The sequence below is a fragment of the Oncorhynchus mykiss genome, chromosome 24 (genome assembly GCF_057628025.1).
Source record: "Oncorhynchus mykiss isolate SJ-2025 chromosome 24, ASM5762802v1, whole genome shotgun sequence".
In the NCBI taxonomy this organism is placed as follows: Eukaryota; Metazoa; Chordata; class Actinopteri; order Salmoniformes; family Salmonidae; genus Oncorhynchus; species Oncorhynchus mykiss.
In genome coordinates, this window is record NC_143045.1 from 2,210,069 (window position 1) to 2,352,031 (window position 141,963).

Here is a 141,963-nt window from a genome sequence, read left to right on the forward strand (position 1 = left end):
CCTACAGGGAGGAGGTGAGGGCCCTCGGAGTGTGGTGTCAGGAAAATAACCTCACACTCAACGTCAACAAAACTAAGGAGATGATTGTGGACTTCAGGAAACAGCAGAGGGAACACCCCCCTATCCACATCGATGGAACAGTAGTGGAGAGGGTAGCAAGTTTTAAGTTCCTCGGCATACACATCACAGACAAACTGAATTGGTCCACTCATATAGACAGCATCGTGAAGAAGGCGCAGCAGCGCCTCTTCAACCTCAGGAGGCTGAAGAAATTCGGCTTGTCACCAAAAGCACTCACAAACTTCTACAGATGCACAATCGAGAGCATCCTGGCGGGCTGTATCACCGCCTGGTATGGCAACTGCACCGCCCTCAACCGTAAGGCTCTCCAGAGGGTAGTGAGGTCTGCACAACGCATCACCGGGGGCAAACTACCTGCCCTCCAGGACACCTACACCACCCGATGTCACAGGAAGGCCATAAAGATCATCAAGGACATCAACCACCCGAGCCACTGCCTGTTCACCCCGCTATCATCCAGAAGGCGAGGTCAGTACAGGTGCATCAAAGCTGGGACCGAGAGACTGAAAAACAGCTTCTATCTCAAGGCCATCAGACTGTTAAACAGCCACCACTAACACTGAGTGGCTGCTGCCAACACACTGACACTGACTCAACTCCAGCCACTTTAATAATGGGAATTGATGGGAAATGATGTAAATATATCACTAGCCACTTTAAACAATGCTACCTTATATAAATGTTACTTACCCTACATTATTCATCTCATATGCATACGTATATACTGTACTCTATATCATCGACGGTATCCTTATGTAATACATGTATCACTAGCCACTTTATACTATACTATGCCACTTTGTTTACATACTCATCTCATTTGTACATACTGTACCCGATACCATCTACTGTATCTTGCCTATACTGCTCTGTACCATCACTCATTCATATATCCTTATGTACATATTCTTTATCCCCTTACACTGTGTACAAGACAGTAGTTTTGGAATTGTTAGTTAGATTACTTGTTATTACTGCATTGTCGGAACTAGAAGCACAAGCATTTCGCTACACTCGCATTAACATCTGCTAACCATGTGTATGTGACAAATAAAATTTGATTTGATTTGATTTGGCCAGTCCTCTTCTGGCGGTGCCGGGTGGAGATTATAACAGAACATGGCCAAGATGTTCAAATGTTCATAAATGACCAGCATGGTCGAATAATAATAAGGCAGAACAGTTGAAACTGGAGCAGCAGCACGGTCAGGTGGACTGGGGACAGCAAGGAGTCATCATGTCAGGTAGTCCTGGGGCATGGTCCTAGGGCTCAGGTCCTCCGAGAGAGAGAAAGAAAGAGAGAGAATTAGAGAACGCACACTTAGACACAGGACACCGAATAGGACAGTACTCCAGATATAACAAACTGACCCTAGCCCCCCGACACATAAACTACTGCAGCATAAATACTGGAGGCTGAGACAGGAGGGGTCAGGAGACACTGTGGCCCCATCCAAGGACACCCCCGGACAGGGCCAAACAGGAAGGATATAACCCCACCCACTTTGCCAAAGCACAGCCCCCACACCACTAGAGGGATATCTTCAACCACCAACTTACCATCCTGAGACAAGGCTGAGTATAGCCCACAAAGACCTCCGCCACGGCACAACCCACTCAGGTGACGCACCCCCTCCAGGGACGGCATGAGAGAGCCCCAGTAAGCCGGTGACTCAGCCCCTGTAATAGGGTTAGAGGCAGAGAATCCCAGTGGAAAGAGGGGAACCGGCCAGGTAGAGACAGCAAGGGCAGTTCGTTGCTCCAGAGCCTTTCCGTTCACCTTCCCACTCCTGGGCCAGACTACACTCAATCATATGACCCACTGAAGAGATGAATCTTCAGTAAAGACTTAAAGGTTGAGACCGAGTTTGCCTCTCTGACATGGGTAGGCAGACCGTTCCATAAAAATTGAGCACTATAGGAGAAAGCCCTGCCTCCAGCTGTTTGCTTAGAAATTCTAGGGACAATTAGGAGGCCTGCGTCTTGTGACCATAGCGTACGTGTAGGTATGTACGGCAGGACCAAATCAGAGAGATAGGTAGGAGAAAGCCCATGTAATGCTTTGTAGGTTAGCAGTAAAACCTTGAAATCAGCCCTTGCTTTGAAAGGAAGCCAGTGTAGAGAGGCTAGCACTGGAGTAATATGATAATTTTTTTTGGTTCTAGTCAGGATTCTAGCAGCCGTATTTAGCACTAACTGAAGTTTATTTAGTGCTTTATCCGGGTAGCCGGAAAGTAGAGCATTGCAGTAGTCTAACCTAGAAGTGACAAAAGCATGGATAAATTTTTCTGCATCATTTTTGGACAGAAAGTTTCTGATTTTTGCAATGTTACGTAGAATGTTACTATGAAATAACACATATGGAATCATGTAGTAACCAAAAAAGTGTTAAACAAATAAAAATATATTGGGAATTTCTTTCCTTCTTAGTGCGTTTGAGCCATTCAGTATACAGAAGATAGCCCTATTTGGAAAAAGACCAAGTACATATTATGGCAAGAACAGCTCAAATAAGCAAAGAGAAATGACAGTCCATCATTATTTTAAGACCTGAAGGTCAGTCAATCCAGAAAATGTCAAGAACTTTCAAGTGCTATCAAGTGCTATGATGAAACTGGCTCTCATGAGGACCGCCACAAGAAAGGAAGACCCAGAATCTTCTGCTGCAGAGGATGCTTTCATTAGAGTTAACTGCACCTCAGATTGCAGCCCAAATAAATGCTTCACAGAGTTCAAGTAACAGACAATTCTCAACATCAACTGTTCAGAGGAGACTGCATGAATCAGGCCTTCATGGTCAAATTCTGCAAACAAACCACTACTAAATGACACCAATAAGAAGAAGAGACTTGCTTGGGCCAAGAAACATGAGCAATGGAAATTAGACCGGTTGATATCTGTCCTTTGGTCTGATGAGTTCAAATGTTCGATTTTTGGTTCCAACCGCTGTGTATTTGTAAGGTGCAGAGTAGGTGAACAGATTATTTCTGCATGTGTGGTTCCCACCGTGAAGCACAGAGGAGGAGGTGTGATGGTATGGGGGTGCTTTGCTGGTGACACTGTCTATGATTTATTTAGAATTCAAGGCACGCGTACCCAGCATCGCTACCATGTTATTCTGCAGCGATACGCAATCCCATCTGGTTCGCGCTAAGTGGGACAATTACTTGCTTTTCAACAGGACAACGACCTAAAAAACAACATTAGGCTCTATAAGGGCTATTTGACCAAGAAGGAGAGTGATGGAGTGCTGCATCAGATGACCTGTCCTCCACAATCACCCGACCTCAACCCAGGTGCAGATGTTTTGGGATGAGTTGGACTGAAGAGTCAAGGAAAAGCAGCCAACAAGTACCCAGCATATGTGGGAACTCCTTCAAGACGGTTGGATATGTATTCCTCATGAAGCTGGTTGAAAGAATGCAAAGAGTGTGCAAAGCTGTCATCAAGGCAAAGGGTGGCTACTTTGAATAATCTCAAATATAAAATCTATTTTCATTTGTTTAACACTTTTTTGGTTACTACATGATTCTATATGTGTTATTTCATAGTTTTGATGTAGAAAATAGTCAAAATAAAGAAAAACCCTTGGATGAGTAGGTGTGTCCATGAAAGATTCAATGTTACGTTTCTAAATTGTTCACAAAGGCCCACTCTGTCTCAGACAAACATACCTTGTAAAAGGTGACTAGAGTGTAAATATGACATAAATCTGAAAGACATAAGCAGAACAACAGGATAACTCTAGGTGGATATCTTTATTTTCTAATCTCCCTGAATTGACTTCAAATGCACCCGGGCTGCTCAAAAATGACATCACTTTACACCTTTCCTGAATGATAGGCTACCACTACGCTAATGGAGTGGAAAAGTGAGGACAGCATGTTCGTGCCAAATGTCACTCTATTCCCTATTTAGTACAATACTTTTAAACAAAGCCCTATTGGCATCCCCCTATTAACCCCTGGTCGAAAGTTGTGCTCTAATCTAGGGAATAGGGTGCCATTTGTGACACACACACACAGATATTTAGAATAAGTATCAGCCAATGAGGCATTGTTATGATAGGAGACTGGCGCTGGTGCAATCCTCCGACAGCCACTGCTGCATCAGCCGAGAGTCTGACTCTGCTAATCAATGCTAATTGATTTGCCTAGCACTGTGTCTGATGTCGTCTACTTAGTTACAAGGCGTGTACATACGGCTTGCTTGGGGACTTTTCTTTTGACTCTGAGTGCAGTTCCTCTGAGCACAGAGAAGGCAAGTGTCATACAAAGGAAATGCTTCTCTCTAGGAGGATTCCAGATGGGAGAAGTTATAAAATGGGACATTTTTTTCCCCCCATTGAGCGTTAGAGGCCCCTGCTATCAAGGACGACAATGCATGTTAAGTCTGAAGAGAAGTTAGAAGATAATATGAGATAATGCTTCACAGGGTCTAAAAAAATTATAATGAGCATATACTGTATGTGCTCTAACAGACTTTTGAAAGTCGTTTTCAGGGGAGCTAGCATGTTGGCATGAACGACTGTGTGTGAGAGGCTCCTGCAACTTTTTCGCTAAATAATCTAACTTAACCTACTTTATGGCGCTTTTTTACAACAAACGTTTCTTTCTAATACAATATTGTAACTTTCTATGTGAAAATGCTGAGTAATAAGCAACCAAAGGACAATAAATCCACATCGGAGGCCTACTCTCCACCAAACAACAAGACAGACATGACGGAAGGCACAGGCAACAACGTGACACTTACAGAACTTACCCGGGCTTTGGGGGAACTACGTGTTGCTATTGCTGAGGATCTTAAGGCTACTATTGCTGAACTGGACACTGAAATCGAGAGCACCATTCAAACGGTCGCTTCGCAGGGCCAGAGTATTGTGGACCTTGAGAAGGCTTCTGAATTCAACGCTGGTAGGATCGACGAGTTAGAGAAGCTATGCACGTCAATGCAGGGTAGTGTGCAGAGGCTTTCTGTGAAAGTGGTTGACCTGGAGGGCCGATCCAGATGTCATAACCTTTGCGTTGTTGGTCTGGCAGAGGGGGTGGAGGCTGGCTCTCGCCCCACCGACTTTTTCGCCAAGCTATTGAGGGATGCAATGGGATCGGATGTTTTGGCTTCAGATCCCCAGCTGGACCGTGCATATCACACCCTTGTCCCAGTGCCTGGACCAGGCCAACGTCCTCGTCCAGTAATCATCTGTTGTTACAGTTTCAAGACCAAGGATCTTATCCTGCGCGAGGCTCGAATGAGGGGTAATCTGTTACTTAAAGGACATCCCTTCCGTGTCTATGAGGATTATACGCCCGATGTGGGAAAGCATCGCGCCGGCTACAGAGATGTCACGACCAAACTCTACAAACTCCCTCTTCGCCCAGCCTTGCTCTTCCCTGCAAGACTCAGAATCACCACGTCTTCCGGTGAGAAGATTTGGCTCTCCTCATGGACTCGAATCCACACTATACCATAACGGGGCTACCGAACATGTAATATGGAAGGGCTACCGAACATGTAAGACGCTGAGCCGACCAATGGAGGGCGTTAGTTTCACTTTTATTCCGGCTGGGTTCAGAGCGATGCCTGTTTGGGAGGCCATCCCAGGTTTGATCATTGACACTTTCAGATGGATATACTTATATTCCCCCATTTTTGTTTTGTTTCGTTATTTATTTTTCAATTCTTACGTTATTCTTATTACCATACCATTTATTTATTGCTTGCAGGGGACTGGGGGTGATGGTTGGGAAGGTTGGGAAGGGGCAGACACCTGGATAGCAAGTTCTGCCTTTGTCATAGCCGTGGGCCGCTCTCCCGATTAGATTTCCACCAGCCCTCTGTGGTGCTTGTGTCTGTGTAGGTGTGTGTACATATAATTATTATTTGTACTTTATTATTATTTTATCTCTTAGCATTTTAGTATTATTATGTATGTGTATGTATATTTTAAATAAAATTATTATTCTGGGGTATGAATATTTGTGTATGTGCGTGTATATGTGTGTATTTACAGTATATCACAAAAGTGAGTACACCCCCCACATTTTTGTAAATATTTGAGTATATCTTTTCATGTGACAAGACTGAAGAAATGACACTTTGCTACAATGTAAAGTAGTGAGTGTACAGCTTGTATAACCGTGTAAGTTTGCTGTCCCCTCAAAATAACTCAACACACAGCCATTAATGTCTAAACCGCTGGCAACAAAAGTGAGTACACCCCTAGGTGAAAATGTCCAAATCTTGCCCAATTAGCCATTTTCCCTCCCCGGTGTCATGTGACTCGTTAGTGTTACAAGGTCTCAGGTGTGAATGGGGAGCAGGTGTGTTAAATTTGGTGTCATCGCTCTCACACTCCCTCATACTGACTGGTCACTGGAAGTTCAACATGGCACCTCATGGCAAAGAACTCTCTGAGGATCTGAAAAAAAAATGTGTTGCTCTACATAAAGATGGCCTGGGCTATAAGAAGATTGCCAAGACCCTGAAACTGAGCTGCAGCACGGTGGCCAAGACCATACAGCGGTTTAACTGGACAGGTTCCACTCAGAACAGGCCTCGCCATGGTCGACCAATGAAGTTGAGTGCACGTGCTCAGCATCATATCCAGAGGTTGTCTTTGGGAAATAGACGTATGAGTGCTGCCAGCATTGCTGCAGAGGTTGAAGGGGTGGGGGGTCAGCCTGTCAGTGCTCAGACCATATGCCGTACACTGCATCAAATTGGTCTGCATGGCTGTCGTCCCAGAAGGAAGCCTCTTCTAAAGATGATGCACAAGAAAGCCCGCAAACAGTTTGCTGAAGACAAGCAGACTAAGGACATGGATTACTGGAAACACGTCCTGTGGTCTGATGAGACCAAGATAAACTTATTTGGTTCAGATGGTGTCAAGCGTGTGTGGCGGCAACCAGGTGAGGAGTACAAAGACAAGTGTGTCTTGCCTACAGTCAAGCATGGTGGTGGGAGTGTCATGGTCTGGGGCTGCATGAGTGCAGCCGGCACTGGGGAGCTACAGTTCATTGAGGGAACCATGAATGCCAACATGTACTGTGACATACAAAGCAGAGCATGATCCCCTCCCTTCGGAGACTGGGCCGTAGGGCAGTATTCCAACATGATAACGACCCCAAACACACCTTCAAGATGACCACTGCCTTGCTAAAGAAGGGGGTAAAGGTAAAGGTGAAGGTGATGGATTCTGTGATTTTGTCATGGAGGAGTGGAAGAGGACTCCAGTGGCAACCTGTGAAGCTCTGGTGAACTCCATGCCCAAGAGGATTAAGGCAGTGCTGGAAAATGAGGGTGGCCACACAAAATATTGACATTTTCACCTAGGGGTGTACTCACTTTTGTTGTCAGCGGTTTAGACATTAAGGACTGTGTGTTGAGTTATTTTGAGGGGACAGCAAATGTACACTTATACAAGCTGTACACTCACTACTTTACATTGTAGCAAAGTGTCATTTCTTCAGTGTTGTCACATGAAAAGATATACTCAAATATACATTTTAAAAAAGTGAGGCGTGTACTCACTTTTGTGATATACTGTAATAATATGTATATATATCACTTTTAAAATGTAATTACATTTTTAGATTTGTGTGATTGGGGTACGTTTAATTTAGCAAAATTCTTGTTCCGATCTCCTAACCCACAATATGTAAATGTACTGCTGTCTATGCCGGTTGCTGATGGTTTATGTTTAGAACGGCATTGCTTAGCGATATAATCTTGTGAGGCTACATCTTGCTTATCTCAGGGATTGACCCAAGATGATGCTTAAGTGCGCAATATGTTTAAGTTGCAACTTATTCTGTTTAAGTTTATTAGACGCTAATTGGACACTTTATTCGCGGGAGCCTCCTCAGTTCATATGTTAGTAGAAGTTCTAGGATAGTGAGAGGTGAGCGTATAGTTGGGATTTTTTTTTTTTTTTACCTGTTGTTCGAGGTCGCGCCGTGCTTCTTTGGCATCGGCCAGACAATGTGTTTATTATTTTTATTTTTCTATTTCTTTCTCTCCTATTTGTGTATCCCTGTTAAATGTGGGTTGATGGGGGGGTAAATGTTGGGGAAAGTAAGGGGACAGGGTGGAGAGTGAAGGTGATTGCCGGGGGGGAGGGGTTTGTTGGATACTGCTCTGGTGTAGGTGCTACATATGCTGATCGTGATGGTTTGGTGCCCTTTCTTACCTTTTTATTGAGTTACATTTTATGTAGGCCACCATATGAACTACAAACGAGAGGAGGGCGGGGCTTACATTCACTTCCTGGAATGTCAAGGATTTAAACGAACCAATTAAGAGAGACAAGTCCTAGCCCACTTGAAAGCACTCTCGTCTGATATTATATTTTTGCAAGAAACCCATCTGAAAAACTATTCTCATAGCAGACTTAAATGTAGGTGGATGGGGCAAGTGTATCACTAACTTCCCCGCCAAAACGAGAGGCACAGCGATTCTGGTACGGAAAGGAATTCCCTTTCTACATAAAACCACTATTGCGGATAAAGAGGGTCGTTATGTGATCGCAATAGGAGAGATCCACTCTACTTCTGTAACTCTACTAAATATCTAAATATCTATGGGCCCAACATTGATAACCCCTCTTTTTTCAAAAGAGCCATTGCCCTGATTCCAGATACAGTATCTATAATTTCATGTGTTTAACTTGTATTATCATCTACATTTATGATGAGTATTTCTGTTGAAACGATGTGGCTATGCAAAATCACTTGATGTTCTTGGAACAAGTGAATCTAATAAACCAATGTAAACTCAGATTTTTTGATATAAATATAAACTTTATCAAACAAAACATGCATGTATTTTGTAACATGAAGTCCTATGAGTGTCATCTGATAAAGATAATTCAAGGTTAGTGATTCATTTTATCTCTATTTCATCTCTCTCTATTTATCTCTATTATCTCTGGTGACAAAAATAAGGGGTTAAATACAGTGCTTATGGAAAGTATTCAGACCCCTTCCCTTGTTCCACATTCTGTTACATTACAGTCTTATTCTCATGTTATTCCCTCATCAATCTACACACAATCAATCCCATAATGACAAAGCAAAACAGGTTTTTAGATTTTTTTTAGAAACACACCTGTCTATATAAGGTCACACAGTTGACAGTGCATGTCAGAGCAAAAACCAAGCCATGAGTTTGGAGGAATTGTCCGTAGAGCTCCGAGACAGGATTGTGTCGAGGCACAGATCTGGGGAAGGGTACCAACACATTTCTGCAGCATTGAAGGTCCCCAAGAACACAGTGGTCTCCATCATTCTTAAATGGAAAAAGTTTGGAGCTACCTAGAGCTGGCAGCCCAGCCAAACTAATCAGGGGATAAGGGCCTTGGTCAGGGGCCTTGGTCTGGGAGGTGTCCAAGAACCCAATGGTCACTCTGACAGAGCTCCAGAGTTCCTCTGTGGAGGTGGGAGAACCTTCCAGAAGGACAACCATCTCTGCAGCACACCAACAATCAGGCCTTTATGGCCAGAAGGAAGCCAGTCCTCAGTAAAAGGAACATGACAGCCTGCTTCGAGTTTGCCAACATGACTCTCAGACCATGAAAAACAAGATTCTCTGGTCTGATGAAACCAAGATTGAACTCTTTGGCCTGAATGCCAAGCGTCACGTCTGGATCAAGGGAAAAATGAACGGAGCAAAGTACAAAAAGATCCTTGATGAAAACTTGCTCAATAACGCTCAGGACCTCAGACTGGGGCAAAGGTTCACCTTTCAACATAACAACAACCTTAAACACATATCCAAGACAACACAGGAGTGGCTTCGGGACAAGTCTCTGAAAGTCTTTGAGTGGCCCAGCCAGAGTCTTGAACATCTCTGGAGAGACATGAAAATAGCTGTGTAGCAAAGCTACTCATCCAACCTGACAGAGCTTAAGAAGATCTGCAGAAAATAATGGGAGAAACTCCCCAAATACAAGTGTTCCAAGCTTGTAATGCCAAAGAAAGAAGACTAGAGGCTGTAATCACTGCCAAAGGTGCTTCAACAAAGTACTGAGTAAAGGGTCTGAACACTTATGTAAATGAAATATATATAAATATATTGTATATATCTTTTCAAACAATTCTAAAAAACAGTTTTTGCTTTGTCATTATGGGGTTTTGTGTGTACATTAATGAGGGAAAAAATGATTTAATACATTTTAGAATAAGACAGTAATGTAACAAAATGTAGAAAAGGTAAAGGGGTGTCACACCCTGACCATAGTTTACTTTGTATATTTCTATGTTTTGGTTAGTCAGGGTGTGATCTGAGTGGGCATTCTATGTTACATGTCTAGTTTGTCCAGTTCTATGTTCGGCCTGATATGGTTCTCAATCAGAGGCAGGTGTTCGTCATTGTCTCTGATTGGGAACCATATTTAGGTAGCCTGGGTTTCACTGTGTGTTTGTGGGTGATTGTTCCTGTCTATGTGTTTTCACCAGATAGGCTGTTTAGGTTTTCGTTACGTTTATTGTTTTTGTAGTGTTTGTGTTTAGTGTGTTTTTTCATTAAACATGAATCGAAATCGACACGCTGCATTTTGGTCCGACTCTCCTTCACTATATGAAAGTCGTTACAGAATCACCCACCACCAACGGACCAAGCAACGTGTCAACAGGCAGCAACAGCAGCGAAAAGAGGAGATACATAGTAAGGATTTCTGGACATGGGAGGAAATCCTCGACGGGAGAGGACCCTGGGCTAAACCAGGGGAGTGTAGCCGCACCAAGGTGCAGCAGGAGAAGGAAAAGAGGCAGCAGCAGCAGGAGCAGCTGCAGTGGGAGAGGCTGCACCACCTGGAGAAATGGACATGGGAGGAAGAACTGGACGGTAAAGGACCCTGGGCTCAGCCTGGAGAATATCGCCGCCCCAAGGAAGAACTGGAGGCGGCGAAAGCTGAGAGGCGCAGATATGAGGAGGCAGCACGACGTAGCGGATGGAAGCCTGAGAGGCAGCCCCAAAAATGTATTGGGGGGGGGGCTAACAGGGAGTATGGCTACGCCAGGTAGGAGACCTGCGCAAACTCCCTGTGCTTACTGGGGGGCTAGAGAGACCGGACAGGCACCGTGTTATGCAGTGGTGCGCACGGTGTCTCCAGTGCGGGTGCATAGCCCGGGGCGGTATATTCCAGCTCCGCGTGTCGGCCGGGCTAGATTGAGCGTCGAGCCTAATGCCATGAAGCCGGCTCTACGCAGCTGGTCCCCAGTGCGTCTCCTTGGGCCGGCTTACATGGCACCAGCCTTGCGCTCGGTGTCTCCGGTTCGCCTGCATAGCCCAGTGCGGGCTATTCCACCTCGCCGCACTGGCAGGGCGACCGTGAGCATTCAACCAGGTAAGGTTGGGCAGGCTCGGTGCTCAAGAGCTCCAGTGCGCCTGCACGGTCCGGTTTTTCCAGTACCACCTCCACACCCCAGCCCTCCGGTAGCAGCTCCCCGCACCAGGCTTCCTGTGCGTGTCCTCGGCCCAGTACCACCAGTGCCAGCACCACGAATCAGGCCTACAGTGCGCCTCGCCTGTCCAGCGCTGCCAGAGCCTTCCTCCTCTTCAGCGCTGTCGGAGTCTCCCGCCTGTTTAGCGCTGTCAGAGCTTTCCGCCTCTACAGCGCTGCCGGAGTCTCCCGCCTGTTCGGAACTGCCAGTCTGCAAGGAGCTGCCAGTCTGCAAGGAGCCGCCAGAGCTGCCAGTCTGCAGGATGCCGCCAAAGCTGCCAGTTTGCATGGAGCCGCCAGAGCTGCCAGTCTGCAAGGAGCCGCCAGAGCTGCCAGTTAGCATGGAGCAGCCAGAGCCGCCAGTCAGCATGGAGCAGCCAGGGCCGCCAGTCAGCATGGAGCAGCCAGGGCCGCCAGTCAGCATGGAGCAGCCAGGGCCACCAGTCAGCATGGAGCAGCCAGGGCCGCCAGTCAGCATGGAGCAGCCAGGGCCGCCAGTCAGCATGGAGCAGCCAGAGCAGCCAGTCAGCATGGAGCAGCCAGTCAGCATGGAGCAGCCAGTCAGCATGGAGCAGCCAGGGCCGCCAGTTAGCATGGAGCAGCCAGAGCAGCCAGTCAGCATGGAGCAGCCAGTCAGCATGGAGCAGCCAGAGCTGCCAGTCAGCATGGGGCAGCCAGTCAGCATGGAGCAGCCAGAGCTGTCAGTCAACCAGACTCTTCCAGATCTGCCAGTCGACCAGACTCTTCCAGATCTGCCAGTTGACCAGACTCTTCCAGATCTGCCAGTCGACCAGACTCTTCCAGATCTGCCAGTCGACCAGACTCTTCCAGATCTGCCAGTCGACCAGACTCTTCCAGATCTGCCAGTCGACCAGACTCTTCCAGATCTGCCAGTCGACCAGACTCTTCCAGATCTGCCAGTCGACCAGACTCTTCCAGATTCTCCAGTCAGCCAGGATCTGCTAGATCCAACTACCTGCCTGGGCTTCCTCTCAGTGCTGAGCTTCCTCTCAGTGCTGAGCTTCCTCTCAGTGCTGAGCTTCCTCTCAGTGCTGAGCTACCCATCAGTCCCGAGCTACCTCTGTCCCGAGCTGCCCCTCTGTCCCGAGCTGTCATTTAGGAGGGTAACCTATCTAGGGACGCTAAGGAGGTGGACTAAAACTATTATGGAGTGGGGTCCACATCCAGCGCCAGAGCCGCCACCGCGGACAGATGCCCACCCAGACCCTCCCCTATAGGTTCAGGTTTTGCGGTCGGAGTCCGCACCTTGGGGGGGGGGGGGGGGGTACTGTCACACCCTGACCATAGTTTACTTTGTATATTTCTATGTTTTGGTTGGTCAGGGTGTGATCTGAGTTGGCATTCTATGTTACATGTCTAGTTTGTCCAGTTCTATGTTCGGCCTGATATGGTTCTCAATCAGAGGCAGGTGTTCGTCATTGTCTCTGATTGGGACCCATATTTAGGTAGCCTGGGTTTCACTGTGTGTTTGTGGGTGCTTGTTCCTGTCTATGTGTTTTCACCAGATAGGCTGTTTAGGTTTTCGTTACGTTTATTGTTTTTGTAGTGTTTGTGTTTAGTGTGTTTTTTCATTAAACATGAATTGAAATCGACACGCTGCATTTTGGTCCGACTCTCCTTCACTATATGAAAGTCGTTACAAGGGGTTTGAATACTTTCCAAATGCACTGTAGCTCAGCAGTATTCCCCACCTCCCCGGCTTAGACAGAGCTTCAGACGGTCTTTTTTATTCATCTGGCCTGATTGCAGACCCCAAACCTACAGTACTGTACAATAGATTTATCACACTGTAATATCTGTTTGGATGGATTGCTTTGGATACCCTCCAATAACTTAGAAGAAAATGGCTATGATTATCCATATATGGATACATATCATTATGGATGTTTCTATTGTGATTGATTGATACTCTGATGTCAAATACTGTCAAACACATCATGCATTAAAGCTCATCATAGCACTTGAGTGAGTATATACACTACAGCATACCAGGTATCAGAGCTACCTTTATCAGGTTTCCTTCCTGCTGTCTGATGGGAACCTAAGCAATTTTCTTGTCAGGCAGTGGAAACCGGTTGTTATGTTGCTATGCAAACAAGCAGTGACATGGCTCCTCCCACATTTAACCACATTTGAGTCTTAGATACACTTGTTCGCTGCATCGCCTCCTCGGTACTTGTCTACACATTTCATGGACAAAGGAGACCCCATGGAGAAATTAATCTGGGTTTATGTGAGATTAGAGACGGTGTAGTGACACACAGGAGGAGCTCTCCCCCCATGGATCGTGTAGGCGGGGGCATCGAGAAAGTTCAGGATCTTCAAGAAGGATGACTGTGAGGCTGACTGGATTAAGGTGACGGAACGCAGCTTTGGCCAGGTTTACAGAGTGAAACTCAAGCTTTGGAGGGAAAATTGTGCCCTGAAAAGCTTCAAAACCATCCTCACTGGCATCAGTTTCTACATGTATTGTTAATGTGGCTTTATGACAGGATATACTCTAGAACAGAGCAACCAATAAATCACATCATTTAATTGCCAGTTTTGAATAGAATAACAATCACTAAAAGAGAGCTCATTTGGGTGTTTGGATAAGTAGCAGTTTGCAGTGTTGGTCTAAATATCGGGAAAATAAATGTGTTCGATTTGAAAGATTGAAATTGACAACAGAAACATTTTTGCTGAGGCTGCTCAGGTGTGAAAAAACCTGTCAACTCCCCCTTACACTTGTCTTTTCTTTGTTTGTAGGAGAATGATAGAGGAGGCATCCAAGATGGAGAAAGTGACATTCAAGTACATCTACGGGGTGTGTAATGACCCTCCCGTCGTGGTGACGGAGTACATGAGTAATGGCTCCATGGATCATTTCCTCACCAGCCACGCATTGGTGTGGCCCAAGAAGTTCCAGACGATTCACGAGGCCACCACGGGCATGAACTTCCTTCACAGCATGAACCCTCCACTTCTCCACCTGAACCTCAAGCTTTAAAGCATCCGTCTAGACGATCACCTCCACATCAAGGTGAGGATAGCTCTTTAGAGACGCCGATATGCCGTTAAAGCAGCTGTAACTTTTTTTTAAAGTGTAATGAGCGAGACGAGAGTCATTAATGATCTCTTGACTCTTTTTTAATTAGGCATGCAAACATTAAAACGTGTAGGGTTATATTTCAATAAGAGTTCAGTGGTACATGCTAATGATTATCAGTATGAAGAAAATTTCCCTCCAAAGATTTCAGTTTTTGACTTAATTAAGTGGGAGGTTGGGAGCAAGAAGGAGTTAATTGAGAATTTGATGGTAAGAGGAAACATTTGCTACATACCTCCAGAGACTTTTACCCTGTGCCCTGAGCATCGGGAACCAAGTTCGATGTTTACAGGTAAGGTAGTTGCCAAGGGTGAATTCCTACAAACTCACACATAGGCCCACTATAGAACTGTGTCAATAGGCTAGTATTCTCTCTCTCTGCAGACAAATTCCCCAGTGTATAAAGTAATACATACAAACTATAACTATAACACTATAAGTCATAGATTTTTTTCAATATTAATTTCTAATAAGGTATTATCTTTGATCATGTAATTTAGATTCAATATACACTTAACAAAAATATAAACGCAACATGTAAAGGGTTGGTCCCATGTTTCATGAGCTGAAATAAAAGATCCCAGAAAATGTCCATATGCACAAAAATCGTATTTCTCTCAAAATGTCTGCACAAATTTGTTTACATCCCTGTTACTGAGCATTTCTCCTTTGCCAAGATAATCCATCCACCTACAGGTATGGCATATCAAGAAGCTGATTAAACAGCATGATTGTTACACAAGTGCACCTTGTGCTGAGGACAATAAAAGGCCACTCTAAAATGTGCAGTTTTGTCAACAACACAATGTCACAGATGTTTCAAGTTGTGAGGGAGCGTGCAATTGGCATACTGACTGCAGAAATGTCCACCAGAGCTGTTGCCGGAGAATTTAATGTTAATTTCTCTACCATATGTCACCTCCAACATCATTTTAGAGAAATTGGCAGTATGTCCAACCAGCCTCGGAAACCACAGAACCATGTGTAACCACGCCAGCCCAGGACCTCCACATCGTGCTTCTTCACCTGCAGGATCGTCTGAGACCAGCCACCTGGACAGCTGATGAAACTGTGGGTAAATGCTCATCTTTGTTGGCCACTGGTGCGCTGGAGAAGTGGGCACTTCATGGATGTATCCCGGTTTCAACTGTACCAGGCAGATCGCAGACAGCATGTATAGAGTTGTATGGGCGGGTGGTTTGCTGATGTCAACGTTGTGAAGAGAGTGCCCCATGGTGGTGGTGAGGTTATTGCATGGGCAGGCATAAGCTACGGACAACAAACACAATTGTATTTTATCGATGGCAATTTGAATGCACAGAGATACCGTGACTAGATCCTGATGCCCATTGTCATGTCATTCATCTGCCGCCATCACCCATGTCGCAAAGACCTGTATACAATTCCTGGAAGCTGAAAATGTCCCAGTTTTTCCATGGCCTGCATACTCACCAGACATGTCACCCATTGACCATGTTTGGGATGCTCTGGATCGACGTGTACGTCAGCGTGTTCCAGTTCCCACGAATATCCAGCAAGGGACAACATTCCACAGGCTACAATCAACATCCCGATCAACTATATGCAAAAGGAGATGTGTTGTGCTGCTTGAGGCAAATGGTGGTCACACCAGATACTGACTGGTTTTCAGATCTACGCACTTATCTTTAAAAAAAAAACCGTATCTGTGACCAACAGATGCATATCTGTATTCCCAGTCATGTGAAATCAATAGATTAGGGCATAATGGATGCATTTCAATTACCGCATTTCCTTAAATTAACCACAACTGAGTAAAATCAGTGTAATTAGACACATGGGGAAAGAACCACATACACATTATCTGGTATTATGTGTTCCTTGTTTTAATTTAGCTTCTCTGTTGTTATGTGGGAAATCCTGACCCAGAAGAACCTTATCAAGGTGGGAAATGTGAGTAGTAGTAATGCATTCTGATTCATGTATCAATTCTTTATTTTTATTGAATCACAGACACGGTAGTGTTTGACAAAGTTCAGGTTGTTAAACTATACGAGCTAATAATCACATTTTACTTTGAGAGGTCATGTTTTTCAAATGAGTTCTTATCTGAATGAACATATAACTTCCTGTGATACAGGTAAAAGGTCAGGTGTGGAAAAGATCCCTGATGACAAGCCACAGAAAAGTGAGCAGATGATCACAACAATGCAACGGTGCTGGGATCAGGATCCCAGAGAGAGGCCAACTTCTCAGGTAACACTTCACCTGATTGCAGATCTGTTTGTGCTGTAAAATTACCGGAGAATAGAATGGAAACATTATTGTTAATTTGGTTAAAAATAAAATTAGTTTTCTTCCTTTTTTTCCAACCCACCCACGTGTTGAGAGGCACAGGTTCAGCCACGGTGCAGTGCAAGATGAAGAGATATTTGGGGGTTTTACTCAATGGCACAATAGTAATGATCTGAAACCAGCAGCCCTCCAGTAGCCAATTCAGTCCACATTTTTCCATTGCCAGGCTTCTGGGCTACCTACGGCCAACCAACTCCTATGGTCATTGTCATCAATGCCAGGCATACAAAACGATCTGGGATCGGTCTAGATAACATTGTGTGTCCCTCGCCATACCAAACAGCAAACAACAACAAAACAATCCTATATTGGAGACAGCAAAATGGGGAGAATAGCCACACTGTGTTATTATCAGAAACAGTATAGAAACAGAATGGTCACCACTTTGTAATCACTAAAAGTCAAGAAGGAAATTATGAATAGCCTTTGTTGTCTCCAAGTGCCATAGGCTTAACTTTTCAAAGAAAAATAAACATTTTAAGCCCACACATTACCCATGTGAGTGCTCCAGCGCATTGTTTCTTCAAAACAAGGCAAGCCCATCTGTTGGAGAATGACACAATATGGTTGAACATGTTGTGTGGTCTTTGTTCAGTAAAAGATTGGCTGATCTTACACTCGACGGGTTGCAAAGGGAGGGTCTATTACTGGTAACTTTAGAAATGTAACAGTAAACTACCAGAATTTTGGTAAATTTCAAAGATTTTATGGAATTTTCATCACAAGACATCTAGTGGCCATTTTTAAGTACATCAGATTATCACTGGTGTCTGTAATTATCTCTGGCCCACTGCGTGGCCTTAACCTGTCCCACTATTGTTTGTGGAGAAATGCTCTGATGAAGGTCAACTGACTGAAAGCTTAGTCTCTTTTAAAATGTATTTGTATCTGACTGGAAGGTTGATACTTTTTCCTGTTTCTCAAGTTATGCATTTTGCTTCCAGCACCTTCACCATTCAGTTTTGGGTGTGCGGTAGATTCTGCCTTTTTATCTACACGGATTTCCATCACATGTAAAAAATACAACATAGTAAAATAAGATGATTTTAAGATAAAGAAATGGAATGACCAAGCTGTAAAACACATATCCTAAATATAACCCATCAACATAGTGAAAACCATTTGTGTGTTTCAGTATTAAAAATCCTTTATATTTTTTACACACTTGTATTTATTTTACTATGTCCACATATGTTTGTTGTAAATGTTTAGGGGCCGAACTGTTTGTTGTGAAAAAAGTAAATATTGGAAGAGTTGCAGAGATTGTAACGTTTTTTTGTCGTCGGAAGATGAGGAATCATCGGACCAAAGCGCAGTGGGGTAAGTGTTCATGCTTTCTAAATTTAAACTGAACACTATAACAAAAATAACAAAGAGAATAACCGAAACAGTCCTGTAAGGTGCAAACACTAAACAGAAATTAACTACTAAAAACAATGTGGGAAAAAGCAACCTAAGTATGGTTCCCAATCAGAGACAACGATAGACAGCTGTCCCTGATTGAGAACCAAAAACAAAGAAATACAAAAACAGAAAAAAGAACATAGAATGCCATATTACACCCTGACCAAACCAAAATAGAGACATAAAAAAGCTCTAAGGTCAGGGCGTGACAGAGATATTTGAAAATAATGACATTGTTGATTAGATGCTTTTTTCATTAATTAGGCAATTTTCTCTTGAACCATATGGTATATTTACTAAAAACTCATGGACAATACAGACACAGATAAAAAAAAATATATATTTTTTTTACACTACCGGACAAAAGGTTTAGAACACAATGGAGTAGTTCTTTTTTAAATATTTTTTTTTACTATTTTCTACATTGTAGAATAATAGTGAAGACATCAAAACGACGAAATAACACATATGGAATCATGTAAGAGAATGCCAAGAGTGTGCAAAGCTGTCATCAAGGCAAAGAGTGGCCATTTGAAGAATCTCACATATAAAATATATTTTGATTTGTTTAACCCTTTTTTGGTTACTACATGATTCCATATGTGTTATTTCATAATTTTGATGTCTTCACTATTATTCTACAATTTAGAAAATAGTAAAAATATAGAAAAAGCCTTGAATGAGTATGTGTTCTAAAACTTTTGACCGGTAGTGTATATGAATATATTTTATTATTAAAGTAAAAATGACTAAAGTTACCATATATTGCCATAGATTACCTGTTAATTACAGAAAATTATGGTACATTTGGTAAATTACCGGCAGTTTATTTACTAAGTGCTTTTAAATTTTTTTTTACCATCACTCCGACCTGAATTGCACAGCACTCAGTAACTCTGCATCTGTTTCTGTTAAAGATCATAATTATCCTGTCCGGGGCTTGTAGACTGTAAGCTTTTTGATCTTAGACTTTGAGGAGACTCCGAGAGACTCGGAGAGCACATGCTCTGCTCACTGTAATGCTTATTGATGTGAGATGCCTTGTTGTAATATTCTAAAATGAACTTGGATAAGATTTGATCATTTACAGGAGCTGCAGGTCACCTAGTTAGGAAGCAATTAAAGGCAGAGGATTAAAGTGCCATGTTAATGAATACTAACGAACACCATATGTATGCAAACACTGCCGCATCGAAATTAGCAACAATTTTCCGGTCCTGTAAGCAGATCGGTGGGATTTGATTTATGCATCAAACTTTGTTACAACCACAATTTGATTAGCTGCATTATCGTCTATTGAGCCAGTAGGCCTATATTTTCCATATTACAGCATTATTATGCATAAGAATAGGTTATTTGCATTCTACTATCATAAAACAGACACCTTAATTCTGTATGAACAAAAGTGTACCTTTGTTTCAGTGTGATTTTTCTTGGGCCCTTGAATATTGTCTTGGCTACAGCAGTTGTTGTACATTATGAAACGTTTTCATAAAACTATAGTGCCTCATGGATTTTATAATCAGTCTTTCCCAAGATCAAAAACACTAATGTTTGAACAGAATTCTAAATTAATAAATTACAATATTCACACTTGTACTCATCTTGTTAACCATTTTGAGTATGACGGATGCATGCAGCAATTTGAGATTCTGTTATCAACATGCAAACCTCTTTGTCTGTTTCTTTATTTCCAGATACTGTTCGAAAGACAGAAGCTCTGAGTGATGTCCTGGGAATAGGTGGATGTAGCAACGGGGAAAGGACACACTCACCTGATTATACTATGCTGTCGTCCAGCTGCAGGAGAGTGAGTGCTCAGTGCATCCTCCATCAATGTTGAGATAACAAATACAGAATCCACCATCAATGTTGGGATAACAAATACAGAATCCTCCATCAATGTTGGGATAACAGATACAGAATCCACCATCAATGTTGAGATAACAGATACAGAATCCACCATCAATGTTGAGATAACAAATACAGAATCCTCCATCAATGTTGGGATAACAAATACAGAATCCACCATCAATGTTGAGATAACAAATACAGAATCCACCATCAATGTTGAGATAACAAATACATAATCCACCATCAATGTTGAGATAACATATACAGAATCCACCATCAATGTTGAGATAACAAATACAGAATCCACCATCAATGTTGAGATAACAGATACAGAATCCACCATCAATGTTGAGATAACAAATACAGAATCCTCCATCAATGTTGGGATAACAAATACAGAATCCACCATCAATGTTGAGATAACAAATACAGAACCCTCCATCAATGTTGGGATAACAGATAGAAAGCTCTCTCTCTCTGTCTCTCTCTCTGTCTCTCTCTCTTCTCTCTCTCTCTCTCTCTCTCTCTCTGTCTCTCACGGTTTGCTCTCCCATGTGAATTTAAAAGAAGCCCATGATAATGTCAACTGTATGGTTGTATAATGTGTGCATCTTATAAACAGTTCTCCTTAGCTCCAGTCACATGTCCATCTGGTGCATCTCCAATATATGGGACAGAAAATGTTCTGCAGAATATCAATAGCTAACTGTTACATGTCAAGGTGATAAATAACTACTCCATTAATAACAACATGAACTTGTTGATGTGCTGTTATTATGATGACTACTATTAACGCTTCATTTTCATTATATCTCCATTAAGAAATCCACGTGCTCACTCGCCAACCCTTCAGGTGGGAACTGAAGAAGGAAATGCTTTGCTAGTTAGAGAAATTGACAAAAGCTGTCCCTTTGGATCATCTGACAAAATGTCTATCTCGCTCTGACTCTTAGACCTGGGACAAAACAACAACTGTGCAAAATGAATAATGCATAGGAGGAAAGCCTTGTCTCTCTTTAGATAAAGCCAACTTGTATGCAAATTCATGCACATTTTAATAAACCATGGCTAACGGCCTTGAGAACGTTGTGCGTCTCCTCCTTACGTTGCTGGGGAGCGCCGACGAGTGCAAGGAGCTCCGTGGGAGGATGGTGCTTCACGTGGCAAGTGTGTACGGCCACCTCACCATCGCCAAGCTCCTGCTCAGTAAGGGAGTTGACCACAACAGGACTCCCTGACCACCGCTCTACACCTGGCTGCCGAGGAGGGCCACAACAGGGTGGCCAGGTGGATGGTGAAAGCTGGTGCCGGTCAACTCCCTGGACAGCTGGCATTACACCCCTTTACACTTCGCTGCCCTCAATGGACACACGGGCATCTGCATCTAAGCTGCTGGACGGCAACGTCCCACCTGGCCAACATCCGGTGAAATTTCAGAGCGCCTAATTCAAAATACAGAAATATTCATAATAAACATTCATAAAATATACAAGCGTTATACATCGGTTTAAATATTAACTTCTAGTTAATCCAGCCGCTGTGTCAGATTTCAAAAAGGCTTTACGGCGAAAGCATACCATGCGATTATCTGAGGACAACGCCCCGCTTACAAAAACATACAAACATTTTCCAGCCACGTAGAGGAGTCACAAAAGTCAGAAATAGCGATAAAATTAATCCCTTACCTTTGATGATCTTCATACGGTTGCACTAACAAGACTCCCAGTTATACAATAAATGTTTGTTTTGTTCGATAAAGTCCCTCTTTATGTCCCAAAAACTCAGTTTTGTTGGCGCGTTTTGTTCAGTTCACTGGCTCCAGGGCGGTCAAAAGAGGCAGACGAATAGATCCTAATAGTACCGGTAAAGTTCATCGAAACATGTCAAACAATGTTTATAATTAAACCTCAGGTTGTCTATTGTCTAAATAAACAATAGTATTTCAACCGGACAATAGCGTTTTCAATAGAAAGGAAAAACAACGAACCGCTCGCTATCGGTCACGCGCGCAAAGCAGCTCTGCATTCTTTCCCTGTCCTTTGACCAAAAGGTATTTTAATTTGTCGTTTTACAAAATACAAGACTGTAAGCTTGTCTAAAGGCTGTTGACATCTAGTGGAAGCCATAGGAACTGCAATCTGGGCTCTAACCCATAACATAGTCAATAGGAGTTCAATGGAAAACAACTCACATCAAAAATATCCCACTTCCTGGATGGATTTTCCTCAGGTTTTCGCCTGCCAAATTAGTTCTGTTATACTCACAGACATTATTTTAACAGTTTTAGAAACTTCAGGGTGTTGTCTATCCAATAGTACCATGCATATGCATATGAATATCCTAGCTTCTGGGTCTGAGTAACAGACAGTTTACTTTGGGCACGTTTGTCATCCAAACTTCAAAATACTGCCCCCTAACCAAGAGAGGTTTTAAGAATGTTATTCTAAATGATCAATTTGATTTTGTTATGTTAATTTAAAGGGTTCAATTATTGTTTTAGTACTCAAGGATGACCTTACTGTATGTTGTCGACATCTATAAAAATGTAATTATGACTCTGACCATGAGTGGATGATGAAATCATGTTTCATTAGCTGGCAAAAAAGTGGTTAACTTTCTCCCCACTGTGGTGGCCAACCAAGAGGACTATATATTGTGCAGGACTCAGCTATCACACATGACTGTATATTGAATAGAACTGAAATGCATTGAGAAATATACTTACTTTCCTTCTATGCATTATTCATTTTGCACAGTTGTTGTTTTGTCCCAGGTCTAAGAGCCAGAGCTAAATAAACATTTTGTCAGATGATCCAAAGGAACAGCTTTTTGTCAATTTCTCTAACTAGCAAAGCATTTCCTTCTCCAGTTCCATTATGTGAAAAACACTTGGTAGAATTGCATTTTAAATGTCATCCCTAGTGGCACTGCGACACGTTAAACATGAGTTAACATGTTTTCCCTATGTTTTCCCATACTTACAGTATTCAAACCCCTTTCCATTTTCCAAATTTTCTTATATTACAGCCTTATTCTAAAATGGATTCCATAAATAAAAATCCTCAGCAATCTACACACAATACCCCATAACGACAAAGCGAAAACAGGTTTTTCGAAATTTTAGCAAATGTATTTGAAAAACAAAAACAGAAATACCTTATTTACATAAGACTCAAAACTGAGCTTAGGTGCATCCTGTGCTTTGAAGGTCCCCAAGAACACAGTGGCCTCCATCATTCTTTTTTTTTTTATTTTACCTTTATTTAACAAGGCAAGTCAGTTAAGAACAAATTCTTATTTTCAATGACGGCCTAGGAACAGTGGGTTAACTGTTCAGGGGCAGAATTGGAAGAAGTTTGGAACCACCAAGACTCTTCCAAGAGCTGGCCGCCCAGCCAAACTGAGCAATCGGGGGAGCAACGAGATGAGCAACGAGATGACCAAGAACCCAATGGTTACTCTGACAGAGCTCTAGAGTTCCTCTGTGGAGATGAGAGAACCTTCCGGAAGGACAACCATCTCTGCAGCACTCCATCAATCAGGCCTTTACAGTAGAGTGACCAGACGGAAACCACTCCTTATTAAAAGGCACATGATAGCCCACTTGGATTTTGTCGAAAGGCGCCTAAAGACTATCAGACCATGAAAAACAAGATTCTCTGGTCTGATGAAAATCAAGATTTAACTCTTTGGACTGAATGCCACGCATGACATCTAGAGGAAGCCTGGCACCATCCCTACGGTGACGCATGGTGGTGGCAGCATCATGCTGTGGGGATGTATTTCAGCGGCAGGGACTGGGAGACTAGTCAGGATCAAGGCAAATAGGAACGGAGCAAAGTACAGAAATATCTTTGATGAAAACCTGCTCCAGAATGCTCAGGACCTCAGACTGGTGCGAAGGTTCAAGCTTGAGAGGATTTGCAGAGAAGAATGGGAGAAATTCCCCAAATGCAGTGCAGGTGTGCCAAGCTTGTAGCGTCATACCCAAGAAGACTCGAGGATGTAATCGCTGCCAATAGCGTTTCAACAAAGTACTGAGTAAAGGGTCTGAATACTTATGTAAATGTGATATTTCATTCTTTTTATTTTGAATAAATTAGCAACAATTTCTACAAACCTGTTTTTGCTTTGTCATTATGGGGTACTGTGTGTAAAAAAATATTTTTATACATTTTACACTAAGGCTGTAACCTAATAAAATATGGAAAAAGTCAAGTGGTCAGAATACTTCCTGAAGGCACTGTATGTTCTCATGGCCATGGCACAAGTGAAATACTATAGCATAGTAGCCATGACCGTACTGTAAAATATCCCATGAGTTGGGATATGGAAAACACATAGAAAAACACATAGAAAAACACATGTAGGCAGCTAGTACTCATACCGTATCAGTTTTGTTTGACCTACTTAATGCTTCACTGACAGCTGGAAGTGAACCGAAACCTGTGTGCAATATTATGTAAACCTTCCCAGAATGTTTGTCTCACCAGAGAGGAATGATATCAATGTGAAGCACTCTAATCACTTTCACTACCACCGTCTCCCTGAGAAGATAACTGGTTTGACAGCATTTCTCTCTCCCCAAACAGTATGCTGATCTCTTTCTGACACCAGTGCATTTCTCCCAGATCTGCAGGATTTGATAAACACTCCTCGTTCATAAAAGAGTGTGTGCCACTCCCATCCACGTTAGTTGACAGCAGACCCCCTGAAAAAAAATCATCTTCACCATCTAATCAAAGTTAGTCTGAATCAATGTCTCCGGCACAACCTTTTACACCCACAAGTGACACATTTGACGGTTTCCATCAGGCTGTAATTCAGTTTGCAAATGCCTAACGCAATTTCTAAGGGAGGTCAGGAGATGACGTGCAACAGCAGCTAATGCCAGTTCGATTGGGCAAGCCGCTAAGGGCATTGCATTACAACAAGGGATGCTAGTCAACAACAGGAATTTAGATAGAAGAAGGAACGCTTGCTGTCGTCCTTTTTTCCATGGGACATTCCTTGTAGGCCCATTACTTTCAGACAAAATATTGCATTATTAATTAATGCAATTTGTTGACTCAGTCTATGGATATTAATAGTAGACCAAAATACTATTACAATGCCATTATGCTAGCAAATCGTCACATATGGTGGAGAATGCATGCAAAATACTGTGATACCTAAACAAAATACTTTTACATACATAAACCGTGGACATTAACATACTTTGCAAGAGCTAAAGATCTAATCGGTGGTCTAGTTAACGACACCGGCGGGCTAGAGGAATATCTTTGAGTTGAGACAGCCCGTTTCAAGGTTAAATGATCCACAGAGGCCTGTGGTGCTTAGCAACTGCAAACATGACTAATGTAGCCCCTGATCCAGCTCCGGACGCAGGTGTGCCACCTCAGCAGCACCCCAAGAAAGCCTCCTCTGCCTGGGCACTTCTGGCCTTGCCCAGGTAATTGACGGTGAGCGATCGCTCAAGTCTCCAGGGTGATGATGTGGAAAATATCCTTCCATGCAATGTTAGCCACCACATGGCCTCTCAGTATACCTGTACTAATACCCCCCCCCCCCCCCCCCCCCCCGAGTTTAATCCCATTGCCGCTAAGGTTACTATTTGGGCAATTATCATGCAGTCTGTCTTCTAGCAGACTTCAAACCTGTCAGTATAGACACAGGTTAAAGCCACAACTATTTTATAGGCTGATGAGTTTGAAATACTTTCATCAGACATCCAGTTGCATCCACTTGTGTAGTGTAAGGATACATAGCATAGATACTGCAGAACTTCATTTTTCTTCCAAGCAAGCCACTCATTCCCACCTTGAAGATGATACATTTTTTAGCTTACTGCTATCTCCTCAAAACAGTGCACATTCCCCTACATTCTCTCTCTTTCTCTTCCTCTCTCTCGCTAAATCTCTGTGATGGTTTTACCCAATTATACCCCTTATCAATCTAAAGTCATGATATTGACTATTTCCTGGCATTTTCTGAGTAGGTCGGCCTGTTTTGTGCGATGAGAGACAAGTATGTACTGTATGAGCTAAAGCTGCAGGGACTACCATACACCGAGGATCCAATCATTTCCCCTTATACGATATGTTAGTGGAATAGCAACAATCGACTCAGTGGTGATAGCGGGGAGAGCTCCTCAGAATTGGATCCTTTGACGAATCCCTACCCTGACTTTCTACACAAGTGAAAAATCTGAACTTAATAAAATATCAAGTTGGCTATATTCTTGCAGGTGGATGGAGGGGGCATGATGGTTCACTGGCTCTCCTAGCATAGGCTCAATAACCACAAACATTCAAATATAATTTTTGGTAACAAATAGCATTTTAGTTAGCAACTATGGTAGTTGAATTTTCAACACTAGGAAACAAACATTATTTAATCATATTATATTTAGCTTTTTTTATACATATTTGTTTTATATATCTCACATAGAATTGCTTTACAGCCTAAGACAATTACGCTATTATGCACTGTTACATTACAGTAAGGGAATTGCAAAATGGTGTATTTACAAGTGCAGGCATGGATAGTTTCCAATGGTCTCATTCATCCCCTCTCCCGTGTAACTATACCCCAGGTCGTTGCTAAACTCAGCAAAAAAAGAAACATCCCTTTTTCAGGACCCTCTTTCAAAGATAATTCGTAAAAATACAAATAACTTCACAGATCTTCATTGTAAAGGGTTTAAACACTGTTTCCCATGCTTGTTCAATGAACCATAAACAATTAATGAATATGCACCTGTGGAAAGGTCGTTAAGACACAAACAGCTTACAGACGGTAGGCAACTAAGGTCACAGTTCTGAAACTTTTTACTGCCTTAGGCATGCTGTAAGGAGGCATGAGGACTGCAGATGTGGCAAGGGCAATAAATTGCAATGTCCGTACTGAGAGACGCCTAAGACAGCAATACAGGGAGACAGGACGGACAGCTGATTGTCCTCGCAGTGGCAGACCACGTGTAACAACACCTGCACAGGATCGGTACATCCGAACATCACACCTGCGGGACAGGTACAGGATGCCAACAACAACTGCCCGAGATACACCAGGAATGCACAATCCCTCCATTAGTGCTCAGACTGTCCGCAATAGGCTGAGAGAGGCTGAACTGAGGGCTTGTAGGACTGTTGTAAGGCGGTTCCTCCCCAGACATCACCTGCAACAATGTCACCTATGGGCAGAAACCCAACGTCGCTGGACTAGACAGGACTGGCAAAAAGTGCTCTTCACTGATGAGTCGCGGTTTTGTCTCACCTGGGGTGATGATCAGATTCGTGTTTATCGTCAATGGAATGAGCGTTACACCGAGGACTGTATTCTGGAGCGGGATTGATTTGGAGATTCAGTCATGGTCTGGGGCGGTGTGTCACAGCATCATTGGACTGCTTGTTGTCATTGCAGGCAGTCTCAATGCTGTGCGTTACAGGGAAGACATCCTCCTCCCTCATGTGGTACCCTTCCTGCAGGCTCATCCTGACATGACCCTCCAGCATGACAATGCCACCAGCCATACTGCTCGTTTTGTGTGTGATTTCCAGCAAGACAGGAATGTTAGTGTTCTGCCATGGCCAGCGAAGAGCCCGGATCTCAATCCCATTGAGCACGTCTGGGACCTGTTGGATCGGAAGGTGAGGGCTAGGGCCATTCCCCCCAGAAATGTCCGGGAACTTGCATGTGCCTTGGTGGAAGAGTAGGGTAACATCTCACAGCAAGAACTGGCAAATCTGGTGCAGTCCATGAGGAGGAGATGCACGGCAGCACTTAATGCAGCTGGTGGCCACACCAGCACACACTGTTACTTTTGATTTTGACCCCCTTTTTTCAGGGACACATTATTCAATTTCTGTTAGTCATATACAGTGGGGCAAAAAAGTATTTAGTCAGCCACCAATTGTGCAAGTTCTCCCACTTAAAAAGATGAGAGAGGCCTAAAATTTTAATCATAGGTACACTTCAACTATGACAGACAAAATGAGAAAAAAAAATCCAGAAAATCACATTGTAGGATTTTTAATTAATTTATTTGCAAATGATGGTGGAAAAACAAGCAAGATTTCTGGCTCTCACAGACCTGTAACTTCTTCTTTAAGAGGCTCCTCTGTCCTCCACTCGTTACCTGTATTAATGGCACCTGTTTGAACTTTTTATCAGTATAAAAGACACCTGTCCACAACCTCAAACAGTCACACTCCAAACTCCACTATGGCCAAGACCAAAGTGCTGTCAAAGGACACCAGAAACAAAATTGTAGACCTGCACCAGGCTGGGAAGACTGAATCTACAATAGGTAAGCAGCTTGGTTTGAAGAAATCAACTGTGGGAGCAATTATTAGGAAATGGAAGACATACAAGACCACTGATAATCTCCCTCGATCTGGGGCTCCACGCAAGATCTCACCCCGTGGGGTGAAAATGATCACAAGAACGGTGAGCAAAAATCCCAGAACCACACCTAGTGAATGACCTGCAGAGAGCTGGGACCAAAGTAACAAAGTCTGCCATCAGTAACACACTACCCCGCCAGGGACTCAAATTCTGCAGTGCCAGACATGTCCCCCTGTTTAAGCCAGTACATGTCCAGGCCCGTCTGAAGTTTGCTAGAGAGCATTTGGATGATCCAGAAGAAGATTGGGAGAATGTCATATGGTCAGATCAAACCAAAATATAACTTTTTGGTAAAAACTCAAGTCGTCGTGTTTGGAGGACAAAGAATGCTGAGTTGCATCCAAATAACACCATACCTACTGTGAAGCATGTAATCCATGGCTTCTGGTTGGGGTATGTACTGTACCTACGGTCACTGTGGGGACAACGTAATTGATGCACTTATTGAGACAATGACTTATGTGGTGTACTCCTCATTGCCATCGGAGGAATCCTGGAACATATTCTAGTCTGTGCTAACAAAACAGTCCTGTAGCTTAGCATCTGCGTCATCTGACCACTTTTTTATTGATATAGTCACTGGTGCTTCCTACTTTAATTTTTTGCCAATCAGGAGGAAAGAATTATGGGCAGATTTGCCAAATGCAAGGCAAGGGGGAACTTTGTATGGGTCTCTGTGTGCAGTAAAGATGATCTAGGTGGAGTTTTTTTCCCTCTGGTTGCACATTTAACATGCTGAAATTTGGTAAAACGTATTTAAGATTCCCTGCATTAAATCAAATCAAATCAAATCAAATTTTATTTGTCACATACACATGGTTAGCAGATGTTAATGCGAGTGTAGCGAAATGCTTGTGCTTCTAGTTCCGACAATGCAGTAATAACAAGTAATCTAACTAACAATTCCAAAACTACTGTCTTGTACACAGTGTAAGGGGTTAAAGTAGGAGCGCTGTGTTTTCTTGTACACAACATACTTTCAAAATATGTTTTGTGTGTGAAATAAACAAGAAATAAGAAAAAGACTGAAAACTTGAGTATGCATAACTATTCACCAAAGTCAATACTTTGTAGAGCCACCTTTTGCAGCAATTATAGCTGCAAGTCGCTTGCGGTATCTATAAGCTTGGCACATCTAGTCACTGGGATTTTTTGCCATTCTTCAAGGCAAAACTTCTCCAGCTCCTTCAAGTTGGATGGGTTCTGCTGGTGTACAGCAATCTTTAAGTCATACCACAGATTTTTAACTGAATTGAGGTCTGGGCTTTGACTAGGCCATTCCAAGACATTTAAATGTTTCCTCTTAAATCACTCGAGTGTTGCTATAGCAGTACGCTTAGGGTCATTGTCCTGCTGGAAGGTGACTGAAACAGGCTTCCCTCAAGAATTACCCTGTATTTAGCACCATCCATCATTCCTTCAATTCTGACCAGTTTCCCAGTCCCTGACAAGGAAAAACATCCCCACAGCATGATGCTGCCACCCCCATGCTTAGGGGGGTTCTCGGGGTGATGAGAGGTGTTGTGTTTGCACCAGAAATAGCATTTTCAGAACAAAGTCCACCTGTGTGCAACTAAAGTCCACCTGTGTGCAATCTAACTAATTATGTGACTTCTGAAGGTAATTGGTTGCACCAGATCTTATTTAGGGGCTTCAAAGCAAAGGGGGTGAAAACATATGCACACACCACTTTTCCGTTTTACATTTTTTTGAATTTTTTGAAACAAGTCATTTTTATTCATTTCACTTCACCTATTTGAACTATTTTGTGTATGTCCATTACATGAAATGAAAATAAAAATCAATTTAAATGACAGGTTGCAATGCAACAAAATGGGAAAAAAGCCAAGGGGGATGAATACTTTTGCAAGGCACTGTAGGTAGTGTGGTCTACAGTTTATCATGAGAAACAGGCGAGCAATAGCTCGAGACTTCCTTAGATATCGTGCACCAGCTGTTTTTTTTTTACAAAAATAGATAGTTCTCCGCCTCTTGTCTTATCAGACGCCGCTGTTCCATCGTGTTGGTGCAGCGTATTAGTGTCGTCGTTCAGCCACGTCTCCGTGAAGCGTAAGATATTGCAATCTTCCGCATAGGTAATCTATTTTATTGTCCAAAGATTGCACGTTTGCTAGCAGAATGGAAGGAATTGGGGGAAGTGGGGGTTTATTAGACCACCTATGAATTCTCAAAAGGCAGCCCACCCTTTGGCCCCTTTTTCTCCGTCTCCTCTTCACGCAAAACACAGGGATTTGGGCCTGTTTCTGAGAAAGCAGTATATTGTTCACGTCGGCCGAAAAAAGGATTCTGCCAGTCCTTGGTGAGCAATCGCAGTCCTGATGTCCAGAAGTTATATTCGGTCATAAGAGACGGTAGTGGCAACATTTTGTACAAAATAAGTTAAAAAATAAGTTACAAACGAGGCAAATAAACAAAACAAAAAACACAATCGGTTGGGGGCACAGAAAATGTCTGCCTTCTTCTCCGGCGCCATCTTAACATGCTGCAAAATAAATGAACACATAGATGTTATTCAGTCATTGCACCCACACTGCTCGTGCGCAACTAGCGTCTGCGTGGCCAGGCGCTAAAATAGAACTTGTTTCTATTGATGACGCTCGGCACACTGAAAGTCCTGCCTCTCACATACAGTGGGATACAAAAAAGTATTTAGTCAGCCACCAATTGTGCAAGTTCTCCCACTTAAAAAGATGAGAGAGGCCTGTGATTTTCATCATAGGTACACTTCAACTATGTTAGACAAAATGAGAAAAAAAATCCAGAAAATCACATTGTAGGATTTTTAATTAATTTATTTGCAAATTATGGTGGAAAATAAGGCCTCCTTGGTTTTTAGGAGCATATACCTGGTCCACACCCCAGTTCAGTCGGTTGTGGTAATGCACCTTATAAAGTCCAAAGAAGAAGAAGAAGCCTGAAAGAATAGAGATTACTAGAAATTAACTCAGTTTACCATTTTATCGGTGGATTCATTTCTTGGCGTTAGCCGGATCATCCGCTGAATTGCAGAGCTCCAAATTCAAATTAAATTACAAAAAATATTTAATTTCCATGAAATCACACGTGCAACATAGCAAAACACAGCATAGCTTGTTGTTAATCCACCTGGCTTGTCAGATTTCAAAAAAGATTTACAGCAAAAGCTATCCAAGCATCTCTCAGTAGACAAAACATTACAAACAGCTAGCAGCAAAGTAGATTGGTCATGAAAGTCAGAAAAGCAATTAAATTAATCACTTACCTTTGATGATCTTCAGATGTTTGCACTCACGAGACTCCCAGTTACACAATAAATGTTCCTTTTGTTCGATAAAGATTATTTTTATATAAAAAAAACTCAATTTGGTTGGCGTGTTTTTTTCAGAAATCCACAGGTCATGACGGGCAGACGAAAATTCCAAATAGTATCCGTAAAGTTCGTAGAAACATGTAAAACGTTTTTTTTTATAATCAATCCTCAGGTTGTTTTTACAATAAATGATCGATAATATTTCAACCGGACCATAGCTTTTTCAATAGGAGAGAGAGAAAATGTCTGCTCCAAGCTGTTGCACATGCAAAACTCTGCTGGCACCCAGCCATCCACTGACTCGATGTGACCGTTCTCGCTCATTTGTCAGAATAAAAGCCTGAAACTATGTCTAAAGACTGTTCACACCATGTGGAAGCCATAGGGAAATTAATATGGTTGATGTCTCTTTAAATGGAGGGAAGGCATGCAATGGAACAGGGAGATTCGTTTCTCTTAGGCACTTCTTGGTTGGATTTTCCTCAGGTTTTCGCCTGCAATATCAGTTCTGTTATACTAACAGACAATATTTTGACAGTTTTGAAAACTTTAGTGTTTTCTATCCTAATCTGACAATCAGATGCATATTCTAGATTCTGGGCCTGAGAAATAGGCAGTTTCATTAGGGTAGGTTTTTCATCCAAACATCAAAATACTGCCCCCTACACTCAACAGGTTAATTGTCAGAGAATAGGACCTTGTGCATTTCAGGTAAAATAACAACCAATGTTTATATCCCAGGACTAATTAGATAGCAACAGCAAGCTAGCCATGAACGTTTAATGCTTTTTGACTGGCCCCCAAATTAATATAAGTGCGTCAGAGTTTGTTTTGATATTTCAACCTGCGTGTTCTGATCGCATCTGGTGTGGGTGGAAAAAAATATACTTGCGTGCGTTGGTGCACTCGGACACACGTACTCGTGCGGTCTGGTCAGCATATAACAATGAAAATACATTTCTTAAATAATGGAAGGCAGTGGGGCAAGATCAGGTGGGACCATTCTAATCAGTGTGTGGGCAGATACGCGTGTGACAGTTACCACAGCCACAAAGTTGTCTATATCATAAAAATTCATGAAAACAAAAATGTGCTTTTTGGTTTTAAGGTTAGAAGTATGCTTGTTGTCAAAATTGCAGTGTCCTATTTATATCACTACACTCTTTAAATCATTCCGAAACTCCTGTTCGATCAAATAAGTCATACTTAGGGAAAAAAGCCATAACTTTTTTGTTAACCAAATTTGTCACTCGCTCTTTGACCTCGATACAAAAACTCCTTGCTTGGTGAGCAAAACAAATTTCAAATTAAACAACACCAGGCCCAGTTATCCCTTTTGCTTCGCCTCTTTCTCTCTTGTGTGGTGTACTGATTGGAATCATCCTCATTGACCAGAATGTGTTGCACCTGTTGTCCTCTTTAGTCAGAAGGTGTTTCACATGTTCTAGCACAGCTGATATTTAAGTGCTGCTAGCCCAGTGCTTCAGTTGGAAGAAGAGATCTCATAAGACCCAACTGGAGTTGCTTGGCCAGCAATCAGTAGGCCCCCCATGGATGCCTTTCAGTACCCATTTGAAAACCCACATGTTTCGTTCTGGTTGTCAGTGGCTCATTTGCTAGTTCCCTTTTTCTGTTGAGTGATGATTTTTGCTTTCTTATTGGGGAACGTAACAAGTCAGACATGCACGCACACACACACATACCCATGTGTATGTACATACTCACACGTGTGCATACACACACGGACGTAACGCATCACACACGCACATACAAGGCAACACGTGACTCTTTATGTTTTCCCATTGACATTGATCAACATTTTATCCAGAGCATGTTCAATCCAAACACAAACACATTGTGTGTCACACATACTGTAGCTGGCTCCTAAGGCATTTCAAAGCTCAACAACTTAACAACTCAAGGAACACTGGACTACAAAGACATTTCGACAATGTATGAAGACTAAAGTTGTACAGTGAAGTACACAGGCTATAGTGAAGTGAAACTCCTTTCTCTGTCCAGTCTCTTCTGATGGATTGAATTAAACAACACACAGATATGTATCTGTTTCATTTCCTCCGTTTCTCCTCTTTGTCCTTCAGGCTTCCGCACAGATAGCACCATAATGGGAGAAGAACGGGATAGTTCTTCTCATGGCCGGCCAATTCCCTTTAAAAATCACATCCACAACCCTTCTAAAAAATCTTCCGCTCACACTACTGTCGCACAATGGCAATCAGACATTCCTTGTAGTCTGGAACTGGGAGCTTTTTGATGTCACACTACAGTACAATATGGGAAAATGGTTTGACTTAAGACATGTTTACAGTAGAGGCAATGCATCCTGGCGACTAGTTGAAGGGGAGGTTTTCTGCTAACTGTCATGAAGAAATGTTTGTAACCAACTCAAATATTAATGTGTGTTAATTCTTACTTGCACATGTGAGAAGAATTAGGAATGGAGTATAGGAAGCTGAGGATTAGAGGCTCCAGAAATGAACGGCAAATCAATTTGGATGGGAAGAAGTTAGGCTGGGCTGCCACTCTTTTAAACAATCAGTTGTCAATCGTAAACCTAATTGTCAGCAGTAGGTAATATCATAACAGTTGTGAGGTTTGCAGCAGCAAAGGTTTGGGCTAGTTCATTTCAACCAGAAAACCTAAATGGATTAGAAAAATCTGGATCACACTTAATTTAAAGGGGGCCAGCTGAGACAATCAGTTGTGTTGTGACACGGTAGGGGTGATATACAGAATATTGCCCTATTTGGCAAAAGAACAAGTCCATATGACAAGCACAGCTCAAATAAGCAAAGAGAAATGATAGTCCATCATTACTTTAAGACATGATGGTCAGTCAATCTGGAAAATTTCAAGAACTTTGAAAGTTTCTTCAAGTGCAGTCGCAAAAACCATCAAGCGCTATGATGAAACTAGCTCTCATGAGGACCGCATCAGGGAAGACACAGAGTTATCTCTGCTGCAGAGGATACATTCATTAGAGTTACCAGCCTCAGAAATTGCACCCCAAATAAATGCTTCACAGAGTTCAAGTAACAGACACATCTCAACATCAACTGTTCAGAGGAGACTGCGTGAATCAAGCCTTCATGGTGGAATTGCTACAAAGAAACCATTACTAAAGGACACCAGTAAGAAGAAGAGGCTTGCTTGGGCCAAAGAACACGAGCAATGAACATTAGACCAATGGAAATCTGTCCTTTAGTCTGAATTTGAGATTCTTGGTTCAAACAGCCGTGTCTTTGTGAGACGCAGAGTAATGTAGTTGAACGGATGATCTCAGCATGTGTAGTTCCCACCATGAAGCATGGAAGAGGAGGTGTGATGGTGTGGGGGTGCTTTGCTGGTGACACTGTCAGTTATGTAACCAGCATGGCTATCACAGCATTCTGCAGCCATTCACCGTCCCATCTGGTTTGCGCTTAGTGGGACTATCATTTGTTTTTCTACAGGACAATAACCCAACAAACCTCCAGGCTGTGTAAGGACTATTTGGCCTAGAAGGTGAGTGATGGAGTGCTGCATCAGATGACCTTGCCTCCACAATCACCTGACCTCGACCCAATTGAGATTGTTTGGGATGAGTTGGACCACAGAGCGAAGGAAAAGCAGCCAAAAAGTGCTCAGCATATGTGGGAACTCCTTCAAGACTGTTGGAAAACCATTCCAGGTGAAGCTGGTTCAGAGAATCCGAAGAGTGTGCAAAGCTGTCATCAAGGCAAAGGGTGGCTACTTTGAAGAATGTCAAATATAAAATATATTTTCATTTGTTTAACACTTTTTTGGTTACTACATGATTCCATGTGTGTTATTTCATAGTTTTGATGTCTTCCTTTGAATAGTAGAAAATAGTCAAAAATAAAGAAAAACCCTTGAATGAGTAGGTGTGTCAATTTTTTGACTGGTACTGTATGTTTCTGCAAAATGTTCACTGCTAGCTTGCGAGGCCAAGTGTGCAGGGTGCTTCATTTCGGTCGCACAGCGATCAAATCTCCCCCCGCCCGATTTTCCGAATGTCTGGTGATGTCTCTGCGCCTTATTACAGTGTATTTAAATGTATAATTAGTATTGTATTTAATTGTAATAAGTCGTAGTTACACTGTAATAACAAAATTAACTGTCAGTAATTGCAGAGGTGTAACAACAAATGCTTGTTACAAATAATTTAGTGTTTTGTTTCATCTCAGCTGCATCCAATTCAGTAACTGTCACAAGGTTGTAATCTCTTGTGGAAAGATTGCTGGGTGCCCAAGATTAAAACGGTTGGAGGCTCAGTAGGCTATAATTACCTACCTGTGAATGCACACTCTTCAAAATATACACTCAGTGTTGTTACTAGCACTTTCCCCCCCAAAAAGTGTACCACCTGGGTTAACTTGGTTTACAGAAACAGATCCGATATACACTGAGTGTACAAAACATCAGGACACGTTCCTATTATAGAGTTTCATCCCCGTTTACCCTGAGAACAGCCTCAATTCGGTGGGTCATGGACAACAAGGTGTCGAAAGCGTTCCACAGAGATGCTGGCCCATGTTGACTCTAATGCTTCCCACAATTGTGTCAAGTTGGCTGGATGTCTGTAGGGTGTTTGACCATTCTTGATACACACGGGAAACTGTTGCGAATGAAAAACCCAGCAGCGTTGCAGTTCTTGACACACTCAAACTGGTGGGCCTGGCACCTACTTCCAATCAATCAATCAAATGTATTTATAAAGCCCTTCTTTTTTTTTTTTATCAGCTGATGTCACAAAGTTCTGTACAGAAACCCAGCCTAAAACCCCAAACAGCAAGCAATGCAGATGTAGACGCAAGGTGGCTAGGAAGAACTCCCTAGAAAGGTAGGAACCTAGGAAGAAACCTAGAGAGGAACCAGGCTCTGAAGGGTGGCCACAACGTGTGCAACAGGTCAGCAGCTCAGGAGTTAATGTCAGTTGGATTTTCATAGCCGAACATTCAGAGTTAGAACCATACCCCATTCAAATGCACTTAAATATTTTGTCTTGCCCATTCACCCTCTGAATGGCACGCATCCACAATCCATGTCTCAATTGTCTTAAGGTTTAAAGTCTCTATTTAACCTCTCCTTCCCTTCATCGAAACTGGTTGAAGTGGATTTAACAGGTGACATAAATAAGGGATCGTAGGTTTCACCTGGGTTCACCTTGTCTGTCGATGTCATGGAAATAGCAGGTGTCCCTAACGTAAAATAAGCCTATCCAACATTAACCTATTAAAATAATACTTTAGTAATGAGGTGTGTGCAGCAGGCTATAGGCCACAAAACATTATTACTGTATATATTGGCTTTGCTTGAATTGCCCTGCCAATGCATTGTTGTTCTTCTCAGATCATTTATATTTCAACATTCCAGGTACGCTATATAATCACACCGGTGGTAGATCAGTTGTTGTGTTACTTGTGAGGCCCAGCTGAGTGAGCATACATTTAAATAATTAACTTTTTTTATATCACCTAGGCTGATTGCGCCAGCATCTGATGGTCAGTCACAGAGGGAGAGGGCAGCAGACGGGTCCACCTCTTAATGTCATGTCTCTCCGCTCTCCCGTTCCTCCGCTGACACTGACCGAAAAGAGACACCGTCTTCCAGTTGATGGCGGAACTCGAGTCATGTACAAATTGTTGTTTACTCCTATGACCAGAGAAAGTGAAATATTCCTTGCAAGATTAAATGATAGAATGGTTTTATCACCATTTTAAGTGCATTTACTGTGCAAACCATTATTCAACCAAGGTTAATAGGCTTACAATTTGACAAGAACAAATTACCATCTCATACTCTTAACCATAGCTTTTTTATTAATGTGTGTAAAAATGTTTCATTGATTGTTAAAGTAATTGACCCATTGTCGAATGCACCTATAAATGACTTAACAAGTTAAAGTATTTTTTGATGTGAGCCGTTTGTGAACCTTGTTTTTGCCATTTGGCCAGAGCTGTTTATTGCAGAGTTGTGACATTGAGGTAGTCATGTTTTCAGTTGGCTAACACTTATCACGTAGTTTGTGCAGCATGAAATATGTGGGACCCTATCGGAAACTTTAACATTTGTAACAAACATGGTACCAAGCATTTAAAAAAAATATATTTTTAAATGTAACCTTTATTTAACCAGGTAGGCTAGTTGAGAACAAGTTCTCATTTACAACTGCGACCTGGCCAAGATAAAGCATAGCAGTGTGAACAGACAACAACACAGAGTTACACATGGAGTAAACAATAAACAATTTGTTGTTACACCCCTGTAATTACCGACTGTAATTGCCAGAAGTTACATGTTATTACAGTCTAATTATTATTACAATTACAATACTTGCTACAGTGTAATTACATACGTAATTGCACTGTAATAAGGACCCCTTAAAAAGTGTTACCAAATATCCTATTAGAAAACAGTCACTCAACTGTCATTCACTAGACATGTCAAAAACCTGATTTGTTGACATTCAGTGGACTTAGCAAGGGTACGTGACTAACTGCTTGGATAATAGATAGCTACAATACATGACGGTATGAATACCATGAATACCATGGTTAATACCACGGTTAAAGATGCACAATAGAAAGTAAGAATGAAGGTAACAATAAAACCACAGAGCACACGACAATACAACATTAATCTTGGTTCAGTTGTAATGTAGTCCCCTAAACAGGCCTACATACTTACATTAACCCAAAAAGACCTTCCATTCTACTTCTCCAATAGCTTGTAATTCCCAGAAGCCATTCAGCAAGTTACAAAAGAGTCTTTTGCAGGAGGAATTTAAAAACGTTATGATAAGATCCGACGAACTTGCCGGATTGCTTTGCCCAGCTATGTTCCTGTAGGCCTGTAGGCCTATAAAATGAATCAATACATCAATAACTAGATAGCTATAGGCCTAGAAGTGCATATTATGGGTTATGGAAGGTTTTGGATGCTGGAGCAGCCTGAATGTTTCAGACATACTCAGACATCCCCATAGATAGCATTGATCGTCCTCAATATTGTTTCGATTGAAGTGGAATATAGGATAGTGGTTTTGAGGCCTTTCAAGGAACGAAACGTGACTTCAAAATATTTCCTCCTGTGAAAGTGAAACCATACATTCTGTCTCAGAAACACATTTGTGATTGTGACTGAGCAAGACATGTTAATGAACTACATGTTAATTAATGAACTACATTCATCGGTTGTAATCAGGCCAAAAGACAATTCCCATTGCAGTGAATAATTTAGTCTGAAGTGGGTTAACATTTCAAGTATTTATCAGATACTTGGATAGTATCCACCATTTTATTGATCTCACAATCACTGATGATGTAGAATTGTATTAAGATTCCTCAAACATGGTCACATCTCTAGGGAAAGGATTGGAATATGAGCAAAAATCTGGGATGGAAATGACACACATCACAGCTGGTACCACTTAAATATATATATTCCCAGGGGATGGCAGACTGTGGCAGAGCTTTTATCCCTAGCCTCAGTAAACAACAGAGGCTGCACCTCGTACACAGCCCAGCCCAGGTACTTGACAGTATTGATTTATATGTCTGAAAAATGAATGCATAAAGGAAATCAACCAGCCTGCTCTAGTTGGGGTCCGGCTAGAAGTCTTATTAACACATTAGAAAAACAAACACAACATCTGCCAGTGGCTCAGCTGTGGCAGTCTTATTCTCCCCATCACCCTGACTCCGGAGGAGGGAGGAGGCGGCTTTCAGCGTGTCTCAAGCATGTGATTATGGCCGCGACGCCGTGGGAGCTCTCCAATCTTCCACCACTTCCCCAACACAATTAACAACAGGCTCCTCTTGCAATCTCCAGCCTCAAATGCGATAGATTGTACCAAGATTTAGATTGATACTGTGCCTGGGAGGGATAAATTATTACAAACGACTCCGTCCTGACTCCACAGCCATTAGTGAAATGGAAAAAGTGCCAGGTGAAAATAATTGCATTGATTAAAGAAAATGTTCCCTTTTAAGTAAGGGTCGAGCTTCGAAGGCTTAGGGACAAGTTGCCAATCTTGTCTATCAGCCACAAAATCTGTTCTCCATGCTTATCTACAAAGGACTTACATATGTATACTTTTAGGACAATAGTGTGCTTATTTAATAACCTCTTAGAGTCGATTGACGCACCGGTGCACCGTCAGTTTAAGCTAGAGATACGTTTTTTTTTTTTCCATTGGATGAGTCTCAATCCACCTCCTCCACCAGTGTCGCACTTACGCATCTGTGGTGAAAGTAGCAGAGCTAGAGTGGTGTTCGACAGACCATGAGACATCCCGAAAAATCGGTCTTCTCACAAAAATGTCTATAGCATCCAAACGGTTTGCTCTATCACCCACACAAGTGTCAAGGGACTCTTCAGAAACCAGTACCGTTGATGTGCCAACTACTGTTTGTAGCGTAAAAAATGTTTGGCTACAAACTAATGTGACCCCACTGTGGAAAGGGGAGATTCTCACAAACACAATGTTGATTACACCTCTCCCAGGATTTCTGTATCCAGTAAAATTATTTCTGGATGAATTGCTACAGTATTCCTCCTGATGGCATTTTAACCACCTTGGTCCAACCCCCTCAGACTCTGAAAGCACTCAAAGAGCCAAAATGTGCAGGGCTAAATCATTACAGTTCTGTTGCATCAACAACTTTATAAAATCACCACTTGTTTTCTTTTTGTCTCCACCATGCAATTTGTGGTAAAATATTGTCTTTCAAATAAATATTCAATGCGGTTCATGCCATGTGAACGCATACAGCAGCAGATGGAAGGGTTTTGGAAAAAGAAAAAGAAAGTCTCTGAACTTCTGTATTTATATAGTGCCGTATTTTCTGTCATTAATACCATTTTTAAAAATTTATATAAAAAAATAAGGAAATATTACATTTACATAAGTATTCAGACCCTTTCCTCAATACTTTGTTGAAGCACCTTCGGCAGCGATTACAGCCTCGAGTATCCTTGGGTATGTCACTACAAGCGTGGCACATCTGTATATGACTTTAATGGAGGGTAACTTAACTCCGTTTTACCTAATTTCTACCAGCATGTGCAACCAGAGTGAAATAAAACTCTAGACCCCTTTTACTCCACACACAGAGATGCGGTCAAAGCTCTCCCTCGCCTTCCATTTGGCAATTCTGGCCATAATTATATCCTCCTGATTCCTGCTTACAAGTGAAATCTAAAGCAGGAAGCACCAGTGACTCGGTCGAAAAAGAAGTGGTCAGATGACGCAGATGCTAAGCTGCAGGACTGTTTTGGGAGCACATACTGGAATATGTTCCGGAATTCCTCCGATGGCATTGAGGAGTATATCACATCAGTCACTGGCTTCATCAACAAGTGCACCGATGATGTTGTCCCCACAGTGATCGCAAGTACATACCCAACCAGAAACCATGTACTATAGGCAACTGAGCTAAAGGGTAGAGCTGCCGCTTTCAAGGAGCGGGACTCTAACCCGGACGCGTATAAGAAATCTCACTATGCCCTCAGACGAACCATCAAACAGGCAAAGAGTCAATACAGGACTAAGATTGAATCATTCTTCACTGGCTTCGACGCTCGTCGGATTTGGCAGGGCTTGCAAACCATTAGACTACAAAGCGAAGCACAGCCGCGAGCTAGTGACATGAGCCTACCAGATGAGCAAAATAACTTCTATGCTCACTTCGAGACAAGCAACACTAAAGTATGCATGAGAGCATCAGCTGTCCCGGATGACTGTGTGATCTCTCTTTCTGTAGCAGATGTGAATAAGACCTTTAAACTGTCCGCGTCTGTAATACGAACGTATTTTAAGCAGAACACCATAGTGCCTGTGACCAAGAACACTAAGGTAACCTGCCTACCGACCCGTAGCACTCACATCTGTAGTCATGAAGTGCTTTGAAAGGCTGGTCATAGCTCACATCAACACAACTATCCAAGATACCCTAGACCCACTCCAATTTGTATACCGCCCCAACAGATCCACAGATGATGCAATCTCTATTGCACTCAACACTGCGTTTTCCCACCTGGACAAAAATAACACCTATGTGAGAATGCTATTCATTGACTAGAGTTCAGCGTTCAACATCGTAGTGCCCTCAAAGCTCATCACTAAGCTAAGGACCCTGGGATTCAACACCTCCCTCTGCAACTGGATCCTGGACTTCCCGGCAGGCCGCCCCCAGGTGGTAAGGGTATGTAACAACACATCTGCCACGCTGATCCTCAACACAAGGGCCCCTCAGGGGTGCTTGCTCAGTCCCCTCCTGTACCCCCTGTTCACCCATGACTGCATGGCCAGGCACGACTCCAACACCATCATTAAGTTTGCAGATGACACAACAGTGGTAGGCCTGATCACTGATAACGATGAGACAGCCTATAGGGAGGAGGTCAGAGACCGGGCCAGGAAAACAATCAATCAATCAAATGTATTTAAAAAGCCCTTCTTACATCAGCTGATGTCACAAAGTGCTGTACAGAAACCCAGCCTAAAACTCCAAACAGCAAGCGATGCAGTTGTAGAAGCATGGTGGCTAGGAAAAACTCCCTAGAAAAGGGCAGAACCTGGGAAGAAACCTAGAGAGGAACCAGGCTATGAGGGGTGGCCAGTCCTCTTCTGGCTGTGCCAGGGGGAGATTATAACAGAACATGGCCAAGATGTTCAAATGTTCATAGATGACCAACAAGGTCAAATAATGATAATCACAGTTGTTGACGAGGGTGCAACAGGTCAGCACCTCAGGAGTAAATGTCAGGACAGTTGTGAACAGGGCACGACAAAGCCTATTCCGCCTCAGGAGACTGAAAAGATTTGGCATGGATCCTCAGATACTCAAAAAGTTCTACAGCTGCACCATCGAGAGCGTCCTGGTTGCATCACTGCCTGGTATAGCAACTGCTCGGCATCCAACCGCAAGGCATTACAGAGAGTAATGCGTACGTCCCAGTACATCACTGGGGATAAGCTTCCTGCCTTCCAGGACCTCTATACCAGCCCCTGTCAGAGGAAGGCCCTAAAAATGATCAATGACTCCAGCCATCCTAGGCATAGACCGTTCTCTCTGCTGTCGCACGGCAAGCGGTACTGGAACGCCAAGTCTAGGTTCAAAAGGCTTCTTAACAGCTTCTACCCCCAAGTCATAAGACTCATGAACAGCTAATCAAATGGCTACCCAGAGTATTTGCATTGGCCCCCCCTTTTACGCTGCTGTTACTCTCTGGTTATTATCTATGCGTAGTCACTTTACCTCTACCTACATGTACATATTACCTCAATTACCTCGACTAACCTGTGCCCCACATTGACTCTGTGCCGATAGCCAACATATATAGCCTTGATACTGTTTACTGCTGCTGTTGAATTATTTGTATTTTTTTTTTCACTTAACACTAATTTCTCAAAAAATGGCATTGTTGGTTAAACGCTTGTAAGTAAGCATTTCACTTGGAAGGTCTACACCTGTTGTATTCGGCGCATGTGACAAATAACATTTTTATTTCATATGGGGAGTTTCTCCCATTCTTCTCAGCAGATCCTCTCAAGCTCTGTCAGGCTGCTCAGCTATTTTGAGGTCTCTCCAGAGATGTTTGATCGGGTTTAAGTCCGGGCTCTGGCTCCGCCACTCAAGGACATTCGCAGACTTGACTCGAAGCCACTCCTGCGTTGTCTTGGCTGTGTGCTTAGGGTTGTTGTCCTGTTGGAAAGTTAACCTTTGGCCCAGTCTGAGGTCCTGAGCGCTCTGGAGCAGGTTTTCATCAAGGATCTCTCTGTACTTTGCACCGTTCATCTTTCCCTCGATCCTGCCTAGTCTCCCATTCCCTGCCGCCGAAAAACATCCCCACAGCATGATGCTGCCACCACCATGATTCACCATAGGGATGGTTCCAAGTTTCCTCCAGACATGACGCTTGGCATTTTAAGTCAAAGAGTTCAATCTTGGTTTCATCAGACCAGAGAATCCTGAACTCCAAGCAGGGTGTCATGTGCCTTTTACTGAGGAGTGGCTTCAGTCTGGCCACTCTACCATAAAGGCCTGATTGGTGGAGTGCTGCAGAGATGGTTGTCCTTCTGGAAGGTTCTCCCATCTCCACAGAGGATCTCTGGAGCTCTGTCAGAGTGACTGTCAGAGTGACCATCGGGTTCTTGGTCACCTCTCTGACCAAGGCTCTTCTCCCCTGATTGCTCAGTTTGGCCGGGCGGCCAGCTCTTGGAAGAGTCTTGGTGGTTACAAACTCCTTCCATTTAAGAATGATGGAGGTCACTGTGTTCATGGGGACCATCAATGCTGCCAACATTTTTTGGTACACTTCCCTAGATCTGTGCCTCGACACAATCCTGTCTCAGAGCTCTACGGACAATTCCTTTGACCTCATGCCTTGGTTTTTGCTCTGACATGCACTGTCGAATGTGGGACCTTATATAGGCAGGTGTGTGCCTTTCCAAATCATGTCCAATCAATTGAGGAGGAATCAACAGGAGGACTCCAATTAAAAAACATCTCAAGGATGATCAATGGAAACAGGATGCACTTCAGCTCAATTTCAAAGGGTCTGAATACTTGGGTAAATAAGGTATTTCTGTTTTAAATTTTTAGTACATTTGCAAACTTTTCTAAAAACCTGTTTTCGCTTTGTCATTATGCGGTATTGTGTGTAGATTGATGAGGAACATTTTTATTTAATCCATTTTAGAATAAGGCTGTAACGTAACAAAGGGAAGGGATCTGAATTCTTTCCGAATGCATTGCATCTCTATATTTACTGTAATATTTCCGTTAACCCTGTCTAACCCTGTCGTTGCAAAGTCATGTCTAGTCCATCATTAGCGATGAATAGGTCTAAACTGGATGTAACTGCATAGATGTAGATATGTGCTCTTCAGTTAATGAGACGAGACAGAGGTGAAATCAGTTGCAGTTCAAAACATCCTGTTAGATTTTCACAACGCAGTACCCAGGATGCTCCATCTCTGAGAGGCAATCATCCATCCAGCATACTCCCTGCAGCACAGCAATCACTAGTCAGAGCAGCACGACTTCACAGCTCACGCTGGAGGTAAATGGCAATGGCTGATCTAGCAATCACATGGAAAGCTCTGACACAAAGTCCATTAAGAGCCTTTCAGGCCGCCTGATCACAGCTCGGGTGTGGAAACTTTTCAATAATGCAGTGTCTGGCAAGCCTTCTTCACTCAGTTCATTAAAGGGCCCCAGTGTTGGAACACACACCACCACTACTACTTTATTTGAACATGCCAATCACTGGGGCTCAGGCATGCCTTTAGGGTGATAGCAGACGAGGAAAAGGGGAAAAGTCGCTTCAGAGATCAGAGGAAGAGGGATATACACTGGAAGGAGGCAGGCACTTGCGAGGCCAAGGGAGGCCTATCCCTGTCCTCCCCTGATGGTTTGTATTAGGGCTGTGCAGAGATTATACAGTGTTTCCAGTTGTCCCTCGAGGTAAGTGCTTGTCAAAAGTTGCCGTTGATATAAATTAAACTTGAGGAGAATCAATGTCACAGACCATTCAACGTTGCGTAAATCTTAGACAACACAGTGGAGGCCTGACTGTGTCATCATCACGGATGGAGGGGAGGACATTCAGATTGACAGTGACGGGATAGTACATGTATGGTTGGTATTGGGGTCATTGAAGGTGATATAGCATCTGAATAACAAGATTTTGAAGACTCAGGGTGCTGTTTGAATTGGGGTCCTGGGGACCTCCTTAAAATGTGACACAGGGCCAGGGGCTGGATGCTGGTTGTAGGAAACGTCTAGTATTTACAAAAAAATTCTAAGGGACAGCCTGTTACAGCGTAAGGATGATGAAAGAGAAAGGTAAATATTCAATCGGCTCTGGCACAGATGAACCATGGCTAAAGTGTAAATCAAAGTACGCAGAATAACACAGTAGCCTGTGATGAGACGTATAGTGTGACGACAGAATGTGTCTGAATGCCAAACAAATTCAGACAAGGTATACAAAAGGCACATTACTTGGTCAGAAAAAAACTACGACAAGGTTGTGGGTTTAAGTCCCACAGGGATGACACAGACATTCTAAAAGTGTATGCACTCATTGTACTGCAAGTCAATTAGGATTTTAAGGAAACATCTGGTAAGTGTCATTACTATCCTACCAGTACAACAATGGGGTTCTGTGTGTGACCGCTGGTACAGCTCTATTCTTTACTATTGTTGGTGGTATCAGGCCAGACAGCCAGGGTATACTTTCAGTGCAGTGAGGAGCCATCTTATGGGGTAGTGATGAGGGACTTGATATGTCAAGACAGGTAGCTCGTGGGGCAGAAAATCTTGAGGGTTCAAGATTACACATTAATTATGGGATGAGGCATCCCTTTTACACTGAAGACATTATGCGCTGTCATCAGAAACTGTGGCTGTGACCTTATGTAGAGACTAACCACAGTCTCTGATAATGGTTACCATGGGACTAATGACATTATAACATCCTACGAGATGGGGTCTGTAGATCAAGCTGTGTCATGGCACAAAAACCATAGACTAGGCCTAGGGGGCTTTGACACTAAAGACTTGCTCTTGATTTGTCTTTTTGAAATGGATAGATATATTGTATTCGATTTTTCACTATAATGGAAATAAAGTAATATTCAAACATGTTTTGTGTGTCCCACTATGGTTTCCTGCACAGAGAACATTAGAATCATCTGCAGAAAACATTGATATGGAATAGCGCGAGTCCCTATTCTTAGTTGAAACTACATAATTGCCATATTATTTTTTGCTGTGTATTTACAGGAAAATAATGAACGCCCTCTCGACCAATTATAATAGAGTATTCAGCCTAGTAGATTTTGCATTGTACTATTATATTAGTTATTTATACAGTATTACATTATAGAAACAGTATATAGAGTACCAAAGAATAACACATTTACATAGCACAGCACGTCTCATTACTTCATTTATTGGACATAGTTTTTTTTGTTGTTGTCAAACTTACATTTCATGAGAATCCATATAAAGGAGCATTGCAACATGCATCAAATTTTCATTGCAGGCATTTAATCACATAGAACAGGTTTATAAAAAGCATTTACAGCAAATGTAAATAATAATTGCTTAAAAACCTTATTCATGGTCCTTCCGAGCCAGATAGGAACAATTGTCACGTGGTGGCTGTAAGTTGTTTTGGTATAATATTAATAATAATAATCATATTATTAATAATAATAATAATGAAATGTATCACAAACATGTGCCTCTCTTGCCAAGTGGACCAGTGAGAAAACCATGAGTCAAAATGTTTCATCTCTATGCAAAACACATTTTATTCTGTGGGTGGTTTAAAGCTGCAGAGCTCATAGATGACCAGTTTAATATGATCAGGTTTAATACTGAGATGAACACTGATTTGTTGACATCTAGTTGTTCTTTGCAGGATTCAGCCATGATCAAAATACATCATATACACAGATTAAATAGGTGGTTTGCTTTAGTGTTTTTTAAGCACATCTTCTTGTGTTTTCTTTACATTTCCTGGAGTGGACAGTTCTTAAGTGACAAGCACGATGGTTAAGACCAACATGACATTTCCAACAGACAGTTCATTGATAAAAGACATTATTCCTCGATATACATTCATGTGGGAGATCATAAGTCCACAAAATAATCAAACAAAAGTCCCCAGGTTTTCATGTGTGGCATTTACTCAGTCTCTCCATTTCTCAAAAGATCATCACTGAGACTTATGGTCACGTGCAGAGTCCTCATGTGGATGAGGTATATTTTAGTAGGCTATAAGTTATGCTTTTCTTCATTTCAGCTCCCTGCTGAAAATGCCAACCTTAGCAATGCAGGATCTTGATGAAAGCTTTTCTGAACTCTATATTGAAAGTGGTGTATATGATGGGGTTCACCGCACTGTTCACATACCCCAGCCACGTGAAAGCATTATACATCTCCGCAGGAACCTTGCATGTGGTGCAGTGGGTGTTCAATATATGAGTGATGAAAAAAGGTAGCCAGCATATGATAAATACACCTAGAGAGAGAGAGAGAGAAGACAAAATGTGAAGAGATCGGAGAAACCAGCTATTACCGTGGTACTGGATTGATGCTGACATTGAGTCATGTCCTGAAGTTAAACTTGATTAAAAAAAAGTCCTTCTGATGTATGAAAATTTAAAACTGTCTCCTTTTGTTGCAACATTGTCTGCCTCGCTGCCTGTAAGCTCTTTTCAAGTTAAGGATTACTAAGGGACTATAATATACCTACACAGGCCATCAGAAAGCTACAGCTAGTAAAATAAATATATCAGCTACATTTTATTGAGTTCTCTTACTGCTTATGACGTGTGAAAGTAAAATAGACTTTACCCCAATGTTTATATCCCTCCTCTCTCAACAGTACCTTCAAAGTGGTATTCATGTTAACAACTTACCAAGGACTATGGCTAACATTTGAGTGGCTTTCTTTTCCTTCTGTTGGGAGATCTTCCTCTTACTCATGAGAGTGGGTTGCTGCTTGATAGACGTCTGGGTTTTGCCGTTGGGTAAGGCCTCGGTCTGAAACACTTTAGCCACTTTGGGCACCGCCAGTATGTCCTTCGAGTCGCTGTTCTTCTCCACTTTGAGGGAGCCCTCAGGCGGGGAGGGGGACACGGAGGTGGGGCTGGTGTTACCCTTGGTTGGCGGGAGGAGCTGGTGGCTGACAGGCGTGGCGGTAGCAGTGTCCACATTCTTCTGTTTCTGAGGGTTGGTGCTCTCGTCCAACTCCATGTCGTCCCCTTCGTGGGCCACCTCTTTGATGAAGATCTGCTGACAGAGATCAACAACAATGTAGTAGTAGTAGTAATACTATTAATAGAGCAGTAACTTCTATATCTTGCTTATGGGGAGAAATGGGAACGATAGAGGAGACACTGCATTAACTGCCTTTGAAAGTAAATACATTTCCTTCTGAGAGTTACTCTGTAAAAAATAGCACAACAAATACTTGACGCACCACTTTTTTCTTGTTGACAGGAAAGCTCCCATTAGGTTTCACAATCACAGTGCACAGACTCACATCTCCTGGGTGACTGCACTTCTCCTGAAACAACAACAGGGGAAAGAAGCCGGCACACAGTCACTGCACAGGCACCAAATGGTCTCCGAGTCGCTCTTTGAGAGGGCACAATTCTAAAGAACAATTAACCAAACAAACTGTCATTCTATTGAGCGTACACCGTTATTTGATTCCCATTCAAATCATTACATCCATAACACTCAATAGGGCAGAAATAAAAAGTCCACAGAGTTAAACTGACAATATTGTTTCAGAAATGGTTTATTGACTCTCAGTATAAAAGTGTTGAGGACTATTTTTCTTGCAATTGCCCAGTACCTTGTGAATTTATTTTCTCTTCGCTCTCCCTTCCCCACACCAAGACAAAAGCATGCATGTACATGAGTAATGTACAGGGGTGAGAGAAACACGTCTTCTTTTCCTGTATTGATCCGCTTTAATGTCACTAAAATCAATATCCAGAAAAGGTCACTTAAAAGGCACATCATAATTACTGTTGCATTTCAGGTCTCCTCCTAATCTAGTAGACCAATGTAACATGGCCAAGTGGGATTTGTCACGTGAAATGACCAATTACAGCACAATATGTTGCTAACAATCTCATTGCACAAAAGATAACCATCTTAAAAACACCTTAGGATAATTGAGTGTGCCCTTTTCATCCCAGCTAGAAAGCTATCTCGTGTGTATTTCTTGCCCCCTCCAACAAGATCATTATCTACAGTTGAAGTCGGAGGTTTACATACACCTTAGCCAAATACATTTAAACTCAGTTTTTCACAATTCCTGACATTTAATCCTAGTAAAAATTCCCTGTTTTAGCTCAGTTAGGATCACCACATTATTTTAAGAATGTGAAAGGTCAAAATAAAAAGAGAGAGAATGATTTATTTCAGCTTGTATTCCTGTTATCACATTCCCAGTGGGTCAGAAGTTTACATACGCTCAATTAGTACTTGGTAGCATTGCCTTTAAAATTGTTTAACTTGGATCAAACGTTTTGGGTAGCCTTCCACAAGCTTCCCACAATAGGTTGGGTGAATTCAGGTTTGTAGGCCTCCTTGCTCACACATATTTTTCAGTTCTGGCCACAATTTTTCTATGGGATAGAGGTCAGGGCTTTGTGATGGCCACTCCAATACCTTAACTTTGTTGTCCTTAAGCCATTTTGCCACAACTTTGGAAGTATGCTTGGGGTCATTGTCCATTTGGAAGACCCATTTGAGACCAAGCTTTAACTTCCTGACTGATGTCTTAAGATGCTGCTTCAATATATCCACATAATTTTTCCCCCTTCATGATGCCATCTATGTTGTGAAGTGCACCAGTCTCTCGTGCAGCAAAGCACGCCCACAACATGATACTGCCACCCCCGTTCTTCAAGGATGGGATGGTGTTCTTTGGCTTGCAAGCCTCCCCCTTTTCCTCCAAACATAATGATAATGATGGTCATTATGGCCAAACAGTTCTATTTTTGTTTCATCAGACCAGGGGACATTTCTCCAAAAAGTACGATCTTTGACCCCATGTGCAGTTGCAAACCATAGTCTGGCTTTTTTATGCTGGTTTTGTAGCAGTGGCTTTTTCCTTGTTGAGCAGCCTTTCAGGTTATGTCGATATAGGACTTATTTTTACTGTGGATATAGATACTTTTGTACCTGTTTCATCCAGCATCTTCACAAGGTCCTTTACTGTTGTTCTGGGATTGATTTGCACTTTTCGCACCAAAGTACGTTAATCTTTAGGAGACAGAACGTGCCTCCTTCCTGAGCAGTATGACGGATGTGTGGTCCCATGGTGTTTATACTTGCGTACCAATGTTTGCACAGATTAGCGTGGTACCTTCAGGCATTTGGAAATTGTTCCCAAGGATGAACCAGATTTGTGGAGGTCTACAATTTTATTCTGAGGTCTTGGCTGATTTCTTTTGATTTTCCCATGATGTCGAGCAAAGAGGCACTGAGATTGAAGGTAGGCCTTGAAACACATCCACAGGTACACCTCCAATTGACTCAAATGATGTCAATTAGCCTATCAGAAGCTTCTAAAGCCAGGATATAATTGTCTGGAATTTTCCAAAATGTTTAAGGGCACAGTCAACTTAGTGCATTTAAACTTCTGACCCACCTGAATTGTTATACAGTGAATATAAGTGAAATAATCTGTCCAAAAACAATTATCGGAAAAATGACTTGTGTTATGCACAAAGTAGATGTCCTAACCGACTTGCCAAAACTATAGTTTGTTAACAAGAAATTTGTGGAGTGGTTGAAAAATGAGTTTTAATGACTCCAACCTAAGTGTATGTAAACTTCCGACTTACATACAACTGTATGTGTTTGGCCTCTCAAGTCTGGGAAGCGCAAACACTTTATGGACAATATTTTGCTTCCTCCTGTTAGATTACATTCTCCAAAAACACATGACGTGTTGTTGACAAAGTATTTCATTGAATTGTCTCTCCTAAGTGTCTCTTAATTTTTGAAAAACATGATTTGCAGCCTAGTCACCTTTAATGTGACGCCTGTGTCGCGGTCGCCTGTCCCTTGACACAAGCGCTTTGTGTTCACCCGTTTTCGCCGCTTGCGAAGCACCACATAAATTTGCACGTAGACCAGCAGAGTGATGATGAAGGGAATGTAGAAGGACACAATGGAGGAGTACACCACAAAGGCCGGGTTGGCGATGATGCACAGGGACTCGTCGCGAGTCGCTAGGGAGGAAAACAAAATGACAGAAAACAACAATACTAGTCAAACGTACAGTGGCAAGAAAAAGTATGTGAACTTTGAAATTACCCGGATTTCTGCATAAATTGGTCATCAAAATGGATCTGATCTTCATCTAAGTCACAACAATAGACAGACATAGTGTGCTTAAACTAATAACACACAAATTATTGTATTTTTCTTGTCTACACTGAATACATATTTTAAACATTCACAGTGTAGGTTGGAAAATGTATGTGAACCCCTAGGCTAATGACTTCTCCAAAAGCTAATTGGAGCCAGGAGTCAGCTAACCTGGAGTCCAATCAATGAGACGAGATTGGATATGTTGGAGCTGCCTTGCCATATATAAAAAATTACATGAACACCCATCTGCGGCCCGCTAATCGTTAGCTGTCTTATCGGCTGCTCTCTGAATAGGTCTATCGGACAATTTTTTCTTGGGTCACTATAACTATTTTGCCAATTGGATTGATCCCCTCTACCACACGGAACCCCCCTAATCTACTGACGGAAGCGCACGAGATGGCTAAAAACAGACCTTCATCCTATGGCTAGCTTGCTACTGATGGCACGGCTAGCTGTCTGAGACCCTTATGATCACTCGACAAAGCATGCTTCTCCTTAATGCCAATATGCCTTGTCCATTGCTGTTCTGGTTAGTGTTTATTGGCTTATTTCACTGTAGAGCCTCTAGCCCTGCTCATTATATCTTATCCAACCTTTCAGTTCCACCACACACACATGCGATGACATCACCTGGTTTCAAGGATGTTTCTAGAGACAATATCTCTCTCATCATCACTCAATACCTAGGTTTACCTGCACTGTATTCACATCCTACCATAACTTGGTCTGTACATTATACCTTGAATCTATTTTATCACCCCCAGAAACCTCATTTTACTCTGTTCCGGACGTTCTAGATGACCAATTCTCATAGTTTTTAGCCGTACCCTTATCCTACTCCTCTGTTCCTTTGGTGATGTAGAGGTGAATCCAGGCCCTGCAGTGCCTAGCTCCACTCCTATTCCCCAGGCGCTCTCTTTTGATGACTTCTGTAACCGTAATAGCCTTGGTTTCATGCATGTTAACATTAGAAGCCTCCTCCCTAAGTTTGTATTATTCACTGCTTTAGCACACTCTGCCAACCCGGATGTTCTAGCAGTGTCTGAATCCTGGCTTAGGAAGACCACCAAAAACTCTGAAATCTCCATTACTAACTACAACATTTTCAGACAAGATAGAACGGCCAAAGGGGGCGGTGTTGCAATCTACTGCAAAGATAGCCTGCAGAGTTCTGTCCTACTATCCAGGTCTGTACCCAAACAATTTGAACTTCCACTCTTAAAAATCAACCTCTCTAAAAACAAGTCTCTCACCGTTGTCGCCTGCTATATAACCCCTCTTCCCCCAGCTGTGCTCTGGATACCATATGTGAACTGATTGCCCCCCATCTATCTTCAGAGCTCGTGCTGCTAGGTGACCTAAAATAGAACATGCTTAACACCCCAGCCATCCTACAATCTAAGCTTGATGCCCTCAATCTCACACAAATTATCAATGAACCTACCAGGTACAACCCCAAAGCCCTAAACACGGGCACCCTCATAGATATCATCCTAACCAACTTGCCCTCTAAATACACCTCTGCTGTTTTCAACCAAGCGATCACTGCCTCGTTGCCTGTATCCGTAATGGGTCAGCGGTCAAACGACCTCCACTCATCACTGTCAAACGCTCCCTGAAACACTTCAGCGAGCAGGCCTTTCTAATCGACCTGGCCGGGGTATCCTGGAAGATATTGATCTCATCCCGTCAGTAGAGGATGCCTGGTTATTTAAAAAAAATGCCTTCCTCACCATCTTAAATAAGCATGCCCCATTCAAGAAACTTTGAACCAGGAACAGATATAGCCCTTGGTTCTCTCCAGACCTGACTGCCCTTAACCAACACAAAAACCGCCTATGGCGTTCTGCATTAGCATCGAACAGACCCCGTGATATGCAACTTTTCAGGGAAGCTAGAAACCAATATACACAGGCAGTTAGAAAAGCCAAGGCTATCTTTTTCAAGCAGAAATTTGCTACCTGCAACACAAACTCAAAAAAGTTCTGGGACACTGTAAAGTCCATGGAGAATAAGAACACCTCCTCCCAGCTACCCACTGCACTGAGGATAGGAAACACTGTCACCACCGATAAATCCACTATAATTGAGAATTTCAATAAGCATTTTTCTACGGCTGGCCATGCTTTTCACCTGGCTACCCCTACCCCGGTCAACAGCACTGCACCCCCCCACAGCAACTCGCCCAAGCCTTCCCCATTTCTCCTTCTCCCAAATCCAGTCAGCTGATGTTCTGAAAGAGCTGCAAAATCTGAACCCCTACAAATCAGCCAGGCTAGACAATCTGGACCCTTTCTTTCTAAAAATTATCTGCTGAAATTGTTGCAACCCCTATTACTAGCCTGTTCAACCTCTCTTTCGTGTCGTCTGAGATTCCCAAAGATTGGAAAGCAGCTGCGGCCATCCCCCTCTTCAAAGGGGGGGGGGGACACTCTTGACCCAAACTGCTACAAACCTATTTCTATCCTACCCTGCCTTTCTAAGGTCTTCGAAAACCAAGTCAACAAACAGATTACCGACCATTTCGAATCCCACCATACCTTCTCCGCTATGCAACCTGGTTTCAGAGCTGGTCATGGGTGCACCTCAGCCACGCTCAAGGTCCTAAACGATAGCTTAACCACCATCGATAAGAAACAATACTGTGCAACCGTATTCATTGACCTGGCCAAGGCTTTCAACTCTGTCAATCACCACATCCTCATTGGCAGACTCAATAGCCTTGGTTTCTCAAATGATTGCCTCGCCTGGTTCACCAACTACTCTGATAGAGTTCAGTGTGTCAAATCGGAGGGCCTGTTGTCCGGGCCTCTGACAGTCTCTATGGGGGTGCCACAGGGTTAATTCTTGGACTGACTCTCTTCTCTGTATACATCAATGATGTCGCTCTTGCTGCTGGTGAGTCTCTGATCCACCTCTACGCAGACGACACCATTCTGTATACTTCTGGCCCTTCTTTGGACACTGTGTTAACAACCCTCCAGACGAGCTTCAATGCCATACAACTCTCCTTCCGTGGCCTACATTTGCTCTTAAATACAAGTAAAACTAAATGGTTGCTCTTCAACCGATCGCTGCCTGAACCTGCCCGCACGTCCAACATCACTACTCTGGACGGTTCTGACTTAGAATATGTGGACAACTACAAATACCTAGGTGTCTGGTTAGACTGTAAACTCTCCTTCCAGACTCACATCAAACATTTCCAATCCAAAGTTAAATCTAGAATTGGCTTCCTGTTTCGCAACAAAGCCTCCTTCACTCATGCTGCCAAACATACCCTTGTAAAACTGACCATCCTACCGATCCTCGACTTCGGCGATGTCATTTACAAAATAGCCTCCAATACCCTACTCAATAAATTGGATGTAGTAGTCTATCACAGTGCCATCCGTTTTGTCACCAAAGCCCCATATACTACCCACCACTGAGACCTGTACGCTCTCGTTGGCTGGCCCTCGCTTCATACTCGTCGCCAAACCCACTGGCTCCAGGTCATCTACAAGACCCTGCTAGGTAAATTCCCCCCTTATCTCAGCTCGCTGGTCATCATAGCAGCACCCACCTGTAGCACGCGGTCCAGCAGGTATATTTCTCTGTTCACCCCCAAAACCAATTCTTCCTTTGGCCGCCAATCCTTCCAGTTCTCTGCTGCCAATGACTGGAACGAACTACAAAAATCTCTGAAACTGGAAACACTTATCTCCCTCACTAGCTTTAAGCACCAGATGTCAGAGCAGCTCACAGATTACTGCACCTGTACATAGCCATCTATAATTTAGCCCAAAAAACTACCTCTCCCCCTACTGTATTTATTTATTTTGCTCCATTGCACCCCATTATTTCTATCTCTACTTTGCACATTCTTCCACTGCAAATCTACCATTCCAGTGTTTTACTTGCTATATTGTATTAACTTCGCCACCATGGCCTTTTTTGCCTTTACCTCCCTTACCTCATTTGCTCACATTGTATATACAGTAGAAAAATAAGTGTATGTTTGTTTTACTCCATGTGTAACTCTGTGTTGTTGTATGTGTCAAACTGCTTTGCTTTATCTTGGTCAGGTCGCAATTGTAAATGAGAACTTGTTCTCAATTTGCCTACCTGGTTAAATAAAGGTGAAATAAAAAGAAAAGTAAAAGAAACTCACACATTTTGAGTTTGCTATTGTCATGACTGTCATGACCAGGTCAGGTTACAGGAGACCACAACCCTACAGATTATCTCTCAACCCCGACAGAGGAGGAGAGATCTAGGGGTCTGAAGATGTGGGGGATTTTATGACCCCTCACGCCCCTGGTAAATCTCAGGCCACAGACAAATTCCTTTGTCCTGTTACTATGGAGAACCAGCCTCAGAACATTAAACATGAAATAAAGGGACTTTGGAACAATGGTTTCCATCAGCCACAATGGTGGTCATGACGATAGATGGAATATGAAAATGTATGTCATTTTTGTTTTGTTATTAAAGGTTAATAGATGATGTTATTATGAAAACATTGTAACGTGAAGAGTTTTCCTAGTAGATGTTTGATGTTTATACATTGTACATTGTATGGAAAATATCCAAATCAAAGAGAATGTTTTGGGGAAGATGAAATGTTATTAAGTTAGTTGTCTAAAATTGGATTTGAATAAAATCTAGACCTTGCCTCATTAACTTGGTACGCCCAGAGAATTGCCCTAAAGGCAGTTATGCCCACTTCTGACCCAAGGGTATAAAACCTGTGGGTATAGAATTTACACGAAGACTACGTGACCCAGGCTGCAGCAAGGTCTAAAAAGTCAACGAACCCAGAACGCAACGCAAGTTTGAAGACAAAGAAATCCTTTTCTACCCAAGCTACGGTTGAGTAGCTGTGTCTAAGCGGATTAATTCAAGTCAAACCACCTAGCCTCCATCTCCCATCGAATCGTGGTATCTAAAGGGTTTCATTCCTATGCTGTGAGCTCTGAGCTACAGAGCTGTGTCCTCAGAAGACCCCTTCCAGAGCAAAGGGTGAGGGAACAGACTCCTAAGCCAAAAGGACACTGACATCGGGAGGACGATCAGTGAGGTGCGCCGGAGTAGTGCGTCATCGAGCAGTCTGGACGGTCCACGCAGAGAATCTTCGGAGATCATCCCCACGTAATTAAATAATTATATTCTGACCCATAAGAGCGGCAGTTTGGGGCAAGGCTAGGGTTAAAATAGCATAGCTGACAAATTCACCCAAATGTATATTTCTCTCGTTTACTTTCTTTTTTCTCGCTCTCTTTGAAATCCCCATTTTGGGTAACACGCGCCATAGTGTGTTGGCCCGTTAAACTAAGTTCTAATCAATAGCCTATAATGTGTTTTGTCTATGTGTATCTTTTATCATCATTTTAGCTTTTTAGTAAATAAATATTCAACTAAGATTGGTGTGGTACGAACTCATTGGTGAGACCCGGGTCCGTGCAGATTCACGGGCTATACGACGTTCAGAATGAGATTGGTAGAGGCAACTGGTTAATTAGCGGCCGTTGTAAAATCAATATTCTAATATTCTTTGAGTTAATTTGGGAAATAGAAACTCAATAAAAACTAGTTTTCCTATGGTGCCCCAGGTTAATTAGTTAATAATTGCTTGATTCAGTTAATCACGCAATTAGAAACTTTAATCATTCGATGAACAACAGTCGTCACATTAACTAATACAACGTCACAACACTATTCACAAGAAGCATTGCCTGATGTGAACCATGCCTCGAACAAAAGAGAGCTCAGAAGACCTCAAATTAAGAATGGTTGACTTGCATAAAGCTGGAAAGGGTTACAAAGGTATCTCTAAAAGCCTTGATGTTCATCAGTCCACGGTAAGACAAATTGTCTATAAATGGAGAAAGTTCAGTACTGTTGCTACTCTCCCTAGGAGTGACCGTCCTGCAAAGATAACTGCAAGAGCAGTGTAGAATGCTCAATGAGGTTAAGAAGAATCCTAAAGTGTCAGCTAAAGACTTGCTATCATCTCCGTTGACGAGTCTACGATATGGAAAACACTAAAGAAGAATGGTGTTCATGGAAGGACATCACAGAAGAAGCCACTGCTGTCCAAAAAAACATTTTTTAAGTTTGCAAAAGTGCACCTGGATGTTCCACAGAGCTACTGGCAAAATATTCTGTGGACAGATGAAACTAAAGTTGAGTTGTTTGGAAAGAACACACAACACTGTATGTGGAGAAATAAAAGGCACAGCACACCAACATAAAAACCTCATCCCAACTATAAAGTATGGTGGAGGGGAGCATCATGGTTTGGGGCTGCTTTGCTGCCTCAGGGCCTGGACAGCTTGCTATCATCGAAGGGAAAATGAATTTTATCAAGACATTTTGCAGGAGAATGTTAGGCTATCTGTCCGCGAAATGAATCTCAACCGAAGTTGGGTGATGCATCCGGACAACGACCCAAAACACAGACGATTGAGATGCTGTGGCATGATTTCAAGGGAGCAGTTCACACCAGACATCCCAAGAATATTGCTGAACTGAAACAGTTTTGTAAGAGGAATGGTCCAAAATTCCTCCTGACTATTGTGCATGTCTGATCAGCAACTGCAGAAAACATTTGGTTGAGGTCATTGCAGCCCAAAGCGGGTCAACCAGTTATTAAATCCAAGGGTTCACATAAGTTTTCCACCCTAAACTGTAAATGTTTACACGGTGTGTTCAATAAAGACATGAAAACGTATAATTGTTTGTGTGTTATTAGTGTAAGCAGAATGTTTGTCTATTGTTGTGATGAAGACCAGATAATTTTTTGGGACCAATTTATGCAGAAAGTCAGGTATTTCCAAAGGGTTTACATACTTTTTCTTGCCACTGTATGTAAGGAGCCTTGCACGAGCGAACAGGAACAGCTCATTTGAGCAATAGTCATTCTCTGTAGCATGAAGCAGCTTGATGTATAAGTACAACCCCTGGACAGGACACTATTCTATTGCAATCTTATCCCCAATGTACCTCCTTAATTCTGAGTGCCAAGCTAAGACGCATCGGGTACCATATAAACAGGGTGTGGTATGACTCAGCCGACGAGCGGTCTCCCAACCTTTCAATCTCAGGGTGGGTACTCTAACCACAAGGCAACGGAGTTGGTCAAAACAGTGCAAAATACATCAAATTGACATTTTGGATGAATATACAGTCGTGGGCAAAAGTTTTGAGAATAACACAAATATTAATTTCCACAAAGTTTGCTGCTTCAGTGGCTTTAGATATTTCTGTCAGTTTTTGTTTGTCCACCCGCCTCTTGAGGATTGACCACAAGTTCTCAATGGGATAAAGGTCTGGGGAGTTTCCTGGCCATGGACCCAAAATATCAATGTTTTGTTCCCTGAGCAAGGTGCTCCATCATGCTGGAAAAGGCATTGTTCGTCACCAAACTGTTCCTGGATGGTTGGGAGAAGTTGCTCTCGGAGGATGTGTTGGTACCATTCTTTATTCATGGCTGTGTTCGTAGGCAAAATTGTGACTGTGCCCACTCCCTTGGATGAGAAGCAACCCCACACATGAATGGTCTCAAGATGCTTTACTGTTGGCATGATACAGGACTGATGGTAGCGCTCACCTTGTCTTCTCCGGACAAGCTTTTTTCCAGATACCCCAAACAATCGGAAAGGGGATTCATCAGAGAAAATGACTTTACCCCAGAATATCAGTCTGTCCCTGATGTTTTTCCTGGAGAGAAGTGGCTTCTTTGCTGCCCTTCTTGACACCAGGCCATTCTCCAAAAGTCTTCACCTCACTGTGCATGCAGACATTCCTGCTGACATTCCTGAGCTTGCAAGCTCTGTACTGGTGGTGCCCCGATCCCGCAGCTGAATCCACTTTAGGAGACAGTCCTGGCGCTCGCTGGACTTTTTTGGGCGCCCTGAAGCCTTCTTCACAACAATTGAATTGCTCTCCTTGAAGTTCTTGATGATCCAATACATTTTTGATTTAGGTGCAATCTTACTGGCAGCAATATCCTTGCCTTTGAAGCCCTTTTTTGTGCAAAGCAATGATGACGGGATGTGTTTCCTTGCAGGTAACCATGGTTGACAGAGGAAGCACAATGATTCCAAGCACCACCCTCCTTTTGAAGCTTCCAGTCTGTTATTCAAACTCAATTAGCATGACAGAGTGATTTCCAGCCTTGTCCTCGTCTACACTCGTGTTAACGAGAGAATCACTGACATGATGTCAGCTGGTCCTTTTGTCGCAGGGCTGAAATGCAGTGGAAATGTTTTTTGGGGATTCAGTTAATTTGCATGGCAAATAGGGACTTTGCATCTAATTGAAATTCATCTGATCACTCTTCATAACATTCTGGAGTATATGCAAATTGCCATAATACAAACTGAGGCAGCAGACTTTGTGAAAATGTATATTTGTGTCATTCTCAAAAATTTTGGCCATGACTGTACTCTGTGTTTGAAAGAGGAGCATTCAAACTAACCATCACACTGTTAACCCCCATTCACAGCAGTCATACAGTTTAGTATCACCTATCATTGTCAAATTGAGTCTACTCCTTAGTGCCATGAAAGCCAAAACACAGTGGAAGCACTGTGCAATAGCACAGATTACAGTGCAGCAGAGCAAGGTAGCTCACAGTTCCTGCTATTACCTGTGTTATTTAGGCCGAACAACAGGGGGCATGATATTGCAAAGGACAGAACCCACACCACTGAGATCATAACAGTGACTCGTCTTCTGGAGCTGTAGCGCGTGTTGTACAGCATGGGCATGGCGACTGCTGTGTATCTGTTGTGGAAGGAAGCAGATGGGAGAAAAGACAAGGGAAAAACACAGTAGGAATAGACAAACTGGCTTTTCTACTGTGCAGACTACACGTGGAGTAACAGACAACATCTTTCTCCATCTTCTCTTAGTAGGGACATCAGGGATGTATGGGTAGAAAAAAGGTGGGTAAACTCTGATATGATGGGAGACGACTAACATACAGTAAACGCAAAAAAACTATAATTTAGTATAACAGGTAAATGCTATTCAGGAAATAAAACGGTGCTTAATGTGCATTAACCCTTGTGCATTAAGTGTGTTTATATGAATTAACCCTCCACTACATCCCTGGCAGAGAACCTTATCAATTAACCTCTAGCCTGCTGTGTGACCTTATTAGTGAGTTAGAGAATCTCTACTTCCTAAGGATGTCAACTAACAGACTTACTTTATTGATTTCATTGTAATTTGGTTTGGAACCTTAAGGTACGAAGCCGAAGGCGACTTAAGCACTTAAAGCTATAATCCTTAGTTGCTAAATATATTGGACTTAGAAATGAATGATATCAAGCACCAGTCAAAAGTTTGGACACACCTACTCATTTAAGGATTTTTCTTTATTTTGACTATTTTTTACATTGTAGAATAATAGTGAAGAAATCAAAACTATGAAATAACATATGGAATCATGTAGTAACCCAAAGTGTTAAACAAATGAACAAATATTTTATACTATTCAAAGTAGCCACCCTTTGCCTTGATGACAGCTTTGCACACTCTTGGGATTATCTCAACAAGTTTCATAAGGAATCCAACAGTCTTGAAGGAGTTCCCACATATGCTGAGCACTTGTTGGCGGCTTTTCCTTCACTCTGCGGTCCAACTCATCCCAAACCATCTCAATTGGGTTGAGGTCGGGTGATATTGGAGGCCAGGTCATCTAATGCAGCACTCCATCACAAATCTCAAATTTGGACTCATCAGACCAAAGGACAGATTTCCACCGGTCTAATGTCCATTGCTCGTGTTTCTTGGCCCAAGCAAGTCTCTTCTTCTTATTGGTGTCCTTTAGTAGTGGTTTCATTGCAGCAAGGCCTGATTCATGCAGTCTCCTCTGAACAGTTGATGTTGAGATGCGTCTGTTACTTGAACTCTGTGAAGCATTTATTTGGGCTGCAACCTGAGGTGCAGTTAACTCTAATGAACGTATCCTCTGCAGCAGAGGTAACTCGGTCTTCCTTTCCTGTTGCTGTCCTCATAAGAGCCAGTTTCATCATGATGGTTTTTGCAACTGCACTTGAAGAAACTTTAGAAGTTCTTGAAATATTCTGGATTGACTGGCCTTCATGTCTTAAAGTAATGATGGACTGTAATTTCTCTTTACTTATTTGAGCTGTTCTTTACATAATATGGACTTGGTCTTTCAGGGCTATTAGGGCTATCTTCTGTATATCACCCCTACCTTGTCACAACACAACTGATTGGCTAAAACGCATTAAGAAGGTAAGAAATTCCACAAATTAACTTAACAAGGCACACCTGTTAGTTGAAATGCATTCCAGATGACTACCTCATGAAGCTGGTTGAGAGAATGCCAAGAGTATGCAAAGCTGTCATCAAGGCAAAGGGTGGCTACTTTGAAGAATCTCACATATAAAATATATTTTCATTTGTTTAACACTTTTTTGGTTACTACATGATTCCATGTGTGTTATTTCACAGTTCTGATGTCTTCGATATTATTCTACAATGTAGAAAATATAAATAGTAAAGAAAAACCTTGGAATAAGTTGGTCTGTCCAAACTATACAGTACTGGTACAGTACATAATAACCATTGATTCTTGAAAAATATAATAATAATAATATTGTGAGCTTAGTTCCATTGTTGTACCCCATCAGAACCCAAAATTAGCTTGTTTTACTTCAATGCTTGTAAACAATGTAACTATAAACACCATATAGCTTCAAATCACGGTAAAACTGTACATTTGAAATCATGGAGCGACAGTCCTTTCATCCATAGCTCTGTCTATGAATTTGAGAGTGGTTGTTGTTTCAATTAAGGACTCTAGCTTTATGGGTACTCTTTATTCAATATTACAGATCACATGACACAGGACTAATTGTTAATCACAGGACTATTCTATATAGGACTATTCACAGGACTATTCTCTTACTCTAAAATAAGTATCTGCAGTATAAACAACTCCAAGATTTTCTGCACACAATGAATGTGCAGACATTTTGTATTCAAATACAAATTACTTCAATAAATATTTAAATCACCTCTGAGTTATGTATTCACATAACCAAGGTGGTGTTCTGAACATGCATTTGAGTGACACGAAAATCAGTGAAGTGGAAAATCATTCAAAATGAAAAGTGGCACACTGCATAGTCCATAAATAATGGCATTGGTATTTAATAGAAAGTACCAGCTGGGTTATGCAAGTAGGCCTTTTAGGCCCAGACTCCAATGAATTTGCTTAAAGATTTTCACTGCAAATCCACAATGGCACCTGCCTCCAGCCACGATTCAACAATTTCAAGAACACTTACCGATCAATGCTGATGGCACAGAGATTGAGGATGCTTGCAGTGCACATCATGACATCTAGGGTGACAAAGATGTCACAGTGGATTTTACTAAACCTCCACTCTCCCACCACCTGAAAGAAAGATGTTCCAACATTTAGAGACAACAGAAATATTTGTTTTATCCCCCTTCAGCACCGACTCATACACTGACTGTTTTTCAGTTGCAGTTCAGTCAGATACTAAAATGCACACCTTACATGTTCCTGAATAAATGTTCTTATCTTTTCAGCTGTTCTCATGAATCTTCCAATGCCTGCTCCATTCACCATCAAACAATTCTAAAAACCTGTTTTTGCAGTGTCATTACTGGGTATTGCGTGTAGATTGATGAGGGGAAAAAAACATTTCCATTTTAGAATAAGGCTGTAACGTAACAAAACATGGAAAAAGTCAAGGGGTCTGAATACCTTCCGAAATCAATGTATTTACAGTGTATGCTGATCTTTCCATGACAGACTGACCTGGTGAATCCAGGTGAAAATGATGATCTGCTATTGACGTCCCTTGTTAAATCCACTTCAAATCAGTGTAGATGAGGGGAGGAGACAGGTTAAAGAAGGATTTTTAAGCCTCGAGACAATTGAGACATGGATTGTGTACATGTGCCATTCAGATGGTGAATGGTTAAGATACAAGATTTAAGTGCCTTTGAACGGGGTATGGTAGTAGGTGCCAGGCACACTGGTTTGAGTATGTCAAGAACTGCAACGCTACTGGGTTTTTGAAGCTTAACAGTTTCCTGTGTGTATCAAGAATGGCCCACCACCCAATGGACATTCAGCCAACGGCAGGCCAGTTGTCGAAAATGTGTCATTGATTAACAAGGACAAAGGAGGCAGACACAAATTGTGCAGAGCAACAGAGGGGCTGTTAGTCAACTAACAGTCAAGAACAACATTGGTGCCCAAAGACCCATAAAAGAAAGCACAACTCATTGTACATTGACACAAATGGGTTATGGCAGCGGATGACCTGACAGAGTTCCACTTCTTTCAGCAAAAAACAAGACTCTGCGGTTGCAGTGGGCTCAGGAACGAAAACACTGGAGAATTGGAAAAACATTGCCTGGTCTGATGAATCTCGGTTCCTGCCGTTGCACGCAGATGGGAGGACAGGGGAATGGAGAAAACCACGAGTACATGTATCCATCACGAAGGGTGTCAACATTGGAGGCTTACGGTGGTGGTGCGAGGTGTGTTTTTAATGGCACACATTGGGCCCCATCATAAAAGTGGAGCAATGTTTGAATGCCACAGGATATCTGAACAACATTGCCATCAGGTGCATCCCAGCATGGCAGCTAGGATTGTCCAGAAATGGTTCCACAAACATGACAGTGAATTGAGCTTATTGCGGTGGTCTGCCCAGTCACCAGATCTCAATTCAATTGCATATGTGGAATGAGATGGAACAAGCTATTCACCACTAGCCAACTTGACACAACTGTGGGAAGCATTAGAGTCAACATGGTCCAGCATCCCTGTGGAACGCTTTCAACACCTTGTAGAGCCCATGCCCCGACAAATGGAGTCTGTTCTGGAGGGAAAAGGGAGGAATTGCAACTCAATATGAGGAAGGTGTTCCTAATGTTTGGTATAGTCAGTGTATATTAACTCAGTGCCAAGTTTATTAGGTACAGCCAACTAGTACTGGGTCAGATCCTATAATGTCTCCAGAAGTTATCACCTTTCTATTTATTCCTTATGTTATTTTTTTATTTAAAAATTTGTATTTTTTCTACTATTTCTCTTTTTTTATTATTATTGTTGGGAAGGGCCCATAAGTAAGCATTTCACTGTTGTTTACGTAGCACATGACAAATACAATTTGATTTGAACAGCCTTAATTCTTCAGAGCATGGGTTGATTCTATTTTCAAACATTTCTCAATTGGTATCAAAGGGACCTAACGTTTGCCAGGAAAACATTCCCCACACCATTACACAACCAGCATGTACCTTTGGCATCAGGCAGTATGGGGCCATGGACTCATGCTGCTCACGCCAAATCCTGACTCTGCAAATCAGCATGACGCACAGGAACTGGGATTTGTCAGACCAGGCAATGTTTTTCCACTCCTCAATTGTCCAGTGTTGGTGATCTCGTGCCCACTGGAGCCGCTAATAGGAGTGGAACCCAGTGTGGTTGTCTGCTGTAATAGCCCACAAGGACCGACGAGTTGTGCATTCCGAGATGCCGTTCTGCACACCACAGTTGTATTGAGCCGTTATTTGCCTGTCTGTGGCCAGCCTGTTAGCCTGCACGATTCTTGCCATTCTCCTTCAACTTCAACGAGCTGTTTTCGGCCCATAGGACTGCCGCTGACTGGATGTTTTCTGTTTGTTGCACCATTGTTGATAAACCCTAAACATTGTTGTGTGTGAAAAGCCAAGGAGTCTGGTCGTTTCTGAGATACTGGAACCGGCGCAGCAGGCACAGACGATCAATACAGTACCACGCTCAATGTCTCTTAGGTCACTCAAATTTGCCCATTCTAAAGTTCAATCGAACAGTAACAGAATGCCTTGATGCATGTCTGCCTGCTTTATATAGCAAGCAAATCTTCTATTTTTTGTGAACGGGGTGGTGTACCTAATAAACTGGCCACTGAGTGAATGCATGTACACACACAACTGGTAAAAAGTTTTAGAACACGTTTTAGAACTGAAATCATTCAAGGGTTTTTCTTTATTTTTACTATTGTCTACATTGTAGTAAAGGCATCAAAACATATGGAATCATGTAGTTAAATCAAAATATATTTATATTTGAGATTATTCAAATAGCCACCCTTTGTCTTGATGACAGCTTTGTACACTTTTGGAATTCTCTCAACCAGCTTCACCTGGAAGGCTTTTCCAACAGTCTTGAAGGAGTTCCCACATATGCTGAGAACTTGTTGGGTGCTTTCCCTTCACACTTTTTTGGTTACTACATGATTCCATATGTGTTATTTCATAGTTTGATGTCTTCACTATTATTCTACAACATAGAAAATATGAAAAATAAAGAAAAACCCTTGAATGAGTAGGTGTTCTAAAACTTTGACTGGTAGAGTGTGTGATATATATATTGTAGCAGGCTCAATAACGCACCAGTAGCACAACTAGAACACACATGGGGAGTTTATTAGGGATTTTTGTACACTGGGGAAAAGGGTGGGAATTCAACTATTTCACAGTCCACAAACCGGTCTTGTTATCCATTCTGTTCTCCAGGGGTAATCCTAAAACTCGGGTCCTCAGCCAATCCTGTTCGGTACACAAGGGGGGTAATCAGACAGTCCAGGTCACAACGGGTTAACACACAGATATTGCTCTCTCTTCTCCCACTCTTCATCACGCACGCTTTGCTATCCATTCTCTGCCCCTTTGTGCCGGCTGCTTCCTATTTTTTTCCCAAGCACTCCCTGGCTTAATGATCCACAGTCTCGCCTCGTTGGGGCAGGAAGTCCATATAAGACTTGGGAGTGGAGCCAGCGGGCTGCAAGATATCTCCCTTCAATAACCACTCCCGTCACCTCTCCCTGCTGTCTGCCCCACACACACACCAGCTCCGACCGGGAGGGAGGGGCGGTCCAGCTACCTAGAGCATCCCTTCTGGAGAGGGCATCGGCATTTCCATGGGCTGCACCTGATCTGTGGATGACAGGGAAAGCAAAGGGCTGTAAGGATAGGAACCAGCGGATGACCTGGGCGTTACTGTCCTCATTCGGTGACATACAAACAAGTGGTGCATGGTCCATTATGAGGGTGAAGTGCCGTCACAATAAGTAATACTTCAGCATTTACAGCGCCCACTTGATCACTAGATATTCTTTCGCCACAGTGAAATATCTTTGTTCCCGCAGCAACAGCTTCAAGCTAATGTACATGACTGGGTGTTCCTCACCTTCTTGTAGCTATGACAGGACGGCACCCACCCCTGTTTCGGACACATCTGGCTGTACCACCAGTGGTTTGGAGAAGTCGAGGGTCACCAGCACGGGTCCAGAACAGAGTGCTCCCTTTAGGTCCTGGAAGACTTTCTCCATCTCCTCGGTCCACGTCACTTGAGCGGGCAGATGGCTCCTGGACAGATCTGTAAGGGAGCTGGCTAGGGAGGCAAAGTGGGGAATAAATCTCTGGTAATAACTTGTCAATCCCACAAACGTGCGTAGCTGCTTCTTGGTGAGGGGGCGAGGCCAGTCCCGAATCGCCTCCGCTTTCCTCACCTGGGGTTTGACACGTCCCCTCGCGATCGTGTACCCAGGATACTCAGCCTCCCGTAGGCCGAGCATACAATTCTTTGGGTTTGCTGTTAGCCCCGCCTCCCGTAAGGCCTGCAGTACCACACTCACCTGCTTTAGATGTGTCTCCCACTCGCTCCCATGGATCACACTATCGTCGATGTATGCCACCGCATACTCCCGATGGGGTCGGAGAACCCGGTCCATCATACTCTGGAAGGTGGCCAGGGCCCCGTGCAGCCCAAAGGACAGCTTCTTGTAATGGAACAGCCTGCCAGGGGTGGCAAAAGCAGTTTTCTCCCGTGTCACGGGAGTTAAGGGCACCTGCCAATAACCCTTCGTCAGGTTGAGTGTGCTGATAAATCGGGCGGTCCCTAGCCATTCCATTAATTCAGCAACTCAAGGCATGGGGTAGGTGTCGAACTTTAAGATTTCATTTACCTTTCTAAAAATAATTACAGAAGCGAATGGTGCCGTCTGGTTTCGGCACCAACACTATGGGGCTGCACCACTCGCTATGCGACTCTTCGATTATATCAACTTTCAACATAGTTTTTTCCTCGGTCCTGACAGCCTCTCTCGTTGCTTCCGGTATGCGGTAAGGTCTCAACTTCACCTTTTTCCCGGGTTCGGTGATGATGTTGTGTCAGATCGGTGTGTCCTGGTTCACTGGAGAACACATCCTGGTTTTGGCAAACCAACTCCCTCAGCTCCTGCTTCTGTGTTTGGCTCAGCTGGTCCCCCAGTGGCACCTCTGCCGGCTTGGTCTCTGTGGTAACCTTCTTCGGGGAAATAGAGTAGAGTGCATTTCTTTAGCAAATTCACATGGTAAATCTGGGTTAAATGCCTAAGTCCCGGCTATCTGACCCTATAGTTAACTTCACCCTCGTTCTCAATGACTTCATATGGGAACAACACTTTGTCTTCTGGCTGGAAGTCCCTTCGTTGTGCCCCTCTGTTGTACACCCACGCTTGGGCCTCTTGTATGTGTTCCCGTACCAAGGGCCACAGGGTTGCCATGCGGTCTATCAAGTCTTCCACGTGCTCCACCAAAAGCGTGCCTTGAGCCTGTCTAAGGTCTTTGACACCCATAGGTGAGCCCCAAGAAGGTGGGAGTGCGCCAACTGTAGGAGAGGTGGTACAACGGGACGGGGTACCAACAACAACTCCATACATTCGTCATTCTTCTTCACGACCTGACATAGCAACTTTTTCTTTATAGAAAAATGGGACATCGCCTCGTTGCGGCAGGAAGTCCATATAAGGCTCGGGGGTATACACACACACACACACACACACACAGTGGGGAGAACAAGTTTTATTTATTTATTTTTATTTCACCTTTATTTAACCAGGTAGGCTAGTTGAGAACAAGTTCTCATTTACAACTGCGACCCGGCCATGATAAAGCATAGCAGTGTGAACAGACAACACAGAGTTACACATGGAGTAAACAATTAACAAGTCAATAACACAGTAGAAAAAAAAGAGAGTCTATATACATTGTGTGCAAAAGGCATGAGGAGGTAGGCGAATAATTACAATTTTGCAGATTAACACTGGAGTGATAAATGATCAGATGGTCATGTACAGGTAGAGATATTGGAACTGGAACGAAAGGCGGCCAAATGAGGTGTTGGCTATAGGGATGATCAGTGAGATACACCTGCTGGAGCGCGTGCTACGGGTGGGTGTTGCCATCGTGACCAGTGAACTGAGATAAGGCGGAACTTTACCAAGCATGGACTTGTAGATGACCTGGAGCCAGTGGGTCTGGCGACGAATATGTAGCAAGGGCCAGCCGACTAGAACATACAGGTCGCAGTGGTGGGTGGCATAAGGTGCTTTAGTAACAAAACGGATGGCACTGTGATAAACTGCATCCAGTTTGCTGAGTAGAGTATTGGAAGATATTTTGTAGATGACATCGCCAAAGTCGAGGATCGGTAGGATAGTCAGTTTTACTAGGGTAAGTTTGGCGGCGTGAGTGAAGGAGGCTTTGTTGCGGAATAGAAAGCCGACTCTAGATTTGATTTTAGATTGGAGATGTTTGATATGAGTCTGGAAGGAGAGTTTACAGTCTAGCCAGACACCTAGGTACTTATAAATGTCTACATATTCTAGGTCGGAACCATCCAGGGTGGTGATGCTAGTTGGGCGTGCGGGTGCAGGCAGCGAACGGTTGAAAAGCATGCATTTGGTTTTACTAGCGTTTAAGAGCAGTTGGAGGCCACGGAAAGAGTGTTGTATCACGTTGAAGCTCGTTTGGAGGTTAGATAGCACAGTGTCCAAGGAAGGGCCGGAAGTATACAGAATGGTGTCGTCTGCGTAGAGGTGGATCAGGGAATCGCCCGCAGCAAGAGCAACATCATTGATATATACAGAGAAAAGTTGGCCGAGGTTGGAGTAGCCAGGAGGAAGGCATGGCCAGCCGTTGAGAAATGCTTGAAGTTTTCGATTATCATGGATTTATCGGTGGTGACCGTGTTACCTAGCCTCAGTGCAGTGGGCAGCTGGGAGGAGGTGCTCTTGTTCTCCATGGACTTTACAGTGTCCCAGAACGATTTGGAGTTAGTGCTACAGGATGCAAATTTCTGCCTGAAGAAGCTGGTCTTGGCTTTCCTGACTGACTGCGTGTATTGGTTCCTGACTTCCCTGAACAGTTGCATATCGCGGGGACTATTCGATGCCATTGCAGTCCGCCACAGGATGTTTTTGTGCTGGTCGAGGGCAGTCAGGTCTGGAGTGAAGCAAGGGCTATATCTGTTCTTAGTTCTGCATTTTTTGAACGGAGCATGCTTATCTAAAATGGTGAGGAAGTTACTTATAAAGAATGACCAGGCATCCTCAACTGACGGGATGAGGTCAATATCCTTCCAGGATACCCGGGCCAGGTCGATTAGAAAGGCCTGCTCGCAGAAGTGTTTTAGGGAGCGTTTGACAGTGATGAGGGGTGGTCGTTTGACTGCGGAACCGTAGCGGATACAGGCAATGAGGCAGTGATCGCTGAGATCCTGGTTGAAGACAGCGGAGGTGTATTTGGAGGGCCAGTTGGTCAGGATGACGTCTATGAGGGTGCCCTTGTTTACAGATTTAGGGTTGTACCTGGTGGGTTCCTTGATGATTTGTGTGAGATTGAGGGCATCTAGCTTAGATTGTAGGACTGACGGGGTGTTAAGTATTTAATACACCGCCGATTTTGCAGGTTTTCCTACTTACAAAGCATGTAGAGGTCTGTCATAGGTAACCTTCAAATGTGAGAGATGGAATCTAAAACAAAAATCTAGAAAATCACATTGTAGGATTTTTAAGTAATTAATTTGCATTTTATTGCATGACATAAGTATTTGATACATCAGAAAAGCAGAAAAACATAATATTTGGTACAGAAACCTTTGTTTGCAATTACAGAGATCATACGTTTCCTGTAGTTCTTGACCAGGTTTGCACACACTGCAGCAGGGATTTTGGCCCACTCCTCCATACAGACCTTCTCCAGATCCTTCAGGTTTCGGGGCTGTCACTGGGCAATACGGACTTTCAGCTCCCTCCAAAGATTTTCTATTGGGTTCAGGTCTGGAGACTGGCTAGGCCACTCCAGGACCTTGAGATGCTTCTTACGGAGCCACTCCTTAGTTGCCCTGGCTCTGTGTTTCGGGTCGTTGTCATGCTGGAAGACCCAGCCACGACCCATCTTCAATGCTCTTACTGAGGGAAGGAGGTTGTTGGCGAAGATCTCGCGATACATGGCCCCATCCATCCTCCCTTCAATGCGGTGCAGTCGTCCTGTCCTCTTTGCAGAAAAGCATCCCCAAAGAATGATGTTTCCACCTCCATGCTTCACGGTTGGGATGGTGTTCTTGGGGTTGTACTGATCCTTCTTCTTCCTCCAAACACAGCGAGTGGAGTTGAGACAAAAATAGAGCTTTTTGGTCTAATGACCTCCTCCCATTCCTCCTCTGGATCATCCAGATGGTCATTGGCAAACTTCAGACGGGCAGTGGACATGCGCTGGCTTGAGCAGGGGGACCTTGTGTACGCTGCAGGATTTTAATCCATGACGGCGTAGTGTGTTACTAATGGTTTTCTTTGAGACTGTGGTCCCAGCTCTCTTCAGGTCATTGACCAGGTCCTGCCGTGTAGTTCTGGGCTGATCCCTCACCTTCCTCATGATCATTGATGCCCCATGAGGTGAGATCTTGCATGGAGCCCCAGATCGAGGGTGATTGACCGTCATCTTGAACTTCTTCCATTTTCTAATAATTGCGCCAACAGTTGTTGCCTTCTCACCAAGCTGCTTGCCTATTGTCCTGTATCCCATCCCAGCCTTGTGCAGGTCTACAATTCTATCCCTGATGTCCTTACACAGCTCTCTGGTCTTGGCCATTGTGGAGAGGTTGGAGTCTGTTTGAGTGAGTGTGTGGACAGGTGTCTTTTATACAGGTAACGAGTTCAAACAGGTGCAGTTAATACAAGTAATGAGTGGAGAACAGGAGGGCTTCTTAAAGAAAAACTAACAGGTCTATGAGAGCCAGAATTCTTACTGGTTGGTAGGTGATCAAATACTTATGTCATGCAATCCGCTCACTGTCAACAGCATTTATTTTCAGCAAACTTAACATGTAAATATTTGTAGGAACATAACAAGGTTCAACAACTGAGACATAAACTGAACAAGTTCCACAGGCATGGGACTAACAGAAATGGAATAATGTGTCCCTGAACAAAGGGGGGGGGGGGTCAAAATCAAAAGTAAGTCAGTATCTGGTGTGGCCACCAGCTGCATTAAGTACTGCAGTGCATCTCCTCCTCGTGGACTCCACCAGATTTGCCAGTTCTTGCTGTGAGATGTTACTCTTCCACCAAGGCGCCTGCAAATTCCCAGACATTTCTGGGGGGAATGGACCTAGCTCTCACCCTCCGATCCAACAGGTCCCAGACGTGCTCAATGGGATTGAGATCCGGGCTCTTCACTGGCCATGGCAGAACACTGACATTCCGGTCTTGCAGGAAATCACGCACAGAACGAGCAGTATGGCTGGTGGCATTGTCATGCTGGAGGGTCATGTCAGGATGAGCCTGCAAGAAGGGTACCAGATGAGGGAGGAGGATGTCTTCCCTGTAATGCACAGCATTGATATTGCCTGCAATGACAACAAGGTCAGTCTGATGATGTTAAGACACACCACCCCAGACCATGATGGACCCTCCACCTCCAAATTGATCCCACTCCAGAGTACAGGCCTCGGTGTAACGCTCATTCCTTTGATGATATATGCATATCCGACCATCACCCCTGGTGAGACTCGTCAGACTCGTCAGTGAAGAGCACTTTTTGCCAGTCCTGTCTAGACCAGCGACGGTGGGCTTGTGCCCACAAGCAACGTTGTTGCCGGTGATGTCTGGTGAGGACCTGCCTTACAACAGGCCGAAATCCAGCCTCTCTCAGCCTATTGCGCACTAATGGAGGGATTGTGTGTTCCTGGTGTAACTCGGACAGTTTGTTGCCATCCTGTTCCTGTCCCACAGGTGTGATGTTCGAATGTACCGATCCTGTGCAGGTGTTGCACGTGGTCTGCCACTGTGAGGATGATCAGCTGTCTGCCCGTCTCCCTGTAGCTCTGTCTTGGGTGTTTCACAGTACGGACATTGCAATTTATTGCCCTGGCCACATCTGCAGTCCTCATGCCTCCTTGCAGCATGCCTAAGGCACATTCACGCAGATGAGCAGGGACCCTGGGCATCTTTTTTTTTTGTGTTTTTCAGAGTCAGTAGAAAGGCCTCTTTAGTGTCCTAAGTTTTCAAAACTGTGACCTTAATTGCCTACCATCTTTAAGCTGTTAGTGTCTTAACGGCCATTCCACAGGTGCATGTTCATTAATTGTTTATGGTTCACTGAACAAACATGGGAAACAGTGTTTAACCCCTTGACAATGAAGATCTGTGAAGTTATTTGGATTTTTATGAATTATCTTCGAAAGACAGGGCCCTGAAAAAGGGAAGTACATTTTTTGCTGAATTTATACATACATAATATTACACACACACACACACACACACACACATATTCAAAAGTTTGGGGTCACAGACATTTTTTGTCCATTAAAATAACATCAAATTGATCAGAGATACAGTGTAGACATTGTTAATGTTGTAAATGACTATTGTAGCTGGAAACAGCAGATTTTTTTATGGAATATCTACATAGGCATAGAGGCCCATTGTCAGCAAACATCACTCCTGTGCTCCAATGGCACGTTGTTTTAGATAATCCAAGTGTATTATTTTAAAAGGCTAATTGATCATTAGAAAACCCTTTTGCAATTATGTTAGCACAGCTGAAAACTGTTGAGTATCTGGAGCATCCGCATTTGTGGGTTCGATTACAGGCTCAAAATATCCAGAAACAAAGTACCTTCTGAAACTCGTCAGTCTCTTCTTGTTCTGAGAAATGAAGGCTGTTCCATGCGAGAAATTACCAAGAAACTGAAGATCTCGTACAACACTGTGCACTACTCACTTCACATAACAGTGCAAACTGGCTCTAACCAGAATAGAAAGAGGAGTGGGAGTCTCAGGCGCACAACGGAGCAAGAGGACAAGTACATTAGTGTGTCTAGTTTGAGAAACAGAAGCCTCAACTGGCAGCTTCATTAAATTGCACTGCCTCCAGTCCACTTACCGATATCTGAACAAGAGAGCCTAATCCAAATTGCAACAAGCGGTTCTGTGAAAATTGAATTTAAATTAGAAGCCACTGCCAGATTTCTGGATTGAGCTGCGCTCAGAGTATCCTGCCTTGGCAAATCTCGCTGTTAAGACACTGATGCCCTTTGCAACCACATACCCACAGTGGGGCAAAAAAAAGTATTTAGTCAGCCACTAATTGTGCAAGTTCTCCCACTTAAAAAGATGAGAGAGGCCTGTAATTTTCATCATAGGTACACTTCAACTATGACATACAAAATGAGAAAAAGAAATCCAGAAAATCACATTGTAGGATTTGTTATGAATTTATTTGCAAATGGTGGAAAATAAGTATTTGGTCAATAACAACAGTTTCTCAATACTTTGTTATATACCCTTTGTTGGCAATGTGCATCCTTTCAAGCACACCCTTCTCATTAACCTGTGGTGAGTTGACAATTTCCGATGAACAAATAAGGTTTTATATGTAAGATGGTTAATAAAAGAGCAAAAATGTTGATTATTTGTACATTATTATTTGTGCCCTTCCCACCAGCCGGATTGTGAAAAAAACTCACACTCATTCTTATGTTTAATAAATGTATCGTATAGTGCGTGTGTGGCAGGCTTACAATGATGGCAAAAAACAACATTTGAGAGTGCGCTGACCCTTGCACTAGAGGGGGTAGGCAGCTGGAGGTTGAATGTTTGAAGAGGTATGGGACTATAACAAATATGGGAACCACTGTTCTAGACGATTCGGTGCTTTGAACTTGCCCCAGTGCACAAAGCGAGGTCCATACAGAAATGGTTGGTGTGGAAGAATTTGACTGGCCTGCACAGAGCCCTGACATCAACCACATCAAAAACCTTTGGAATGAATTGGAACGCCAAGTTCCAGGCCTAATCACAAAACCTCACTAATGCTTGTGGCTGAATGGAAGCAAGTCCCCACCGCAATGTTCCAACATCTACTGGAAAGCCTTCCCCTAAAAGTGGAGGCTGTTATAGCAGCAAAGGCAGGGACCAACTCCATATTAATGGCCATGATTTTGGAATCAGATGTCAGACGAGCAGGTGTCCACATACTTTTGGTCATGACAGAGAGAGATTTTAATAACGAGTAGCCGATGCTTCTACTTCATTCCCAAGAGCCTGATGAACCCATTCGTATTCACAAACCACCTCCACTCTCTACATGAACAGGGCTGCCATGGTCTAGCTACTAGCTAATATCCACGCATTACTGACAGTGCGCTTCGAAGCCTGCCCATCGTGGCAGATCCTAAGCCTTTCCCCTGCACCACTACTGAGAGTGGCTTCTCACTCAATCATATTGGAGTCGTCAAGCTCAGAGATATCTGCATCTCACCTTTTTCTTTTTTTAAACAGCCAGAACTGCGAAGCCGCTCTCACGGAGACCTGCCTGATTAATCTCTGTCCTGAGGCAGTGTGTTATTAATTATGCCAAACTCAGGCTTGAAGAAGGTTATGTCTTTGCTCCTGGTTGTCAGTCTGCAGCCCTGCCAGTGATTAAAGAATGATCTGACAAACCTAATGAGAGACTCTTTATACCAGGCTCCACAAATCAGCCTCCTAACACACCTCCCAAACTGGTGGGAATGGAGATCATTATGAACACCCATAGACATCATGGTAAGGGCTTATTGGAAACATATATCTACCTTCACCATGATAAGTGATGCTGGAAAATGTTGGATCGATTTGGTCGGTGACTGCCCTGACATCGTAAAAATAAAACGTAGCGAGAAATCCAATTGCTATGTTAACGTCAACTGCGGCCCGATACATATTTTCTGATTTAGTCCTGACGTTTTGTTTTTCTCATTTTGCGCGGGGATTGTACATTAGATCTCGCACTTTCTCAGAAATGTCAACATTTCGTTTGCCACCTGCACAGACACTTTGTTTAACATACTGTGAGGCTAGCTGGGAGGAGAGAGGCTAAGCATCTTTCCCAGCTGCTCATCAAAGCCAATAAACATCTGAAGACCTAAGGTCATCTAGCATATGTCAAGAAGAGGCTCTTAATATACCCCATTTGGCGTGGTCGAACTAAGGCGTAACATATTCATAATTAATGCAAATGTAGCATTTAGCGAGAAAGGGCAACAGTGCTCCTGCAGCAGACTGTGACCAACACATTACCACAGCTTGTTGTTAGACTAGGAAGATAAATGAACCTGAACAAGATCTCAGCAAGATGAAAACAAATAGACAATGGTCACGCAGCAAATTACAATGTTCTCCCGGGAGAGGGACGATAATCCAAAACACGGCATTGTAATAAAAGATCAACGTGTTTATTTTCGTTGTGTCGAAGCATAATCCTACATGACATCTATTTTCTCTGCTAGAAATCAAACGTTTCATGAGTGTGAATCATCCCCAAAAAATCCACCAGTTTCACTTAAGGGCAGTGCTTATTCTCATGCTAACACTAAGCCCTTGTTATGTTGCCAAGCTGCAGCCTACTGCATAAGATACACAGATTTTAATTTGTGCCATTTCCATAGCATTGTAAAGGCTGGTTATGCTACTATTAGTCGGTAAGACAAATAAAGGGATTTGTGCACAACAAACCATCAAATCTCCTTAACTTCTTGTTAAACCTGTACTAATCCACACGACCTTAAACTTGGTATCCTTTGTAATACAATTGAGAGGCCCGTTTGAAGGGAGCTGAGGGTCACTGTGGAAAGGTTGTGTAACGAGTTAGCCTACTGTATGTGGCATTTCTCAACTTTTAGTCAGATGTAGCCTAGCGGTTTAGAGCGTTGGGCCAGTAACCAAAAGGTCGCTGGTTTGAATCCCCGAGCCAACTACGTGAAAAATATGTCAATGTGCCCTTGAGCAAGGCACTTAACCTCGATTGCTCCTGTAAATTGCTCTGGATAAGAGCATCTGCAAAATGACAAGATTTTTAAATGTAAGTAGACCAGAGGAGAATTATTGGCGTTTTCTTGGATGCTAGAGCAAGAGATCAAGTCACAGTTTTTCTCCCGAGCACACGACAGACTATAATTTTAGAGTGTAACTTAATAGCCCTGGTAAATCAGGAGGCAGGCTCATTGATACACACATAGGAGGATCATTTCGCTGCAGTCTTGGATAGCCTCTCACGTCACTGGCCAAAGACCACGGTAAAAAAAATAACATCCTAACACAGCGAGGTAAAACAAGGAGTTTTTCCTCCGAAACCTGTACTACTTCCTGCTCTCAATTGATTTGCTGGAATGAGGTTATTGTATTGCTGCCCAAGGCTACCGTTCTGCTGTTTTATGTCGCAAATGTCACTGGGCATTGATTCAACCTTACGTGGTTTACACAGCACACACCTAGATCACACAAGACAGTTTTAAAAGTCACATCACAATATAATACATAATAATTCACCAATGTTGTCTAACCTAGCTATAGCTGGGAAATGAGTACATACACTACCATTCAAAAGTTTGGGGTCACTTAGAAATGTCCTCATTTTTGAAAGAAAAGCACATTTTCTGCCCATTAAAATATACATCAAATTGATCAGAAATACAGTGTAAACATTGTTAATGTTGTAAATGAATATTGTAGCTGGAAACGGTCGATTTTTTTAAATGGAATATCTACATAGGCCCATAATCAGCAGCCATCACTCCTGTGTTCCAATGGCACGTTGTGTTAGCCTTTTGAAATAATAAACTTGGATTAGCTAACTGATCATTAGAAAACCCTTTTGCAATTATGTTAGCACAGCTGAAAACTGTTGTCCTGATTATAGAAGCAATAAAACTGGGCTTCCTTAGACTAGGTGAGTATCTGGAGCATCAGCATTTGTGGGTTCGATTACAGGCTCAAAATAGCCAGAAACAAAGTACCTTCTGAAACTCGTCAGTCTCTTCTTGTTCTGAGAAATGAAGGCTGTTCCATGCGAGAAATTACCAAGAAACTGAAGATCTCGTACAACACTGTGCACTACTCACTTCACATAACAGTGCAAACTGGCTCTAACCAGAATAGAAAGAGGAGTGGGAGTCTCAGGCGCACAACGGAGCAAGAGGACAAGTACATTAGTGTGTCTAGTTTGAGAAACAGAAGCCTCAACTGGCAGCTTCATTAAATAGCACTGCCTCCAGTCCACTTACCGATATCTGAACAAGAGAGCCTAATCCAAATTGCAACAAGCGGTTCTGTGAAAATTGAATTTAAATTAGAAGCCACTGCCAGATTTCTGGATTGAGCTGCGCTCAGAGTATCCTGCCTTGGCAAATCTCGCTGTTAAGGCACTGATGCCCTTTGCAACCACATACCCACAGTGGGGCAAAAAAAAGTATTTAGTCAGCCACTAATTGTGCAAGTTCTGTCCCATGGACAGAAACAAAGACCTTTCTTCTGAAACTCGTCAGTCTATTATTTTTTCTGAGAAATGAAGGCTATTCCATGCAAGAAATTGCCAACAAACTGAAGATCTAGTACAACGCTGTGTAATCCTCCCTTCACAGAACAGCGCAAACGGGCTCTAACCAGAATAGATAGAGGAGTGGGAGCACAACAGCGCAAGAGGACAAGTACACATTTATAAATTATCTTTGAAAGACAGGGTCCTGAAAAAGGGACGTTTCTTTTTTTTGCTGAGTTTAGATAGCTTTGTAGGTACAGTGCCATTTATTTTCATGATGTGAATTTATTAATTTCCTCACTTTGCTCAAACTTAATTGTCTGACCTCCTGTATACAGTAGACATTTGATCAACATTACAGCCCATTTGCTACAGTGATAACTTTTTTATTGAGTGACTGATTAAACTGTCAGTTATAATATGCAATGCTATTTCCCACAATTTAATGCTGATGCTATCTTAATTATTATCTATTAAATTCCATAATTACATTGTATGGAACCATAATTACTTACATATTTTCTTGTTGACAGGGAAACATTTTTGATGGATTTAAACTTTAATATTTTATTGTGTGGTAAATTGGCATCATAAAATGCAATAACATTTATGTACTTTTTTTAAATGGTAGAACTATTATTTCTCATGCACTTTTAAGCTACGCAGAACATTTTATTTGTAATATTTAAATTGTATTTATTACTCATTTAGTTCAAATGAATATCTTTAACAAGTTATGTGGAGAAGATACACAATGAAAACAGACACACATTGCATTCACATTGTTCCAGCAATGGTAGTTGTTGCCTTTATCCTTTCTGTTTGTGTATTGCTCATGCTTCAATGACCGACATCTTGGGAAAGCTGTTGCATTACCAGACCTTTAATAAAGGAGCACTGTGAATGTATTCTTTTCAGATCAACAATGTGGCCCTAAAGGTTTGTTTTCATTTTGGAGGACTGAGGAGGGTCAATGCAAGGGCAAAATCCAAGAGGAAGGGTAAAAGGTACCCTGATTGGCATAAGCGTAATCAAACAACCTCTTGTTTATGTGCATTTGTTTTGCTTCAGCTATGTATGCAATTTGCTGTGCAACCTCATCTGAAAGAATACTACACTGCACCTTTAAGCCTTTAGCCAATGACAAATGTGCATGAGTGTACAGAAAGCCTACCTCCAGCAACCACAGGGTAAAAAACGAAACTGTATCATTAGCTTCAAGCCTTTCTGCCAATGAAAAAGCATGCGTGGGTGTGTAGGTAACCTACCTCCAGATAGACCACCCAGGGCATAACCAAGGTGGCCACCAGCAGGTCAGCCACGGCCAGGCTGACGATCAGGTAATTGGTGGTGGACTGGAGGGCCTTCTCCCTGGACACGGCCATGCACACCAACACATTGCCAAAGACGATGACGAGGATGAGCAGCGTCAGGAGCATGGCATAGTAATTGTACGGGTGCTTCTGCCCACTCTCCGTGTCATTGAAGCTCCCATTCCCATTGTCCCAGAAACTCTCATTGTAGGCATACTGTGTGAGGACATCCATTAGCTGTGAGTGACGAAGGCCGAGAACGGGCCCTGAAATGGACACAAAGAAAAAGAGAGGTAATTAAAGCTAAATATGCAAATTATAAGAGCTGTGTGTGTGTGTGTGTGTGTGTAACATACATAAATTGGGGATTGCGCATTTACTTGATTGTCTTCATCTCTCACTACATGTGTGCATTTTTTTGTGCGTACGTGTGCGTGCATTCATGTCTGTGTGAATGCACGCATCTGTGTGTACGACAGTGTGCGCCGTACATGAGGAACTTTCTTTCGACTCAGCAGCCGAGAGGTTGGCTCTGGGATTCTATCCCCCTCTCTCTCGCTCTCTCTCTCCCCCTTCCTCACGTGCTCCTGCCTACCTGAAAGCATTGCACCGGGGACCCAGGCCTGTGCCTTTACCCTGCAGATGCCCTGTGCTGTCTGATCTCATTTATTTGCCCGCTCCAATTCTTTATTTATGAGAGATTGTTCTCACTGCTGTCCTGAAAGCTTGTGTTTGAACTGGTTGTCCTTGCAGTGCTCACTGGGGCAGTAACAGCATCCAGACGTATCCCTGCAGCGCATCATGTACACTTATTCCAAGATGAGAGATAGTCGCAACGGCTAGCTATCTCCCAATCGCATACACAGAGCTGAGGGTATGCTAGGAGGTTGAAGTCAGGGGGCTAATCCTGAAGGTCGTACAGATAAAACTAGTGGATTGTGTCAAGGTATAACCAGACATTCAGGCCCTATGGTCCACTAGGAGCTAAAATGAATAAGCCAAGCCAGATATGACCATTGATTGACAATACATGGATTTACAGATTTTTTTTTGTTTTGAAAACCATAGAGATGCAATATCATACGTTCTATTGAATTCTATTGCTGATAACCTTTATAAGAAACACAGTGTGTTTCTAGTAGTGTCTCCTCCCCGGCATCATTTGACATCAAATGACTCCATATTCACTCATAAGCTGACCGCATAATCTTGACCTACATCATCCATGAGCAGGTGACCTGCCATGAAGTGCTGACCTAGATGAACACTCAACGACCCCTGTCTAACCACAAGCATCCATACGCCCTGCATAGCCTGCTATGTCTTATTCCCATAGCAGCACAGATGACTGGAGCCTAGATAGAAGATGATGATTGGAATGTGTGTGTATATATATATGGAATACAAGTGTCTGAGTGTGGGAAAAACCTCCAGTAGATACCAGCTGTTCGGGGCAAATGCCAGATGGGCTGATCTTTAGCCCAGTGGGCCTGCAAAATGTTTATTTTATTGCCGAATTATCATTATTTGGCCAACAATGGGGCCTTGAGGAAAAAAATTGGACAGTGTGGGGCCTCAAGTAATAAAATGGTCCGGTGTGTTAGAAATGCTTGGGCTGATTTCTGGTCCCAGTCTGCCCTTGTCCTAGATAGTCATTATACTGCATATACCCATTTTACCTCTGTCTGGCTACCTACTGACATGCTTTCGGTAGGTAGTCATCATTTAGCCATTTACTAAGCAGGGTCATTGTACCTCTACTGTGCAGAGAAGAAAAATCCCTCCCTGGCCTGCATACAGTAGCAATTACAGACTCTTCCCTTTATCTTATTTATCTTCTTAGAGCAATTATTTCCTTCAAAATGGTTACATCACTAAGAATAATTACCACCCTTGCCCTCTAAAATGTGCATCTATTCCGGTTTGGAACCTTTCCCAGATAAAAAAAATATATATATGAGAAAATTGGAAAAAGTGAGAATTGATTGCATTAATAAAATAGTACAAGCTGTTCCAGATACAAAATGAATTCACTGTATCATCTTAGAAAATATTGGCTCCTCGATTTGAACAAAGACTGGGGAGTGTTTCCAGAGTAATAATGATCTAACATTTCTCAGGCTCCAACTCAAAGTACGACCTGCAACGAGGCTCTTTCAAGGTCCAAAAGAATATGGCTCACTAATTGTTTTTCGAATCCAAGAGGTGTTGGGTTTAGTGAATCAAATAACAGCTGGTCAGAAATGGCTGAGTAACTCTTTAAGCCTCCGAGGGGATGTTTGAACACGAGCAGCACTCCATCACTCTATAACTGTTTACGGAGGAGATTTGCAGGTCACATATTTTACAACTCGGGAAATTGTTAGTTTACACTTTGATGAATGCTGCAAACATTGGCGAAGAAAAATGCCCAGATGTTTACGATTTTACACTTCTTACGATTGATACTAAATGTTTTCGGTGAAGGCTTATTAATTCCAATACACTGAGAGCTAAGATTTAAATTGTGGCCATATCGTGATAGGACAACATAGGAATAAAAGGCGTTCACTTTTGATAGTATCCGACTAATGAAATATTTATGAATCGCCTGATGGATTCAAGAAGACAAACAATGTTCACACCAGCTGAACTGACTCATAGATTCCATAAACTGCAATGTAAGCATTGGAAACCAATAGCCTTTTAATAAACACTTAACTTTAGACATGCTATCAGAATATAACAGAAGCCAGGTACTAATTCTACTGATTCTAGCTAGTAGCTACTCAAATAAAGTAGTCTGGGAAGCTGTGGAGCATCTGCCTTCTGGAGGCATCAGAGAAGGGGGACGTTAAGCGAGCCTCTAATGACCTCATTAGGTTGTGGGGAAGCTCTTTCCTAACACCTAGCCACGCCTCTGCTGAGATTCTCTGCCTACTTTCCTACTCAGCTGTCTGCATAGGAGGCCCAGGTGAAGCTCATGCTTGTAGGTAAAGCCCTACCTGAAGCAGCTAGCAACAGAGAATGACAGAAAAAATCCATTGAATTCTGCCTTGAACCTGTTTGAGATGTTTGCCATGGGTTTGCGAATAACATAGGTCGTTTTTTGTTACTAAAGAATTCAATTTGTGTATGTAGTCACGCTGCTACAATAAAATGTCCCTTTTCTGAGATGGTTTTCCCTTTGATCAGTTGTGTCGCTTTTCCATGTGTTTTTTTCTATTGTCCCCGATGCAAGTTCAATAAATACCCAACATTCTATGGTAAATTCATTGCATCTTGTGACTTTGACATCAAAACTCACTCAACGGTCTTGCAATATTTGATGAAAAGCGCACTAACAATTGTGCTTGATGCCACAGTGTTCTCCAGAAGTCACACCAAAGACAAAAAAAAAACAGAACACAGCAAGTGTTTATTGCGCGGTCTGTACTGAAGCAGCAACATCATTTCAGCCATTTAGTTTCTTACTTGTTTCTGATTGAAAAGTTCTGTTATCGAAATCCCTAATTTGTGTAGGAAAAACATTCCCTATTCTCTCAACCGTTGCTCTCTTTATGTGAAACATGTAAACATCCATGCATGTAACCAATAGGGCCTGACCTATAGCCTATCACATCAATAAAACACGTGACAGAAAAAATGGATGCAGAGGACATGAAAAATAAACTCTAAAACGGGAAAATGTTGACTAGTTGCTCAGGAGGGAAAGGGGAAGATCTGTGGAAGACATTTGACTTAGTTGTGGAAACTATTGGAGATCAAGAGAAAGGAGGGTATAGGAGCAAGAGTTGAGTGAGTATCATGTGTGCCAAACAGTTGCTTTTAGGTTACAATATTATTACTTTTTCTGACCATTTGGAACAGTGTAATCACCAAATAAGTGTAGCAGAGAGTGTTCTAACAGGGGGGAAAATGATATATAAAAGCCTGTATTACATCACACATTCATGAATTGCTATTTATTTCATGTTAAGTCTAATTATACAAAGCTCCCCTTGTTATTGAATTGTAAAACTAAAAACGCTTGATTGCATTTCAAAGCATGAATGTCTCGTATGTTGTGTGATGGCATGAACAAATGATGGAATGATACAGTAGCCTATATATTGAAATATAGGCCTAAGTTACGGCATTAAGACTAAACAGGACACGCACTTAGGCCTACAGCTCGATGGTGGTTATACAAAGCTACTACACAAAGCTTACTAATGATTAGGACAATATTATTATTATATTAATGATGATCATAATAATAACAACAATAAGGTGATCAAGAAAAAGGAGGGTATAGGGGCGAGAGCTGCGTGCATATTATGTGTGACAAACAGGTGCTGTTAGATTACAATATAGTTTTTCTGTGTGTTTGGAACAGTGTAAACACTAAAATCAATAAGTACTAACAGTTTATAAAAATAAAAAAAAGTAAAGCCTTTATTGCAGTATAGCAAAGATTTTTAAAAACTGACGAATCGGTGAAATTTCTTGATCCAACATTTTGCAGTTGCATAAGGCTTGGTGCTCACGGAATTAGTAGGCTATTAAACAAACAAACACTCAGAGGCAACAGAAGCAAGATCTGTCTTATTTATGTAGATACAGTGCCTTGCGAAAGTATTCGGCCCCCTTGAACTTTGCGACCTTTTGCCACATTTTAGGCTTCAAACATAAAGATATAAAACTGTATTTTTTTGTGAAGAATCAACAACAAGTGGGAGACAATCATGAAGTGGAACGACATTTATTGGACATTTCAAACTTTTTTAACAAATCAAAAACTGAAAAATTGGGCGTGCAAAATTATTCAGCCCCCTTAAGTTAATACTTTGTAGCGCCACCTTTTGCTGCGATTACAGCTGTAAGTCGCTTGGGGTATGTCTCTATCAGTTTTACACATCATTTTTTCCCATTCCTCCTTGCAAAACAGCTTGAGCTCAGTGAGGTTGGATGGAGAGCATTTGTGAACAGCAGTTTTCAGTTCTTTCCACAGATTCTCGATTGGATTCAGGTCTGGACTTTGACTTGGCCATTCTAACACCTGGATATGTTTATTATTGAACCATTCCATTGTAGATTTTGCTTTATGTTTTGGATCATTGTCTTGTTGGAAGACAAATCTCCGTCCCAGTCTCAGGTCTTTTGCAGACTCCATCAGGTTTTCTTCCAGAATGGTCCTGTATTTGGCTCCATCCATCTTCCCATCAATTTTAACCATCTTCCCTGTCCCTGCTGAAGAAAAGCAGGCCCAAACCATGATGCTGCCACCACCATGTTTGACAGTGGGGATGGTGTGAGCTGTGTTGATTTTACGCCAAACATAACGTTTTGCATTGTTGCCAAAAAGTTCAATTTTGGTTTCATCTGACCAGAGCACCTTCTTCCACATGTTTGGTGTGTCTCCCAGGTGGCTTGTGGCAAACTTTAAACGACACTTTTTATGGATATCTTTAAGAAATGGCTTTCTTCTTGCCACTCTTACATAAAGGCCAGATTTGTGCAATATACGACTGATTGTTGTCCTATGGACAGAGTCTCCCACCTCAGCTGTAGATCTCCGCAGTTCATCCAGAGTGATCATGGGCCTCTTGGCTGCATCTCTGATCAGTCTTCTCCTTGTATGAGCTGAAAGTTTAGAGGGACGGCCAGGTCTTGGTAGATTTGCAGTGGTCTGATACTCCTTCCATTTCAATATTATCGCTTGCACAGTGCTCTTTGGGATGTTTAAAGCTTGGGAAATCTTTTTGTATCCAAATCCGGCTTTAAACTTCTTCACAACAGTATCTTGGACCTGCCTGGTGTGTTCCTTGTTCTTCATGATGCTCTCTGCGCTTTTAACTGACCTCTGAGACTATCACAGTGCAGGTGCATTTATACGGAGACTTGATTACACACAGGTGGATTGTATTTATCATCATTAGTCATTTAGGTCAACATTGGATCATTCAGAGATCCTCACTAAACTTCTGGAGAGAGTTTGCGGCACTGAAAGTAAAGGGGCTGAATAATTTTGCACGCCCAATTTTTCAGTTTTTGATTTGTTAAAAAAGTTTGAAATATCCAATAAATGTCGTTCCACTTCATGATTGTGTCCTACTTGTTGTTGATTCTTCACAAAAAAATACAGTTTTATATCTTTATGTTTGAAGCCTGAAATGTGGCAAAAGGTCGCAAAGTTCAAGGGGGCCAAATACTTTCGCAAGGCACTGTATATACAGTGGGGCAAAAAAGTATTTAATAAGCCACCAATTGTGCAAGTTCTCCCACTTAAAACGATGAGAGAGGCCTGTAATTTTCATCATAGGTACACTTCAACTATGACAGACAAAATGAGAAAAAAAAATCCAGAAAAATCACATTTTAGCATTTTTTATTAATTTATTTGCAAATTATGGTGGAAAATAAGTATTTGGTCACCTACAAACAAGCAAGATTTCTGGCTCTCACAGACCTGTAACTTCTTCTTTAATAAGAGGCTCCTCTGTCCTCCACACGTTACCTGTATTAATGGCACCTGTTTGAACTTGTTATCAGTATAAAAGACACCTGTCCACAACCTCAAACAGTCACACTCCAAACTCCACTATGGCCAAGACCAAAGAGCTATCAAAGGACACCAGAAACACAATTGTAGACCTGCACCAGGCTGGGAAGACTGAGTCTGCAATAGGTAAGCGGCTTGGTTTGAAGAAATCAACTGTGGGAGCAATTATTAGGAAATGGAAGACATACAAGACCACTGATAATCTCCCTCGATCTGGGGCTCCACGCAAGATCTCACCCCGTGGGGTCAAAATGATCACAAGAACGGTGAGCAAAAATCCCAGAACCACACGGGGGGACCTAGTGAATGACCTGCAGAGAGCTGGGACCAAAGTAACAAAGCCTACCATCAGTAACACACTACGCCGCCAGGGACTCAAATCCTGCAGTGCCCTGCTTAAGCCAGTACATGTCCAGGACCGTCTGAAGTTTGCTAGAGAGCATTTGGATAATCCAGAAGAAGATTGGGAGAATGTCATATGGTCAGATGAAACCAAAATATAACTTTTTGGTAAAAACTCAACTCGTTGTGTTTGGAGGACAAAGAATGCTGAGTTGCATCCAAAGAACACCATACCTACTGTGAAGCATGGGGGTGGGAACATCATGCTTTGGGGCTGTTTTTCTGCAAAGGTAACCAGGACGACTGATCCGTGTAAAAGAAAGAATGAGTGGGGCCATGTATCGTGAGATTTTGAGTGAAAACCTCCTTCCATCAGCAAGGGCATTGAAGATGAAACGTGGCTGTGTCTTTCAGCATGACAATGATCCCAAACACAGCGCCTGGGCAATGAAGGAGTGGCTTCGTAAGAAACATTTCAAGGTCCTGGAGTGGCCTAGCCAGTCTCCAGATCTCAACCCCATAGAAAATCTTTGGAGGGAGTTGAAAGTCCGTGTTGCCCAGCAACAGCCCCAAAACATCACTGCTCTAGAGGAGATCTGCATGGAGGAATGGGCCAAAATACCAGCAAGTGTGTGAAAACCTTGTGAAGACTTACAGAAAACGTTTGACCTCTGTCATTGCCAACAAAGGTTATATAACAAAGTATTGAGATAAACTTTTGTTATTGACCAAATACTTATTTTCCACCATAATTTGCAAATAAATTCATAAAAAATCCTACAATGTGATTTTCTGGATTTTTTTTTTCTCATTTTGTCTGTCATAGTTGAAGTGTACCTATGATGAATATTACAGGTCTCTCATCTTTTTAAGTGGGAGAACTTACACAATTGGTGGCTGACTAAATACGTTTTTGCCCCACTGTATATGGTTGATTTATAAAGCCAGGCACATTTAAAAGTTAGGCTATTGATTGTAGACCTCAATTTGGAGACAGGCTAAAGCAAGGGCCGTTTTCTTGTCTCTGCTGCTGCTGCTTCCGCCACATTGTTTTCATCCCAATATGTTGGTTAACTTTGCTGTTATGCACATAGCAACATAGGGAAATAAGCTAATTCTACTGCACACTGAAGATTGTCCGCGGTTCTGAAACAGCGACCATATCCAACGTGGGAGAAACCGCATTTGTCCTTAAATAACATTAGATTTTTTGCACCATTATTTTTTACATAATATAAGCATACAGTTTCAGTATCACGTCTTAGAGTGATGGACTGTTCCATCCCCGTGGCCTTCACAATGGATTAGTCCACTGAGACAGGCGCGAGTCAGACACGTGTCTTTTGCACAAAGAAAAAATTGTGACTGCTTCACAAAAAAAAAAAAATCTTAGTCGACCAACAGCCTATCGACCAAACAATTTACCAGTCTACTAAATGGAGTCAGCCCTACCCTGTATATAGTATGCTTACTTACTTATTGTGTTTTTCATGTTTCTTATTATCGCTCATGTGTTTTTTTTTCTAGTATTACATTGTTATTGATTATTGCATGGGTTTTGAGTGTGCAAGAAAGACATTTCACTGTACTTGTACAAGTGACATAAAAACTTGAAAATGTAAACTTGAAAATCTGTGCGTAAGACAGTTCAATCAGAGAGATCAAGGACTAAATTATGAAAAGGGGAGCCTATGGAGAGTATGAATCCCACACAGGAGCAATTACAGAGATATTATTCATTTAACAACACTAAACCCTTTAATGAATGCCTGTGATGTTGAGGTTATGGGCCAAGGTCTAAATGGGTACATGCCATTTCCAAATGTAATCTTTAATAAGAACATATTTGATTGGACCATTACTTGTATGTATCAAAGCCCAGAGTAACGGTCACACAGTAAAGTTTTGTACCAGTTGGGGGAACATTTCGAAACTGCAGTTAAAAAGCTATTTAAACTATACACACTCTAACCCACACTGTGTAGTCGAACATTTAGATCTTATTGAAACATTTCCAGACTAACATCACAAAAGAGAGGTACTGCACATCAAACCTGGGTAAATGTTGTTCCCTACACACCTCGGGGTCTGTCAATGTCACCAACCATCTGTTTGCACCGAGGCTTAATCTAAAGCTAGTCATTCTGACTAAATGTCTAAGGGGACCAGCCCACATCTAGTGCCACATTCACAGTTAATGGTCCTTTGACTGAACAGCCGTACACAAGCCTAAGATCACCATGCGCAATGCCAAGCGCCGGCTGGAGTGGTGTAAAGCTTGCCGCCAATAGACTCTGGAGCATTGGAAACGCGTTCTCAGGGGGGAGAAATCACGCTTCACCTATTGGTAGTTGGACACGCAAAAACTGGTTTGACGGATGCAAGGAGAACACTACCTGGCTGAATGCATCTAAATACTACAGCATACAATGACATAGTAGATGATTCTGTGCTTCCAACTTTGTGGTAACAGTTTTGGGAAGGCCCTTTCCTGTTTCAGCATGACAATGCCCCTGTACACAAAGCGAGATCCATACAGAAATGGTTTGTCGAGATCGGTGTGGAAGAACTTGACTGGCCTGCAAAGAGCCCTGACCTCAACCCCATCGAACACCTTTAAGATGAATTGGAACACTGACTGCGAACCAGGGATAATCACCCAACATCAGTGCCCGACCTCACTAATGCTCGTGGCTGAATGGAAGTCCCCACAGCAATGTGGAAGGCTAGTATAGCAGTAAAGGGGGGACCAACTCCATATTAATGCCCATTATTTTGGAATGAGATGTTTGACTAGCAGGTGTCCACATACTTCTTTGTTATGAGTGAGAGAGAGAGAGAGAGAGATATTTTTTACATATAGCCTATGCTTCTACTTCATTCCCAAGAGCCTGATTAACCCATTCTTATTTCACAAACCACCTTCATGCTCCACATGAACAGGGCTCCCATGGTGTAGCTACTAGCTAACTTCCCGGAATGACTGACAGCCCGCCCATCATGGCAGATCCTAAGCCATAGCAACACTGAACCCTTTAATGAATGCCTGTGATGTTGAGGTTATGGGCCAAGGTCTAAATGGACACATCCTATTTCCAGATGTAAATCTTTCATCTTTAATAAGAACATATTTGATTGGACCATTACTTGTATGTATCAAAGCCCAGAGTAACGGTCACACAGTAAGGTTTTGTACCAGTTGGGGGAACATTTCGAAACTGCAGTTAAAAAGCTATTTAAACTATACACACTAACCCACACTGTGTAGTCGAACATTTAGATCTTATTGAAACATTTCCAGACTAACATCACAAAAGAGAGGTACTGCACTTCAAACCTGGGTAAATGTTGTTCCCTACACACCTCGGAGTCTGTCAATGTCACCAACCATCTGTTTGTACCAAGGCTTAATCTAAAGCTAGTCATTCTGACTAAATGTTTAAGGGGACCAGCCCAGATCTAGTGCCACATTAACAGTTAATGGTCCTTTGACTGAACATGTTGCCACATTGAGATGTTGTTGAGAGATTTCATGTCACTCAAGCACTTATCTCTCTTTTTGTGCACAATAGTCAGTTATTTGGACAATCGTTGTCTCGAACTTGTGGGGAGCTTGACATGCATCTTTTTGTACATTTTTTTTAACCTGTGCAGTGGTGTGTATTCATGGCTGCCAAGAGAAGCCAGGCTTCCCCAAAACATTTACAAATCGTTTCTGTGTTTCATGAATTTCCTTCAATTCGCAAGAAGCGGAATGTATCTCACCGGAGAAAGCGTCCGAGCAAACAAAACAGTACCCCTCTGTCTCAGTATGTGTAGCCCATCCATCTGATGCTGTCTGGTCAAAAAGGGTATGATATTGTTGCCACTCATAGCATTGAATGCACAGCAAGCCAGCGAGCATTTGGCCTCCTTAGATAAAACATTCATAAAATAATTTTCCAATCAGAGTTGAGCTCATCTGAGTGAGCTCATCTTTGAATGTTCCTGGCGTACCCAAAAAAGTGTCAATGGAAGCCAGTTTGGATTTGGCTTCATACCAATCACATCACACCAGAAGCTAAATGTCATTGACAGAAAACACTTGCATCAGGTTGTGTCGTAGTCCTCTGGTGGCTGCATACGGGACCCTATTCCAACTAAACTACTGAAAGAGCTGCTTCCTGTGCTTGGCCCTCCTATGTTGAACATATAAACAGCTCTCTATCCACCGGATGTGTACCAAACTCACTAAAAGTGGCAGTAATAAAACCTCTTGAAAAAGCCAAACTTTGACCCAGAAAAAAAATAAAGGGAATCTCCCATTCCTCAAAAGAAAAATGGAAAAAGCTGTTGCGCTTCAACTCACTGCCTTCCTGAAGACAAACCATGTTTTAGACCCCATCATAGCACTGAGACTGCACTTGTGAAGGTGGTAAATTACCTTTTAATCGTGTCAGACCGAGGCTCTGCATCTGTGCTCCTAGACCTTCGTGCTGCTTTTGATACCATCGATCACCACATACTTTTGGAGAGATTGTAAACACAAATTGGTCTTCACGGACAAGTTCTGGCCTGGTGTTGATCTTATCTGTCGGATAGATATCAGTTTGTCTCTGAAGAGGGTTTTTCCTCTTACAAATCAACTGTAAATGTCGGTGTTCTTCAAGGCTCCGTTTTAGGGCTACTATTGTTTTCACTATATATTTTACCTCTTGGTGATGTTATTCGAAAATATAATGTTAACTTTCACTGCTATTCGGACGACACACAGCTGTACATTTCAATGAGACGTGGCAAAGCCCCAAAATTGCCTTCCCTGGAAGCCTGTGTTTCAGACATAAGGAAGTGGATGGCTGTAAATGTTCTACTTATAAACTTGGACAAAACAGAGATGCTAGTTCTAGGTCCCAAGAAACAAAGATCTTCTGTTGAATTTGACAATTAATCTTGATGGTTTTATTGTCATTTCAAAAAAACTGTGAAGGACCTCGGCGTTACTCTGGACCCTGATCTCTCTTTTGACGAACATATCAAGACTGTTTCAAGGACAGATTTTTTTATCTACGTAACATTGCAAAAATCAGATACTTTGTCCAAAAAAGATACAGCAAAATGAATCCATGCTCATCACTTCTAAGTTAGACTACTGCAATGCTCTACTTTCCGGCTACCCGGAAAAAGCACTAAATAAACTTCAGTTAGTGCTAAAAACACGGCTGCTAGAATCTTGACTATAACCAACAAATTTGATCATATTACTCCAGTGCTAGCCTCTCTACACTGGCTTCCTGTTAATGCTAGGTCTGATTTCAACGTTGTACTGCTAATCTATAAAGCATTACGTGGTCTTGCTCCTACCTATCTTTCCGATTTGGTCCTGCCGTACATACCTACATATATGCTACGGTCACAAGACGCAGGTCTCCTTACTGTCCTGAGTAATTTCTAAGCAAACAGCTGGAGGCAGGGCTTTGTCCTTTAGAGCTCAATTTGTATGGAATGGTCTGCCTATCCATAGGAGAGAGACTCGGGCTTGACCTTTAAGCCTTTATTGAAGACTCATGTCTTCAGTAGGTCCTATTATTGAGTGTAGTCTGGCCCAAGAGTGTGAAGGTGAACGGAAAGGCACTGGAGCAACGAACCGCCCTTGCTGTCTGCCTGGCCGGTTCCCCTCGATCCACTGGGATTCTCTGCCTCAAACCCTATTACAGGGGCTGAGTCACTGGCGTACTGGTGCTCTTCCATGCCATCCCAAGGAGGGGTGCGCCACTTGACTGGGTTGAGTCACTGACGTTATCTTCCTGTCTGGTTTGGCACCCCCCCCCCCCTTGGGTTCGTGCCGTGGGGGAGATCTTCGTGGGCTATACTAGGGCTCGTCTCAGGGTAGCAAGTTGGTGGTTGAAGACATCCCTCTAGTGGTGTGGGGGCTGTGCTTTGGCAAAGCGGGTGGGGTTATATTCTGCCTGGTTGGCCCTATTCGGGGGTATCGTCAAACGGGGACACAGTGTCTCCCGACCCCTCCTGTCTCAGCCTCCAGTATTTATGCTGCAAAAGTTTGTGTCAGGGGGGCTAGGGTCAGTCTGTTATATCTGAGTATTTCTCCTGTCTTATCCAGTGTCCTGTGTGAATGTAAGTATATTTTCTCTCTCTCTCTCTCTCTCAGCCCTAGTACCATGCCTCAGAACTACCTGGCCTGATGACTCCTTGCTGTCCCCAGTCCACCTGGTCGTGTTGCTGCTCCTTTTTCAACTGTTCCGCCTGTGGCTATGGAACCCTGACCTGTTCACCGGACGTGCTACCTTGTCCAAGACCCGCTGTTCTCAACTCTCTAGAGACAGCAGGAGCAGTAGAGATACTCTGAACGATTGGCTATGAAAAGCCAACTGACATTTACTCCTGAGGTGCTGACCAGTTGCACCCTCTACAACCACTTTGATTTATTATTTGATCCTGCTAGTCATCTATGAACATTTGAACATCTTGGCCATGTTCGGTTATAATCTCCAACCCGACACAGCCAGAAGAGGACTGGCCACCCCTCATAGCCTGGTTCATCTCTAGGTTTCTTCCTAGGTTCCGGCCTTTCCTAGTTTTTCCTAGCCACCGTGCTTCTACACCTGCACACGTTGTAACATCAGCTGATTTAAAAAGCGCTTTCTAAATCAATTTGATTGATGATTGATTGATTGATGATGTTGAAATGTTTAAGTTGAAATGATGCTGCAATAGTGTATTCTTTGTGATTTGCGTCAATTCTGTGGTTTTAAATCAATAGTTGTTTATTAGTCCAAAAATGTCAGAAACATGAACTTGCTTGACCATACTGTAGGTAATGTAACTGTTTGTTGCATGCAATATATTCTCTGGACTTGAATTTATTCTGCCACTGTGTCTTCTTATTGTCTCGGCCTTAGGCCTATATATATATATATATAACAGTGCCAAGGCATATGAACTAACAGGCGAACAACGCAATTATCACAACACATAGGTTGTAATACAGATTTTTTCCTGGCTTGGCTACACTGGTGATTTTACCCAAGCACTGCTCCTGTACCTGTGATACTTTATCATGCCATGCAAAAGTAACCATAGAGGACACCCATATGAATGTGTGTGTGTATGCCTGTGTGTATTGTTGTGTGCACGTGTTCGTATGTCTGTGGAGAGAGCTTTGACAATTTAGCCTGACCGTGACTAAAAGGAGTTAAACGTCTCCCAGGGGAGCATTGTCTCTTTATAATCCTGCAGTGGATGAGAGAGAGATAGAGGGGGAGAAAGGATCTCTGCTTCTAAGAACCCAAAATAACCAAGACTGCTTACTTATGATAAGGCAAGGATTTCACCGTGGACCATTTGTTTAGATAAGGTTTGTCAGGAAACATTTAAAATCAAGTGTGATGCCAGATGTATGACGTTTTGATCAGCTTAGGATAAGAGTTCAAAGGGACTAAGGGCCAACTAAAGGTTTATACGATCCCTCCCTTCTGACCTTCTCCTCCAATGGGTTTTGAGGAGAAATGAGAGGACGTGAGGAGTATGCAATTGAAATCTTCCCTATGTTATTATGTAAAAATGTACTCCTCTGTGTTTAAATAAGAAGAGCTGTTATCCAGACAGTATACAGTTGATGGTATTTTGGATGCAACAAATACTAGGGATACTGTACATCAGACCTGGGTTCAAGTAGTATTCATTTTCTATAAAATAATTGAGCTGTGCTTGATTGAGCTTGCATGGCACAATGCAACTAATGGGATAAGTCTTAAAAGTGTATACCCGCCCAACTGGCAGACAATCAAACACTCAGTATTTTAATTTGAAAGAAAACAAATGCTATTTGAACCCAGGTTTGTCTGAACATATGACACATGCCATAAATACCATTTAAAATGCATAACATTCTCATTCCTGGTCAGACACTTTACACCCCCTTTATCGTGTTGGCCCCTATAGCCCCTTAATGACCAGACAGATGCACTGTGTCAGTGTATGACTGTAACCTGCAACATCATAAGCAGACCATACATTTTATTGGTTTTTGGACTTAAATTGCCTCCTCCATCTCCAGTCCTTTCTGTGAGCATTGCTTGCAAGAGATGTCCGGCAGTTGACACACTCGGGAAAAGGTACTCGAAGTGGGAATATCAGTTCAGTTGTTTACCAATACAATTAAATGATTGACATGTGAAAAACCCCAATGTCACATAACGTCTACCCACACCAGAAAATGATGTCTTAATGTGTTATTATTTTAAGGTTGTGGTTATTGAAACTGAAGGTATGGAAACATGAGCCATGATGTATTGGCAGACTACAGTACTAGTGTGGTGGTGTCTCAACTATTCAAATGGAGGTCTTCATAAATCATGGGAGACAGCTAGCTATCTGCAAGGGGGAAATCTGCTGAAGCCTACAGTCTACCTCCAAACAAACCAAACATGACTCAAGCGTGTAAACAAAGCTAGATTGTTCGAATCCTTCTCGTTTAGAAAATAGGGTAGGCAACGTGCACCCTCCTGGGTTTTGCCCTAGTACTTCACAGTGGATTCAAATAACCAACTCATAGTCAAGCTTTGATTACTTGAATCAGCTGTTTAGGGCAAAAACCAAAATGTGCACCGGGGAGGGGGGGGGGGGGGACTGAGTTTGGGAAACCCTGATCTGTAGGGTAATTGCAGCAGCTTGGATTGCCATCAGCAGCACAAGAGTGAGATACAGTACAGAGTAACCAGAGAGCTGAGAGTATCGTATTGAGATGGTATGGAGCTATAGGCTTCCGACCTGCCAGTAAGCAAGACAATGGACAGCACAAACAGAAATAATCATAAAAGTAGCATATAACATAGCTTGATCAGACCCAAAATCACTGCAATTCAGTTGTAATAACAGTTGCTATTCTCTGTGGCTTAACTAATTATTGCACAGTGTCCATTTATTCCTGTCTCTCCGCAGTTTGCATTTAAAGATGTTTCTCTGCAGTTGGAGTATTGAGTCATTTTAATTTGTCACCATTCAGGCTAATTAGGTATTTCTCAGTAATTGTGTAATTGTTTTAAATATGTTCCAAAAGCCTGCTGGCATTTTATGCTAAAACAGTGTTTGGTCCCTCACAAGTAAATTATTATATGAGCAATGATGAAAATAGCAATTATCATCATCTTTTGTCATGAGTACGACTGTGCATTCCACCTTGTTATTTTTATCATTGCTCATATAATAATTTAATTGAGGGATTAAACACTGTTTTAGCTAAATTAGATATATATTTTAAAAAACTGATTAAAAAAAATTACACCTTATGGAACAGCAGAGATTGTGAAGACACACACACACACACACACGCAGGCACAGACATGCACACACACACGATAAAATACACACATACAGATGGATTTTGTGTTGTAGATATGTGGTGGTAGAAGAGTAGTGGCCTGAGGGCATACACTTAATGCGTTGTGAAATCTATGTTGTTGTATAATTGCCTTAATTTTTGCTGGACCCCATAAAGAGTCATAAATACTACAATAAAGTGGCGTAAAGTCAAAACAAAACCCCTTACATATACAACCCTCATTGATTTAGTTGTAGCCTACTGTATGTAACAGTAGTTTATATTCTAAGGCAACACATTTAAGACATATTAAAGATGGTGTTGCTGCTCTCGGGAGGCTGTTGATAGGAACAAGAAGATGCATGAGATAAACAGGCAGTTCCCTCACAGGATCACAAAAACACACCGTCACTGGGGCACAGCAGACAATAAACATTCAATAAGTCTTTAAATTACTTACTAGTGGTGAGTGTGTACATAATCACATGTTTGCTTTGCTCTATCATCAAGGCCTTTGAAGAAAACCAATATGCAACCTTTTCATATTCCATCACTGACATATTACACAGAAATCATCCTTAAATCCACAAAAATTCACTTTGATGCCGAGAGCATGCTTGCAAACAAACACACAAACTTAAGCAAGCAGATAAATACATATTTATGCATGCACACAGACACCCACGCAAAAACACACATAATAACGCACGTAGGCACTCACGCACGCAAATGTCATAGCCTAGAGCACATCGTTTAGTTGATCATGAAATTATCCCTGCCCTACAGCATATGCTCCAATTCAATAAAATGACTCAATACCTCATCGATTTCTCAAATTCAGCCGTGCGCAAATTGTTACCAATTGAAAACTTAAAAAGGAAGAAGCATTAATTACATGAAAAAAAAACTATTATGATCTTGAAATATCACTTTAAGCAACTGGATCTAGTCTACACTTTCCTTTATAGTGCAGGTATCGGGTAGCCTATCTTAAATGTGGACAATTTCACCTCTGGAGCGTTAGACCTGTGTTAATTAAGATGTCAGAGCAAGATATGCTCTTACCTTCACGCCATAAGTTTGATTGAATCACTGCTCTTACAGGGATCCGTCTTTTAAATCCAACGATATCCAAATTCACCGCGTTTGAAGTCCTCGGTTTGGTTTGAACATTTTGCTCAAAGTTCTCAAATTGTTCATCGAGTCTGGTTGTTCAGAAGCAAATGATAAGTTGCTCCACCAAAGGCACTGCCATATGGTCTGACGAACGCTCTTCACAAAAACATTGTTTTTTTACAATATCCTACTCAAGTTCATATTATTTTGGTTTGTTGAAAACCTTAGGTAAGATTCAGGCTAGCATCATTACCGCGCGGTTGATAGAGTGTGTGTGAGAGCAGCGGAATATCCGTCTCCCCCCTGCACCTTTTACGCACTATGCACGAGGTAACCTTCAACGCTGACGGTGGAACAGTCGCTCCAACTATAACGAGCAGAACAGACTGTAAAATTAAGGCGGGGCTAGTTCTTAAACCTTTGGGGGGAAAAGCATAAGCGCATTTTTCTCTTTAAAAGACACAGTTATCTTGAGTTGATGTAGTCTGCCGGACATATCTGTATTATTTTAATACGAATGACAGTGGAATTGTTGGCCCGCCTACTGGTGGGGAAAATTCGAAATAGAATATTTTAAGGAGATGCCTCTTTAAACATATGTTAAGGAGTCCCAAAAGGCATTATGTTAGACAATGATAGAGATGCCTGCAAGTTGTTCATCGTTATTCATAAGTTAAGCAATTGAAGATGTTCATGTAAAGGTGTGAATCAAGTTTTACATGACCAATGATCTGTTCACATCTGAATTGAGAGACAATGGCAAACATTTATGGGTAGTGGGTGTCTTGAATCACAAGGTCAACATTCATGTGAAAATAAAAGTGCTCGTTTACCAAACTATGCCAGGCATTTACACATTTACATTCCTAAAAGGGAGCAGGTGAGTTTTTCCACAAAGTTGAAAAGTTCAGTGCATTCCTAAAACCCCTTTAGAGAACCATGCTTCAGTCACATACTGTACTTACGCATGCACACACACACACACACACTAGTAAGGCAACTGGAAGTATTCTCTAAAGAATAGGATCAAAACTGTTCCTAAAGATTTCAATTGATTTCTAATATACCACTCTTACAGTAAAATACATTTTACCAACCCATAGGATTACAGAGATGCTAACATGTAGATGATATGGATGTGCTGTATTTTGAATACCTATGTATATTTTCCTACATACATTCAACTACAGTCTCTCTATCCAGATACCCTAAAAGCATCTATTTTTGTAGCCTTTACTGTGCAGTAGGAAGTAACTAAATCCACCAAAAATGTCTCAAATTTCCAATACGTCATCATGATACCTAAATGCTATTTATCAAGTTTATTCTGCTGATCTGTGTTTGTATATGTATTTATATGTATATTGTAATAATTGTTGGTTCACTAATGTTTTTATTACCACTATGTACCGCCCTTCCACAGGTGTGGGCAATTGTAATTATCACCTATTCACCTGCTTATAAAAAAAAACAATGGCTTCCACACATCTCTGATGAAGGCATAACTGCCGAAACGCGTTAGCCTGTCCGGACAAACAATAGAAAGGTGAATTGAAGTGTTGTCTTTTTGTCAATTTTTTTAAAGAAACGTTTTGGAGTGCCGCAGTTTCCCGATGTTTCTTGAACTTGGGATTTTATGTGAAGTTAACACATACAGCGTAGCCTTTGCTTACAAATACAATGACTGGCATATAATATTAGAACACGTGAGGTGTGACTTGAGTGAGGTGTGAGGTGTGAGTCTTCACTTCATTAAACAGTATAGTAAGTTTGACGAATTTGCAATGTTTTACTCCCAGTGGCAGAAATGTGGTCCTCCACAGTTGCAACAACTGTGCTTTGCAGACATCACATCAGATACTATACTGATGATAGTAAATCAAAAGGCCCAAATACTTACAGCCACTGAACTGAAATCGAACTGGCAAACATTTTACCAAGGAGGCAATTGAGATCATTTGTGCCATTTTTTTAAATGTAGATGACATAATGCTCTCGGGACCATTATGTATGCAGCACTGCAAGCCCACTATAGAACAATGACATCTTAAAATGTTCATGACAGAACAAGCACATGATCAAACAGATTGTGTCAAATCAATCACAATCACCCAATAGAATATAAAGTAGAAAAGAGAGGAAGAAACCATTGTCTCTATATGACATCCATCCATCTCCCATGGGTGTAAAGGACAGAGAGAACAGAGGTGGGCTGCGCCCCTAATTGCACCCTGTTCGTTATGTAATGTTCTACTTTTGACCAGGACCCATAGGGCTCTGGTCAGAACTTAAGTAGTGTACTATATAGAGAATAGGGTGCCATTTGGGATGCACACATGATCAGAAACACCTCATGGGTTTGAATGTCCTTGTCATGACAAGAACAGTGTTCCTATCAATCTGCCTGTCTTCTCCAGTCACATCCCTGGCCATGGGCACTAACAGCTCACACCCGCCATAGTGCCACGGGGCTACCATTAAAGCTAGTCACTGCCACCAACAACCTCTATTAACTTGGGCTGATGAGATGACAACTGTAGATTGCAAAAAATAAATCACGGTAACTTCTAATTTCAAGCATCAGCTACTTATTTATTTATATAATTTTTGTTTATATATATATTTAGGGATGTTGTATGCTTATTGGATAGAGCGATACAAGAGCTGAAAGGTAGGAGAAACAGTGCTGAGAGAGTAGTGGGTTGGATTTTAGGTCATGCTGGCAGCTGTACTTTGTACATGTGCTCCAGAGGCAGAGGCTTAGACCACTACACCACTCCAAGCCTCTACTTGGGTATATTCTTTAGTACGAACCAGCAAAATCCTGCCTGATATAGAATGTAGGGATCATCATTATTTATCATTCTTTTTCTATTGAACAGTTCAATCTGCCAGTCCGACTGACATGCATCTCCTTATTTAATAACGGACACAGCTACAAAGTCTAACTCCAGGCAATTGTGATGCACTGATTCTCATTATATCTCTTGGCTCAAAGCCTGCCTGTCTAGTCACAAGGGACCATAGGGACTGTAGTGTGTCTTATGTACAGAAGGCGGGTGCTACGATGTGACAAAATAATAATGCTGCCAGGTATGCGTAAATGGCTGTAAGGGAGTCAGGTGCAGGAGAGCAGACATTGGGTAGCCAACAGAGCCTTTTATTTAGGCGAACCAGAAGCACATGTCAAAATAAACACTAAATAACAATTTGGATTAACATAACCCAGCGCAACAGATTAACGTGCGGATAACATGAAACAGAATATGCAATACCACACAAAGACATGGGGGAAACAGAGGTTTAAATACACAATGCATAATGAGGGAAATGAGAACCAGGTGTGTGGAAAAACAAGACAAGACAAATGGAAAATGAAAAATGGATCGGCAATGGCTAGAAGACCGGCGACGTCGACCGCCGAGCACCGCCCGAACAAGGAGAGGCATCAACTTCGGCAGAAGTCGTGACAAATACAGTCCCATGAAAGGACTCATCTCTACATCTTTAGTCCAGTACTCTATCTATCTGCTGCAAATAGCTACACTGTCAGGAAATGTTATTGGCCTGGCCATATTTCATGGATGTACACTTTGCTTAAACTCTCTCATAAAGCAAGTATAATAGATTAATCAGTGCTAAATAAACGTGTCACAACTGGTAGATACCACAATATTTAATCATATATTGTTTGGCATGTATTCATGTATTTTTTGGCATATGTTTTTTGCAAGCAGCCATTTGTGTTGTGCTACACATAGGTAGAGAAAAAGAGAGACAGAGAGAGATATAGAAAAATACAGAGAGATACAGTGAGAGAAAGAGAGAGGGAGGGAACAGACTACAGAGAAAGAGAGAGAGAAAGAAAGAGAGCGAGAGAAAGAGAGGAAGAGAGAGCGGGAGATGGAGAGAAACAGACTACAGAGAAAGAGAAAGAGAGAGAGAGAGAAAGAGCGAGAGAGATCTGGGCCCCTAAGACAACAGGGGAAATGTTTGAGTGGCTGCTTCCTCTTGGGACAAGAACATGATCAATAATAACACGAGCTGCTATGTACTGTAAGTGTGGGGTAACCAACCACTGTGGTTTACAGCCACATGAAGTCCCCTTCTGCATAGTCATTAGATGCGTCGTTGTAGGCTGATACACTGCCTCTATCTGTCTTCATATAGAGAAGTTTAGTCCACATTAATAAAGAGGCAGAGATAAGGACTTTCTTAATAAGGCAGAGGAAGGCATTAAAACTGGTGCTGGCTAAGAGAATTCAGATTAGAAAAATACTCCAATTAGTTAGAGGGGAAATGAACCACGTAAAGGAAAGAGGCGTACTACAAACATGTTAGCCCTTGAGCCCTTTGCAATTTCAAAGAACTTGCTCACTCCGACAAAACAATTTATTTGTCTGCCATATATCAAAAGAGAAACAGGCAGCAGGTGAAAGCAAATGCCAAGCGCCGTAATTTAACGATGGTTGTTCTATTTAGTCCGTCTGTCACCTCTGCAGATTTTGTTTATGACACCATTGTCTGCGCCATTGCTCTATGTTAAAAGTCATACGGAAGTATGGGTGGCTTTGAAGGGGAGGGCTAAATGAAATATAATGCTGCAAACTGTAGAAGGAGGGGAAAAACACTAAATTATTGATGGAGCATATCTTAAAATCGTATATTTTCAGCTGTATCTCTCAAAGTGTGGTGAAGGAACGCAGAAATACAGTCCATTAATAGGGAAGGAGTTGTGATATATTGATGTCAACATACAGGACAGATCGAGGAAGTAATGGTTACTAAACATAATGCTCAAAGTCTTTGCTATTGAATTGGCTAATGGTGAACAGCAGGTTAACCCTTCAAGGTCCTATAAGTCATTGCATCATTTGATCGGTTTGTGGGTGGGTGATCGAAAGGAGGTTATAATACTCTTCTGTAAATTATTGTTCTGTAATAGAGGTGAAGCCTGAAACTGATGGAGACATTTTTATTCAACTGTAGGTGCACAAGTGTAACAGCTTCATTTGAATTTAAACCTATTTAGGGAGACACAGGCCATGTTATCTTTGAAGACTTCTAGTTATGCCTCCTTTGGTACAGCCGAGTTGAGCTACACGCAGCTTTGATTCAATCATTTTGAAAGTTCTCCTGTTTTCTGTTGTCTTACCATTTTTCACAAGGCCTTTAGAGATCCTTGAAAATCCTTTAACCTCACTAGGGTAGGGGGCAGCATTTGGAATTTTGGATGAAAAGCGTGCCCAAAGTAAACTGCCTGCTACTCAGGTCCAGAAGCTAGGATATGCATATAATTGGTAGATGTGGATAGAAAACACTCCAAAGTTTCCAAACCTGTTAAAATAATGTCTGTGAGTATAACAGGACTGAAATGGCAGGCGAAAACCTGAGGAAAATCCATTCATGAAGTGCTTTTATTTTGAAATGCCTGTTTTTCCATTGAAAGCCTATCCACCATACAAAGACGTATGACCCAGTTCACGATCTCTGTGGCTTCCTCTACATGTGGCCAGTCTTTAGGCATTGTTTCAGGCTTTACTCTGAAAAATGAGGGAGAAACATCACTTTTGTGGACAGTGGAAATTTCCAGACATGAGCCCAGCGCGTGACCGGGAGCGTGCCTTTCTTGTTTCTCCTTTTCAATTGACGAAAATGTTGTCCGGTTGAAATATGATCGATTATTTATGACAAAAACAACCTGAGGATTGATTATAAATGCCGTTTGACTTTTATGGTACTTTTTAGATTTTTCGTCTGTCTGTTGTATTACTGAACAAAACGCACCAACAAAACTGAGGTTTTTGAATATAAAGAGGGTTTTAACATTGAACAAAACAAACATTTATTGTGTAACATAAACCATATGAACCATATGAAGATCATCAAAGGTAAGTGATACATTTTAACGCTATTTCTGACTTTTGTTACTCCTCTTCTTGTCTGCTAACTGTTTGTAATGATTTGTCTGCTGGGTGCTGTTCTCAGATAATTGCATGGTTTGCTTTCGCCGTAAAGGCTTTTTGAAGTCTGACACAGCGGTTGGATTAACAAGAAGTTTATCTTTAAGCTGGTGTATAACATTTGTATCTTTTATGTATGTTTATTATGAGAATTTCTGTTTTGTTGAGTTTCACGCTCTGCAATTTCACCGGATGCTGTTTGAGACAGTGTTTTACTGAACAAAATGCGCTAACAAAATGGAGGTTTTTGGATATAAAGAGGGACTTGATCAAACAAAACGAACATGTATTGGGTAACTGGGAGTTTTGTGACTGTAATCATATGAAGATCATCAAAGGTAAGTGATTACTTTTATCGCTATTTTTGTTACTCGTCTACTTGGCTGGTTACTGTTTGCAATGATTTGTCTGCTGGGCTCTGTTCTCAGATAATCGCATGGTTTGCTTTCGCCGTAAAGTATTTTTGAAATCTGACACCGTGGTTGGATTAACAAGAAGTTCATCTTTAAACCAATGTATAACACTTGTATGTTTCATGAATTTTTATTATTTCTGTTTTTTGAATTTGGAGCTCTGCAATTTCACTGGATGTTGGCCAAGTGGAACGGTAGCATCCCAAACCCCCTAGAGAGGTTAACTGCTACATTCACATGAAACACATCAACAGGATAGAATGTCTAGGGTTAACTTTGCTATTCTTCATGTGTACATCTACCAGCACTAGTTTCCCCAGTTACTGAGTGTCATGCAGACACGCATTGCTCTTTAACCTAGAATCTCTGTAAGCTGGCAACATTCAAGCTTTTCTTTGTTCAAGACCATTGCACTGTGTTCCAGAGTACAGCAACTGCACTCAGTTAAAAATGTAAAGTGAAGGCTAGTTTAGTATTCCAGAGAGACATACAAAAGGCTGCAACACATAATTTTTTTAAGCTTTAACGTGCTTGCTCTGACTAGGCCACTAACTCACAAGGGCATCTCACTCATGACTACAAAGGTCGAAGGTTAGTGTTTATGTAAATTGTGGCTTGTGTAACATCATCACTAACCTACTTTTCAGTTTTAATAAGTTTCAACATTTTGCAAATGCATGAATTGTGCTAATATAAAATCTATTTCTCTTTAATATTTACATTTAGCAGACACACTTATCCAGAGTGACAGTGACACTCCATTTCCATGCTGATGTCAAAGTTGGAGTCATTTTTTAAAGTCTCAGGCAGATCTAATTTTTCCTCTCATATTCTCTTTGGCAAATTAAACATTCCATGTGTCTACAGCATCTTCTTATATAATGCCCAGAAAGAGTAAAAGAAGGTAGAATGGACTTGGGGTATATAACTTTATGTGTGCTCAGCATTTTCAGACCATTATGCTCATCATTGTTTTACATTTCCTTGGGTTGTGATTAGTCTCACCATTTCACCTCAAAAATGATGTCTCACACAGTTAGAAAATTTAGGCCATTTTGGTAAAATAGGACCACCTTTTTACGATGTATTCTGAACAAAATAGACTAGTGCTTTTTTCAGAATTCTTTAAAAAAAAATTGTTTGTTTGTTCAATATTATTTGGGTAGATCAGCTTTAATATTGCAAATGGATTGTAGCTTCCATCAATGTAATTGTCTGCATAATTTCCAATCCCCCATATATTTTGGGGGTAAATATACAGTTGAAGTCAGAAGTTTACATACACTTAGGTTAGAGTCATTAAACTCGTTTTTCAACCACTTAAAACATTTCTTGTTAACAAACTATTGTTTTGCCAAGTCGGTTAGGACATCTATTTTGTGCATGACACAAGTCATTTTTCCAACAACTGTTAACAAACAGATTATTCATTTATAATTCACTGTATCACAATTCCAGAGGGTCAGAAGTTTAAATACACTAAGTTTATTGTGCCTTTAAACAGCTTGGATTCCAGAAAATAATAATTCCAGAAAATAATGTAATGGCTTTAGAAGCTTCTGATAGGCTAATTGACATCATCTGAGTCAATTGGAGGTATACTTGTGGATGTATTACAAGGCCTACCTTCAAACTCAGTGCCTCTTTACTTGACATCATGGGGAAATCAAAATAAATCAGCCAAGACCTCAGAAAAAAATGTTAGACCTCCACAAGTCTGGATCATCCTTGTGAGCAATTTCCAAATGCCTGAATGTACCACACTCATCTGTACGAACAATAGTACGAAGTATAAACACCATGGGACCACGCAGCCGTCATACCGCTCAGGAAGGAGAGGCGTTCTGTCTCCTAGAGCTGAACGTACTTTGGTGCGAAAAGTGCAAAACAATCCCAGAGCAACAGCAAAGGACCTTGTGAAGATGCTGGAGGAAACAGGTACAAAAGTACCTATATCCACACTAAAACAAGTCCTATATTGACATAACCTGAAAGGCTGATCAGCAAGGAAGAAGCCACTGCTTCAAAACTGCCATTAAAAAGTCAGACTACGGTTTGCAACTGCACACGGGGACAAAGATCATACTTTTTGGAGAAATGTCCTCTGGTCTGATGAAACAAAAATAGAACTGTTTAGCCATAATGACCATCGTTATGTTTGGAGGAAAAAGGGGGAGGCTTGCAAGCCGAAGAACACCATCCCAATTGTGAAGCATGGGGTGGCAGCATCATGTTGTGGGGGTGCTTTGCTGCAGGAGGGACTGGTGCACTTTACAAAATAGATGGCATCATGAGGAGGGAAAATTATGTGGATATATTGAAGCAACATCTCAAGACATCAGTCAGGAAGTTATAGCCTGGTCGCAAATGGGTCTTCCAAATGGACAATGACCCCAAGCATACTTACAAAGCATACTTCCCCAAGCATACTTCCAACTTTTTGAAGTATGCTTGGGGTCATTGTCCATTTGGAAGACCCATTTTCGACCAGGTTCTAACTTCACAAAGCCCTGACCTCAAACCTGTAGAAAATCTGTGGGAAGAACTGAAAAAGCGTGTGCAAGGAAGGAGGCCTACAAAAATGATTCACTTACACCAGCTCTGTCAGGAGGAATGGGCCAAAATTCACCCAACTTATTGTGGGAAGCTTGTGGAAGGGTACCCAAAACGTTTGACCCAAGTTAAACAATTTAAAGGCAATGCTACCAGATACTAATTGAGTCTATGTAAACTTCTGACCCACTGGGAATGTGATGAAAGAAATAAAAGCTGAAATAAATAATTCTCTACAATTATTCTGACATTTCACATTCTTAAAATAAAGTGGTGATCCTAACTGACCTAAGACAGGGGATTTTACTAGGATTAAATGTCAGGAATTGTTTAAATGTATTTGGCTAAGGTGTATGTAAACTTCAGACTTCAACTTCAACTGTATATAACATTCTATTGGTTGCATATAATTTGAATGGAAACATTTTAAGTTTTGAATCTGGCATCGTGTTCAATTCATGTGCCATGGAATCGGTACATCGAAAATCTCTTCCCAACTATTTAGCAATCAATATGGCACAGCTGGTCATTTTTGGTCCTTAAATGAAACTGGTATGTATTTTTTTAATCACAATTTTATTTAACCAATTTTGATCTTTCATGCTGGACTGACAGACAAGTTCCGTACTTTTCCCGCCTTCCACATGCCTCTTCCATTTTTGTGGTAATGCTGCAATTACTTTGTTGTAATTTTGGGTAGAGCAGAGATTTCCATATATTTGTATTAGCTGCATGTGTGACAACTCCACCAGTCCCATTTATGATATCATTTACAAAGATTATACCTTTTTTAAACATTTTCTTTAATTAAATAAAAAAAATTATCAATGAGAATATTTGAGTTTAACCACAATATTTGTTGTATTATTTGTTCTGTATTTTCTGCTGTATTAAACTGAAATCGCAACTAACTTTCTATGGCTTGTTTAAAAAATAATTATATTTTGGAGATTATTTTGTTTTCTAATCACCATCTGAATAAAGGGGAAAGGGCCATTCTTGAACATGGGGTGAGACATTCTTACTAATTTGCTGGAGAACCAGTTCGGATTTAAGTGTAACTTTTTTATGACTGATGCCTTTAGTGAGAGGTCTAATGCTTTTGTATTTAATCATTTCTGCCCTCCGAATTCATAATCATTATATAAATAGGCCCTTTTACTTTTGTCTGGCTTGCCATTCCAAATAAAATAGAATATTTTTTGCTCATATAATTTTCAAAAACTGGTCGCTATGTGTAGGCAAAACCATAAGCAAATAGGTAAACTGTGATATGACTAAAGAGTTAATCAGCTATTTTCCTTTCCATGGTAGCAAGATCTTATCTATTTTTTCTAACTTTCTATTAAAATGTATTGGATTGAGATCATATCTGTTTCACCTGTCCTTGTAATTGTCTCCACCCCCTCCAAGTGTTGCTTGCTTTCCCCAGTGTATTTATCCCTGTGTTTCCTGTCTCTCTGTGCCAGTTCATCTTGTATGTTCCAAGTCTACCAGCGGTTTTTCCCTTACTGCTGCCTTTGCTATACTCCTTTTTCTAGTCCTCCCAGTTTTGATCCTTGCCTGTTCTGGACTCTGTACATGTCTGCCTGACCATTCTGCCTCCCTTGACCTTGAGCCTGTCTGCCACTCTGTACCTCCTGGACTCTGAACTGGTTTTGACCTTTTGCCTGTCCACGACCATTCTCTTCCCTACTCTTTTTTGGATTATTAAACAACTTAAATTCCAACCATCTGCCTCCTTTGTCTGCATCTGGGTCTCACCTTGTGTCATGATCATTTCTTTCTTTCGGGATATGTATACCAAGTATGTCCACATCCCGGTCAGACCATTTTATTGGTGAACTACGCTGTAATGTAAAAGTTGTATTTTTTTTGTGATCCAGTACGTAATATACACTTATCATAATTTGGTTTTAACCCACAGAGGTTAGAAAAAGTATCTAGATCCTCTATGAGGCTGTGGAGGGATTCTGATTGTGGATTTAAAAGAGCATGAATCATCAGCGTACAATGACACCTTTGTTTTTTAACCTGGGATTTCTAATCTCTTAATATTATTGTTGGATCTGATTTTAACAGCTAACATTTCAATGGCAATAATAAATAGACATGTCGATAGTGGACAACCTTGTTTAACTCATCTTGACAGTTTAAAACCATAACTTTAACCCCTTTTAAAAGAGATTCTCCAAACTTTAACAGCTTCTACCCCAAAGCCGTAATACTTCTGAACATCTAATCAATTGGCTACCCACACTATTTGCATTGACCACCCCCACCTTTTACGCTGCTGCTTCTCTCTGTTGTTATCTATACATAGTCCCTTTAATAACTCTACCTTCATGTACATATTACCTTGACTAACCGGTGCCCCCACACATTGACTCTGTACCGGTACCCCCTGTATATAGCCTCGCTATTGTTATCTTACTGCTGCTGTGTAATTATTTCTCTGACTTTTTTTAAGGTATTTTCTTAAAACTGGATTGCTGGTTAAGAGCTTGTAAGTAAGCATTTAATTGTAAGGTTGTATTCGGCACATGTGACAAATACGATTTGTGGGCACTATGGTGTTGAGCATTGAGCTGTAGTCAATGAACAACATTATCACATAGGTGTTCCTTTTGTCCAGGTGGGAAAGGGCAGTGTGGAGTGTGATTGAGATTGGGTCATCTGTGGATATGTGAGGGCAGTATGCAAATTGGAGTGGGTCTAGGGTATCCAGGATGATGGTGATGATGTGAGCCATGCCCAGCCTTTCAATTTACAAGCCTTGCCACACCTGATGAGCGTCAGAGCCGGTGTCGGAGGATTCAATCTTTGTCATGTATTGACGCTTTGCCTGTTTGATGGTTTATCTGAGGTCATAGCAGGATTTCTTATAAGCGTCTGGATTAGCTCTAGCCTCGGTGCGGATGTTGGCGGTAATCTATGGCTTCTGGTTGGGATATGTACGTACGGTCAACATGGGGATGACGTTGTCGATGCACTTATTGATGAAGCCGGTGACTGAGGTGATATACTCCTCAATGCCATTGGATTAATCCCAGAAGATATTCCAGTCTGTGCTATCAAAACAGTCCTGTAGCGTAGCATCCACGTCATCTGACCACTTCTATATTCATTTTGGATGTAAGCAGAAATCAGGAGAATAGAATTATGGTCAGAGTTGACAAATGGAGGGTGAGGGAGAGCTCTGTATGCATTTCTGCGTGTGGAGTAAAGGTGGTATAGAGTTTTTTTCCCCCTCTGTTTGCACATGTGACAAGCTGGTAAAAATGAGGTAAAACTGATTTAAGTTTGCCTGCATTAAAGTCCCTGGCCATTAGATTGCCACTTCTGGATGAGCATTTTCTTGTTTGCTTATGGCCTTATACAGCTCATTGAGTGCGGTCTTAGTGCCAGCGTCGGTTTGTGGTGTTAAATAGACAGCTACGAAAAATATATAAATATAAAATATATAGAAAACTCTCTTGGTAGATAGTGTGGTCTACAGCTTATCATGAGGTACTCTACCTCAGGCGAGCAATACCTTGAGACTACCTTAATATTAGATCACACACCAGCTGTTATTGACAAATAGACACACACCCCCACACCTCATCTTACCGAACATAGCTGTTCTGTCCTGCCAATGCACAGAAAACCCAGCCAACTGTATATTAACCGTGTCGTCGTTCAGCTGCGATTCGTGAAATATAAGATATTATAGTTTTTAATGTCTCGTTGGTAGGATAGTCTCGAATGGAGCTCATCCATTTTATTCTCCAGTGATTGCACGTTGGCTAATAGAACGGATGGTATAGGCGGGTTACCCAATCGCCGACGAATTCTCACAAGGTACCCTGATCTCCCCTGCATTTCCTTCTTTCCTTCATGCGAATGACGGGATTCGGTCCTTGTATGGGAGCAAGTTTATATCCTTTGCGTCCCACTCATTAAATAAATAATCTTGGTCGAGTTCGAGACCTGTTTTGATATCCAAAAGCTCTTTACGGTCATAAGAGACGGTAGCATAAACATTATGTACAAAATAAGTAAGAAACCATGTGAAAAAAACATGCAAAATAGCACAATTGGTTAGGAGTCCATAAAACGGGAGCCATCCCCTCTGGCGCCATTCTTCATAGCCCCTTGCTTTAACTACTGTCATAGAATTTGCTAAATATTTTGATATAGAAACTGGTAAAAACACACAGGTGCTAAATCAAGGTGACATACGACGATGAGGACCAAGAGCAAGAGAGGGAGTGCAGTGATGTAGTGTCCACTTCTAAAGAATCATTGTGGAATCTGAAAAGACACTTAAGTGGCATTGTTTAAAGTGGCTAGTGATACATTACATCAAGATGCAGTAGATGGTATATAGTACAGTATATACATATGAGATGAGTAATGTGGGGTATGTAAACATTATATAAAGTGGCATTGTTTAAAGTGGCTAGTGATACATTTATTACATACATTTTTCCATTATTAAAGTGGCTGGAGTTGAGTCAGTATGTTGGCAGCAGCTACTCAATGTTAGGGATGGCTGTTAAACAGTCTGACGGCCTTGAGATAGAAGCTGTTTTTCAGTGTCTCCGTCCCTGCTTTGATGCACCTGTACTGACCTCACCTTCTGGATGATAGCGGGGTGAACAGGCAGTGGCTCGGGTGGTTGTTGTCCTTGATGGTCGTTGTACTTAAAGTGCGCAATGAAATGTTGCGCACTTTATGTCCCTACCCGCCTATCGTGTCCCACTCACAAATGCTTCACAATGTATTTCTTTGTAGGCAATAGCCTTGAAATAATTTAAATAATATAGCCTAAATAAGGTTCCCTTTCTGAATGTTTATATGCTGTTCAATACGTCATGTAGTCTATTTGAAATTATGTTCACCTTTTCATGTTTATTCAAAATACTTTTCATTCAATTCCATATGGTTTGGTTGCAATACTTAAAAACCAATTGGTAGGTCAATGTGGGAAAAAATACTGATGGGTGTTGGTTAAATTGTGATTTTAGTGAATGGAGCTAATTTGGACCTGGAGTTTTTTTCTTCCTGTGAGCGTGGATTGGTTTCTAGTGGTGGTAGGAAAAGACATGAAGCGGCACAGCTCCATGAGCAATGAGTGGGATTTCCAACCACTCAACTCTGCTCTCTTACTCTGTTCTCAATCCACTGCATCTGCATACAGTATGTCTCACTTCCGCATCTGTGGTGACATGTGACAGAGCTAGAGCGATGTTTGTTAGACAATGGGACATCCCAAAAACCGGTCTTCTCACAAAATCGTCCGTAGCATCTGAATGGCCTACAAACTATTATGAGCCCTCTACGGATCGATGAGACTCTCACGAACACGATGGAGTTCTCCGTTTTGCTCTAAGACCCCCACGAGCGTCTTGGGACTCGTCTGAATTCGGTACATCCAATCTGCCAACTTCTGTCTGTAGTGTCCAAACAGTTTGAGCTACATACTAAAATGACCCATCTGGAAAGGTGAGACTCTCACGATGATGTACATGTCAGTTTTTTTTTGCTATAGGACATCCACAGGCCTCACAAGACTCGCCTGAAGGTACCCCAGTGCCAGTTGAAAAAATGAATGGAAGTATATATGGTGCCAATAAGGGGTTAAAAAAAAATATACAAATTAAGAATAATCCTGAATATCTCTCAATATAGGACAGAACCCCCCCGCCCCCAGTTTAGACAGGGCTTAGAGGGTTAGAGGGTTCTTATGGGTTATAGTCTCTTCCCACACTTGAGGCATTTATGCCTATTGAGCTGTGTTACAGCATTGTATGTGTGGGCCAAAAAGCCCAAACCAATACATAAGCTCCCATTTCACGGTTTCAATCCACTTTGTAAGCCCACGCTACAGTAATCAACTCCCCACTGTTTCTCAAAAGACTCCACTGTACAGTACACAGTAAGATATGGAATTTCTAGGAGAAAGCCATATTTTGTCATGTATTGTCATGTTGTGTGTTTCTGTCCTTTCCCTTCACCCTGTCTCCCTCTGCTGGTCGTTGTTAGGTTACCTTTTCTCCCCCTCTTTCCCCCAGCTGTGCCTTGTCTCCTCCTAACTACCCATTCACCCCGTTTCCCACCTGTTCCCTTTTTCCCTCTGATTAGGTCCCTATATCTCTCTCTGTTTTTGTTCCTGTCCTTGTCGGATTCTTGTTTGTTGTGTTTCATGCCTGAGCCAGACTATCGTCATGTTTGCTGTAACCTTGTCCTGTCCTGTCGGAATCTGCCGGTCTATCTGAGCCTACCTATGTTTGGTTATTAAAGAAGCTCTGTTTAAGTTAGTTCGCTTTTGGGTCCTCATTCACTCACCGTAACAGAAGAATCCGACCAAGAATGGACCCAGCGACTTCGGATCCTCTCCACTCAGCCGTCGGGATCCAGGGAGCGATGCTAGGCAGACACGAGCAGGAATTGTCTGCTGCTCGACATGCCGTTGAGACCCTGGCCACCCAAGTCTCCAACCTCACAGAACAGGTTCACCATCTCCGCCTCGATCCACCGGCCACTTCCAGGGCTTTCGAATCTCCGGAGCCCAGAATCAATAACCCGCCGTGTTACTCTGGGGAGCCCACTGAATGCCGTTCGTTCCTCACCCAGTGTGATATTGTGTTTTCTCTCCAGCCCAACACTTACGCCAGGAGCACTGCTCGTGTCGCCTACGTCATATCTCTCCTTACTGGACGGGCTCGTGAGTGGGGCACGGCAATCTGGGAGGCAAGGGCTGAGTGTACTAACCAGTATCAGGACTTTAAGGAGGAGATGATACGGGTTTTTGATCGATCTGTTTTTGGGGAGGAGGCTTCCAGGGCCCTGTCTTCCCTATGTCAAGGCAATCGATCCATAACAGACTACTCTATTGAGTTTCGCACTCTTGCTGCCTCCAGTGGCTGGAACGAGCCGGCCTTGCTCGCTCGTCTTCTGGAGGGTCTCCGCGCAGAGGTAAAGGATGAGATTCTCTCCCGGGAGGTTCCTTCCAGCGTGGATTCCTTGATTGAACTCGCTATTCGCATTGAGCGACGGGTTGATCTTCGTCACCGAGCTCGTGGAAAGGAGCTCGCGCTCTCCGTTGCCCCCCTCTCCGCATCACTACCATCTTCCTCTGCCGGCTCGGGAGCTGAGCCTATGCAGCTGGGAGGTATCCGCATCTCGACTAAGGAGAGGGAACGGAGAATCACCAACCGCCTCTGTCTCTATTGCGGTTCTGCTGGTCATTTTGTCACTTCATGTCCAGTAAAAGCCAGAGCTCATCAGTAAGCGGAGGGCTACTGGTGAGCGCTACTACTCCTGTCTCTCCTTCAAGATCCTGCACTACCTTGTCGGTCCATCTACGCTGGACCGGTTCGTCAGCTTCCTGCAGTGCCTTAATAGACTCTGGGGCGGAGGGCTGTTTTATGGACGAGACCTGGGCTCGGGAACATGACATTCCTCTCAGACAGTTAAGGGAGTCCACGGCCTTGTTCGCCCTGGATGGTAGTCCTCTCCCCAGGATTCAGCGTGAGACGCTACCTTTAACCCTCACTGTTTCTGGTAATCATAGCGAAACCATTTCTTTTTTGATTTTTCGTTCACCTTTTACACCTGTTGTTTTGGGCCATCCCTGGCTAGTTTGTCATAATCCTTCCATTAATTGGTCTAGTAATTCTATCCTCTCCTGGAACGTCTCTTGTCATGTGAAATGTTTAATGTCTGCTATCCCTCCTGTTTCCTCTGTCTCTTCTTCACAGGAGGAGCCTGGTGATTTGACAGGGGTGCCGGAGGAATATCACGATCTGCGCACGGTGTTCAGTCGGTCCAGGGCCACCTCTCTTCCTCCACACCGGTCGTATGATTGTAGTATTGATCTCCTTCCGGGAACCACTCCCCCCCGGGGTAGACTATACTCTCTGTCGGCTCCCGAACGTAAGGCTCTCGAGGATTATTTGTCTGTAGCTCTTGACGCCGGTACCATAGTCCCATCCTCCTCTCCCGCCGGAGCGGGGTTTTTTTTTGTCAAGAAGAAGGACGGGTCTCTGCGCCCCTGCATAGATTATCGAGGGCTGAATGACATAACAGTTAAGAATCGTTATCCGCTTCCTCTTATGTCTTCAGCCTTCGAGATCCTGCAGGGAGCAAGGTTTTTCACTAAGTTGGACCTTCGTAACGCTTACCATCTCGTGCGCATCAGGGAGGGGGACGAGTGGAAAACGGCGTTTAACACTCCGTTAGGGCACTTTGAATACCGGGTTCTTCCTTTCGGCCTCGCTAACGCTCCAGCTGTCTTTCAGGCATTAGTCAATGATGTCCTGAGAGACATGCTGAACATCTTTGTTTTCGTTTACCTTGACGATATCCTGATTTTTTCACCGTCACTCCAGATTCATCTTCAGCACGTTCGACGTGTCCTCCAGCGCCTTTTAGAGAATTGTCTTTTTGTGAAGGCTGAGAAGTGCACTTTTCATGCCTCCTCCGTCACATTTCTCGGTTCTGTTATTTCCGCTGAAGGCATTAAGATGGATTCCGCTAAGGTCCAAGCTGTCATTGATTGGCCCGCCCCTAAGTCACGCGTCGAGCTGCAGCGATTTCTCGGCTTCGCAAACTTCTATCGTCGTTTCATCCGTAATTTCGGTCAGGTGGCAGCTCCTCTCACAGCCCTTACTTCTGTCAAGACGTGCTTTAAGTGGTCCGTTTCCGCCCAGGGAGCTTTTGATCTCCTCAAGAATCGTTTTACATCCGCTCCTATCCTTGTTACACCTGACGTCTCTAGACAGTTCGTTGTCGAGGTTGACGCGTCAGAGGTGGGCGTGGGAGCCATTCTTTCTCAGCGCTCCCTCTCTGACGACAAGGTCCACCCATGCGCGTATTTTTCTCATCGCCTGTCGCCGTCGGAACGTAACTATGATGTGGGAAACCGCGAACTGCTCGCCATCCGGTTAGCCCTAGGCGAATGGCGACAGTGGTTGGAGGGGGCGACCGTTCCTTTTGTCGTTTGGACTGACCATAGGAACCTTGAGTACATCCGTTCTGCCAAACGACTTAATGCGCGTCAGGCGCGTTGGGCGCTGTGTTTCGCTCGTTTCGAGTTCGTGATTTCTTATCGTCCGGGCTCTAAGAACACCAAGCCTGATGCTTTATCTCGTCTCTTCAGTTCTTCAGTAGCCTCCACTGACCCCGAGGGGATTCTCCCTGAGGGGCGTGTTGTCGGGTTGACTGTCTGGGGAATTGAGAGGCAGGTAAAGCAAGCGCTCACTCACACTCCGTCGCCGCGCGCTTGTCCTAGGAACCTTCTTTTCGTTCCCGTTCCTACTCGTCTGGCCGTTCTTCAGTGGGCTCACTCTGCCAAGTTAGCCGGCCACCCTGGCGTTCGGGGTACGCTTGCTTCCATTCGCCAGCGTTTTTGGTGGCCCACCCGGGAGCATGACACGCGTCGTTTCGTGGCTGCTTGTTCGGTCTGCGCGCAGACTAAGTCCGGTAACTCCCCTCCTGCCGGCCGTCTCAGGCCGCTTCCCATTCCCTCTCGACCGTGGTCTCACATCGCCTTAGATTTTGTCACCGGACTGCCTTCGTCAGCGGGGAAGACTGTCATTCTTACGGTTGTCGATAGGTTCTCTAAGGCGGCTCATTTCATTCCCCTTGCTAAGCTTCCTTCTGCTAAAGAGACGGCACAAATCATCATCGAGAATGTTTTCAGAATTCATGGCCTTCCGTCAGACGTCGTTTCGGACAGAGGTCCGCAATTCACGTCTCAATTTTGGAGGGAGTTTTGCCGTCTGATTGGGGCTTCCGTCAGTCTCTCTTCCGGCTTTCACCCCCAGTCTAACGGTCAAGCAGAACGGGCCAATCAGACTATTGGTCGCATCTTACGCAGTCTTTCTTTTCGCAACCCTGCGTCTTGGTCAGAACAGCTCCCCTGGGCAGAATACGCCCACAACTCGCTTCCTTCGTCTGCGACCGGGCTATCTCCTTTTCAGAGTAGCCTCGGGTACCAGCCTCCGCTGTTCTCATCTCAGTTCGCCGAGTCCAGCGTCCCCTCCGCTCAGGCTTTTGTCCAACGTTGCGAGCGCACCTGGAAGAGGGTCAGGTCTGCACTTTGCCGTTATAGGACGCAGACTGTGAGGGCTGCTAATAAGCGTAGAACTAAGAGTCCTAGATATTGTCGCGGTCAGAGAGTTTGGCTCTCCACTCAGAACCTTCCCCTTAAGACGGCTTCTCGCAAGTTGACCCCGCGGTTCATTGGTCCGTTCCGTATTTCTCGGGTCATTAATCCTGTCGCAGTTCGACTTCTTCTTCCGCGATACCTTCGTCGCGTCCACCCGGTCTTCCATGTCTCCTGTATTAAGCCCGTTCTTCGCGCCCCCGCTCGTCTTCCCCCCCCCCCCCCCCATCCTTGTCGAGGGCGCACCCATCTACAGGGTCCGCAGGATTTTGGACATGCGTCCTCGGGGCCGTGGTCACCAGTACCTCGTTGATTGGGAGGGGTACGGTCCTGAGGAGAGGAGTTGGGTTCCCTCTCGGGACGTGCTGGACCGTGCGCTGATCGAGGATTTCCTCCGTTGCCGCCAGGTTTCCTCCTCGAGTGCGCCAGGAGGCGCTCGGTGAGTGGGGGGGTACTGTCATGTATTGTCATGTTGTGTGTTTCTGTCCTTTCCCTTCACCCTGTCTCCCTCTGCTGGTCGTTGTTAGGTTACCTTTTCTCCCCCTCTTTCCCCCAGCTGTGCCTTGTCTCCTCCTAACTACCCATTCACCCCGTTTCCCACCTGTTCCCTTTTTCCCTCTGATTAGGTCCCTATATCTCTCTCTGTTTTTGTTCCTGTCCTTGTCGGATTCTTGTTTGTTGTGTTTCATGCCTGAGCCAGACTATCGTCATGTTTGCTGTAACCTTGTCCTGTCCTGTCGGAATCTGCCGGTCTATCTGAGCCTACCTATGTTTGGTTATTAAAGAAGCTCTGTTTAAGTTAGTTCGCTTTTGCGTCCTCATTCACTCACCGTAACATATTTACAGTTTTAGTGACAGTTCTGCTGCCAGAATTCTAACTACTGTGGCCCCTGGCGTTCCAGTTGGGACACATAGTTGGTCCCCCACTGACAAACACAAAACAACATATATATCAGGGTTGAGGTCCCCATTAAACAAACAACTCTAATAAAGCAGTCACAGCAGTGACAACTTAACAGTAACTTTTGAGATGATTGTTCTTTCTATGATGAAAGAACCTGGTGCTGAGATTGAAAATAGTGACAACCCTGTCTGCCTGAGTCTTGGCACTTGGACAGTTTCAGACAGCAGTGGGGATTTGCCAGCTTGTGCATATGCAAGTTGCTGATATGAACTGGCACTGTTCTGACACAAAAACATGAATCGGTCTCTTTGAAAAGATTTCAGTCTATTTTAACCGATCTCTTCGACAACATTTTCATCGCGATTTTCTCTCTCAAGTTCATGCTGTACTCTCTTCGGTTATTCCCATTGGATAACTATTTTGAGTTCCATGTAGAACCTTTGTGGAAAGGGTTCTACATGGAACCCAAAAGGGTTCTACCTGGAATCAAAAAGGGTTCTCCTAAGGGAACAGCCGAATAGCCCTTTCAGGTTTTAGGTAGCACCTTGTTTTCTAAAGGTTTAGCCTCATGTCAGCACCGGAAGATGTGCACACTTGGAGTGCGGAGAGTGCAGGAAAAAGGAGAGGACCTGACTGAGCACCTCTAAATTAATGAAGGGGATGAGGTTGGAATGTGCCCTGAGAATTAGCAGGGCCAGGATTCTTTATTCTCAACAAGCCAACTCTTGGCCTAATTGGGAGCTAGTGAGGACCAGTACAGTGAGCGGAGGATGTGTTCATTAAGCTGGCTAGGAGTTGGAATTTACTTCACAGAGGGAAAAGTGTGATTTATTCACAACTCCTGCTGACACTCCAGTCAGCGGAGAGTTATGGGGTACAGTCCTGTAATAATTCATTGGTGTCAGAGATCCAAAGAGGGTACAGAGGGCATCCGTTCTCTGTAGGTTTGTGAGGGTTAAACTTAAAGACGGATATTAGTACCCAAGGGATTGGTTCCCTGAGATCCAGACAAAGCGTGGCATTCAGAGAATCTAGTAATGGCCAGGTGAAGGGATTGTGTGAAAATCTTATAATCTGGCACGGTGTGGAGATGATGATTGGCTACTACTGTCTTGCCAACATGTGCTATTCTTTTCCTGGTTACATTTTAGTAGCTTTATTACTGACCGTGTTTTTATCTGTTCTGTATCATATCTCTTCAGTTTTCCTTAGAAAACAGGACATTGCATGAAACACTATAAGACATATTCAAGAAATAACTTACTGTAATTGTAGCCTTAAAATGCTCTTATTTGACGTCTATCTCTTGGTTCCGGGAGAAAGTGGAGTGCTACTTTAATGAGCAAGCTATCATGACTATCATAACAGATGAGCGGGGCCACAGACCCTGACAGACCTGAACCCCATATGAGGATAAGTATGCATGCTTTGCGCTAACTAGTTACATATGAACTCTGCCTACCTCTAAATATTTAATTGGGAAGTGAAAGTCACAGTTTCTCTCAGGATGGTAATGCATAATGCTTTGCTACTGCAAGTACTGGACTCTGGGACTGTGACAAAAACAGACTTTTCCACAGAAGGAGTAGCCGGACAACATTTGATGTCCTAAACGAGCCACGGAACCAAGCTCATGTGAAGAATGGACCCTGTGACACATTCATCATTGCATGAATCAGAACTACTGTAGGCCATAAGGCTCTGAGAATTCAGAAGTGCCTTTCAGGGGCAATGGATGCTGTCTATCAGGGCGTGAATATCACTGATAATAGACTGCACTCCATATTCCATGACTGCAAATAACCAGGTTATTGTGATAGGTATTTTCTGAGAAATTAGATTGTTTGTTGTTGTTGTCTCCATTCCTTGCAATGGGATCTGGATCCCATCAGAAATGTAAATGTGCAAGGGGAACAAAAAAACACTGGTGAAAACAGCAGAGTGGAACGCAGCCACTGGGAAGATCTCAATTGTATACCCCTCGTTTCCTCTCTCTTCGTCTCCTTCTGAAAACCCATTAGTTGAGAAAGCCAGAGGTCCCTCCCAGAGGTCCCTCCCTTCTGACCTTCTCCTCCAATCCTCAGCTGACATACGAGGACAGAGGACATGAGGAGTATGCAATTGAGACTCTCCCAATGTAACGGATTCCTTTGCTGACATAGCAGGAGCTAGCCTCGGTATTAAACGTAGAAAACACAGTGACTCCAAAAAGATCCATGTCTAAACAGCCTGATCCCACAGAGACCCTTCACATACATACACCACATACACTATCTCTGTCCCTGGGAGTGAAAAGATACTGAAACATGCACCTTTCAAGTCAAGGGGGCATGCATAGATTTTTCCTGGCAGAATAGCAGCAGCACTCTCCTGTATTGACTCTCAGTTTCTCACGCTTAGAGCACAACTTTCCGTTTTATTTATCTTGTATTCTATTCCTCAATGACTCATGGATGGTGTTTTGTCAGACTTCAGACCAAAAATATATTTTTGAGGTCGTTCGCTTGACCCCAAAACGCAGGGAGGGAGTTGTGATGAACATTTGCATAATAAGTCTGGTTCAGGCACGGGCTCTCCTTGCCCAAGGCCTGGCGGTTGGTATCTTCACACAATTTTTCCTTGTAACGCCACAGATCTCTAGAATACATGCTGGCAGGCAGCTAATGCAGTGCACAGTGCTTGTGTAACCTGTCACCTTATGGTTTAGATCAAAGCATGGCATGATGAACCACCACTTTCTCCTTGACTCAGTACTGTTCCTATGTCACTCTTTGTGTTGAGTATTGTGTCCAATGTCTCTTCACACATTGGTAGCTCAGTGTCAGGAGTCACTGATATCAGAGTGAGGGATGTCACCGGCACTGACAGCAGAGGGAAACTTTCGCTATCACCTCCCATTAGGGCAAAGTTGGCAGGTTCTTGGCAAGCTGTCATCTTCAAGAGCCAATAGATGAAAAGCCAGAAACCACTGTAGGATCTAGGGTGATCCTCCTGTACTGTAGCTCTGAGGGCTATCTCAGACCCTATAGCTCTCTCAAGCCTTAAATGGCCCAGCCTTTTCTTAGGCTGGCCTACCACACAGCTGCCTACAGAGCTGGGGGGGCAAACTCAGTCGGAGGGCGTGGGGAGAGTCCATGAATAATGTGAATCGACACCACTGACAAAAGATCTGAAGTACCCTATTACCACCCCTCACCATAGGCCAGGAGGGAAAAAATACTATCTAACATCATTCATTTATTCATAGCGTTTACTCACCATTAATCAAATAGTGGGGCTCTTTGGGATTTCAAATCAACCAAGTAAACAAGAATGAAGTCGGTGGTTGGAAATTGGAGATGAATTAGCTTTGTTTACATGAAACTCTGTATATTAGAGTGCATGTGCGGCGAGGCAGGATCAATACATACCGTATATTCTGTGCTCTTTTGAACTTCTCAGTGATGTGTTCTTTAAAGTGAAATCTTTAAATTAAAGGGGAATTTCACCTTGGCTCTGCCACAGCCTATAGTCATTACTATATTAACAACATTACATTTTTATCATAAACATCACAATTTCCAAGCCACAAGCTACAACTAGCACATTTTAATTTCACTGGTAGAATCGGGAAGTTTTGACTTTCTGTGTATTAATCTGCTTATAGTGAACCACAAATTCTGGCATTCATAGCAAATGCTGATACCACCTGATAGGTAGATGGGGGGGCCCCCACAAACTTGAATAATGGCATTGTTAACTTCGAACGACCAACGCACAGTAATCTCAGAATTTCTCTAAACCCAATTTTTGGGGTGTTCTGTGCCGGCCTGTGCTAATTACAAAGAAGTGAGAAAATTAGTAGACTTTTGCCAACACCTCTCTGTATTTTGATACTTTGTGCAAGGCAATTGATCAGCATTAAAAACTTTGCAGATGGGTCCCCCCGAGCGGCACAGTGGTCTAACACACTGCATCGCAGTGCAAACTGCGTTGCTACAGATGCTGTTTCGATACCCATGCTGGCCATGACCGGGAGACCCATGAAGCGACTGTGGGCTTTTGGTTTCTCTCCCTCTAAAAACAGAAATAAATCATTCTAAATAACAAACTGGCTAAATTTACGAGTTAGTAAGAATGTCTCATCCCATGTGGCCTTTTTCTAGCATACTTTAGGTTATTTGAAAACAAAATCATGTCCAAAATATTGTTATTTTTTAAACAAGCCATAGAAAGTTGTTTGCAATTTCAGTTTAATCCACCAGGAAAAAAAACAGAACAAATAATACAACAAATATTGTGGTTAAACTCAAATATACTAATTGATCAAAAAATCTTTATTGGCTGTACTAGATTTTCCGTTCCCCCTGAAAGCCCGAATCTGCTCACTTAAATTAATAGAGATCCTGGTCATGATGCTACAGTATGTTGTTACAGCATAATCAAAGTGAGGACAATCGGTGATCAGATTTTGCTTCCATCTGTCAATTTTCATATTTTATCATATTTTGCAACTATACTTTCAGACTTTCATACTTTCCATACTTTCATAAAATGTACAAATAAATTGGCAATAATGTATATAAATACTTCATTTGTATCATTTTATCCCAAATCTGTCAACTACACCTACCATAAATGTCATTATTGATAGCATGTGTCACGCCCTGGTCTTAGTATTTTGTGTTTTCTTTATTATTTTGGTCAGGCCAGGGTGTGACATGTTTTTTTTTTATGTGGTGTGTTTTGTCTTGGGGTTTTCATAGGTATTGGGATTGTGGCTTAGTGGGGTTCTCTAGCAAAGTCTATGGCTGTCTGGAGTGGTTCTCAATCAGAGGCAGGTGTTTATCGTTGTCTCTGATTGGGAACCATATTTAGGCAGCCATATTCTTTGAGTGTTTCGTGGGTGATTGTTCCTGTCTCTGTGTTTGCACCAGATAGGACTGTTTAGGTTTTCACATTTCATTATTTTGTAGTTTATTCATGTATAGTTTTTTCTTCATTAAAAAACATGAATCATCACAACGCTGCATTTTGGTCTGACTCTCCTTCACCTAAAGAAAACCGTAACAGCATGTTTCATGTAGAACTTCAACCTCTATTTTTAAAACTTTACATCTTGAATCATATATCATTCAAAAGCTTGTTTTCCAGAGCATATCCTTAGCTTGTCCATACATGGCTATATCCTTTGTAGACGGAGTGTTTCGTGCTGAAAGATTAGTAATTTCCTGACATCTGATTGGTTACTGGCATTTAAAGGCCCTTTCCAGAAACCTGATTGGTTAAAATGCCTCACGTGCTGAGCATCACTTCCTTCTTTGAAAACATCTCCCACGAAAAATCAACGTAAAGAGAGACAAAATTAGAACATCTCAAAGAACATACCTACAGTATGTGAATAAAAATAGACGATCTCAGTTAGCCAATGCGAGAAAAGCAGTTAAAGGAAGAAAATATTTGCCTGATCCGCCGATCGAGGCAGTGTCAGTACAGGTAGAGGAGGAAAAGGAGGTAGCCCGCAGCAGCTCGTTGAGACGCAAATTAGTTAAATTGAAGATGACAACTTCTGTAGCAGCGATCAACCAGACATCAGCAAGCCAACAGTGGCTTTTATTCCACATGTCTCAAATAAACCAGACATGATTCGATTTGCCCTGAGTGTCTGAACTGAAAATCACCATAGACTTCACCAACCAGTGATTCTGTAATTCTGTCATGATAGAATGTGCAGACTGTGAAGGTGATCGTGATGCATTTAGGAGGAGTGTTTACACTTCCTCCAGTCTGCAGGAGTGCTCCAAAGAGATGTGGCATTTGATATAAATGTGAGGATGGTTCTTCTTGCCCACAATTTTGGACTTGGTTATGCAGCTCTAAAGAAAATAAACAAAGTCCTAGGGATTCCTTCGTTGCGTCTCAGCTCATATCAGAGACATAACAGGAGAATGAAAGGTAAATTAAAAGGGAGAGTAGCCCATTATTGTCAGGTGACTTGCTGTGTGTAAATAAAATGTATTTCCTTGCTCCAGCAAATGTATTCAAAGTTAACAAAACTGAGTGATAGGAAAACCTAACTATACAATAAGACTGCCACATAGGCCTACAGAGTCATAGGGCTGTAGTCTAATGTGAATAGTGAGAAATTAGCTTTACATAAAGTAAATACAAGCTGGTATGCTAATATTTACATAGGGTAGGGTAACATGCTTATATGTAGTCCTGCAGTTATGTCTAATGTCGACAGACATAATAAGTACCCCCCCACTTTAGTTGCAGATATTCAGAGAGGGCTACAGTCAATGGAGAGTGCTGCAAAGATAATTAGAAGGGCATACACAGATATAGACCCAGACAATAATGTATCTTTGCATGGCACTTGGCACAAGAGAGGATTCACTTCCAACTACGGGATAGGTATGTGCATTGGTGCTGGTACCAGCTAGCCATAGAAAATGGTAAAGATCCACTCTGTCACAAAAACCTAAAAAAACAATTATAGAGAGGTTGCACAGAAAATGGTACCTGTATATCATAGGATGTCAAATGATAACGTCCTCAAAAGCATGACGCACGGAGGAACCCAGAATGCAAATTAATGTCTGAACTCTGTAATATGGTTGCGATGCCCCAAAACTGTCTTTGTGGGCAAAAGCCGCATTGCAGCCAGTATGGCAGTAGCCACGTTCAATGAGGGAGCCACTTCTATATCAAATGTGATGAACAAATTGTGGCTTGACAGCACTTTGGTGACACTGGAGTAATCAGAGAGGAGTTGTGAGAGCTGATGCTGCTTCAATGGAGTGTGCGCACTGTACAGTCAAGAAAGTAAAGCATCACCAGCAACAACTCAAAGAGGGCCTTACATATGGGTCAGGCATAGCTGACCCATACAAATCCTTGTATGTGACAAATTGAGCAAAGTGATATGAGAATTTGCCCAAAACTGCATATTTGCCCAACACTTCCAGTATTCAAAGCATATGCTCTCTTGCTTGAAACAAATGTATTAAATGTGCTAATGTATTTGTAACATTTTTATTTTATGTTTGTTTGTCAGTTTAGAAGTGATATATGAATAAGAGTTGAATTAATGTGACATAAACGGTCATATTTATGGAAAGTACATTTTAATTGCATTAGCCTATCTCTATCCCCATGGACGTACATTCCCATTATTCCACACACAGGTTCTTAAGTCTTATAGTCAGACTTTTACAGATGCTTTTTTTTAAATATCTTGTATCGTTTTGATTTTAAGTGTTAAGTGTTTATGTGTAAATATGTGCAAAATATGCATCTGTCATATATGTGAGTAGTGTTTTTTAAATAATTCCACGAAATGACAATATTTTGATGAACTGATCTGTAAAAGCCTGACCATTGAATGTCTTATCACATTAAAACAACAACAACAACAAAAATATTCTGCCTTGAAGCAATGTGTTGAAAAACAGATTCTCGTAATATGCAAATTATGGTCAGTTTGCCTCATTTGCATATTTAATTCTTTAAATAAATAAAACTTGTAATACAATAATATATTTTATTTATGTATACTTTCAACTGTTCAAGTTTCAGTCTAATCAGAGTAAAGAAAAAAATCCCTATTAGCCTGTGGTGCCTGGCCTTAAAATGTGTAGGCAGCATTTGTGTGTTAGAGTCACTTTTCATTCTTAATTGATCTACTGTTTCTATCATAGGCCACTGTAACCGATGGGGGCTCAGGGCGGTACCATTCTGCTCATTTGATGAAGGTGCACATGGATCACATTCAAACTTTGAAGACCGAGATCAAGTCATTGAAAGCAGACCAGCAGAAAGAGAAACATTATCTGAGGGCAGAGATACGGGCGATAGCTGATGCATTGGTCCAGAGCCAGGCAGTATTGGCGGAGAGTCACTTGTCATTGGCAGAGAGTCAGGTGGCATTGGCGGAGAGTCAGGTGGAGAATGACGCGTTGAAAAGGACGAGGAACGAGATGGAGTCACAATCCAATCCATCCGACAGGAAGAGTCAACATACGTGACGGATTCGTCAGGTCGTCGGTTCACCCTGACATTTACATTCCTCTTCTGACAACAGTACTTGACCAACTGCTCACCAGGCACAGCAAGGGCCGTCCGGACCGTTATGCTGTTCTGCTATTCCAAGGATGTGTAACCGAAGAGAGATACCACGATTGGGCACAGAATACCAACTGGGATGGATATACCGAGGCAAATGTGGCTTACCAGTGAACCTCTGGATGTTCATCATTAATACTGTGTCTCAGAATTTTCTGTCCATGACTAATGCAACCCGAAAAAGCATTAAAGACAGAGTATTAATGATGAGAAAGTCAGGACATGGCTTGCTCTCCCTTATGCAAGGAATTGGGCACTTTACCATGTTTATTACAGTATATACTGTAGGCTATGTTTACTTGTCAGACTGCACAGGAGCCTAATAAACAAATGCAGGTGGCTTCTATCTTCAAAATTCTTTAAATAATAAATATCACTGAATGACAGAAATATTGGAACAAAGTAGGCTAATGAAGGTAAACAAATTCATCAAATGTACTTCTTAGTTAGGTTGGCTGTATCACAACCGGCCGTGATTGGGAGTTCCATAGGGCGGTGCACAATTGGTCCAGTGTCATCCGGGTTAGGAGAGGTTTTGGCCGGCCGAGATATCCTTGTCCAAAAAATAGGGATGGTGGGCTTATGGTTTCCCTCCCTCTAAAAACAGAAATAAATATTTTGGCCTTAATAAATATTATTTTGGCCTTTATTCAGATAACAAACACTCACTTTAGGTTATTTCAAAACAAAATAATCTCCAAAATATAATTATTTTTAAACAAAGAGATTATTATTATTATTATTATTATTAATGAATTTAGAATGATTTAAAAGCCCCTTAGATATATATTCTCACAGATCAGATTTGCCCTAATGAAAAATTCCCCTTAGATATTAATTTAAAATCCCCAATCCTCTAAATCTAATTATTGGCGGAGAGTCACATCATTGAAAAAAATATTTTTAGATATACTGTAGGCCTACCGTAGGCGACATGAGTCTCACTAGTGTTGAGTATTGTGCTGTTAAAAGTGGTGTAGGTCTTATTTATTTAAAAAGCATATTGAAGTTAGAAGCAATAGGATTTGAAGCAATAGCCTACTCGCATGTGGTCAACTATTTCAGCGCCACTCTGAGACAAGCATGGGGACTGGTCTTGATAGATCAATGAGATGTTATTTTCCCTGAATCTCCATTTGGGTATTGTTTAGACTAAAATTAGGGTGTGGAAATGTTAGGATTATTTTGCTTTTACTGTCGTAATGTAGCCAACTCCCGCCCGGTCACGTTATACTGCGCCATTACGGGCTATTAGCAGGACAATAGATACTTTGTGCAATGCTCAGCATTAAACACTTTGTAAATGGTGCCTCCCGAATGGTGCAGCGGTCTAAGACAACGCAGTGCAAACTGCATTGCTAAATATACTGGTTCAATACCTGTCCTGGCCACGACCAGGAGGCCATGAGGCCGGGCGACCCAGTGGGCTTTTGGTTTCTCTCCCTCTAAAAACAGAAATCAATCATTTTAAATAACAAATTGGCTTTATTTACAAATTAGTAAGAATAACTAACCCCATGGTCAAGAATGGCCTTTTTCTCGCTCACTTTAGGTTATTTGAAAATGAAATCATCTCCAAAATATTGTTCATTTTTAAACAAAGCGATTATTATTATTATTAATTAATTTAGAATTATATAAAAGCCCCTTAGATATACAATTAGGGTATGGAAATGTTATGCTCTTAGTACTGTAGTCTACTCCCGACCGTCACACTGTACAGCGCCATATTTTCCTAACGGAAACACTGAGGGTTTCGTTTTTCTTTGAATAGAAACACTATAATATTAATTAAATGAATTTCTTAAAATCAATCCCATATAGTATGTTCTTACCAAAAAGGTTTTAAATTCTCCAGTACAGCCAATATTGAAGGCTATCAAATGCTTCTCAAAGATGCCCTCTGGTTGTCAAACTATCACTAACTAGCATTAATGGTAACAACGGCTGACAATTAAGTAGTCAACAGAACACCCACAGAAGCTCTTCTCAAATCCAAACAACGTCAATCTGATTTGAAAGAATGCAAATCACTGCATTTTCAGAGGTGAGGGCTTAAGTTAATTTGATCAAACTTATAATTGCCGTGTATTGGCTAATAAGTCACAAAGGCATCTTAAACAGTTCTGAATGTGAGGGGGTCCATGGTTTTGACAGGTATGAAGTAAATTAATAAAGTCTGGGACACCTTTGGAATATCCTGTACTTATTATGAGTTCATATGCGTCAAAACCACTGTGTACTACACTCTACAATTACTGTATAAGCTAAAGTGAGTGAAAATGAGCAAAACACCAAATGAAGACTGAGGGCTAAAATCAATGTTTTACTTTTAAAGGCCCAATGCAGTCAAGTTGATTTTCCTGTGTTATATATATATATATTTCCACACTATGAGTTTGGAATAATACTGTGAAATTGTGAACATTATGATAATGCCCTTTTAGTGTAAGAGCTGGTTAAAAAGACGTTTGAAATTTCAGCCTGTTTTGGTGGGATGGAGATTTGGCCTGCCTGGTGACATCACCAAGTGGCAAATTATTTAATAGACAGCTAGTTTTCTGTTTTTTTCTCCCCACTCAGACCACTCAGTCCTAGCAACATTATATATTGAGAATTGCTCCTTGCTAAGAAGCATTATTTTAATATTTTGTACCATTTTAATTGAAAAAAATAGCAGTAAGGTACTTAATTGTTACCCAGAAATGATTTGATATTGAGATCAAAACGGCTGCATTGGACCTTATTTAACAAAAAATAAGCTGTTTTAGCAACTTCGTTGTCCTCCAAGAGTTGCTGAATTTTCTCTTCACTTCAGCTTGTTCCTCAATTCATGCAACTTGGTTGGAGAGCACTGAATATGAGCAAAAGTAATAACCTTAGTTTTTCACCACCTGGCTGTTTGTCACTTACACAGCTTCCAACATTCTTACAAACATGCTGAGGCCATAACATTTTATTTTGTAAGGCTGAATGAATGATCATTCAGCCACAAGCCCACAACCCATTTGGAAGGAATTTGCCATTTGTCATGGTCCTATCATGGTTCCGAGGTTGCATTGCATCATGTTTCTCAAATAGACATATTGACACTATTGTACTTCCCTATAAGTCTTGTAAATACACAATATTGTGGCAGGTTTTTCTCTACACCTACACATAATTCTGTTATATGGTGAAAAACACAGAAATACTGTAGGTGTTCCCTTATCCTTTGTGTTCCCTTATCCTTTGTGAAATACCACAGACACATGTCCTTGGGTTCTTTCTGTTTCCTACAAAGACAGGAGATATTGATATTCCTGTTCAAAGAACAAGATTGAGCATGAAATGAAAGTTGAAACATTTTATTTGGTCTATTCTGATATTTTGACTGATTCATTCCAACAAGATATAATCAAAAGAGGGGGATCTCTGTCTATCATTTCAAAATCTGGTTTGCCCCTTAGGGCCACCATACTATGTTGACTCTCTATCATCTCTCCCCATAAAAAAAATTGGAGATATGAATTAACCAAAAGGCTGTCCACCCATATTTACTTTCTACTAGCCCCCTCTCCCTCACCACCATTTCATTCACCTGCACTTCAAACACAAGACATCTTTGATTATTTGCACAAAGGGATGCCTTAAATAAAAAGAGCATTAACAAGTCAAGATGCACAGTGAACCAATGGCTGGGGCTGCTTTATCATGCGTGATTAGAGAACCAAGTTGGCGTCGGCTCTGATTGACGTCGTAGCTCCATTGTTAGTGAAATGAACACCTGGCTGTTAGCGACGTGCTAAATTACTGGGATATGTTTAGCCCCACCTGAGACCTGGGATGGATTTCACATTCTTAAATTACACTAACTGTAAATGTGCACAATCTGCTGGTGCTTTCCTGTTGGGCCTTCTGATGATTTATTTATATTTAACTAGGCAAGTCATTTAAGAACAGACTCTTATTTTCAATGACAGCCTAGGAACTAACTAACTGCCTCATTCAGGGGTAGAATGACAGATTTGTACCTTGTCAACTCAGAGATTTGAACTTGCAACCTTTCGGTTACTAGTCCAGCGCTGTAACCACTAGGCTACCCTGCCGATACAGTACCAGTCAGAAGTTTGGACACACCTACTCATTCAAGGGGTTTTTATTTATTTTTGACTATTTTCTACATTGTAGAATAGTAGTGAAGACATCGAAATATATTTTAGATTTGACATTCTTCAAAGTAGCCACTCTTTGCCTTGATGACAGCTTTGTGCACTCTTGGAATTCTCTCAACCAGCTTCATGAGGTAGTAACCTGGAATGCATTTTAAATAACAGGTGTGCCTTGTTAAAAGTTCATTTGTGGAATAGCTTTCCTTCTTAATGCATTTGAGCCAATCAGTTGTGTTGTGACAAGGTAGTTGTGGTATACAGAAGATAGTCCTATTTGGTAAAAGTCCAAATTATGTCAAGAACAGCTCAAATAAGCAAAAATAAATGACAGACCATCATTAATTTAAGACATGAAGGCAAGTCAATGCATAAAATTTCAAGAACTTTGAAAGTTTCTTAAAGTGCTGTCGCAAAAACCATCAAGCGCTATGATGAAACTGGCTCTCATGAGGACCGCCACAGGAAAGGAAGACCCAGAGTTATCTCTGCTGCAGAGGATAAGTTCATTAGAGTTACCAGCCTAAGAGTTCAAGTAACAGACACATCTCAACATCAACTGCTCAGATGAGACGTGAAAACACCAGTCTCAAAGTCAACAGTGAAGAGGCGACTCTGGGATGCTGGCCTTCCAGGCAGAGTTCTTCTGTCCAGTGTCTGTGTTATTTTGCCCATCTTATTCTTTTCTTTTTATTGGCCAGTCTGAGATATGGCTTTTTCTTTGCAACTCTGCTAAGAAGGCCGGCATCCTGTAGTTGCCTCTTCACTGTTGACGTTGAGACAGGTGTTTTGGGAGGACTATTTAATGAAGCTGCCAGTTGAGGACTTGTGAGGCATCTGTTTCTCAAACTAGACCCTCCAATGTACTTGTCCTCTTGCTCAGTTGTGCACCAGGGCCTCCCACTCCTCTTTATATTCTGGTTAGAGCCAGTATGCGCTGTTCTGTGAAGGGAGTAGTATACAGCGTTGTACGAGATCTTCAGTTTCTTGGCAATTTCTTGCATGGAATAGCCTTAATTTCTCAGAAAAATAATAGACTGACGAGTTTCAGAAGGAAGGTCTTTGTTTCTGGACATTTTGAGCCTGTAATCGAACCCACAAATGCTGATGCTCCAGATACTCAACTAGTCTAAAGAAGACCAGTTTTATTGCTTCTTTAATCAGAACAACAGTTTTCAGCTGAACTAACATAATTGCAAAGGGGTTTTCTAATGATCAATTTAAAATGCTTAACTTCGATTAGCTAACACAACGTGCCATTGGAACACAGGAGTGATGGTTGCTGATAATGGGCCATGTAGATGTGTATGCCCATGTAGATATCTATTAAAAATCAGCCATTTCCAGCTACTATAGTCCTTTATAACATTAACAATGTCTACACTGTATTTCTGATAAATTGGATGTTATTTTAATGAACAAAAAATGAGATTTTCTTTCAAAAACAAGGACATTTTTAAGTGACCCCAAACTTTTGAACGGTAGTATAGGCTATATTAACATATATTAACATACAACACACAAAGTGTGAAAACTTTCTTTCAGTACGAATTCATTCTTTCACTTTTGTATAAAGCAGACATGAGGACAGTTACCCAAGGTGAGGCTAGATGCAATCAGACGCAATCAATGACATATGATTTTACCTTTGGGTAACCACATTTTTAAAAGTTGCCTATCTCTGACACCTCTTGAATACAACTTCAATAATTCCTAAATCCAGAATTGAATTAGGGCCCATGACGAGAAATAACAAGTCATGCTTCAACGTTAAAGACACGCTGCCCGTAGGCCTATCCCCAGTTCTCATCACTGAAGGTCAAAGTTTAATTAATTAAAACCCAAGGACCATATGTGTGTTCAACGTGATGAGAATACTGTTAATAATAATTACAATAAGATAATGACCACACAATTTTTGTATTCTACTTGACCTCAACCAAGTCCTTGTTTGTTAAATGCACATTGTTAGGTGATTGCTTAAACAGTGTTGAAACACATTTCTTCAACCCTTGAGGGACCAATTAGTTTGGGAAATGCATAAAGCTAAATAACTACAGCCTTCCCGATGTCTAGCGTTGCACGGCCAATTCTTCGACATGTTTGCATTATTAAAATATTTTCATAGCTGTTTTTTTTTCAGTTTTGTTCTATAATGCAAACATTTTCCTTTGTTTTAAATGATCATTTGGGAAAGCCTGCTAATGAACACATTGGATCATTCACTTGGCCTCTATTGCTTTCAGATTCCAGAAGCAATACCGGAGGAAAAAGATGACCTTATCTCTCTTGGTTTAGGGCAAGTGACAGGAGAAGCTAAGAGAACATTTTGGTGCAAAGAAGTTGCATCTACCACTATAAGAACAACCTGCCTATGCTATTGAATTAGAAGGTTAAGTTTAAGTTCAACATGGAGCAAAGCAGCCAACCCAAGAGTGCAGAAGTTTGTTTGTCAGAGATTCTTCTTGCATTGATATTGTTTATTTCGATAGCCTGCCTAAATGATAGATGGATAGACTAATTGGATTATGGCCTCTATTGACGTGAAATAATTCAAGTTTAATCTTAAAATATCTTGGCTTTGGATACAAAGCCCAAATGTCTGTTATTTAGTCATTGAATTAAATAGTCACCGTTTTTTATTCCCCCAAACAAATGAAAGCTTATCAGAAACCAACTGATTATGACTGTGTGTGTTTGTGTGTCTGTGCCTGCGTGCGTGCCTATGTGTGCGTGTGTGTGTGTGTTTGTGTGTCCAGTCCATGGAGACAGATAATGTGATTCTATAGACCTTTACCGTTCTGAAATGATGGGAGGAAAAAACTAATTTTGTCGCAAATTGTTCCTGAATACTGGCTTGATGAAAGACAAAGTGTTTCCTTGTTTGGAATTAATTTTGTACTGAGGGTAGAAGTCAAGAGTCATAGAGCATTTGTTATTTTCTATCTCTGCTTGGCAGGCACTAAACACATTACTCTTTCCAGTCACATAATGAATTATACTGTCCTTTCACTTCTGCAGAGAAAGCCCAAGGATAAACTAACATGTTCAAAGAAGGATATGTCTTACTTGAGCTGAATACCGAATGTATACTTCTCGGCACCATCCTGTCATGACCTAAAGGTACACAGCCAAACTCCACTTAACGCGAGTACTGCAAATAAAGATAAGAATTAAGTAAGAATTTGAACTAAATCAAAATAATGGAACATGTAAATATATGGGAGTCGGTTTTCCATTAAATATTCCCAAATGCCCTTGATAGCAATTGTGGAGTAGAGAATGCTTTGTGGTTAACAGTGAATTTAAGTTGTGTCTAGAGAATGCTGCTTATCTCACTCACATGGATATCAAAGGTCCTGCTCTGGGTGTAAATTACCCAAGAGCCTCTTTGCATTTTTCTGCTTTGTATTCATACAGCCGTAAATACTTTCACAATAGATAGCTCTTCTTCACATTATACTTTGGGTTGATATCCAAGCCTGTTCTGACTTCAGTATTTTGTAGGACAAATTTGAATGCATACATGTATGGCCATATGGTTTGAATATGTGAGGTATGCTTACAGTTCATGCTATTTCACCTGTGTGATACTTCCTGAATCACCTTCCCTCACCTCAAGGTATTATTAATGAGCCCTCCTTAACTGGTCCTAAAGTGCAAACTGTGTTGCACCAGGTGAGGTAAAACGAACACACCCCTTTTTTTCAAATGTTTGTAGGGTTGCCATCCTAAGACTGACATTGAAGAGATGGAGAGCAATTGACAAGTGCAGTATAGTAAGTAAATCGCCTTGTCAATGACAGAATGGCCCATAAGCCAGCAGCCTATTTCCTGTTTTCTTAGCGTGAGGCAGCTTGATGTACAAGTACACCCTCTGGACAGGACGTTAGTGCAGTAAGTGCAGTATGGTGCAACAAAATGGTGTTGATTTCTTTACCCTGTATAGCATGGTCGGTTTGTCTCTGATAGCATATTCCATGTGGTCTGAGTTGCAACATTATGAACTAGAACGATAACAATTATTAATATGAAGGAAGGAATCAATATTTAACAGAAATTCATGCTTCAAGTTGCAGGTAGCTCCTTATAGATGCGCCATTAACCTGCCTCTCAGAGTCTATACAAATGTTTGAGGAAGAATAAGGTTAAAAATGGAGAGAATAGGATAGTTGATATGTGAATCTGAGAGCCAGGCTGCTCTCATCCAATAGCCTTAAAATAATCTCTTCGATAGCGTTTCCTCTTTATGAAAAGCATACTGATGTTTGAATCCAGGCTAACGCTTAGGATAGTGGATAGAAAGACTGTTGGACAAGATGGCGCCGATAGACATGGTCACCCTGTTCGTGGCTCTTTAGCAACTTTGCAATATTTTTTTTCTCATGTGTTATTTCTCACATTATTTGCTCAGAACATCCTTTGCACTATTATATACAGCCATAAAAAAATGTTGGGATATTAGATTGGCAGTAATTTATCAGCATTTCGACCAGAAATACGACTTTCCTTAATTGGACCCTTTGTTCGTACCCCCCAAGGCAATTCCACACATCACAGAGACTGCTCCAAGTACAAGCATTTCGCTACACCCGCACTAACATCTGCTAAAAATGTGAATGCGACCAATAACATTTGATTTGAATAAAATCTAACATCTTCACATCTATGCTGCCTACATCTTAGTGTATAGGTTGGTCGGTCAATCTACAAAACTCTACATCAGAGACTCAGCCCTTGAAACAAACTGTCCTGTAGTAACAGCACTTTGAAAGAGACAGTGATGAATTGGGAAAACTCTGAGGAATCAGCTAAGTGACAGTCCATCATATCAGCAAGTAATAATGACTTATGTCAATTCTGTTCCTTAGCGCCTTTAAATAAAGTAGGATTACAGACACCTGTCAATACATTCTATTTGATAGGGAGAACATACACTGAGTGTACAAAACATTAAGGACACCTTCCTAATATTGAGTTGCACCCCCTCTTTTGCCCTCAGAACAACCTTAATTTGTCGGGGCATGGACTCTATAAGGTGTCGAAATCGTTCCACAGGGATGTTGGCCCAAGTTGACTCCAATGTTTCCCACAGTTGTGTCAAGATGGCTGGATGTCCATTGGATTGTGTACCATTATTGATACACATGGGAAACTGTTGAGCTTGAAAAACCCAGCAGCATTGCAGTTCCTGACACACTCAAACCAGTGTGCCTGACACCTACTATCATATCCCGTTCAAAGGCACTTCAACATTTTGTCTTGCCCATTCACCCTCTGCATGGCACACTTACACAATCCATATCTCAATTCTCTCAAGACTTAAAAAGCCTTATTTAACCTGTCTCCTTCCCCTTCATCTACACGGATTGAAGTGAATTTAACAAGTGACATCAAGGGATCATAACTTTCATCTGGATTCACCTGGTCAGTCTATGCCATGGAAAGAGCAGGTGTCCTTAATGTTTTGTACACTCAGTGTATATGAAGCTTCCTGTTGCAGTCAGATACAATGCCACGGGCAATGCTGCAGGGCATTGTACATTAAAGGGGAATTTCACCCTGGGAGAATCTGGACTTGTTTTCATCACATCGGAGCCATTTCTAGAACAGTTAGATGTGTTTCACACATAATTGCCCAGGAGGAAGGCAGGTTAGGGCTTTGCGTGCTGAATGATACACCCTACGATGGCTTCCGGTGTATCGATGGGGAGGCGAGACCTAAAAGTACATGTAGTTCTGCTTTGTGGCATTTTGCGAAGGCTCTATGCTGTACTAATCACACTATATGTTTTTGTGGGTGTAGATATGGTTGTCCTTGTTCGATAAAGCTATTGGACGTCTTTCAGCGATGTTCCTATTGGCAGATTCATTGCTAAATTTACAAGCAGACACTGTTTTTCCAGTCTCTGAAAGACTACAATATGTGTTGGGCAGTGCATCGTGCTCTGGCCCCCGCTTTTCAAAAAAAGAGGCGGACTCTAACAACAATCCTTGGGGCAAAGCTGAAAGAACTGACTCGTGATTCTTCTCATCTACACAAATTTGACGATAGAGCATCTATTAGCTAAATGGTGTCATTCAACCATACATGTTTCAACCAGAATACAGTGAAGAGGATTCGAAACAAAGAGTTGGATTTAGTTAAAATTAGAAGCTCAGCTACAGTCGATGCCAGTACCAACAGGGCAGGTGACAGATACGGTGCCTAGCTAAGCAAGTTATTTTTCCTGCAAGCCACCTAGCTAGCTAGCTAACTTTCATGTATCTACCTGCTAACATACTACTATGGTACACTGGGGGAAATCTAATTATTTGTCTGTTTTTAACTTAGATAGCTAACTAGCTAAGTTAGGTAGCTAAACAACTACCAGTAATCAAATCAAAATCAAATCACATTTATTTATATAGCCCTTCGTACATCAGCTTATTCTCAAAGTGCTGTACAGAAACCCAGCCTAAAACCCCAAACAGGAAGCAAAGCAGGTGTAGAAGCACGGTGGCTAGGAAAAACTCCCTAGAAAAGCCAAAACCTAGGAAGAAACCTAGAGAGGAACCAGGCTATGTGGGGTGGCCAGTCCTCTTCTGGCTGTGCCGGGTGGAGATTATAACAGAACATGGCCAAGATGTTCAAATGTTCATAAATGACCAGCATGGTCAAATAATAATAATCACAGGCCAGTTGAAACTGGAGGTGGACTGGGGACCGCAAGGAGTCATCATGTCAGGTAGTCCTGAGGCATGGTCCTGGGGCTCAGGTCCTCCAAGAGAGAGAAAGAAAGAGAGAAAGAGAGAATTAGAGAGAGCATACTTAAATTCACACAGGACACCGGATAGGACAGGAGAAGTACTCCAGATATAACAAACTGACCCTAGCCCCCCGACACATAAACTACTGCAGCATATATACTGGAGGCTGAGACAGGAGGGGTCAGGAGACACTGTGGCCCCATCCGATGACACCCCCGGACAGAGCCAAACAGGAAGGATATAACCCCACCCACTTTGCCAAAGCACAGCCCCCACACCACTAGAGGGATATCTTCAACCACCAACTTACCATCCTGAGACAAGGCCGAGTATAGCCCACAAAGATCTCCGCCACGGCTCAACCCAAGGGGGGCGCCAACCCAGACAGTACCAGTAGCCATATCTATGATTAAAAATAGAAGAGATTTTACAATCAGAGCTCTTTTGTATCTCAATTGTATAACCTCTTCTCTTTTTAGACATAAATATGCCAACTACTAAACAGCAAGCTGCAACATTACAACCAGCCACCAAAAGCTAGGTTTACCAGCAAATGTTAGCTCATGACTGGAGTTGGCCAGCTAGTTAGCCTGGCGCCTGCTAACTTGTATGCACCATGCCTCACATTTGTAACTTGTGAGAAATTATGTGTAACATCAGCAACTGTAAATAATTGTAATAACTAGCTATGTAACATAATTGATGAGGTTTGACATTGGTTATGAGTATGACCTTGGATTAATTTCAATCTAACAAAATTATAAACATGACGCAAGATAGGATTCTAAACAGATTTAAATAATAAGTATTGCATGTCCAGCAAGCTAGCTAGCTAAGATTACTAGCATATAGTGATGAGAAACAATAATACAATTAAATGTTGGAAATCTAAAATGGAAAGGTTGAGGGTTGTGCCATATTTATTTCTATTAGGCTAGACATTGTTGTAAATGTAATCTCTGTGCCTGTATGCATGTTCAACTAGTCTACCCTAATGTTGATGCTATGCTGGCATGGTTCAATGGTTGCTCAAACTGTACAATAAAGTATATATTTTTGTATTTTGTCTTACAGATAATACCGTGTGGTGCCTTGGCTTCTTCTTGGAGTGGATTCTAGATGTAGAAACAGATTTCCTTTGCCTGCGCGTGTCATTGCAGCAGAAGTGTATCCCTTGAACTGTATTGCTCTCAAAGGAATTAAACATTATGCTGGATTTCAAGCAACGAACTCATGAGGACATGAATGGCAGTTTGATCATGACACTCCTCCCACAGCTTTACAAGTATTCCCTGAACTTACTGTATGTCTCTACAGGACTGTTTTGCTAGCACAGACTGGAATATGTTCCGGGATTCATCCAATGGCATTGAGGAGTATACCACTTCAGTCATTGGCCTCATCAATAAGTGCATCGACAACATCATCCTCACAGTGACCGTATGTACATATCCCAACCAGAAGCCATGGATTACAGGCAACATCCGCATCGAGCTAAAAGCTACAGCTGCCCCTTTCAAGGAGCAGGACACTAATCCATACGCTTATAAGAAATCCAGTTATGCCCTCAGATGAATCATCAAACAAGCAAAGCGTCAATACAGGGTTAAGATTGAATCATACTACACCGGACCGGCTCTGATGCTTGTCGGATGTGGCAGGGCTGGAAAACTATTACTGACCACAAAGTGAAACCCAGACGCGAGCTGCCCAGTCATGCGAGATGCCAGATGAGCTACAGTGGTTCTTCCTGTAAAAGTTGCGTCATACTGGAACACACCTAGTGGGGTGCCACAGAACTCTATGGCACGTTGTTTAAGCATAATTTAGTGTTGTGCTGCAGACAGACAGTGCTTACTTAAACATGCTGGCATTTTTGCCTGTGGGTTTCTCAAATCAATTCAAATTGTATTTGTCACAGACACATGTTAAGCAGATGTTATTGCCGGTGTAGCAAAATGTTTGTAGGAGCTAGAAGCAGAGCTGCCCTATCTGTTGGCGCTATCTTGCATAGCCAGACACTTTGAAGATGTCCAGGCCAGGGGAGATGTGACGAGGAAGAACATCAACGCTTCTGTTGTCTATTTTATGGAGTCCTGGCAGTCTGGGAGAGTCAAGGAAATTCATGAAAACATTTTCAAGTATCAAAATGGAGTTGAAAACATTCCTAGTTGAAAGCCCACATCTGCTGAGATAATTTGAGGGAGGAAAGGGATTTCTTAGTTACTGAAGAAACATGTAAAAGAGAGACTTAAAAATGAATGTCACCAATACATGAGAGGCTGCAAATTCTCTCTAGGCAAAAATGTCCTTCTGCTTTCATATTTTACAAAAGTTCCCTCCCAACTTCAGGCAGTTAATTCACTTTGGATTATATGTTTTTTGTTGCAGTTGCATACATTATTTATCTTCAATTAACATTTAAGAATTCAGTTGTGCAATGGTAAAATGTAATGGATCACTGCTTGTGGATCTCTTACACTCAGATGTATTCCTAATTCTCACTAGGCTTAAAATTTCCTTCGCATATAGTATATTTCCAAAAGGTTGATTTTTATCAAACCTTTAAGAAGAGTATCATTGTTTAGCCAGTATCACACTTTGGCTTAGATAGGGGTACATTCACACACACAGGGTGGGGTGTATACTCCAAACAATAACATAAAATCAGCAAACACAATGAGATCATAGGGTAGAGTAAGGCTTAAACCAATTGTTTTCTTTCAACCTGCCACCCATACAAAATCACAATTCCTTCAGTAAACAAGTACACTGCCCTCCTATGGCCCTAGAACCATATTGCACTGTCTCATCCCATAACTAACATCAACTCAGACAGAACTAATGCGCTCAAATATTCTAGGCCTAAATGGAGACCATAGGGGCAAAATATATGATTTAGTATTCCCAGTTTTTGTCAATGATGTATCAGGAAAAAAAATTCTCCAACAGGGGATGTTTCAGAGCCCTGGAGATACTTATTGAATAGAGATAAATAAATGCATTTTTGGGGAGAGGGATTGAGGGATTGTCACTGCAGTCTCTGAGCTGAGTCAGGTGTGAGGAGTCAAGTTTGGCTCATTAAGGGATTTAACAACTTAACGCAGCGTGAAATAGTCTGCTTTATATTCTCGTAAAAATTTCACTAAATAAACAGTTTTATTCAAGTAGGCTACTTTACAACAGTGATGATACGAACCATAACAATAGCTCTACCTTCCATTGTCAATTACTTCATTGTCCGTAAAGTGATTCAATGACAATAGTATTTTATGATAAGTTATGAAACCTAATATAACGCAGTTAGGGTGGGCCTATGGCATTATAATATACTATTGTCATTGAATCACTAAGTAACTTGGTGTTTTAATTTATATTAAATAAAACACCAAGTTATGAAACCTAATATAACATAACGCAGTTAGGGTGGCCTTAAGCCTTTTTTTTGTATTACACTAGAGGGAGACAAAGACCATTGATGTTATAATTGACATGTCATCTTGTTCTTCTGTAACTAAATTGAGAGTAAAATGATAGTAAATTGAGAGTAAAAGTGATAGGAAGAAGCATTGGCAGAGCACACAATAACACATGTGTTATGTTATCGCTAATTTCTGTTGTTGCTATTATCAAATCAAATCAAATTGTATTGGCCGCTTACACTTATTTGGCTAATGTTATTGTGGGTATGGCAAAATTCTTATGTTCCTAGCTCCAACAGTGCAATAATACCTAACAATACAAAACAATACATGCAAATTCCAAAACATTGAAATAAAGGAATAAAGAAATATAGAAATATTAGAACGAGCCATGTCAGAGTTTGGAATTTAAATATATGATGGTGTGTAGACAGTATATGAATGGAAAAGGTGTTTACAGCAGTAGTTATATAGTACATATGGCAGCAGTCTGTAAAGTTCAGGGCAGGGTACTGGGCGGATGCCGGCTAGTAGTGACTATTTATTTAACAGTCTGATGGCCTGGAGATAGAAGCTGTTTTTCAGTCTCTCTGTCCCAGCTTTGATGCACCAGTACTGCACTTACTGTACTAACGTCCTGTGCAGAGGGTGTACTTGTACATCAAGCAGTCTCACGCTACAAAAACAGGAGATAGGCTGCTGGCCTATGGGGCATTCTGGCATTGACAAGGCTATTTAAAATAGATAAAAATGACAATATATTTTGTTGTTGTTGTAACGGTAGTAACAATAGCAATGCTATATACAAGGAGTACTGGAGTCGAGTCAGTATGCAGGGGTATGAGGTAGTTGAGTTAACTGAGGTAATATGTATATGTAGTTAAGGGTAAAAGGTGCTAGGCAATCAGGATAGATAATTAATAGGGGTCAATGTAAATAGTATGGGTAGCCATTTGATTAACTGTTCAGCAGTCTTATGGCTTCGGCGTAGAAGCTGTTCAGGAGTCTTTTGGTCCCAGACTTGGTGCTCCGGGAACCGCTTGCCATGCAGTAGCAGAGAGAACAGTCTATGACTTGGGTGGCTGGAGTCATACACATTACCCTCTGTGGCGCATTGCGGTCAGAGCAGTTGTAATACCAAACAGGGATGCAGTCAGTCAAGCTCAAATCTAATGTTATTTGTCACATGTTGGCGAATACAACAGGTCAAGGGCAGGCAGAGGTCAGTAATGCAGATCAGAGTCAAAAGGTACATAACGGCAGGCAGTCTCAGGGTCAGGGCAGGCAGAGGTCAATAATCCAGGGCGGTGTGACAAGGTACAGAACGGCAAGCAGGCTCAGGACAGGCAGAATGGTCAAAACCGGGAAAACTAGAAAACAGGAACTATAGAAAAAGACAGGAGCAAGGGGAAAAACACTGGTAGGCTGGACGGACAAAACAAACTAGCAACAGACAAACAGAGAACACAGGTATAAATACACTGGGGATAATGGTCGAAGATGGGCAACACATGGAGGGGAGTGGAGACAAGCACAAAGACAGGTGAAACAGATCAGGGTGTGACAGTCGTTGTTGTTGTGTAAAATGTTAATTAATTGTTGTGAGGGATTGGCAATATTCCAGCTCCAATAGAACATCTAGCATTGTTGAATACATTTCTGTGATAAATGAATTTATTTCAGAGCAGTAACAGCCTGGTATAATTATAAAGTATTGAATGTGGGTCACAATAGTGGGTTGTACCCTTTGGGAGATAGAAAATTACAATGATACGCTTGTTAAACAGAAGAGGAGGGAAAAGCATTACTGGCTGAATGAGGTGCAGCATACAGATAATGAAATGTTGAACGTTCATATCAATGATGTAGGCCTATGCTTTAGGGTGCATTACTAGCTAGGGTTGTGATAACCCTTGAGCTCTGTACTGTGTAGTCATTATCTTCATGTCTGGTTAGTGCATGACCCACACAACTCTGTCATCATGGCATGGTTAAATTGAAGAAGACCAATCTGCTCTCTGCTCGGGGCTTGCCTGGGTTGCTATAACGACAGATGCTATATCTGTTACCGGTGGCCCCAGAACAAGAACATGGTGGTGGTGAGATTGCTCTCCGAGGACTGCCCCCCCCCCCCCCCCCCCCCCCCCCCCCCATCCTTCAGGTGCTTAACACCAGCTGTGCACTGTGGGAGGAGGATGGGTGGTACAGATGGATGGCTAAACCCACATAGATATGGCCTAATTCATTCACACCCTACCTCCTCAGTCTCAATAGTTTCGTGCCACCACCCCCAGTCTGGCACCACCCCTAGTCCCCAGTCAAGACATGTCATCAAAACCTTGTGGGTGGACTAGTCACATTGTATCTATAGCAAATGG

General features: G+C 42.2%; 2 protein-coding genes across 2 annotated transcripts; one reads left to right on the forward strand and one right to left on the reverse strand.

Annotated features, from left to right (window-relative positions):
* Positions 1-13,675: 13,675 nt before the first annotated feature.
* Positions 13,676-18,640, forward strand: LOC149972331 (ankyrin repeat and protein kinase domain-containing protein 1-like). The gene is made up of 4 exons (XM_090218076.1): positions 13,676-13,901; positions 14,294-14,567; positions 16,508-16,565; positions 16,753-18,640. Exons 1-2 carry the CDS (start codon positions 13,876-13,878, stop codon positions 14,532-14,534), a joined length of 267 nt encoding a protein of 88 aa, XP_090074202.1. The 5' UTR covers positions 13,676-13,875; the 3' UTR covers positions 14,535-14,567; positions 16,508-16,565; positions 16,753-18,640.
* Positions 18,641-46,914: 28,274 nt separating this feature from the next.
* d2r1 (dopamine D2 receptor 1) lies at positions 46,915-97,516 on the reverse strand. Its single transcript, NM_001124371.2, is given in 8 exon segments — positions 46,915-48,006; positions 48,407-48,779; positions 48,970-49,056; positions 51,543-51,745; positions 60,526-60,662; positions 63,203-63,312; positions 79,829-80,139; positions 97,120-97,516. Coding segments are annotated over 7 exon segments (1,386 nt in total). The 5' UTR covers positions 80,108-80,139; positions 97,120-97,516; the 3' UTR covers positions 46,915-47,809.
* Between the last annotated feature and the right edge of the window lie 44,447 nt (positions 97,517-141,963).

Excerpts from the sequence above, each read along its gene's own strand:
- LOC149972331 (XM_090218076.1), top strand. The coding sequence starts at position 13,876 with ATGACTGTGAGGCTGACTGGATTAAG. Across the intron at positions 13,902-14,293 it reads GTGAGGCTGACTGGATTAAG|GAGAATGATAGAGGAGGCAT; the intron begins GTGACGGAACGC and ends CTTTGTTTGTAG.